General features: G+C 46.7%; 2 protein-coding genes and 1 long non-coding RNA gene across 3 annotated transcripts; 1 reads left to right on the top strand and 2 right to left on the bottom strand.

Annotated features, from left to right (window-relative positions):
• The first annotated feature begins 29,820 nt into the window (after positions 1-29,820).
• Positions 29,821-31,284, top strand: LOC308592507. Its single transcript, XR_014010532.1, has 2 exons — positions 29,821-29,995; positions 30,506-31,284. It is a non-coding gene; the product is annotated as an uncharacterized lncRNA (long non-coding RNA).
• Positions 31,285-57,691: 26,407 nt separating this feature from the next.
• Positions 57,692-102,596, bottom strand: SFRP1 (secreted frizzled related protein 1). Its single transcript, XM_081201001.1, has 3 exons — positions 101,745-102,596; positions 83,540-83,617; positions 57,692-58,916 (listed from the first exon to the last, which is right to left on the bottom strand). Exons 1-3 carry the CDS (start codon positions 102,433-102,435, stop codon positions 58,594-58,596), a joined length of 1,092 nt encoding a protein of 363 aa, XP_081057127.1. The 5' UTR covers positions 102,436-102,596; the 3' UTR covers positions 57,692-58,593.
• A 13,159-nt stretch (positions 102,597-115,755) lies between these two features.
• On the bottom strand, positions 115,756-118,652 carry LOC308590753 (tigger transposable element-derived protein 1-like). The gene is made up of 2 exons (XM_081200956.1): positions 118,343-118,652; positions 115,756-117,792 (listed from the first exon to the last, which is right to left on the bottom strand). Exon 2 carries the CDS (start codon positions 117,607-117,609, stop codon positions 115,903-115,905), a length of 1,707 nt encoding a protein of 568 aa, XP_081057082.1. The 5' UTR covers positions 117,610-117,792; positions 118,343-118,652; the 3' UTR covers positions 115,756-115,902.
• Between the last annotated feature and the right edge of the window lie 25,527 nt (positions 118,653-144,179).

Below are 144,179 nucleotides of genomic sequence, written 5' to 3'. Positions count from 1 at the left end.
TTTCTTAGATGACATCCTGATCTTTTCGGAATCGCAGCAGGAGCATGACAGACACGTCAAGGAAGTGCTGAGCAGGCTAAAGCAGCATAGGCTCTACGCCAAGCTGGAGAAGTGCCAATTCGACGTGACTGAGGTGGATTTTCTGGGCTACAAGCTGTCTGACAAGGGGCTCGCCATGGACAGCGCCAAGGTGCAAGCGGTGTTGGATTGGAAAAGCCCACGCAACCGGAAGGAGGTCCAACGGTTTGTCGGCTTCGCGAACTTCTATCGCAAGTTTATCAAAGGCTTTGCCATGCAGACAGCGGCCATCACGGACACGCTTAGCTCCAAGAAAAAGAGGTTCATCTGGACAGAGCAGGCGGAGCAGTCCTTTCAGGCACTCAAGCGTCTCTTCGCGTCGGAGGAGCAGCTGCTGCATGTCGATCCCAGCAGGCCGATGATGGTCGAGACAGACGCCTCGGACAGAGCCGTGGGGGCCGTCCTGCTGCAGAAAAACCTGCAGGGGGTTTGGCGGCCGGGAGCGTTTTACTCCAGGAAGCTCAGCAAGTCCGAGCAGAACTACACCATCTGGGACAGGGAGTTGCTGGCCATTCATGCAGCGTTCAAAGCCTGGAGGCACTTCCTGATCGGCGCCAAGCACACGGTGCAAGTTTGCACGGACCACAAGAATCTGGAGCACTGGCGCACGGCACAGTTCCTGAACCAGAGGCAGATACGTTGGGCCGAGTTCTTTGCAAACTTCGACTTCCGAATAGAGTATGTCCCGGGGGACACCAACATCATGGCGGACGCTCTCTCCCGTAAGCCACAGTATCTGGAGGACGCAACGCCAGCGGCAGCCATGCACATCTTCGCACCAACAGTGTGGGCGTGCGCCGCGGCAACCGTGGACCTGGAGGCGGTGCGACGAGCGTTGCAGGATGACTCCTTCGCGCAAGCAAAGATAGCAGAGGTGCAAAGGGGCACGGCAGCGACCGACGGGTTCCAGCTGAGAGATGGATTGCTCATCCGTAAAGGGGCCATCTACGTGCCGGGAGACGAACTTCGCGCCAAGGTGCTGCAGCAGCTGCACGACGCGCCCACTGCCGGGCACTTTGGCAAGGAGAAGACGGTGGAATTAGTCGCCAGGGATTTCTGGTGGCCCGGAATGAGAGGGGAGGTCGCGGACTACGTGGCGAGGTGTGACACCTGCCAGAGGGCCAAGCCAGTGCACAGACCGCCGGCCGGACTGTTGGAACCGCTGCAAACTCCGGTCGAACCATGGGAGAGGGTGGCCCTGGACTTTGTCACGGATCTGCCCAGCTCGAGGGGCAAGACGGCAGTGCTGGTGGTGGTGGACTTGTTTTCCAAGATGGCACATTTCATTCCGTGCGCTAAGGTGGCCACGGTGGAGCAAACCGCCAAACTGTTCATAGACCACGTGTTCAAGGTTCACGGTCTGCCACGGTCTATTCTGTCCGACCGGGGGCGGCAGTTCATCTCGAATTTCTGGCAGAAGCTGATGGGCTTCCTGAACGTCAAGATCAACCTGGCGTCGGCGAGACACCCGCAGACCAACGGGCAAGCGGAGCGGGTCAATGCCATCATGCAGCAGTACCTGAGATGTTATGCGAATCAACAGCCTGCAACGTGGGTGGATTACCTGCCGCTCGCCGAGTTCGCCTACAACAACACGAAGCACGTGTCCACGGGGGTCACGCCGTTCTTCGCCAACAACGGGAGGCACCCCAGAACCTTCCCGGGACTGGAAAGAATGGGGGAGGGGGAGCCGCAGACAGCAGATGCGTTCGCGTCGGAGTTGCAGGAAGTCCACGATCAGCTGCGGCGGCACTTGGAGCTGGCCAAACACGCATACAAGGTACAAGCGGACAAACACAGAAGGGTTGGCGAAGAGATCCATGTGGGAGACTGGGTCTGGTTAGCAGCCCACGCAGTGCCGGCCAGGTCGTTGGCCAAGAAGAAACTAGGGCATAAGCAACTGGGGCCCTACCAAGTCGAAGAGCAGGTCAACCCGGTAGCTTTCAGGCTGGCGCTTCCGGAGGGTTCCAGAATGCATCCGGTGTTCCACAGATCGGTGCTCACTCCCTACAAGGCACCGCACAGGTTTCAGGAACCCAGAACGGCACCGAGTCCACTCAGAGAAAGAACCGGGCACGCGGGAGTGGCACAGGAGGAGCGCATCAACGAAGTCACGGAGATTTTGGACTCCAGATGGGGGGAAGAGGGGGTAGAATACTTTCTCGCCAAGGAGGGCACCCCGGCCAGTGCGAACAGCTGGGTGCCGGGCTACGCCTTGGACGAACCTCTGCTCAAAGACGAGTTTCATGCCCTCTTCCCACATAGGCCAATGCCAGAAGACTTTTTCGACGACTGGCTTTTCACGCCCACGCTTTCTGCCAGCACGTTCCGGGGGTTCGACTCGGACGAGGACCCGATACGAGACGCCCGTTCCCCGGAGGGGTCCCCCTCGGGATCTGCCTCAGAACCATCGTATTGGTGGGACGACAGACCAGAGGAGCAGTGGCGCAGGAAGTGGCTGGAAGGTCCAGGACGAGCAACGCCGCCAGGAGGAAGTGAGGGGGAGACGGACATGGACGTTTTCGGGGACGACCCTGGTTTCGAGCACGGCGGCACAGAGATGGAAGCGGAGGTGACCGTCGTCGACGAGGGCAGGGAGGGAGAACCGGGAGACTTCAGATGGAGGCCCGCCACGGGAAGCGAACGGTATCCGACGTTCGTCCCTTTGACACAGCAGCACCCAGCTCCCGCACCGAAAGGAGGGGAGGGGGGAACGGGGGGCTTCGAGGGGGGGATGGATGTCAGGGGTTCAGGAGCAGAGGCAAGAGCAAGGGAGGAAACAGAGAGCGAAGGGGAGGAGGCAGAAGAAAAGATGAGTGATGACGACGACCCGAGATCTCCGAGCCTTTCCAGTGAATCAGAAGATTCACAGAAAGGAGCACCAGTGGCCAGGGCAAGGGGGGAGTCTAGGGGGGCACCCCAGGAAGATAGAGCCAGAGGGGACTCAGAGGACAGCAGTTGGAAATCGGGACCAGCGTCACCGCCAGAGAGCAGGGAAGAGGAAGGGAGCCAGGGAGCAAGCGCTGGCAGCTCACCACAGGGGGGAGGGCATGAGTCAGGAGTGGCCACACCTCCATCGGGGAGCGAAGAAACGGTCAGACGGAAAGTGGAAGGTTGGGCGCGCGCGCCAAGTTCAAATGCACAGGAAAGTGACGCAGTAGGCAGCCCTGAAAGAGAGCCAGGTCCTAAAGCCCGGCGCAAGGAGACAGGGGGGTCCGGGGGGTCGGCGTCAGAAGAATCCCGGAAGGAAGAGACCCCGGGGGGCAGAGGGACCCAGAGGAGAACAGTCAGGCGGAAAAGGTGGAGCAAGGCTAGGATATTAAGTTGGTGCACAAGGGGCGGAGACTCAGACGGAGCTTCGCCGATCTAGCCACTAGACGTAGAGTTGCACGCAGCAGCGTGAGAATGGAAACTGTAATTCAATAAAGACTTTTACTTAATGATCGCTGGCTAGCGTGATCCTCTGTGAGCTAGGATCTTGAAGCAGCTCTGACAGCAGCTATCACAGAAGCCAGAACAGCAAGAGGGATCACTGCTTTCGCTGCGCAACGATCCCTCTTGCTGTTCTGGCTTCTAAGATTCAGATTTTTTTTTTCTTGTTTTCCTTCTCCAAAAACTAGGTGTGTCTTATGGTCTGTTGCGTCTTATAGAGCAAAAAATACGGTAGAATCATAGAATCATAGAATCATAGAATCATAGAGTTGGAAGAGACCACAAGGGCCATCGAGTCCAACCCCCTGCCAAGCAGGAAACACCATCAGAGCACTCCTGACATATGGTTGTCAAGCCTCTGCTTAAAGACCTCCAAAGTAGGAGACTCCACCACACTCCTTGGCAGCAAATTCCACTGTCGAACAGCTCTTACTGTCAGGAAGTTCTTCCTAATGTTTAGGTGGAATCTTCTTTCTTGTAGTTTGGATCCATTGCTCCGTGTCCGCTTCTCTGGAGCAGCAGAAAACAACCTTTCTCCCTCCTCTATGTGACATCCTTTTATATATTTGAACATGGCTATCATATCACCCCTTAACCTCCTCTTCTCCAGGCTAAACATGCCCAGCTCCCTTAGCCGTTCCTCATAAGGCATCGTTTCCAGGCCTTTGACCATTTTGGTTGCCCTCCTCTGGACACGTTCCAGTTTGTCAGTGTCCTTCTTGAATTGTGGTGCCCAGAACTGGACACAGTACTCCAGGTGTGGTCTGACCAGAGCAGAATACAGTGGCACTATTACTTCCCTTGATCTAGATGCTATACTCCTATTGATGCAGCCCAGGATTGCATTGGCTTTTTTAGCTGCCGCGTCACACTGTTGGCTCATGTCAAGTTTGTGGTCAACCAAGACTCCTAGATCCTTTTCACATGTACTGCTCTCAAGCCAGGTGTCACCCATCTTGTATTTGTGCCTCTCATTTTTTTTGCCCAAGTGCAATACTTTACATTTCTCCCTGTTAAAATTCATTTTGTTTGTTTTTGCCCAGTTCTCTAATCTGTCAAGGTCGTTTTGAAGTGTGATCCTGTCCTCTGGGGTGTTAGCCACCCCTCCCAGTTTGGTGTCATCTGCAAATTTGATCAGGATGCCCTTGAGTCCATCATCCAAGTCGTTGATAAAGATGTTAAATAAGACCGGGCCCAAGACAGAACCCTGTGGCACCCCACTAGTCACTCTTCTCCAGGATGAAGAGGAACCATTGATGATTCATTCTATAAATCATCCCTCCCGTGTTCTGAACTCTGCAGCCTCCCTGGATGCTGACCCTTCACTTGAAGCCCAGGAGAAGGCATCATGATGTAGCCCCTCCCATGGAGCTTTTTCAGGAAGCCCAGGGAGGCTGCAGAGAAATGTTTAATGGGGAGAAAAAGACACAAACTCACTCACAGCCCCACACACCACCTTTGGTCACCTTGTAATGTTTATAAGGCAAGCTCAACCCCCCACTCACCCACTGAAATTTTAAAGTGCCCTGAGAATGAAGCAGAAAAACTGAAGGCTCCTTTGAAAAGGAAGAACATTTTTTTGTGAAATTGAAAGATACAACACTGGTCCCACCCCCTCCCCGCACAGGACCACAGCAGACAGAGAGAGAACAAAACAGCCCATGGCTCTTATTTACATAACTAAAATATGCGCAATGAGTCCCTTTACATAATTAACACCACAACTAGTTGACCCAAGTCACCAACTCTGATCTCTCCTGTGCCACAAATTTCCCCTGGGAGAAGCTAATCTCTCAGCTGCTGTCCTCATCATAGCCGTCTGAAATGTGGGGATAAGGACAGCAGTCTACCTGACATAGTTGTGTTGAGGGTCGTATGACAGAACTAGGTGGGGCAGTTGTCTGACTCAGTCCATGGCAGCTTCCTGTTGTTATAGGTCAGACAATTGTTATTTGTAAGATTTTGGCCTCAGCTAGCCAGTTATGTCGAGAGACATGTTATGTCGAGAGACATGTCAAGAGACATGTTGCCATAGAGACAAGTGGGCGGGCCTTTCCCCACCTCACCTGACTGTCATCCTAGAATAGAGGCTAAGGGAGTGTGAGAGAGTTTTGGCTGGGGCTGGAAGGCATGTCTTGCTCTGTGCTGGACCCACAGCTGTGACTTAGGTCCCTGGACCCTAATGGGGAAGGAGGATCTGTGGGAGTGTTGATGCTGTGAGCCCCTCCATCCAATGCTCAGCTTGTATTTTTGTGTAAATAAGACCATACAGTCTAAAGTCTCCATAGTGTCCACTGAGTTTCATTCCTAGGAAACCAAATTCTGGTGAAGCACTGGAAGCCGTGGGGTCTCTCCCCACTCAGAGATTAGGGTGCATGGAACACTGTGCTGTGTTCCTGTGGAGCACGAAGAATCAACCGGGAAATGCTGCTAAGCAAGAGTATTGGAAAGGAAAGGAAGCTCTTGTTCAGGACTGGCCCCAAACATCTTGCTTACTAAGAGAGAGGGTGGCTGTGTTCTGCCTCCATTGTTGGGACACAGTATCCCTCTGAATACCAGATGCTGGGAATCACAAGTGGCGAAAGTGCTATTGCGCTCAAGTCCTGCTTTGGGGCTCCCCATAGACACCAGGATGTTCCTTGCAAGAAGAGGATGCTCAACACAGTGGATTCAGCAGGCTCTGCTTATTTTCTTCAGGAGGAGGAAGTGAAGTAGGAGTGATGGAATTATAATAAATGCATTATCTAATATGAAAAGCCCTGTTTGATCAGACCAAGGAACTACTGTGTGACCGGACATTCCAACTTAGATCAGCCATATCCCTCTAGGATTCACACAGGCAGCACATGAAGTGGGGAGAAGCTTTCCTAGTTGTTCTTCCCAGCACTTGATATTTAGTGGTCTAGTGCTTCTGCTCATGGAGGCTCCATTTAGCATTCATCAATAATAACCATGGATAGTTCTCCCTATATCATAGGTCCCATCTAGTTTCTAATGTAGCTTGTGGTAGAGTCTTGACACAGTTATCCTTAAGGTCAGAGACTGAGAAATGACTAGCACAAGAATTCAACAAAACAAATGTTACATGAGAGAAAGAGTGAACATTGGTAGTCAGTTGTTTTAATATGCCATTTCAACAATATATGTTCCTGCCTGAAAGGATGCCACGCCAAACAGAAACTCACTTGATAAGCAACTGGAGCTCAGAAATAGGTCCTATCCTCATCTAAACCATTTTCCTCTTTTTTAAAAAAGCAGCTTGTCCAGTCAGAACATATGTACAAAATAAAGCAGGGCTATTCAGAGAAATTGTGACAGGCATTTTCAGGAACCAAACGCTTCCCAAAAGCCCAAGCTCATCTGTTTTCCAAACCCATGGAGACAGGGGAATATGCCACATTCTGGATTGTGCTATTGCTTTGTAAAAGAACTTTAATCACTCATGATTTATGACTTCAGGAGCCCGAGAGTTCCAAACGTCATGAGTTGTACTTTTGACAACCAAATGGATTCTTTCTGGTCCTTCTTTAAAATTCTGATTCTCAGTTCCCATGGAGGGTAACCAAACAACATTGATATAAGATGCTAAGAGAGAATCAATTAAAAAATATCTCATTAGTAATAACCGTGGATAGTTCTCCCTATATCATAGGTCCCATCTAGTTTCTAGTGTAGCTTGTGGTAGAGTCTTGACACAGTTATCCTTAAGGTCAGAGGCTCAAACTGCACATAACGTCAATCATGTGCAATTTTTCTTCTGTTTTCTCTCTTCTTTCTGCTAAAGTGCTGCCAGAAATCACAGACCAGCAGAAGGACTGTAGGTGAAAGCAGCATCTTAACCTCTTCCTCTCCACTTATTTCATACCTCCCGCCCCCATCTGCTTTTCTCCCAATGAGAGAAAACAAGCAGTTACCAGCAACAGTTTTCCAAGCTCAGTTGCATTTTTGCTTCTTGGTTTTGACCACACAAAAGGTTTCCAGATCCATCCTGGTATCTCCAGGTGAGGTGATAAAGGACTCCTGTCTCTAATTTTAGGGAGACAGTACTGCCTTCAATGGATGAATCATAGAATCATAGAGTTGGAATAGACCACAAGGGCCATCGAGTCCAACCCCCTGCCAAGCAGGAAACACCATCAGAGCACTCCTGACATACGGTTGTCAAGCCTCTGCTTAAAGACCTCCAAAGTAGGAGACTCCACCACACTCCTTGGCAGCAAATTCCACTGTCGAAGAGCTCTTACTGTCAGGAAGTTCTTCCTAATGTTTAGGTGGAATCTTCTTTCTTGTAGTTTGGATCCATTGCTCTGTGTCCACTTCTCTGGAGCAGCAGAAAACAACCTTTCTCCCTCCTCCATGTGACATCCATTTATATATTTGAACATGGCTATCATATCACCCCTTAACTTCCTCTTCTCCAGGCTAAACATGCCCAGCTCCCTTAGCCGTTCCTCATAAGGCATCATTTCCAGGCCTTTGACCATTTTGGTTGCCCTCCTCTGGACACGTTCCAGTTTGTCAGTGTCCTTCTTGAACTGTGGTGCCCAGAACTGGACACAGTACTGCAGGTGAGGTCTGACCAGAGCAGAATACAGTGGCACTATTACTTCCCTTGATCTAGATGCTATACTCCTATTGATGCAGCCCAGAATTGCATTGGCTTTTTTCCCTCTCTCCCTGGGCCACGTCGTTCAACTGGGAGGACAGATGAGATGACAATTTGTGCATTTAATTGCTTCAATTTCCTGCCCAGAGCCTCGTAGTCTCTTTTGATCTTCTGGAGGCCATTGCTTGCAGTGTCATTGGTTCCCACATGAACCAAGAGGAAGGGGTATTTGTCAGTGGGTTTTATGATTCCTTGCAGTCGTTCAGTTACATCTTGGATCTTGGATGGATGGTCTGCCTCTTCATAAGGCATCTTTTTCTTTTCCAGATGAAGGGTAGGAAGTTGGAAACAGAAAACTAGTGGAAAGGAAAGGGTTTATGAAGCCCATTCTCCCCCTGCCCCCCACCCCCGCCAACCTGTGAAGAAGGCCTTCATTTGGAGACTGTGGCCGTGGGCAAAAGGTGTGGGAGACACTGCAGGGGAAAAGAATCATGAGCCAAGATCTGCTTAAGTTGTGCAAGGATGGTGTTGGGCAGGAATTTGATTAAGTACACATTGAAAGGTCAGCCTACCTGATTTGCCATTTCCAAAACTCCTGCCCCTTCTTTTCAAACAAGAACAACTCAGAGACAAACGAAGCGCAGAGCTGGCCTTCCTGCAAATAAAGAGCTTTAAGTGTAATTACAGGCTGTATAATCAGCATGAAGAAAAGAAATGCATTGTAATTGATGTCATATTTTATAAATATTCTGGCTGCTTCAGAAATTGAAAAAGCCCTTTGTTTTCAAAAGAAATACTTTAGCATAATGATTATAAGGGATTTAATGGGAGGAATCTATTCTCTGAAGCTGGATTTTCGGCTCAATCTCAGGAAGATAAGTAGGGCTTAATTGCCCTGGTTTGCCAGCAAGCTCCCACCAGCACACCCCAACGAAGCACACACCCCTCCGGTGAGGTGCTGCTCCCTCCCTTAGTGAGCACGGCATATATAGAATCCCTCATTAGGTCGGCCACGTTTAATGGGCTAATCAGATCCATTGGTTTAAGGGATTTTAATCAGCTTTAAACCACTGCTCCCAATTAAATAAGACAGTGGGTTTTTTTAAAGTATCGTTTTCAAAACAAGCACTTATAAAAGCTGTAGGTGACAGTTTTGGAAGGAAAGGCTTTTCTAAAACTTAGGAACAGAGCCTTCTTTTGGCCTGAGGGACACGCCAAAGGCAACGGGGGGCACGATTCTTACTTTATACAGTAGGTTACATTCCAGCCACACAAAAGTCAAAGGTCTCCAGACACCTCTCTATTCTCCACCCACGCAACACACACTTCAAGGACACATGTAAGGGGTGTGGTCTGAGGGGAATCCCAAGGGCCACCTAAAGAAGACTCAAGGGCCACATTTGGTCTCTGGGCAAGCCCACTTCTGTTCTAATATGTTGTCATCCATGGCTCATGGGAGCATCATCTTTACAAAGGGCAGTCTCGTGCTCTGGTTACTCAGAAGTTCCACTGGGTTTCATGGAGCTTACTCCAAAGTAAGTGAGCATACTGAACACCATATAGGGTTGAACCCTAATTAATGGATTAATGGATTAGTTGATTAAATCTCATGCTATTAATTAAGTCTATAATCCTTTTTTTAAAATTGAATTTAGAAAAAGGTAAACAGAAATTATTATCAAACATCTTTTTGTCAAAAGTAAACCATTAATCTAGATAAAAGCACAACTCACGATAAAAAAGAAAGAAAGGGAAAATAGAAAAAATGAGAAAAAGAGAGAGAAAGAAAATGAAGAAAAAGAGAAGAAATAGTGGGAGGAGAAGGAAGGGAAATAAAGAACTTCCAATTCTTCAGGGCAACCAAAATGGTCAAAGGCCTGGAAACGATGCCTTATGAGGAACGGCTAAGGGAGCTGGGCATGTTTAGCCTGGAGAAGAGGAGGTTAAGGGATGATATGATAGCCATGTTCAAATATATAAAAGGATGTCACATAGAGGAGGGAGAAAGGTTGTTTTCTGCTGCTCCAGAGAAGCGGACACGGAGCAATGGATCCAAACTACAAGAAAGAAGATTCCACCTAAACATTAGGAAGAACTTCCTGACAGTAAGAGCTGTTCGACAGTGGAATTTGCTGCCAAGGAGTGTGGTGGAGTCTCCTACTTTGGAGGTCTTTAAGCAGAGGCTTGACAACCATATGTCAGGAGTGCTCTGATGGTGTTTCCTGCTTGGCAGGGGGTTGGACTCGATGGCCCTTGTGGTCTCTTCCAACTCTATGATTCTATGATTCTATGATTCTATGGTCTATCAACTATTTGTAAACATTATTCAATTTATCCACTCCAGTATTATACCTAACGAAACCACTTTGTATAAACCAACATTCTCTTCAGTCTTCAAACCCAAATTTCATTAGTTTGTTTTCTTTTTTACTAAGGTGGTAGCACATGCAAGATGAAAAGAAAGAAAAATTAATATGGAAAGAATGTGATGATCTAAAGTGGATAGGCAAGGGGATTTATAACCTCATTTTTTTTAAGGGAATATGATACTGTTATGTAAATATATGAGCAGGAATTGATAAATTGATAGCTGATGGATAATGGGAAAATTTAAAAAAATTAAAAAATAAAAATTGTAAATTGAATATAAGGAAGGAAATGTGAATTAGAGATAAATATGTAATATCAAGCAGCAAGGGGGAAACTAAGGGTGCATTTAGGATGAAGAGCAGGAAGTCACCTTTTTTGGGGGGAATTGTAATAAATTTGATGTAATTTGGCATTGATTTGTTAAAAAATTGGAAAAATAATAAATATTATTTGGCAAAAAAAGGGAGCGTTTTTTAAAAAAACTTCAAGAGGATCATCACCCCAAATTTCACTCATTTTCTTGGAGTGCATTTCTGGCAGCTGGGATTACTGGATTACAGCTCTCTCCTTCAGTGGGAGTCCCTGAAAGAGATGGTTAGGGTGCCGTCACCTCCCTGGAAGTCCCCTCTAAGTCTACAATCCTGTGTTCCCTGAAAGGGCATCCTGGGACCAATAGATACGATAAATCAGATCTCCCTCCATGACAGCGGAGATTGAGTACTGAAATCAGCGAGGAAGATCTGATGTCAGATCTCCCCTCTCCCCACGGCCACATCATCTAAGCTATGTCTGAGTTCTGACGTTGGTAGGGCCAAAAATGGAAGGATAGCTGCTTTTTGAAAGGAGATAGAACAGGGCAGAAGAACATGAAAGCATTTCTCCACCGGTAACTTCCGCCTTGCACAGCTTGGGCTTTGGGGAAGTTGGATATGGTAGCTGAACCATCTTCGGATTTCCAGAACCAAAGTTTTAGGATTGCAGCCTATGCTATACTACTGTGCTATTACTTTATAGTTTGCTTTCCAAGGTGCCCTAAAATGGGCCACATCAAATTATCACAATCAACACCATTGTTTTTCTGCTGCTGCTACTACTTATTATTTATAAAGCAGCTAAAATCTACTAGGCACTGTTCAAAAATTAAAACAAGACTGTCCCTGCCTGCAAGTTTAGAGTACGACAGACATGACAGAGAAGGAAAAGGTGATGATGGGGGGGGGAGGGAGGGAGGGAGGGAGGGAGGGAGGGAGAGAGAGAGAGAGAGAGAGAGAGAGAGAGAGAGAGAGAGAGAGAGAGAGAGAGAATTAAAACCAGGCACCAGTTTTGAAAGTTACACAATTGTTTTTCTAATGACCAGCAATAATCGGGCACCCAACATTTGTACTTTCCAGAAACAACTGAAGATATTTTTGTTTCCACAAACTTTTCCATTTGGAAGAAAAAGTTTCTCTCTGCCTTGTTCTGCGTTGTTTTTAAATAAACCTTGGGTTTTGGTATTTAAGTTTTAAAAGCTGCTTTGAAATGTACATGAAAAGCTATTAATTTGTTAATTAATCAGTCCTGGCCCAAGACATTCAGCTGTTTGAAGTCCAAAGTGTTGTGGAGGATGGTGGTGAAAAAGAAAATCAATCCTCCTGTCAGACCGGGAATATCCCCTCACTCACCCAAGTTTAGGGTATTCCACCATACTCACGTATATAGAATCATAGAATCATAGAATCATAGAGTTGGAAGAGACCACAAGGGCCATCGAGTCCAACCCCCTGCCAAGCAGGAAACACCATCAGAGCACTCCTGACATATGGTTGTCAAGCCTCTGCTTAAAGACCTCCAAAGTAGGAGACTCCACCACACTCCTTGGCAGCAAATTCCACTGTCGAACAGCTCTTACTGTCAGGAAGTTCTTCCTAATGTTTAGGTGGAATCTTCTTCCTTGTAGTTTGGATCCATTGCTCCGTGTCCGCTTCTCTGGAGCAGCAGAAAACAACCTTTCTCCCTCCTCTATGTGACATCCTTTTATATATTTGAACATGGCTATCATATCACCCCTTAACCTCCTCTTCTCCAGCCTAAACATGCCCAGCTCCCTTAGCCGTTCCTCATAAGGCATCGTTTCCAGGCCTTTGACCATTTTGGTTGCCCTCCTCTGGACACGTCAAACAAAAGCTTTGTCAAACAAAGCTTTAATAATAAAGAAAACGGTAACACAATAACACACTGTGAGAGAAACTGAAAGAACATCATGAGGCCAGAAGGACCTGAAATATACTCGGAGTCCTGCAGTGATTTCATGCTCTTTATTGCAGCTTGTAAAACAGTGATTGAATTTCCTCCCAAACCTCAGGCTTTTATATACATTCTTTACACAATGAATCCCATCTCATTGGCTGATTCTGCTTCCCTCCTGGAGCCTGATTGGGCTGCTGCTGCAAGCCAATCAATTGTTGCATTCTAGGATCCTACTTGCCTATTGTTCTAGGATCCAAGCTTAGTACATAACAGGACCCTTGGCCTCTCAAATGGAATGGGACGCCCAAAGCACAATACAAAATCCCCGCCTACCAGATGACAGACATTCTACTAATCCCATTAGGTCCCAGTGTTTTCCTAACAAAAAACACTCCCACCCCCACTGCCCCCCACATCGTCTCCCTGGTTAATGGTCCCTTTTTAAGTGCTTTGGCTGCCCCCTTCAGACACCCTTTTGGGCCTTCCTCTATGCCCTGCCCCTCTCCTTCCCATGGTACCCCCTTCTAGCTGATCCATGTACCACTTCCTCTGGCTGCCTGGTCTGTATGGATTTCTTCTATTAACACCTTTTTTAGTCTTTTAGCCAAAATATCTGCGAAGATTTTGTAATCCACATTAAGCAACAATATAGTCCTTAAGCTGTGTCTTTTCAGTCTCTGTTTTCGGTATAAGTGTAATGTATGCTTCCTTCCACGACTCTGGTGCCTGTCTTTCTTCCAATATTTCATTACAGACTTCCTTCAATGGTTGTATTAACCATTCTTTCAAAGATCTGTAGTATCTTGAAGTCAAACTATCTGGTCCTGGAGATTTGCCTAATTGCATGTTTTGAATGGCCCCTTCCACCTCCTGATCCGTAATCTTATAGTTCAACATTAACTGTTTTTCCTGATACAGATGGGTAGCCGTGTTGGTCTGCCATAGTCCAAATAAAAAAATTCCTTCCTGTAGCACCTTAAAGACCAACTAAGTTAGTTGGTCTTTAAGGTGCTACAGGAAGGAATTTTTTTATTTGTTTTTCCTGAGAGATTTTACATAGTCCATTCATTTTTAAAAATCGATCAATGTCCATTTCTTTTTGCTTCTCCTGTGTATAAAGTTGTTTGAAGTATCTCTGAAAACACTTCCTGATCTCCACTGGGTTCTGTATATTCTTTCCTTCCACTTCCAAATTCGTAATAGTATTAAGTTTTTGTCTTTTTTTCATCTGCCAGGCCAACAATTTTCCACATTTATTCGGAAGTGAGTGTTCCTGTTTTCAAACATTTTTTGGAAGCCAAACGTCCAATGCGGCTGTTGAGTATTGTTTCAGGGGCACCTGCACCAATCAGAAGCTGCGCCTTGGTTTTCGAAAATTTTGGAAGTCAAATGGACTTCCGGAACAGATTAAGTTTGGCACTTTTGTTTTTGCTATTTATTTTGTGTTTTTGTTTTTGAGGCTTTCTCGGTTAATTTGTTTTTGTGACTGTGTGGAACCCAGTTCAGCTACTGACTGATTGATTGATTGATTGATTGACTGCGGAAATGGATTAAAAAAACCAACTCATCCAAACAATCAGTGCAGGTAAGAAAAAATAATAATTTTAATTTTTATCATCTACAATACTGTCTTATTTGTTTTATAGTACAGTACATTGATGACCTTGAGCCAGACATCCTGGAGAGTGAAGTCAAATGGGCCTTAGAAAGCATTGCAAATAACAAGGCCAGTGGAAGTGATGGTATTCCAGCTGAACTATTTAAAATTTTAAAAGATGATGCTGTTAAGGTGCTACACTCAATATGCCAGCAAGTTTGGAAAACTCAGCAGTGGCCAGAGGATTGGAGAAGAACAGTTTACATCCCAATCCCAAAGAAGAGCAGTGCTAAAGAATGCTCCACCTACCTCTCTAGAAAGCTAGAGAGTTCCAGAAGGACATCTACTTCTGCTTCATTGACTATGCAAAAGCCTTTGACTGTGTCGACCACAGCAAATTATGGCAAGTTCTTAAAGAAATGGGAGTGCCTGATTACCTCACCTGTCTCCTGAGAAATCTCTACGTGGGACGAGAAGCTACAGTTAGAACAGGATATGGAACAAGTGATTGGTTCAAAATTGGGAAAGGAGTATGACAAGGCAGTATATTGTCTCCTTGCTTATTTAACTTATATGCAGAATTCATTATGCGAAAGGCTGGGCTGGATGAATCCCTAGCCGGAATTAAGATTGCTGGAAGAAATATCAACAACCTCAGATAGACAGATGAAACTCTCTAGCTTTCTCCATAATCCAGCGCATGTTTGCAATTTGGTCTCTGGTTCCTCTGCCTCTTCTAAATCCAGCTTGCACTTCTGGGAGTTCTCGGTCCACATACTGCTTGAGCCGTCCTTGTAGAATTTTAAGCATAACCTTGCTAGCGTGTGAAATGAGTGCAATTGTGCGGTAGTTGGAGCATTCTTTGGCACTGCCTTTCTTTGGGATTGGGATGTAGACTGATCTTCTCCAATCCTCTGGCCACTGCTGAGTTTTCCAAACTTGCTGGCATTTTGAGTGTAGCACCTTAACAGCATCATCTTTTAAAAGTTTAAACAGTTCAGCTGGAATACCATCACTTCCACTGGCCTTGTTATTTGCAGTGCTTTCTAAGGCCCATTTGACTTCACTCTCCAGGATGTCTGGCTCAAGGTCAGCAACCACACTACCTGGGGTGTACGAGACATCCATATCTTTCTGGTATAATTCCTCTGTGTATTCTTGCCACCTCTTCTTGATGTCTTCTGCTTCAGTTAGGTCTTTACCACTTTTGTCCTTTATTATGGTAATCTTTGTACGAAATGTTCCTTTCATATTTCCGATTTTCTTGAACAGATCTCTGGTTCTTCCCATTCTGTTGCTTTCCTCTATTTCTTTGCATTGCTCGTTTAAGAAGGCCTTCTTGTCTCTCCTTGCTATTCTTTGGAAATCTGCATTCAATTTCTTGTATCTTTCATTATCTCCCTCGCATTTTGCTTGCCTTCTCTCCCCCGCTATTTGTAAGGCCTCGTTGGACAGCCACTTTGCTTTCTTGCATTTCTTTTTCATTGGGATGGTTTTAGTTGCTGCCTCCTGTATAATGTTGCGAGCCTCCACCCATAGTTCTTCAGGCACTCTGTCCAGCAAATCTAAATCCTTAAACCTGTTCCTCACTTCCACTGTGTATTCATAAGGGATTTGGTTTAGATTGTATCTTACCTGTCCAGTGGTTTTTCCTACTTTCTTCAGTTTAAGCTTGAATTTTGCTATAAGAAGCTGATGATCTGAGCCACAGTCAGCTCCAGGTCTTGTTTTTGCTGACTGTATAGAGCTTCTCCATCTTTGGCTGCAGAGAATATAATCAATCTGATTTCGATGTTGCCCATCTGGGGATGTCCATGTGTAGAGTCGTCTCTTGTGTTGTTGGAAAAGCGTGTTTGTGATGACCAGCTTGTTCTCTTGGCAGAACTCTATTAGCCTTTGCCCTGCTTCGTTTTGATCTCCAAGGCCAAACTTGCCAGTTGTTCCTTTTATCTCTTGATTCCCTACTTTAGCATTCCAATCCCCTATAATGAGCAGAACATCCTTCTTTGGTGTCACTTCTATAAGGTCTTGTAATTCTTCATAGAATTGGTCAATTTCAGTTTCTTCAGCACCAGTAGTTGGTGCATAAACTTGGATTACTGTGATGTTAAAAGGTCTGCCTTGGATTCGTATCGAGATCATTCTATCATTTTTGAGACTGCATCCCAGTACAGCTTTCCCCACTCTTTTGTTGACTATGAGGGCTACTCCATTTCTTTTACGGGTTTCTTGCCCACAGTAGTAGATATGATAGTCATCCGAACTGAATTCGCCCATTCCCGTCCATTTTAGCTCACTGATGCCCAGGATGTCAATATTTATTCTCGCCATCTCATTTTTGACCACATCCAACTTACCCAGGTTCATGGTTCTTACATTCCAGGTTCCTATGAAATATTTTTCTTTACAGCATTGGACTTTCCTTTCGCTTCCATGCATATCCGCAACTGAGCGTCCTTTCGGCTTTGGCCCAGCCGCTTCATCAGCTCTGGATCTACTTGTACTTGTCCTCCGCTCTTCCCCAGTAGCATGTTGGACACCTTCCGACCTGAGGGGCTCATCTTCCAGCGTCATAACTTTTATATGCCTGTTGTCTTTGTCCATGGAGTTTTCTTGGCAGGGATACTGGAGTGGCTTGCCGGTTCCTACTCCAGGTGGATCACGTTTGGTCAAAACCCTCCACTATGACCTGTCCATCTTGGGTGGCCCTCCATGGCATAGCTCATAGCTTAGGTTAGATAGTAAAATTCCTGTTCAATTCTTGTTTTAGGGGTTATTTTTAAAAGTCTGGAATGGGTTAATCCCCTTTGCGCTACTTTCTATGGGAAAGTGCACCTTGGTTTTGGAATGCTTTGGTTTCGGAATGGACTTCCAGAATGGATTATGTTTGAGAAACAAGGTAACACTGTACTAAATTGTTACAACTTTCTAAAACTATCCAATCACTGAACGTCACTTTCGATTCCTTATTTGCATAACTATCTACAGTATCCCCCTGCTAGCCCAGGGTGAGAACTTCAGTACACCTGTTATCAGATATCTTGCATGTCTACTGTTTTTATTTGCAGATGTCTGAGTTATATTTTGTGATTGTATGAAATTGCCATGGCCCTCCGCTAGTACAATAAGCCCCATCATCCAGCCCAGACATTGAGGTCCACCTCCAAGGGCCTTCTGGTGGTTCCCTCACTGCAAGGTTACAGGGAGCCAGGCAGAGGGCCTTTTTGGTAGTGGCGCCCACCCTGTAGAACGTCCTCCTGTCAGGAGTCAAGGAAATAAACAATGCTCTGACTTTTAGAAGATATCTAAAGGGAAGTTTTTAATGACTGATGTTTTATTTTGTTTTTATATTTACTGGAAGCCTCCAAGAGTGGCTGGAGCAACCCAGCCAGATGGAGAGGTTATAAATAATAAAATATCATCATCATTATCATCATCATCATCCAATATTAGTGGAGCCAGAGCCAAAGTAAAGACAAGTGGAGCCAAATAATGCTACTTTTGTCCCGTTCTTTTGGAGTCTGCCAATGACACTCCCAGCTGCCCACACTTGCATCAGGAGACACGTCTAGTCCATCCAACCATCCACACTCCTCACACAAGCAGGTCAGGATTGCTCTTCCTGAATATCCCCAACATTTAGTCACAATAATAGCTATGGAAATGCTGCTGCCCACTGATGGGAGTTGCATTCCAAAATGTCTGGTGGGCTGAGGAAGCCTGCATCTTATGCACGGGAAAAAGCAGCCCCCCTTTCTGGTTGCAAAATGAAGTGCCCCTCAGGTTGGGCCTTCAAGAAGACTGTTCCCTATTTTTAATATTTGTTTTAACCTGTTGGTGAGATTTTTCTTGCTCCCTATGTAGGGTCTGGATTTAATCAAGGCTGTGGTCCAAGTGTGTTTGGTTTGGGCGGGCTATTTTAGTAGAGCCATGGAAAGAGTTTCAACAAATGTATCAGCCCCTAGCAGATGGCACCTTAGTGTAAATATACATGATGAAAAGGGGCTTACACAGAGAAGCCACTCTCTGCTCTCTGCACTTAGAAGCTCCCCCATCCACTCAAGCGAGTGACAAATGATGAAGGATGATCGCAAGCGGTGGATCTTTCAGCCGATGCTAAGTAAAGCTTTCAGGCTGAAACGGCACAATTTCCTTTTTGTGCCAACTGATGCTTCAGATGGTCAAAGTCTTGCTGGACCTGGCCAAAGCACAGAGTCCTTTGTAGCAGCCAAGCGACTCTGGAAGCTCATGCACAGAGCATGAAGGAGATGGCCTCCCCTTGGGGCTCGTCCCCAACATCTGTCATTTGGGGATATACAGCAACCGCTCTACGTGGGGCTGCCCTTGAGACTGACCCAGAAACTCCAGCGGGTGCAGAATGCCGCGGCGAGACTCCTTATGGGGTCTTCGCTGCGAGATCACATTCATCCGGTACTATACCAGCTGCACTGGCTCCCGGTGGAGTACAGGATCAGGTTTAAGGTGCTGGTTTTAACCTTTAAAGCCCTATACGGCCTAGGACCCTCGTACCTACGGGAGCCAGTGCAGCTGGTATGCCCCACAGAGGAACCTACGGTCTGCAACTAAAAACATCCTGAAGGTCCCAGGCCTCAGAGAGGTTAGGCTGGCCTCAACTAGAGCCAGGGCTTTCTCGGCTGCAGCCGGTGGAACGCTCTGTCACAAGAGACTAGGGCCCTGCGGGACCTGACATCTTTCCGCAAGGCCTGCAAGACAGAGTTGTTCCACCAGGCCTTTGGTCAGGGTGCAGCCTGACTCCCTCCTCTGGCAACCTGCACAGAATTTTGCTTAACGGTTGCCATTAATTTGATTTTAATTATTTTTTATAATGAAATGTTTTAGAATGTTAGATTATTTGATTGTTTGATTATTTGATTGTTGTTAGCCGCCCTGAGCCCGGCTTTGGCTGGGGAGGGCGGGATATAAATAAAATTTATTATTATTATTATTATTATTATTATTATTATTATTATTATTATTATTATTATTCATTTAGCCTGGCTCATAGCAATCCTATGCAAATTGGTAGAATCATTCATTCATTCATTCATTTATTATATCGACAGTCCACTTTTCTTCCAAGTTGGGATTCAAGGCAGCTTCCAACATTAAAAAAATATGACAAAATGCTAAATAAATACTGTAATAGGTTAAGATCTGGTTAACGACAACAATTTTTTGTAATTTATACAAGTCTGTTTTGTTTTCTACATGGGTTCTTTCTTTCTTTCTTTCTTTCTTTCTTTCTTTCTTTCTTCTCCCTCCCTCCCTCCCTCCCCCTCCTCCTTGTTTAAAATAAAATAAAATGCTAAATAAAACACATGTTTTTACAATGTCATATACTTACTAAGTTTTGGGAGAAAGTAGTGGATTATACAATAGGACTGTGTGGAAGAAGCAAAAATTTTCAGAGGATAATATTCTTTTGAACTGCATGCCTACTATATGGAAGTTGACATCTGGACAATGTAAATGGATTTTCTGTGTCCTCACAATGGCCAAAAGACTTGATAGTGCTGCATTAAAAATATAAATGTAAGATCTGATGACACTTGCCACCTGTGAGCAGACTGCTTATAGATGCAGACTTTGCATGGACAAGTATAATGAAAGTTAGAACTCATTTATACAAAATACAGTAGTAAAAAGAAGAGAGAGTTATATGAGTGTATTAGAAATAACTATATATCTTTTTGTATAACGTCTATATTAGATAAGGATATATGGAATTGTAACTGTTAACTGTTAACATTTATGGCAATATACTATATCCTAAAATAAATAATAATTTAAAAATGCAAAATAATAAAAACAAACTAAAAACAATAGTTAAAATACATCACAACACATTTAAAACCAGCAATTAAAATCCAGTTTGCCAGTGGTTAGCATCATCAGCTCCTTGGTTCTCAAAGGCTTGTCTGAAAAGGAAGGTCTTAGGGTACAGGCAGAAGGAGAACAAAGAGGGAGCCAGTCTAACTTCTCTTGGGAGGGAATTCCACAATGTGAGAGTTGCCACAGAAAAGGCTCTCTCTCGTGTCACCACCAACCGTGCTTCTGGCTTTGATGGGAACAAGAAAAGGTGCTCACCTGAGGTTATTAGGGAGATACAAGAAGTAGATAATTCCGGGCTGCAGTAGCCCAAGCTATAGAGCTTTAGATGTCATAACTTGGGACTAATGACAGGCTAGGGATGCATTTTAATTTGCATTTCAAGGCAAAGCTTCTTACCGCAGACTTCCCAGCTCAAGGTGATATTGTTGATATCACTGCCTGAACTCTCTTAGCCAAAATGGCTGTTAGTATTTTAGAACTGATCTTCAGACTGGGGAAATGTTTTTGAGAAAATCAAAAACATCAACAGATTCACCTATGGATCTGTTCAGTCTATAGAACCACTGCCTGAATCCTGACTCTTGCCAAAGCTTGAGGTGTGTGTGAGCATGTGTGCATAATGGTGTAATTTCACTGTTTGATGACCATAAAATTTAGTGACACAAGATAATTTAGTGTTGTGGATCAGGAAATAATATCTCTCAGAAAGTTGTAAATGTGATGGCAGCTCCTCATCCCGAGGAGTATGACAACTTCTTACAACATGTGAAGATTTATGGGTCTATAATAATAAATATCACAATGAAAATATCCCTCTTGGAGGCTTTGCTGAAGAGTCCTGAAAATGCTGGTGCTAGATGTGGTCTCTGCTACTTCATCACACACAATGTGTGTCAGGTTACAAGGTTAAGTCAAGAACAAGTTCAAGACTCAGACACATCACCACCAATCCATTACAATGGCAATAGGATGGCGGGACAGATGGCTTGAGTAAATAGCAAGGGTTTTTTCCAAAACAAAGAGGGCAGTTAATGCAAAACTGCTCTTTATATTCAGTATAAACACTTCCCATGTTCAGTAATGCCCTTTGACCTCATGGAAATGCCAACATTTTCTTAACAAAACCTTACAGATATTCCTCAGCCTTCTGCAGACATATGTCTGGTGGTATTTTCATTGCTTAAGAAAACAGGTTGCTTGCACAGAAAATGTTCCATATGCAACTAGGACACCCTGGAAAAACAGCCCCTCAGGGGTGCCTGACTGAATGAGCCAGGCTGCCTCAAACCTTTGCTAGCAAGCTGCAGAAGAGAACACTGAACTGTACTTTTTCTAATTTAATTCCCTTTCTCAACACCTGTTTTTTTCTAATGAATTGATGCTCTTATATTTTGCAAATGTCTTACCTTGCTGCAAGTTTCTCATCGGCTTCTGATCTCTACCAAACAGCAATGTGGGCAAAGAAGAAGGAAGATGCCACTGAGAGAAAATATATATAAATCAGGGGAGCAAATGAGTGATGAAGAGACCAAACCAACACAAACAAGACGAATATTTGCCTAGGTGGATGTAATGCTCAGTAGTTTGGCTGCATCCATTGGGCTGCTTCTGAATATCAAAACTGGAGATTTTTTGGCACAGTCTTCTTGTGATTGGTTGGTCTGGTAAAGACATGTCCTGCTGGCATCAGACATCTTCACCAGCTCCCAGCAGAAGTCCCAGGTGATTCACTCCTGCTTTCCTTCTCCTTCAGGTAGTTGCTTAGCAATCAAACCCCACTAAAGTAAACATTAAATTAGGACATTTTGCCCCAATATTCATCTCCTTACACTGAATTGCAGTTGCCATTTTACTCCCCATTTCCCAGTCTGGAGAGATCTTTTCAGAGTTCTTCACAATCCCTGCACACATATCTCAGTACAGATCCTTGGAAGACTCTGGTCTCTACATCCCTCGCTTCGGAGAATAGATCACTTACCTCCAGCTTTGGTTGCAGTCTGGCGCAGCAGCAGAAAGTCAGCACTGTCTCTGACACATCTGGGGGAAAGTGTCACTTCCTCCTCCACCAGGCATGATGGGTGCTGGGGTTAGCCACCAGGGAGGGCGGGATACAAATAAAAGTTGTTGTTGTTGTTGTCGTCGTCATCATCATCATGGTTGTAGCCAATCACAGGTGAGCTAGGAGGCGTGGCTTGGGGAGCAGACCAGAGGGATGAAGTCTTCCCTCTGATCCACTCTCTGACCATAAAAGCCAGCTGTGCCCAGGCCCTGGCTGTGCCCCCTCATTGCTGGATTCCCCACCTACCCTCCCTGCTCTTTAAGTGGTTGGGCTGCCCAAGGATAAATAGACAGCCCCTTCAGAGGACCTTGCTACAGAAGTATCGTATTTGGTTGCCATATTTGGAGACAGGGAGGAATTTGCTTTTAAACAAATTGGGCCTGTCTGGGGGGTTTACCTACCTCATAGCAATTGTCACAGCTTGATGGCAGATAAGGCATTTGGTTGCATCATTTGTGGACAGTGGGTGGATGGGGGCCCACTCCAAGGATCAGGGTATCCCCTTAAAGGGATCCAGTGGGGTGCATTTGTCCAGATGTCTCAGATGGGGGGCGGAGGGCCATGGCACCCCAAAATGCTGTGGTTTTTTATGTACACCATAGGATAGATCCTCAACCTTGGTTAACCCTGCCAAAGTAATCAACTAGCAGATAGGTTGGTTGATTCAGGATACACACCTATTGCCTTCAACAAAACCTCCTGATACCTGTAATCAATAAAGTTGGGGTCTTGGATGTCCTGTGGTGAGTGCTTCCGGACCAGCAACATCCATGTATTCCTGCCATCTGCCTCCCTTTTCTTAAGCAGTTACTGATATACAAGAGGACTGCTGCACTTATTCCATGGCTGCTTTCTCAAGAGTCTACAGTGGTACCTTGGGTGACAGACGCTTCAGGTTACAGACGCTTCAGGTTACAGACTCTGCTAACCCAGAAATAGTACCTCGGGTTAAGAACTTTGCTTTAGGATGAGAACAGAAATCGTGCGGCAGCGGCAGCAGACGACCCCATTAGCTAAAGTGGTACCTCAGGTTAAGAACAGTTTCAGGTTAAGAATGGACCTCCAGAATGAATTAAGTTCACTTCCGGGTTAGCGCCATTGGCAATGGCGGAGTTCCTCTGACCGAGAGGAACCCGCTCCGTGAAAATCGGGTCTTGCCGCGGCGGCGAAGGCAGAGACCCCTCAAAAATCCCAGGCGGAGGAAGCCTGGGAACGTGGGATTCGGCTGGCACCAAGAGCGCCTCCCCTACTTGCAGGGAAACCCCTTTTCAGGGATCCGAAGCGACGTGGGGTGAGCGGCGCGGTGTTTTGAATCGACCGCTACTTTTACGGAGTGAAGCCGCACAGCCGTTGCCGGAGAGAGCTGACTTTTTTCCTGTGGACAATTGGACTCTAAACAAGTACTCGTGAATAGAACGGAAAATTGGACTACGAAACATTTTAATTTGGCACCGAAGCGGGAAGGTTCTAAACAGGAAGTCCGCCTTCCGCTTTTGTAAATAGACTGAAGCAAAACTTTGCAAGCTAAAGTCAGGAAAGTCGTATATAAAGGACTAAGTTTCCTTCAGTTATAACCATCAAAACCCCTCTTGAAAGCAGGAGAAGAGGGGGGAAATCTTAGATTGTTCAAGCCTGCAGGAGAGAGAGTAAAGAAAGATAAATTTCCACCATCTCAAACCTGGGAACGGGGTGTCAGAGACAGAATTTTTGGGGGAAGTTCATTGACTGTGAATGGAACGTCTTTTGACAGATAGTTAAAAAAGAGAAACATATTGATTCCAATGTTGCCTTTTGCATTCAAAAGAAACAAAATATTTGAAAAATGAAAGTAACTTTCTTTTGTTGGACCTGCTTTCAAAAGATGGATACAAATAGAAATTGTCTCCTCTAGAGGGAGCTTGTTAAACTGTTGCTGGAGTCGATCTGGGGATTTCACAGCTGTGGAGATTAAGGATCGTGAGACCAGACTCTGACCTTGGATAAAAATGTGTTTAGAAGAGGTTTTGGTGCTTGCTTTTTGCAAGACAAGCGCTTTGTTGGAGCAGCTGCATGAGAATATGGATTTGATGACTGTTGCAGTTAAAAACTTTGGACAAACAGTGAATACTCATATAGAAACCATTCAGGAACCAACCCAGGAATCTGTTTTGACAGGGCAAGTGCAAGGGCAGAAGATAATGGAGGAGGTTGCTGTTGAACCTCAAGTAACACAAATGGAGAAACCTGAGGCCCTGCAGGAGCATAAGCTGCTGTTTTTGAAGACTGAACCTGGAGAAAGTCAGATATGGAGAGAGGGAGTATCGTTTGGTTGGGAGATGGGAAGTTGGATGGATCCCCCTAGGCAGGGACGTTTTGGTTTTTGGGATTTGGTTTTGGGCCAGGGGGGGTCTGGAGTTGCGGGGGCTCTTAACATTGGAGGGACTTTGAAACATACTTTTAAATACTTTCTGGACTACAGTGCTGACTGTGGAGAATGGGCTGATCTGTTGAGGGGAGACGGAGATATTGTTGGGTTGGAGTCTCCCCGAGACCTACTCCTCAATGAGAAAGGAAAGAAATTAAGAAAAAGATCAACAAAAGACAAGGTAAAGTGCAGATATAAACAAGAAGAAGATCTGCAGAAGGGACATGGAAAAGACTTAAGAGCCTCGGACATAAGATCACCAGGTTGATGGAATGGACAGTAAGGACTGACTTAACCCGAGACCAGGAAGAAGAGACGTTGGATGAGGATTGGAAGAAAGTTTTTTTAAAAAAAATATTTTGAGAATTAGTGTAAAATTAATGAGGATTGGAAGAAAGTTTTTTTAAAAAAATTTATTTTGAGAATTAGTGTAAAATTAATGAGTATTAGGAAAAATGTTGGAATGAAACTATTTGGCTTTAGTAGAAATGATATAAGGAGTTATGTATAAATAGGTATTAAGTTTTAAGTTTTAAGGTATTTTATGGTAAGATAAGGTTAAAATAAATTAAGGTAAATTGAATGACAGAATATAGTGAAAGATGGAAAGGATTTGCTGAGTTAATTAATAGGTTAGACCGTTAAGATAAATTATTTAACAAAAATTGAGAAAGATGGAAAGAATTTGCTGAAATAATTAATTAAACTAGAATACAAAAAGGGAGGTGTGAGGAGGTCAATGAAACAAGTAAATGAAAGATAAAGATATGGAATATTGGATGTGTGTTTTAATGTTATTGTTCTTTTTTGCTGTATTGTTGTATCGGTTTTTATGTTGTTGTTTTCTTTTTTATGTATCGTAATGTATGTCTTGTTAATTTTTTTGTTGTTTTCTTTCCTTCTTTTTTCTGTAATTTTTAAACTTCTAATAAATATCATTTTAAAAAAAACAACACAGAATGAATTAAGTTCTTAACCCGAGGTACCACTGTGCATACAAGTCAGCAGATGCAATTTTTATGCAAATATGTGTCAGCTTTTGCCAACTTTTTTGTTTGGATACATTTCACACGGGGGGTGAGGAAGTAGCTGCCTTACTTGCTTCTCTGGCTCAGATATATAGCATACGTAGGCTACCCCAGCAAAATGAGCAATAACTGGTTTTATTTCTTAGTTTCTGGTACCCAGCTTTTCATCCAGCATCCATCGCAGAGCCACTTCCAAGGACAAAGGCCTCAAGCATGCTCAGTTCCAACAGTTTCCTCAAAAGAACACATTTGCCTTTTGGCCAATGGGTGCAACCACATAAACCTACGTTACAGGAGGTTCTTGGGCATCCCACCCACTGCTTTTCCTTTGCTCAAGATCCCTCAGCCTCACATCTGACTTCCAGGGCAGCCCACAGCTGTTTGGCACTCTGCAGTGACATCCCAGGGCACTCCTGAGGCACAGCTGCTCCAATGCCACAAAGACTTATTGGCTGGATGAGGGTCTGGCCAGGCTGAGGTCACAGCCACTCATATCACAACAAAAAAGTAGCAAGGCTCAGAAGACCACACATGTTCTGATTACGGTTTCTCTCCTACAGTCTTCACAGGCCAACCTCATCATCAATCTTCCTCTGAAAGTCATCCACATCTTCATAAATAAATGCCACTTAAGGGCTGCTGAGTTTCCCCTTTCTCAGCACAGTTTACATTTGGCACTTATTGGGCTGTAAAATTTTTCCAAGGAAGGAATCAAGCACTTTCTCTATTTGCTTTCTTTCTCTCTCTCTCTTTTAAAAAATAAAAATTTGTGTACCATACTCCAGGTATAATTCAGGCAGATCCAATAAATAAACGCTTCCTGGAGAGCGAAGTTAAATGGAAGTTGTCCACTTCAGCTAAATTTTCTAAATGCTCCCACCCTAACTCTGCTGCCATTGTGGAATATGAAAGCTGGACATTTTGTCCTGGAAGGAAAAAGCAGGCTGGGGGAACCTTTCTCCCCACAGGGCCACGTTTCCCCAAACTTTGATCAGACAGCCTTTCAAATAGAGGACTGCTCATGCCATTGCCAGTTTATTTATATGATGAATTTTCCACAAGCACATTTGTGCTCAAAGTGGTTCACAGAAAAATCAAGTTCTGACTATGGTAATACAGTGAAAATCTATACAATATCACTGCAACATAGCACTAAAAGAATGAACACTGAATAGCCCACAATCGACAGTTCCTGCATTGCAGGAAGCTGAACTATATGACCCTTGGATCCCTTCCAACTCTACAATTCAATGATTCTATGAAATAAACATTTAACCAGCCATACAGTTACAGATAGGTACATGGGATATTAGGGAAGGTAGCACCTCTAGGGAAGGGGTAGTACCAGGGGTAGTACCTGGTGGGGGACATGTCCTGCTCCTTCTGGGGTAGTTTGTGGCTCCTAGAAGCTGCCAGCAGGCGACAGTGGCCACAATCCCTGGAAGCAGCTGGCTAAACCAAGTGAGGGGAGCTGATGGGTCTCAAAACCCTCTATGAGTGAGGGACTTCCCCTGGCATAGACAGGACCAATCGTGGGTCCAGTGGGCAAGAAGGCGGTTGGAGCTTTTAAGCTGCAGCCTTTCAGGGGTTAACTTTATGTAGTAGATGAAGATCCTTACATCATACATGGGGCTGCTGCTCACAATCCCATTGGTCGCCAACCCTGCCTACCCCTGGCTTCCGGCAAAGCCATTATTCCGAGGAAACAGACAAATCCCCTCATGGGGGCTGAGTTGCAAATCCAGGACCCTAATGGGGAACTACAAGCTTATGCATTTGGGAAGATAATGGAATGTGAGCTTACTTTTTAACTGCAAGAGATAAGATAAGTCACATGGCCTTATGTTATCAAGACACGAGGTCAGTCGTGGCTAATTACCAAATGCCATGGTCAGCTCTTCAAGACCACGGCCATCAGGGTGACCTGGGGTCCCATGCTAGAAACAGCCCATGCTAGGGCAGCTTGTCAACCCTCTGGTGTACCTGAGAGTCCTATCCCTGGGGCTTCCCCTGGCTGACTACAGGGACAAGGTCAACCATATAAATAGGGGAAATCAAAGCACAGCTGAGATCAGAGACCAGAGGCAGATGACGATCCCAACCCAGATAGAGGTTCCAGCTCAGACTTTGTGATGGCAGGAGGAGACCATCCAGCTCTAGGCATGTCCATTTGCTGTTGGGTCTGATAGCACAGACAGAACATGAGAATGAAGAAGCCTGGGAAGGCAACGCTAAATGCTTAAGAGTTTGCCCTAGGGATTGTGTCTGTGTATTATGTGTAAAAACTTGACGAAGCTAATAAAACTTGTAAATCTTCACCCCAAAGTACGCTTAGTGCCTCCCAGTCCAAAAAGAACATCTGCCCTTGAGCAGAACACCATGCAAGGCAAGGATGGCAGTGCACTTGGGATTGTCTTGCAGCCTCTGAAATGGCCAGAGCTGCCCCCACTCCCCCCACTGGAGCCAGGCATTCAGGCTGCAATGCTGCCAGCCTTGACTGATGGGGCTTAACAGCTGCCAGACAGTAATGAGAATTCAGTTCTGTGCAAGATACTTAGCCAGCCCTCAAGAGCGTAAAAGCAACATCAATCTCAGAAACAAATTTTGGTCAGAGCCTGGAGCTGAGGCACAATGAAAGCTGGTTTTGTACCTCCTGCCAGAGATTTTGCAACCAGAGACATCTTAAGGCGGGTCGTGCACAGCCCTATCATGTGTAGGCAGGCTGCCATTTTACAGATAGAAACAAAGACCCTCTTGGATGGTTGCAATATTCCTGTTCTTCCTCTCTCCTAGGCTCTCTGCCCCCATTATACATTACGGGAGACCTTTTGCTTCTTGTACTCTGTACACATTTTGCCATAGCCTGTCCTGAAGTGATTTAAAAACCAAAAGGACTTTGGTTCTGGAGTAGAAGATACACCTAGAATTTTTTTATTACAGTATTATTATTATTAAATTTGTATCCCACCTTTCCTCTCCAAGAAGCGCAGGGTGCCAGATATAAAAAATTTAAAACAGCACAATTTAAAATAAAATAAAAACATATTTAAAATATTTAAAAACAATTAAAATCATCTAAAACATTTAGAACATCTCAAAATATTTAAAAGCATTCGCATTCCCTCACAATTATTTATTTCATGGTTGTCTTGGCTGGTATCTATCAGCCATCAAACGCCTGGGCAAACAGGAATGTTTTAAAGTTTCTCCTTCTGAAAATCAATAATGAGGGAGAGAGATGCACCTCACCAGGGAGAGCATTCCACAGATGGGGTACCACCACCAAGAAGGCCTTGGCATGAGGCAACGCCAAGTGGGCGGCACCATTATTCTTTAGGAATATGCCATCAGCTGGTTAACATGAGACACAGCTGCTGCAGTGTGAACTGTCAGGCTGTACATTTCATAGTGTCTGACTTATAACATTTATATCCTACCTTCCCTTCCTGAAGCTCAAGGAAGGGGGGGTAGAGAAATAAGTTCAGCTTCCATGTTAATGAGAACCAGCTAAGTCACACTTTCTGAACCAAAGTGTGAGCTGAAACAACTATCCTTTGAAAGTAACAGTTCTTCAAATTTTACGAAATCCATATTTAAAGTGTATGTTAGGGAAATGTGTGCAAATCTGTGTGTATGAGTGAAAATAAAGTATGAAATCCACTTTTTTAGACAATATTGAGAACGCAAGTGCATGCATTAAAAGAAATGTGCACCCAATATATGCAAATGTTTGACCATCCTAGCTCAAGGTAATGCGGCCTCTTGGGGGACCTCCACCTCCCCCCACCTGCCTGACCTGTGGCCTCTCAGAGGACTTCCAGGCCAGGACCTGCCTGCAGCTGAGCAAGTAGGGAAGGGAGCAGGACCCCAGGCAGGCAGGCAGGAGGCCCTGGAAACACTGGCTGCACCAGCCCAGCAGGCCCCCACGGCTGGGGCAGCGCTATCAAGCCTGCCTGCTCTGGGGACGCCCCTCCCCCGGGGGCAACACCAGAGGGGCTTTTCCCCCTGGGGTGGCACTCTAGAGGTGGAACGAGGGCCAGCTCTCTTGTGATGAAGTTATGGTTTTAATGGAGATAGAGTTTTAACTTCGGTGGGTGTGGTTTTATTGGGAGTGGAGCCGTTTTAAATTGTTTTAAAATGTTATATGTGGATTTGTATTTTAGGGGATTATGTTGAGGAATGTATTTTTTATTAGTTTGTATACATCAGTATTGCTAACTGCTTTAATTATTGTTATTGTGCACTTTGTGCTTTTTATATTGTAACTTTAAGTTGTGAACTGCCCTGAGACCTATGGGTATAGGGCAGTCTACAAATTTAATAAAGTCCAACTACCTAGGTCAGGGGTCTACAACCCACGGCTCCGGAGCCGCATGTGGCTCTTTTACACCTTTGCCGCGGCTCCGGGGCGGATACTAGCGAGGGGAGGAGGCACATTGTGTGCCCCGACACTCCCCACTGTGGTGGGCGCTGTACTGGCTGTGACATCGCATGGGGGCAGTGCGTGCGTTAGTCACGCACAGTCCCGACGTCACCTTCCCGCCCGCCCGCTCGCTACATTGTAAGGGGCATGTATGCTGGTCACTGCATTGAAAGGGGGCATGTACGCTGGTCACTGTTTTGAAGGGGAGTGAAGAACACACACACACACACAAAAAGGTAACTTGTTAATTTAACGTTTATTTCTATGAGGAGGAGTAATTCTGAGGGGTCAAACAAAGAAATAATAAAAAAGTGACAAAAAAGTTATTTTTATAATGACGAGTTTTGTGGCTCCCAGTTTTTTTTTTCTTCGGAAACGGGTCCAAGTGGCTCTTTTTGTCTTAAAGGTTGCAGACCCCTGACCTAGGTGGTCTCCTATCCCTTTTTTGCGTCCCATGTGCAAAATGGCCACCCTAGCCCCATGTCCGTTCTAGGGCCATAGGGTCTGCCCAGAGCAGAGGCTGATTCTGTCTGCATGCAGGGACATGTCAGGACCTCTTCCAGAAAAAGAAAGAAAAAGGACAATGCATGGAAAATGTTCCTCCTACCAAAAAACAAGGCCAACTTCGAAAAGTTGAAAGCAGACCACAGTTATAGGGCCGTATCCTCTGTAAGAAAGCTTTTTCCCTGTTAATTTCCTTTCTTTCAATTTCCCATGTTACTGCTCCTGCCTAATGGAATTAATTTGTCATTGCAGCATGTTCTGGCAGTATGTTGTTAGTCTGATAGCAACTGTGACTCAAATGACCTGATTATTTTCTTGCGCCATGGAGCAAGCTTTTTGGCAGAGTTCCATAAAGTGTTGTCCAGAACATACAGTATCTGGATGGCAAGACCAATAACAGTGATGTGGCCTTTTCAATGCCTTCTGAATGCCTACATTTTGTGCAGTCAGAAACTGTGTGGGCTGAAGCAGGACTTCACCCAGCATCCATGTGATTTACCTCCAAACTTTCCCTTGTTTCTTGTGCACCAAGCAAATGAACATGTGGAGGTGAAGAACGGGGTAGTGGGGGCAATACCACTCTCACCCATACATCCAGGCAATGCCTGCTCTAGGTTTCAGAGTACCTTTGGGGGAAACCTCCTCCAGGGGCCCTAGGGTTGCCACACCTTCAGTGCCAGGTAGGTGTGAGTGTCTTTTTTTTTTTTTAAAGGTCCATGCAGCTTGCAAGATTCAGGATTAGGCAAATCCATGGAGGAGGCTGCAAATTATTGTATAGACTTTTTGGCAAGCTTCCCCTTATATATTCTACCCTCTCGGTCACAGGGCTACAGTTAGAGATTAGGATCCTGGCACAGCTAGCTCTTTGCTCATCCCTTACAGAAAATGTCTGTTCTCCTGCACTGTCAAACTGTTATGTACTGAAGTTCTCACCCTGGGCCAGCAGGGGGATACTGTAGATAGTTTTCACTCAGGTCCACGTCAGTTATTTTAGGCGGGAAACCCTGGGTTGTTGTTGCTACAATGTTGACCGCCGGCTGAGCTGTTTGCTGTTCAGTTCTGTTCCAGCTTACAAAATAAAGAGCTGCTTTGGAGAAATCGCTGTGTCATCTGCCATGTCTACCCACTATTCAACACTGGTGACGAGGATGGGATCGGTGGACATCAGAGCACAGCCAGATGCGGCCATCCTCTGAACTGAGCTGAATCACAGAGCAAAATCACTGAGCGAAATCACTGGACAGAACCAATTCAGAGCTGACTGTTCTGGCTAGAGCACTGTGTTCCATCCATCGCCCTTCACGCCGGCATCGGAATCATGGCTTCACTTGTGCCTCTACCGCCGTTTGCGCCAGCCTCTGAATCATGGGACTCCTACCTCGCTCGGTTCGATTGCTACCTCCAAGCCAACGAGCTGACAGCAGTATCAAAGGAACAGAAGCAGGGCCTATTCCTCAGCCTCTGGGCCTGAGGTGTTTGAGACGGCCCGAGCATTGGTTGCGCCTGAAGCAGTCCAGGCAACACCATGGGACACGATCCAAGAGAAGCTCCGCAACCACTACGTGCCAAAGCCGTCCAAGATTGCTCCCCGCCATGCGTTTTACCACAGGAACCAGGCAGAGGGGGAGTCAATCAGCAACTACACCACCACCCTCCGACAGGCTGCAATGCACTGCGAGTTCCGAGACTTAGACGATGCCCTGATGGATCAAATCATTTGCGGGGTCCGGGACATCCATCTGCAACGGCATCTCCTCGCCAAGCCAGACCTCACGCTACAGAAAGCCATTGAGGAGGCTGTAGCCTCAGAAGCTGCTGAACGCTCCGCCCAGGAGATCCGCAAGTCCAGCAGCCCGCGTCTTGCTAGGAAGCCAGTTCCAGTGCATCATGAAGAGGCCAGCAATGATGAGGCATCCTCCAGTGAAGGCGATGACGTGCACCAGACAAAGCGGGAGCGCAGGAAGTTCCAACAGAAGTCCAAGGGCCAACCGGAATATGCCGGCTGCGGAGGCAACCATTCCCGTGCCAAGTGTCAATTCAGAGACGCCATCTGTCGGACGTGTTCCAGAAGGGGCCACATCGCTAAGTTCTGCCGATCGGCTCCGTCTGACACCCCCCCTCCACCGACTCGCAAGTCCAAATCTTCACTCCAGTCCGCCAAGGAAAGCTGTTTCGCTCTCACCAACTGCCACTGCCCGTCTGGAACCACGATTGGCCAAACCGACTCGCCTACGCGACACAAGCTGAACGTCACGGTGCTCATTGAAGGAGCTCCATGTGACATGGAGATCGACACCGGGTCTGCCCTGTCCATCGTATCTTGGAGCACCATCAAAAGACTGGTACCCAGAGTGTCTAAAAGGCAACTCAACTCTCACCGCGTACACCTGAGAGACTACCAGGGAAACGACATTCCCGTGGTAGGCATTGGCCGGTTCCGGATCGCCTTCAAGGATTTTTCAGGCCTGCTCCGGTTGGTGGTGGTCGAAGGTCAGCGGCCAAGCCTCCTAGGGCTAGACTGGTTTAATGCCCTCGGCCTGGAAGTCACCGGCATCAACTGCATCTCTAACGCAGAGACTGAGGGTCTGGTCAAAGACTTTGCCGTGGTTTTGGACGGCACATTGGGGCAATATACAGGTACGCCCATCTCCTTTAGCCTTGATCCACAAGTCGCCCCCATCAAGCTAAAGCCATGCCGGGCTCCCTTTGCTCTCAAGGCTAAGGTGGACGAACAACTGGACAAGCTGATCGCCCAAGGAGTTTTGGAGCCGGTTGACCACGCCAAGTGGGAAACCCCCATCGTCACACCTGTCAAGCCAGACGGGTCGGTGAGAATCTGTGCTGACTACAAGTGCACGATCAACAAGGCACTTCAGCAGCACGCTTATCCAGTTCCTGTAGTCCAACACCTGCTGCATTCCCTGGGTGAGGGTAAGGTCTTCGCTAAGCTGGATCTTGCCCAAGCCTATCAACAACTGCCCGTTGATGATGCCACTGCTGAAACCCAGACGATCGTCACCCACCGAAGGGCATTCCGTTGCCGCCGGTTGCAGTTCGGGGTGAGTGTGGCTCCTGGCATCTTCCAAAGCCTTATGGAGCGTCTCCTGCAAGGGCTTCCGGGCGTGGTACCATATTTTGATGACGTCTTGGTGTCCGCAGACTCAAAACAACAGCTGTTCGAGTGCCTCCGTGCCGTGCTGACCAGGTTCCAAGAGGCCGAGCTCAAGGTAAAGAGGGATAAGTGTCAGATCGCCGTTCCACAGGTAGAGTTCCTGGGCTATCTTATCAACACCTCCAGCCTTCACCCGACCACATCCAAGATCCGCGCTATCCAGCAGGCCCCCATCCCAAAGAACAAGACAGAGTTGCAGGCGTTCCTGGGACTGCTGAACTTTTATAACATGTTCCTACCCCACAAAGCCATGGTGGCTGAGCCTCTTCACCAACTCCTCAGCACGAAGACGCCTTGGTCCTGGGGTCATCGGGAGACGGCGGCCTTCAATGCGGTCAAGGCTCTCCTTTCATCGGACAGTGTGCCGGTACAGTACAGTGAAGCCAGGCCGCTGGTCCTTGCCTGCGACGCCTCACCTTTTGGCATCAGGACTGTCGCCGTTTTCCAGATGGAAGAGAAGCACCACTCGCCTACTTTCCAGGACGATATCTCCGACGGAAAGGAATTACAGCCAGCTCGACAAGGAGGCACTGGCACTTGTGGCTGGAGTGAAGAGGTTCCATGAATACCTCTATGGCAGGACTTTTGACCTCATCACTGACCACAAGCCGCTCCTGGGCCTCCTCGCCGGTGATCGTCCAACTCCACCGGTCCTCTCGCCACGCATGCTGCGATGGACTGTTTTCCTGGCTGCCTACCACTACTGGCTCGTCCATCGCCTGGGGAAATCGATGGGCCATGCCAACGCCCTCAGCCGTTGCCCTCTTCCAGCGTTTGTGGAAGACCCGGCTCCAGCTTCATCGCTCCTCCTGATTGAGGATCTTCCGGCAGCGCCTGTATCGGCTGCCACTGTGGCCTCCGCATCTGCCCAGGATCGCACCATCAGCCGTGTGCTCAACTGGGTGTGGAGGGGGTGACCACAAGGGCCTTTTGCATCGGAGTTCCAGCCCTTCACAACCAGACAACATGAACTCTCGGCTCATTGCGGCTGTCTGCTGTGGGGAGACCGCGTCGTGATTCCCCAAAGACTCCGTCAACGCGTCCTGGAGGCTCTGCACGTTGGCCACCCGGGAATTGTCAAAATGAAGGCGTTGGCTTGGTGTTACGTCTGGTGGCCTAACATGCCATCACTGCCCGGGTGTCCGCCTGTCAAGCGTGCCAAGAATCGAGGCCTGCACCACCTGCAGCTAAGGGACACACCTGAGAGATGCCCAAGACACCCTGGTCGAGGGTGCACATCGATCTGGCTGGCCCCTTTCACGGCCGGGCCTTTATGGTAGTGGTGGACGCCTATTCCAAATGGCTGGAGGTGGCCCTGATGCCCTCCACCACTACCGAGGCCGTCATCCGGGTGCTGCGAGGCCTGTTTGCGACGCATGGGTGTCCTGATGTCCTTGTCCCCGACAACGGACCGCAGTTCACGTCAGGCACTTTTGAGCGGTATCTTTTGGGACTGGGCATCCGCCATGCCCTAACGGCACCCTTTCATCCATCCAGCAACGGGCAAGCGGAGAGAATGGTGTGCTCGGCAAAAGAGGCACTGGCGCGCCTGGACCGGGGAGACTGGCTCGAGCGGGTTGCTGAATACTTGTTCGTGCAACACATCACCCCTCATGCGGCCACAGGGCGGAGTCCTGCTGAACTGCTCATGGGCCGCCGCCTCAGGTCACCGCTCGACCGGCTGCACCCGGACTTTGCCGTGGCTGAACCCCCAGGCTGTGCCAACGCGCCACAGTCATTTGTTCCAGGAAACCAGGTCTTTGCCCGGAACTATGTGGGGGATATTCCTTGGGTGCCAGCCACAGTAGTGGGAGTCACTGGACCTCGCTCGTACCAGGTGGCACTCGAAGACGGATGCTTGTGGCACCGGCACATAGACCAGCTTAGGCGCAGGGTTGGGGACTTGAACACTACCGTGGTGCCCCAACTGCGCTTGTGGCTCCAGAAGAGACACTTACAGATGGCGAGGCTCCACCTATACCTCCCTCGCAAACTGCCAGCTTGGAGCCGAACCAAGCCGCTTCAGAGGGTCTGCAGACTTACCACAGACTCAGACCACTCCACTTGCGGAGGTTCCACCCACAGCAGCGGATCCAGGGGACTTGGTTTCAACGCCACCTAGGGTCGCACCACAGCCTCAGCAAGAATTGTGTGGCCCCCCGGACTTGGCTACCAGTCCCCGACGGTCTGGCAGAGTTTCCAAGCGCCCAACTTATTTAAAGGACTATGTTGTTGGACATGTATCACTGTTGGTCTAAGTATGGGAAATGTAACCGTTATGCTTTTGTGCCTAATTGAACCATTACGTGTAGTGCTGTATATAAGGAAACCATTATGATTGTAACTAACGCCTTATCTCGGTGGGGAGGGGTGTTATGTACTGAAGTTCTCACCCTGGGCCAGCAGGGGGATACTGTAGATAGTTTTCACTCAGGTCCACGTCAGTTATTTTAGGCGGGAAACCCTGGGTTGTTGTTGCTACAATGTTGACCGCCGGCTGCCTATAAAAGCAGGCCGGCTGAGCTGTTTGCTGTTCAGTTCTGTTCCAGCTTGCAAAATAAAGAGCTGCTTTGGAGAAATCGCTGTGTCGTCTGCCATGTCTGCCCACTATTCAACACAAACCATGATTTAGCATTATGAAGATTAGTTTATCTTGGGCTCTCATGTCCCGTCCCCCCCACTCTAGCATGGCCACATGAAGCAAATCAGAAGCTTCCACTTACAAGCCAGCTACATAAACCACACCTTGTTTTAGTCAACCAAAGTTAAGACTAATCACAGTTCATCCAGGTTTGAATGTCACAAGATACAAGGGTGAGCCTAATATGGAAATGAAAGCTTTTGAACTTTGCCAGAAGAGCTGGAAGGAAGGGCACACCAGCCTGAGGCTTGCACAGACTCAGCCCCATGAAGCCCATAATGCCAAGCCATGCTTTCATAATACATGGACATGCAAGGCTCGCTGTTCAGGAGCAAAATGGCTAACCTTGCAGTAACAAGGCCTCTGCAGCAAACTCTTTGTGGCACATTCAGCTGAGATGGATGTCTGCAGCCAGCCGAGGGGTTATCTGTCCAGTTCATCTTGTTTGTGGCCCCCTCCTCTTCCCCAGAGGAGCTGTGGGGCGAATTGTCCCCATCATAAGAGAAAGCCAGATTCTTTTCAATAGCTTTTATTTTATTTCTCTCTCTCTCTCTCTCTCTCTCTCTCTCTCTCTCTCTCTCTCTCTCTCTCTGTGTGTGTGTGTGTGTGTGTGACTTAAGGAGTTGTGAATTGATAAAGGCTTCCTACCATAGGCGCCGACTCCATGGGGCTTGAGGGGGCCCGAGCCCCCTCAAAAATTCGTTTGGGGGGGCTCTGCCCCCCCAATAATCTCCGGCGCCCCTCCAGCAGAGCGCCATCGCCGCCCCTCCCCCAGCCCAAAATGCACAGGATCGGGCTGCATGCCTCCTGCCCTCCCTCCCGAGCAAAAGCTCCCCCCAATTTCCGCTCCGGAGCTGATTAATAGGCGCTATTCGCTCACGAGGAGGCGGCGCCACTTTATTTGCATATTCATGAGCTTATTTATTATTCATGAGCTTTCCCGGGCCCCCCCAATATTTTTTATAAGTCCGCGTCCGTGCTTCCTACCAGTCTATAAAATCTGCTGATACTTTAGCTTGGCCATAAACTCATAATCGCATGCAGACTATGCTGTGCCTGTAAGTGCAAGCAGATGTATCTCATTGCTGAAATGCTAAATCAAAGCACAAAGGCCCTCGCTGTTATCTCCAATCATCAATTTTCATGAAAAGCAAAGGACAGATTTTCAAATTTTATCTTTTGCAGAGCAGAACTGAGAGATTACATTCCCGAAGAAGCAGGACATTGCAAGAAAAACAAAACAGCTCAGAGAAAAATAAGGTTTTGTTACTTGGGGTTTGTTTACTTGAAGGTTTTTGTCTCTTTTTTAAAAAAAAAACAACCACCACCCACCCACTCTGAATCCCACACCAAAAGGAATCCCTTCCCACCAATGGCCCTATGGAAAACTCCCACTGATGCAGGATGTAAGGATGGAGGGAAACATGCTTTGTTCAGCCTTTTTCCTTTCAGTGTCTGATAGGGAATTTCTGCAGTGGGAAATTCTGCTTTTAAAAAATGCTGCCTTCCCAGGCCTGTGGCAGGTCTTCTGGGGCTGAAGTAATGCTCAGCAAAGGTTAGGTTATCAAGCTGACATCTTTTTAGCATTAGCTTTCTTGCCCTACACAATGTCTAAGCAGTGTTGGCTTTCAGATGTCTATATTAGCATGTTCCAAGCAGAAGGCTACCTCCCAATGTGCTGCGTGTGGGAGTTGGGCAACCCCCAGCGCCAGGGAGCTAGCAGGTCTCTTGTTCTGTCTCCCCCAGGGCCCTCTTGCCTTTCAGCAAGGCTCTCAAAAGCCCCAAGCTTCCCTTGGGACAAAGGCGGCTGAAGAGCCTTCCAGCAAGCAGGAAGCAGGGAGCACTCATGCCATTCAGGGGCAGTCACCCAGCAAAAAAGCAGGAGCAGAACTTAATCTCCTCACAGTTACCCAGGGAGATTAACCATTCTGTGCAGTTTATTGTGACAGAAATTGTCTGTGTTAGTGACAAGGCAAATTGAACCCAGAAGGCTTGGGGGCCGCCAAGGTCCAGGGCATTTTCTCCATCCGAGAGAGAGAGAGAGAGAGAGAGAGAGAGAGAGAGAAGCTGCCCCTTTTCAGCTTGCAGTCTGGCAGATTCTGGAGATGGATGCTCTTCTGCTATTCACAAATTTTAGGCATCTGGGGCTCCAGGCAAAAAGTCTGGCCCAATGGCCAGTTGCATTCTGCTCCCATGGACAGGCAGGTGAGACTGCATTCTTGGTTCTTGAGGGAGGCTTCCAAAAGTGTTTTAGTTTAGAAAAAAGCAAATAAGCAAATAACACTGGAATTCATGGACATCCAATGAAGTTAAATGCTGGAAGATGGAGGACAGATAAGAGAAAGTCCTTCCTCCTCCCCCAGGAGGCAGTGATGGCCACCAACCTAGATGGCTTTCAAAGAGATTAGGACAAATTCATGGAGCCTAGGGCTATGGATGCTCACTGGCGATGAGGGCTTTCCTCTGCCTCTCTTCCTCCTTGTGCCCCTTTGGCCCTGATCTGCTTTCTGTGGCTTCAGCCTTGGCTCTTTGGCCAACACCCTTATCTCAGCATCTGACCACCTAGAGCAGATCCCTGCTGAGACCAGAAACAACTATACCTCTCAGATCTGATCGCTTCCACAATCAAATTCAGTTGATCCTGGCAGAGATAAGTTCCATAGGTTAACTCTGTGCAGCATGAAAAGGGACTTCTTAAAATCTCCCTTGTACCTTCCAACATTTGGCTTCATTGGATTTCTACAAGTTCTAAAGTTATGAGAGAGGGATGAAAACTTCTCTATCCACTTTCTCCAGGCCAGGCATAATTTTCCTTGCTCTTCCTTGCCTTTTCCCTCCACTAAGAAGCCCCAATGCTGCAACATTTCCTCATAGAAAAGTCACTCTGCCCCCTGGATCATTGCAGTTGCCCTTTTCTGACCCTTTTCTGACTCTACAATGTCCTTTTTGAAGTGAGGTGACCAGAACCCTTCACAGAATTCCAAGGGTGGTTGCACCATAGATTTGAATAAAGAAAGATGAGTGAGTGGAATGTCCTTTGTCAACCTTGGGCACAACAGCAAATGACCAATATCACTGCCGTCTAGAGATGGTCCTAAATTATCACCATGCCAAAGAATGGAAAGCAGTTCCATAAATGATGTTACCGGCCACCTGAATCCCTGCCGAGCCATTCACAGGATTCCAGGGGTTCTGGCCTTCGGTCAGTGTCTGTGCTCCTTTGCAGAAATGAAGACATGGCTGAGGCTGCAGTAGCTTTAAGAAATATGATGTATTAACCTATTTACTCCTGCATTTAGATGGAGGGAATCTAGATCTTACAGCATGGTCATCTCAAGAGGGGCCTGTTCCCCACAGCAGTGCAGCGCTGGAGTCCAAGGCAGCTCTCCTAGCCAGCCTTCAGCCAGCCTGCCCAAGATGGATCTCTGTCTTTGTTCACCCCTTTTCTTACCAGTACACCTTGCTAAAGACTCTCTTTTCCTGTCACCTCACACCCAGTTATACTGGCAACCTTCCAAATCTGCTGTCTCTGTTCATACCTCGGAGCAAGTGAGAAGGATGGTTCTCTTGCCTTGCCAATGGCCCTCAATGCTTTCTTAATGGTCCTAAGCTTGGCCAGGTCATCCTGCATAGGCTAGCTCAGGAATTCCTCTGCAACTTTTGATCCCAGATAATCAGAATCCTACCATTTATTAATTTCTAGGGTTTAGTGGTGCCCCTTCTAAGCCTATAACATCAGTCTAAGAGAATGCCTTCTCCCATGGCATTGAGGTCAGAGAAGGAGGCCTGGCTGGCAGTCATTACACAGAATGACTCATGCAGCGCCTGGTTCCATAGAAGGGCCTTTTCAGTGGTGGCTTCACATCTGTGGAGCACTCTCCCTACTTCAGGTGCATCGAGCTACACCATGGTTTTCTTTTAGGAAACTGGTGAAGGCGTCACCTTCTAGCCAGCTTTTGGGTGAGATCATCAGTGACTGAACAATTCATGAATAATTTGGCACTGCTGATTATTATGAATTGTAGTGTTTCAACTATCATCATCATTATCATCACCATCACTTCATGGGAAGTGTGTTACATATCCACGCTATGTTGCTTTTTGTGTTACTCTACCCTGCACAGAGACCCTTGCACCCTGAAAGCCAGCAGGTGACCCTTGCTGCTTGACTAGAGACAGATCTGGCCAGGCCAAATCCCTCCATTGCCCATTCATTCTATTTGAGGAGCTCACAGAGTCCCAGGCTGTGGGGCTCCTGGACCCACATTTGGGGAGGGGTGTATGTTGGGGGCAGGTCTGCCAAGGAACAAGCAGATTTCTTACCATTCCCTAAAGAACCCAAGGCTTGGACTGTCTCCCCACAGCCCGGGTCGTCTCAAGCGAAGTCGAGCTGACAGGGTGTTTAGCAAACATTTAAACCCAGGAAGCTTAATAGCTCTTTCAGGATTATTAAATAAACATTGAGAATGAGTGAGGAGGCAGGCAAAGGAAATGGTGGTGGGATTGGGGGTGGGTGGGGGCTAACATAAACTTTCCAAGGCTTGAGGCCAGGGGAGGTGGAGCAGGGCAGAATCCTGCCAAGTCACGACGGCCCTCTCATAATTTGAGAAATGCCACAAATTCGTGAAACTTTGCACTGCTGTGTCGTGTTAATTTTGGGAGGGAGAGCCATGCAAATGTTTAGTCTGGCGTTAATACTTCGTTCCAGTCAAGGCCACCTTCAGGTGGGAGGCCAAGGCATCTGTTCCCAGTCCTGTTGAGGGGGCTGCGTTAAATTCAGTGACACAGCATTTTACACACAGGTGTCACAAGATCTGTGATGGCGGATGGTGACCTGGACATATTGGGATATAACGAACCTTTCAGTCAGCAGCTGGGTGGGTGTGCTAGAAGAGATTTGGGGGGCGGCACACACACACCCATGTTCAAAGGCAGCCAAGGAGGCTGAGCGCAGAGCCAAGCGCAGTGTGACTTCAGTGGCTGGCTCCTTCTGCTCTTCCTGCCATGGAAGGGAAAGAGCGGGGAAGCAGTCCCCGATCAGTGGTGGCAGCAAGAGCACAGCAGGAGGAGCCACGGCCACTGAAATTCCATGGCCGCCACATCCAGCTCCACCTACAGCTCTTTCCGCGTCGTGATATTGCACACGCAACACCCCCACAATTCTCCTTTGGAAGCTGGCGCCTCTGGACCAGAGAGAGATGGGACACTTTCCTCCAAAGGTTTTCATTCTCCTTTCCATGGTGACCCACAGAGGCATAATTAAGATAATGCAGCATTTTTAACAGTCAGAAGTATGGACACATACAATTTTTTTGTTTTGTCCTGCTGTCACTCCTGATCAAACAGGTTTTGCACCATTATCAAACCATGCAAAGAAAACCCGCACAAAAACTTTTAACCAGAGATAGAAATGTGCTAAGAGCAGTCATCCCTCTTGAAAACTGTTTTCCGATTGGGGCGGGAGGGGGGAACCAGAAAAGGCCCTTAAGTTAAAGGAAGGGTGAAAACTTAGATACAGATACAAAACCTAAATATGGATTTATTTACAGGTGATCACTCAGGTCGCTTGAAACACAACAAACTAGGGTTAGAAAACAACATTTCTTCATAAAAACACTCATAAAAACTTTAGTTAAATGAACGTGAATAGACACAGGGAAAGCACTTGAGAGGGAAACAGAAGAAGTATGAGCCTGCACATAGAAGTGAAGTGGTTCCATCAAACAGTGTGTCCAATTCTGGGCACCAGCTCTGGCCACTGATGTGCTGGAGTCTCTTCTTCCTTGAAAGCCAGATCCTCGGAAATTGGCCTGGGCCCTAAAGTTGCAAGCCTGTGCCTGCTTCCTTGGCAGTGAGACCCAATCAACTCTCTTCTGCGCAGGGTCAGGCTGCATGTTTTGCATCCTCTCTCGACTCCATTGGTTCCACTGAACAGCAGACCTCCAAGGAAGCAGGCAAGGGGCATTCCCAGTCCTGCTAGATGATATCCTCTTAGCTGGAGATGCTGGGGATTAGACTTAGGACCTTCTGCCACTGACCTAGGAAAAGGGGGAGCTGCCATCTGCCTTGCCAGATCATGGGCCCATCTTTCTCCATATCATCAACACTGACTGACAGTGGCAGACCAGGATTTCAGGGAGAAGTCCTTCCCTTCTGCAATGACCTGCACACAGATAATCACTGGCCCCAATGCGTTGCTGATAGTGCTGATATGGGGGGGGGGGGGAGGCCTTGTGATGGTTCCCAAGAGAATGTGCTGGAGCTTCCAGAACATCCCTGCACATTTATTGATTACTTTGCTGATCCAATGACCTCTACTGACACTCCTTAAGAGACCCAGAGCCACTACATCGCAGGACTGAGGGAGGCAGCGTGTTAACCAAATGCAGGTTTGTTTTCCCCACTCAAACAGGTGCTTCCCTTCAGAGCCAAAGCTAGCTCATTGCTGAGGCATCTGTTCATAGTCTGCATTTTAATCAAGGCTTATATTTTGATCAGATACCTGTATTCTTAAAATGAGCTTAAAATATATTTTAAAATATCTGTATCTCTCATGCCAGGCAGCATCTCTCATGCCAGGCAGTGAGTGCATCGGCAGATGTGCTCATCTTAAAGAGGGCCCCTGGTTTATTGCGGTCATAAAAAGGCTGAGAAGCGAGGTCACTGACCTTACAAATTACAGAATAATCAAGTTGCAAAAACACAATTAAGCTGGTAAATAGTAAGAATTATTGTGTCTCCCATTTGAGACTTAAGCCCAAAGGGTAAATTGAAGAAGTTGCTTTTAGAACAGCAGCTGTTTTAGCAGCAAAAGGGGGGCTGTAAACTAAGAGGCTTCTCTCGGAAGTTGCTTTTGGAAACTGTTTTTTTACTAAGTTCCCTTTCTTCTAAATATATATATATATTAATGTATTAAATATATTGGCTTAAATGTAATTATGCAAAGGATTTAGAAAGCATGAAATTTAGATGTTAGATTCTTATTTCATGGAGACATAGAGTCCTAGAGTTGGAAGAGACCACAGACCCATGCCAAATGGGAAGCACTATCACTCCTGACATCTGGTTGCCGAGCCTCTGTTTAAAATGAAATTAAAAACCATCTGGTTTGTAGGGAATAGGGAAAGAGGGGCCAAAGGTTATCTGGTAATTAAGGTGCCTTGTAGAGGTTAATGGTTACTTGTTTGCCATTTATAAATAGAAGAAAATATAGCTCTCTGTCTCCCATAAAAGGTAATAGGAAATGGGTGTATCTTATATGATTGGTTCTAGCAATCAGCCAATAGGAAATTCAACCAGACTGATTGGACAGAGGCAGCCAAAGGAGGAGCAAGGGGACTGGGCTGAGGGAATATAAGTGCTGGCCATGAGGGCTGGAAGGGCAGAGCATTGGTAACCATATACCACTGTGCCTCTCATTTATTTGTCTGACAAATAAATTATTATTTTAATTTCTCTATTGCTGCGTTGAATATTTCATTCCAGCTAAGTGTTAACCACAAGCAGGGTGCTACATTTTATGGTGCGCCTGTGACTCGGATAAGTGGTCTGCTGGAACGCAGCCCCTTCGCCTTACTGGGCAGGGTACAAGAGAGAGGACCACTCACTGCCTACCCAGCGCGCACTGGGAAGTTTTTTTCCAGGGGAACGCAGAAGTCTCGTCTGTCTGATACCCTGCCCACCGACGGCGACGGGCCGGGGGGAACCAGAGAAATAAACAGGCAACCAACTAAGGGTAAGTGCACTAAGGGGTTTTTGGCCCTCCAATTAATTGGGAGGAAGAGAAGTCTTGATCAAACTTCTGCGTCTCAGTAAAGGGGAACTGAGTACGCTAGGTGGTTGGGTACATCAGATGGTGATCTGGTGTAGGGAAAGGGAAAGGTTGGGAGGTAGAGCATGTGGTGAAGTATCCAGCGCATTGTATGTGTGAGAAAGTACAATCTGCAGCTGACCTGAGTGTGAAAACGAGTGTGTGAGTGACTGAGTGGATACTTCACAGGGCCATACAATGGGAGTTGGAGGTTCAAAGGGGGGAAATACACCTCTTGAATGTATGTTAAATAATTTTAAGAAAGCCTTCTCAGGGGCATATGGAGTCAAAATGACGCCAGAGCGCTTGAGAACGTTATGTGAATTAGAGTGGCCGAAACAAAATACTGAATGGCCATCTCAGGGAACCTTTGATATAAATTTAGTAAGCAAACTTTGGTCTAACATCGCCAAAGAAACTGGAGGGTGCCCAGAACAATTTTCATATATAGATTCTTGGCTGAGCACATTAAATAAAAATCTTCCATGGATAAGGGAATGCAAAGTCCAACGATGCAAATTATTGGCTGTAAAAGCCGAAGCTAGGAAAGGAATCTTGCCAAATAAACTCAAACCCATTTTTGAGGGACCAGAGGAAGAGGTGCTTCCACCTCCACCCTATGCTTCACATCGAAGGGAGCCTAATCCAAACACTCCACCAGTTGTAATCCCAAGGCAAGAAAGTGGAATGAATAATGGGGCTGGAGTCACAGAACTTGATTCCTTGATAGATTATGATAAATATCTTCAGGAGGCATTGGAGGCCTATAATAAAGCCCAAGCAGAAGTGGTTATTCCACCTGTGAGTCCCAGTAGAACTCCAGCTACAGTCTCTTTTAGTGGAACAACTGATTGCCTACCCCAAACCCCTGTACATCCAAGTCCTAGAGAATTATTACAGAAGTTACAGGGAGACCTTAATCGGTCAGCAAGCAATACAGCCAGGAGTATAAGGCTGCTAAAAGAACGCCTTGGGACAAATACTATCCCCTATGATTTGAGGCCCCTAGAGCAAAGCGAAGAGAAAGATCACGTAGTAGCCCCTCTCAGAAGAGTATTTGATGCACTTGAGGAGCCTGTGGTGGTTAACGGGCAACCCGGACCACGGCCACCTCGAACTTCGACCCTCCAGTACATTCCATTCACAACTACGGATCTGATGAATTGGAAAACACACACCCCATCTTTTGCAGAAAAACCTCAGGCTATGATGGACTTGGTGACTTCAATAATAAATACTCATAGTCCTACTTGGACAGATTGCCGCCAGCTCCTGAATACTCTGTTCACCACTGAGGAAAGGAGAGACATAATTGAAAAGGCACAGATATATTTGCGTGAGCAGGCCAGAGTGGGAAATATTTTTAATATTGACCGTCATCTCCAAGACAACTTTCCCTTGGAAGATCCTAATTGGGATCCAAACAATGCAATTCATCTGGCCAGGCTTACCACCTACCGCCAGACGCTTGTGCAAGGTATCCGCAGGGCATGCCAGAAGCCCACTAATATGTCTAAAGTCTCAGAAGTAGAACAGAAACCAAATGAGAGTCCAGGAGACTTTTTAGAGAGGCTGCAGGAAGCCTATCGTATATGGACTCCTTTTGACCCTGAAGCCCCTGAAAACAGCAGAATGATTACTGCTACATTTGTGGCCCAGTGCGCTTCTGACATTCGTAAGAAAATTCAGAAATCAGAAGGATGGGAAGGGATGCTGATGAGCCAAATTATGGCCATTGCACGCCGAGTTTATCGGAATAGGGATGAGGCTGAGAAGCAAGAGAAGAAGAAGTGGCAGAAGGAAAAGATGGTAATGCTGGCCACAGCAGTGAAGCAAGACTACCGCCCCTTAAATGGAGGGAGAGGGCGGGGAAGGAATCCACCACTGGGAAGGAATCAATGTGTGAATTGCAAGAAGGAGGGTCATTGGAAGCGGGAGTGTCCTGAACCCCTGAGGTTGGAAGAAGTACGCCCAGGCCCAGGCCCAGGCCCAGGCCCAGGCCCAGGCCCAAGAAACCAGGGACGGGGACGGGGAATGATCCGAGATGGAAGATATCAGAGACCTGGACAAGGACGGAGTAGGGACAATTTCATTGGACTGGCAGAGGAGGATTTTACCCAAGACTAGGAACGACCGGACTCCATAAAGTTAGGCTTCCAGGAGCCCACGGTCACGATTCAATTAGGGAGCCATTTAATAGACTTTATGATTGATACTGGGGCTGAATACTCAGTACTCCCAGAACTATTGCAGAAAAAGGCATCCAAAAGTGTAGTCATTAAAAGTGCCACTGGTCAGTCAGCTAAGAGGTCTTTCCTCCAACCTTTGGAATGCCAGATTGGGGGACATCGTTTAACCCATCAGTTTTTGTATATACCTGAGTGTCCAATACCTCTCTTAGGTAGAGATATGCTGTCCAAATTGCAGGCCCAAATCACCTTCACTCCTCGAGGTCCAGAAATGAAACTGCCATCAAAGGCAGCAGGAATAATTTCCCTCTCGGTACCTAAGGAACAATCATGGCGCCTAATGTCAGCCCTGCAAGTCCAACCCACATTGGATACAAAGTTAAACAAGCTCCTCCGAACCCTACAGGTGCCACCAGGAGTATGGGCCGAAAATAGCCCACCAGGAATGGCTAAGAATATAGCTCCAATTGTAGTAACCTTAAAACCTATGGCTACCCCTGTATCTGTAAAGCAATATCCTTTACCCCGGCGAGCAGCAGAGGGCATCCAGAAACATTTGGACCGCCTATTAAAATATGGTCTGCTTAAGCCCTGCCAATCAGAATGGAACACACCTCTTTTGCCTGTTCGGAAACCTGGGACAGATGAATACAGGCCAGTACAGGACTTGAGGCTCGTAAACCAGGCTATCGAGACCTTGCACCCAAATGTACCAAACCCATATACCCTGCTGAGTTTGATCCCACCAGAAGCAACATTTTTTACTGTATTGGACTTGAAAGATGCATTCTTCTGTTGCCGGCTGGCACCACAGAGCCAACCTATATTTGCCTTCCAGTGGGAAGACCCTTTAACAGGAACAAAAGGCCAGCTAACCTGGACGAGATTGCCCCAGGGATTCAAAAATTCCCCAACTTTATTTGACACTGCCTTGGCGAAGGATCTAACAAGTTACCCCTCAATACCTGGAGAAAAGGTGGTTCTGCAATATGTAGATGACCTTATACTAGCAGCAAAGGATTTTGATACCTGTAAAGAAGGGACAGAGGAACTGCTCCACTTGCTCTGGGAAGCTGGCTACCGAGTTTCCCAGAAAAAGGCACAGTTATGTTTAGAAAAGGTCAAATATTTGGGCTTTGACATCTCACACCAACAACGAGCATTGAGGCCAGAGAGGAAAGAAGCTATTTGCCTTATCAAGGAACCTACCACAAGGAAACAACTCAGAGGATTCCTGGGAACAGCAGGGTTTTGTAGACTATGGATACCTGATTTCAGCAGTCTGGCCAAGCCCTTACATGAAAGCACTCGAGGTGCAGAAAAGGACCCATTCGTATGGGGACCTGAGCAACAACAAGCCTTTTTAGTTATCAAACAACGACTTATGGAGGCCCCAGCCCTTGGACTGCCTAATTCGGAAAAACCCTTTCAGCTGTATGTACATGAACAGAATGGGATTGCAGCGGCAGTCCTGACCCAGAGATTAGGAAGTTGGAATCGTCCAGTAGCTTATTTGTCAAAACAATTGGACTCGGTAGCAAAAGGATGGCCTCCATGCCTAAGGGCAGTAGCGGCCACTGCAAGCCTTGTCAAAGAAGCTGATAAATTTACCTTCGGCCAGACGATGTATGTGAATGTACCTCATGCTGTTCTGACACTCATGGAATATAAGGGTAGTTATTGGCTAACGAACCCAAGGATGGCTAGATACCAAGGCCTATTGTGTGAGAATCCCAGGATTCATCTACGAGTAGTGAATATGCTCAATCCAGCAACTTTGCTGCCCCTACCAGAGGTAGATGATGAGGAATCACATGATTGTCTCCAAATAATGGATGAAGTTTATTCCAGTAGACCCGATCTGAAAGATGAACCATTGAAAAATCCAGATGTTGTATATTATACTGATGGTAGCAGTTACCTGCATGAAGGTGCCAGACGAGCAGGATATGCTGTGGTCACCAATGAGGAAGTTATGGAAGCTGAAGCTTTGCCTGCTGGCACCTCAGCACAAAAAGCTGAACTTATAGGTTTAACTAGAGCTCTGCAATTGGCAGCCGGATGTAAGGCAAACATCTATACTGATTCTAAATATGCCTTCTTAACCCTGCATGCACATGGTGCTCTATGGAAAGAAAGAGGTCTAATAGGAGCCCACGGGAAGGCCTTGAAATATGGACCTGAAGTAGAAATCCTGTTGGAGGCAGTATGGGCTCCAGAACAGATTGCTGTAATGCACTGCAAAGGTCATGGACGAGGAAGGGATCCAATAACCAGAGGTAATCATGCTGCTGACAAAGCAGCCCGAGAGGCAGCCCAAAAGCCTGTGGGAGGATTTATAGCAGCCCTCATACCAGAGGTAGTTCCAGAAGAAGTTAAACCTCACTATACCCCAGAAGAGAGGAAGTGGGCTGAACAGGAAGGAGCGGTTGTGAAGGACGGTTGGATGATCCTGCCGGACAATAGGATTTATGTACCTCATCACCTAGCAGGCACAATTGTAAGAAATTATCATGAATCTACTCACCTTGGCGGTACTGCAACCAGAGAGAGTCTCAGTCGGAAGTTGTATATTATTAACCTATCACAATTAGCAACTTGCATTTCACAGAAATTTGTTCTTTGTGCTAAAAACAATCCCAGGCAGGGACCAGTACAACCTCCTGGAATCCAACATGTGGGATATGTCCCCATGGAAAGCCTAATTGTGGACTTCACAGAGCTGGTCCCTTCTAAGGGATTCAAGTATCTCCTTGTGTTTGTAGATACTCTTACCGGATGGGTTGAAGCTTTTCCCACCAGAACTGAAAAGGCACGAGAGGTAACTAAGAGACTCCTCACTGAATTGATCCCGAGGTTTGGATTACCTAGATGCATTGGAAGTGATAATGGGCCAGCGTTCATTGATCAAGTAGTACAAGAAGTATGTCGAGTCCTACAAGTAAAATGGAGACTGCATGCAGCATATAGGCCTCAGAGTTCAGGGAAAACTGAAAGAATGAATCGGACTCTGAAAACCCAATTGGCAAAATTAACCCAGGAAACAGGATTGGGATGGGTGGATGTGTTACCCATAACACTGTTTCGTGTTCGGTGTGCACCCACAAAAAGACTTAAGTTGTCACCTTTTGAGCTCCTGTATGGGAGGCCGCCCTCCTTTGTTCAGGATATTCCAGCTGACCTCAAACAAATAGGAGACCATGTGACACAGGAACAAGTGCAATCTCTCTCCCGTGTTTTTGTTTCTCTTAACAGGTGGGCCCTCGAGCGCACGCCATGCAGCATTGCCGAGCCGATTCATCAGTTCCAGGCTGGCGATAGCGTATGGGTGAAAGAGTGGAAACGTGATCCACTTGCACCTAAGTGGCGTGGGCCTTACACCGTCTTGCTCTCTACTCCAACAGCGGTGAAGGTAGCTGAGGTGACCCCCTGGATTCATCACTCCCGTTTGAAGAAGTCCGAAGGCAGTTGGACATGCAAAGGTGACCCCTCTAATCCTTTTAAACTGACTCTCTCCAAAAACCCCTGTATCTAGCCCTACGGGGAACGGGCTAGGTCACGGGCAACATTAGACGACCGGCCTGCTGCAGCCACAACCTGGAAGCTGGCTGACCTGCGCACGCCTGAAGCTTGAGGAGCGTCTAAACCAGCGATTGTGAACGGGAAGATTCTCTAATACAATTAATTGACTGCCCTCCCCTTGTGGAACAATTATCAAGGATATTGCTCATTGGGGATCCTTGGGATATATGTTTTGGTCTTGGTGGTTCCCCATTTCTGTCACTGGGGGAATTATATTGGGGCTAATATTTTTATGCTATCACAATAAGGTAATCTTTTGTGGAAGGAATGCATATACTACACATCAACATGATTTTATTATTAATCCTGATCCCTTGGGAAGGGGAAGGGTCCTTGAATCTGACCAAATTTGCTAAATATGGATTCCGCCATGACCACAATATGTGGGTAGGCTTAGCTGAGATGGTAGCCAATGTTGCAAATAGGACCAATTGCCTTGTTTGCTCTCTTGGGCCAGATGATTCAGAGGGAGGTATGCCCTTATTACCGATACCATTAAATGCCATTGGTATGGTAAGCGAAATGCCACACCAAACAGAAGTACAGAATTTCCCCGGATGGAACTCAACTAAACCACTACGAGTTATACCTGTACAAGGGGAATTCTGTGTACATAAATCATCAGAGGCAGCTGATCCTACCATGGTAGGCTCTTCTCATTGTCACTATACTTGGGATTATATTAAGAATAGTCATACCTGGGCACACGGTACTACCTATCGAACTCGGAATACCTTGCCCTGTGCACCTCCTTTTATTCATGCATGGAAAGTGGTATGGAACATAACTGTGACAGAAAAAGGCAATCTAACATACTGCACTGTGAACTCTCTACCCCTTTTGATATTTCGCCTTATGTCCTCCACATACCAAAAACCTCAGACCCGATGGTTGTGGTGGATATGTGGAGAATGGGCATACAAGCAACTCCCTTCCAAATGGAGTGGGACTTGTTTCCTGGGATGGATATTACCACCAATGTGGATTATGCCCACTAATTCGGCCAAGTGTACACGAAGAAACGCTGATATTTCTCGTATAGCAGGAGGAAGTACCCAAAGTTGGAGCGATACTGATGATTGGCCACCAGAGCGCATTATAGCCTATTATGATCCTGCCTCCTGGAATCCTGGTGAGCTCATACAAGAGGCACGGGATCCTATTTATAATCTAAACAGAATAATTCGATTACAAGCAGTAGTGGAATTTGAAACCAATGCAACGGCCCAGAGTTTGAGACTTATTGCACAACAGTTGGATGAAAGTAGAGCCGCCATTTTGCAGCTGAAAATGGGAATGGATTATGTACTTGCCAGGCAGGGAGGTCTATGTGGAGTCTTGAACTTGACAGGGAATGCCTGTTGCTTTAACATTTCTGATAATGGTGAGGCAATCCGCGTGTTGGCCACAAAAATGGAGAATATAGCACATGTCCCAGTACAAACATGGGAAGGATGGGATATGGGATGGCTCACCAACTGGTTACCTAATGTTGCGGGACTTAAAGGGATACTATTGTCTTGCTTGTTTTTCTTGACGGTAGTAGTAATGGTTTTATGTATGGTGCCATGTATCATTTCATGTTTTAGAAGTACAATTAGCAAGATGATTTCAAATGAAACTTTACCTCACATCATGGCCCTATATAGAGCTTTACCTCAGGAATATGATGAAGGTCAAGCTATCAAGGACACTTGGGATGAAGGTCCTTGAGCTTGAAAGGGGGGAATGAGGCATCTGTTCATAGTCTGCATTTTAATCAAGGCTTATATTTTGATCAGATACCTGTATTCTTAAAATGAGCTTAAAATATATTTTAAAATATCTGTATCTCTCATGCCAGGCAGCATCTCTCATGCCAGGCAGTGGAATATTTCATTCCAGCTAAGCGTTAACCACAAGCAGGGTGCTACATTGCTACATACATCACTCTGCACTTCTGCCTTGGACAAGATCCATCATTCCCTTTTGCTGGGGAGGTGGGGCAGAAAATGAAACTTGCCACTTGAAAAGATAGCACAGAAAAATGTTGTGTGTGCGGAAACCAATAGGTTGCCTTCAGTATTCCGACAAACGAAGGTCACCCCAAGAACTCAGTGCAGGACAGCCTGATCCCATGCATGCTTACTCCAAAGTAAGTCCCACTGAATTCAGCAGGGCTTACACCCAAAAGGTGTGCATAGGACTGCAGCCATTGGCAGAAAATCCAAACGTTTTATTCAACACCCTTATCAGTATTGAGCACAATCTATGTGAACAATTCTCCTGCTCAAGCCCCATTGGAAATGGGCAAGACCACAGCAAAAATAAGCATATGAGTTGGGCCTGACTACATGGAACAAATCCGATTCTTCTGCCCAGTAGTCCCACAAAATGGAACTGGAAAAGCTTGATTCTGTGATTGGGAGGGAAATAGGAAGAGACCAGGCAAATTTGCCTCGAGCATGTCTTACCTCTCTACTCCCCGAGAGGAAATGCATTTATAGTATCCCTGCTCTTCATATTCTTGCTCTCTCCACCCCACCCCACCCCACCCCGCATTTCCCAGTATTGCCACTGGCAAAAAGCCCCCCTCATTTTTGGCTTGCCAGTTTTATGTTTCCGTTTTTCTTTATAAAGCCACAATAAAAATGCATAACTTTTAGATGTGAATCCAATATGCAAACTGGAAATATTTGCATATATTTAGCCAATTTGTCAATGTCTCATATTGCCTCATATAACAATGAAGAAGAAGAGTTTGTATTTGATATCCTGCTTTATCACTACCCAAAGGAGTCTCAAAGCGGCTCACATTCTCCTTTCCCTTCCTCCCCCACAACAAACACTCTGTGAGGTGAGTGGGGCTGGGAGACTTCAGAGAAGTGTGACTGGCCCAAGGTCACCCAGCAGCTGCATGTGGAGGAGCGGAGACGCGAACCCGGTTCCCCAGATTACGAGTCCACTGCTCTTAACCACTACACCACACTGGCTCTCACAATGGATATTATGCCTGTTTCCAACCTGGTGTCCCGTCCCCCCACATGCTGTTTGACTACAACTCCTATCATCCCTGACTACTGGCCATGCTAGCTGGGGGCACCAGGTTGGGGAAGTCTGGGATATTGTGGCAGCTCTGGTTTGGGGCGGGTGGTGAGTCAAGGTACCTGGGAGCCATGGTTGGGCAGAATTTGGCTGTGCTGAGTGCAGAGGCCCCAACCAGGCCACCTGCTTTCTCAGCTTTGAACAATGGATGTGCCTTCTGTCCCTTCCCAGCATCCATGAGGAACTGATACCTGATCCCATTTTAAATGTCTGTGTTTTGTGTCAGAGACCTTGCACAGAGAATCGTGGGGCTGCTGGGGTTGGGCAAATGTTGAGACTGCTTCTCTCCATAGAGCCTTTGCTGGAGTGGGGGGCCTGCAGCTCCCCCAATGTTACTGGACTCCAACTCCCACCAGCTCCAGCCAGCCTGACAATGGCCAGGGATGCCCCACATCTCTGTTTTTCAGAGTAATACAAAGATTTACAAGTAGCCTAAAAAGATTGCCATATGGCATTGGATGTATTTTTCTGCTTCTTGGGTTCTGTTATTTTTATGAAAATCAATATTAATAGAATAATGAAGAAAAAAGCACAAACTCCATTCTTAAACCTCAACATATCTCACATTTAACAACAAAATAACTGAATTTAAGAGGGGGTGGGGTTCAGGAAACAAGAAAATAGCATACTTTAAAACTAGAAAAAGCTACCAAAAACAAAATCCAAGGAAAGGGGTTATAAACAATCATGTAACTTGTCCCTCCTGGGAAATAAAAAGGAACCCAGCAAGGTCCAAGCACAGTTAAAATAACTTGACACATTAATTAGCAACAGTTCATTAGATTACACTTTTCAGTAAATAACTAGAACAAGGATGGGCCACTGTCAGTCCCCAGAGCAATGTTCATCTAGCCTCTGGTGATGCTGTCAAAACTGAAGTCAGTATGCAGTAAAAAGCTTCATTCATAAGGACGATAAAAATGTTTTCAAGTTGCAATACATATTCCATACTTTAATGCTACACATCTCTTTTGCTTTCCCTAAGCAATTTGTAAATGTAAAAATTATATTGGTATGTAATATGCTGTTCCTGAGTGCACGGTGTGCTCCATAACTGTGAGGCTGTTGATGCTGGATGGCACCTGGGACAGCTCAGTGGACAGCGCCAGTGGCGGAGGAAGGGGGCAGGGGACAGTCCACACTGGGTGCCATCTCTGAGGGGGGTGACAAGAAGGTACCCCACGGGGTGCTCGTCCCGCCGCTGTGAGCAGAAGATCCCACCGCCATCCGTACGGCGCTTGAGTGTATCAGTGCCGCGCATGCACTGCCGGGCGGTTTGCCCCGCCCCTCGACACCTCACACTGGGTGCCGGAGAGCCTTCCTTCGCCCCTGGATAGAGCATGAGACTTAACCTCAGGTTTCGGGGTTCAAGCCCACATTGGGCAATGTTGGAAAAGATTCCCGCACTGGAGGGGGTTCGTCCCTTCCAACCCTACAATTCTATGAACATTCCAGAAGGATCTGTTTCTGCAGCAAAATGCACTTCTTTCTCCGAGCCCTCAGACCATTGTGTACAGCAGCCTCCCCAACCTAAGTGGCAAATCCAATGGTCAGAAATTAGGGGAGCTGTAGTGTAAAACAAATGGTTGGGGGAAGGCTGATTTAAAGAATGCCCCCCCCAAAAAAAATACAGACACCAGTCATTTCTGAACTATGGCATTATTAAACTTACTCTACCCCCATTCTGCCAATTTAACAATTAACTCTTTATCTGCTTAATCCTGTGCCTTGGCAACACACAGGACAAATGGAGTGGAACCCAGGGGTTCTCGAACTGTTTTGACCATGGTTCTCCCCTCCCTTCGTCTGCCTTGAGGAGGCAACCGGAACCCAAGTGCTTCCATTTATTCCACAGGAGAGTGTGAGGGTTGCACACAACCTTCTGCTGGTTCATGTGATGATATGTGGGCTGAAATACTAGCCGAGCTGTGGAAGCAGAAGAGGAGCCAGATGGGGCATTGAACTCCATCTTTCAACAACCACCTATGTGGAAATTTTGTCAGAAGAAAGAAGCTCTTCTGAGCTTCCGTCTTTCAAAACTGAATTGATGAGCCAAAGGGGAGAGATTCCTACCAATCTAATGTGAATTAATGAGGGTCCTCCGGCAGGGGACACTGAACTATGAATAGGGGAGAAATTCAATTCAGTTCCCATTTAAAGATGAATCTATCAAATCCACACTTTCCAAAACAAAACACAATCAGACCCCTCGTTAGGAAGGACTTCCTGATGTTACAAGCTGTGGAACAAACTTGGAAGGGGGTGGACACCCCTTTGTGAGGGGTTTCTTAAGCAGAGGCTGGACGGCCTTTCAGGGAGGGACTGAACTAGGTAGTCTTCTAAGTTCACTTCCAACTCTATGATCCAATGAAATGATTTAAAACACATCAAGTAAGCATGACATATGTGGGTGGTCTTAGGGTCCTCATTACTTCCTGTTGCACCTGCAGACACTCAGACTAAAGCTGAGTTTTTGTTTTTTTACAGACTAAAGCTGAGTTGAAATACCTCACAGTTTTTGTCGAGGTTTTTGCCTTGCCAAAAGGAAAGAAAGAAAGAAAGAAAGAAAGAAAGAAAGAAAGAAAGAAAGAAAGAAAGAAAGAAAAAGATGTATTTCTATTCAGTTATATATTCCGTTATAATGCCCTCAGTTACCTACAGTGGCATCATCACACAGCAAAATCTAAGTGGCCACCTCTTGCTATGACACTATCCCATTCACCACAGGATTCCTTACTGGGTGGGATCATCCACAGGGATGGTCACTGAAGAAATAGCGAGGAGAGGACTTCCGGGTTGGCGCGATCGGGAAATGGCGGATTCCCTCCGAGCTCCGGAGGGAATCGGCTCAGCGGTGGATGGGTCTTTGCCGTGCCGGCGACACGGGGACCCTTAAAAACCGCAGGCGCAGAAGCCTGCGGACTGAAGACTCGGCGGGTGCCTTAAGCGCCCCCCCTGATTCGCAATGAGCCTTTTTAAAGGCTACGGAGGGGATACAGGGGACGGCGTGGCACTGAGAGTCGACCGCTACCGCCGCTGAGCGAAGCCGCGAGCCATAACTGGAGAGCGCTGACTTCCTTCCTTGAAATTCGGACTGAAAAAAGAACCCGTGAGTAATTTGGAACTGAACTTTAAAATTTTTACCTTCTGAATTTGAGACGACCGGGGGGTGTGCCAAAAGGAAGTCCCCACACCCCCCCTTGCAGACGATCCAGAGCAACGAAATAAGAGCTAAGCTGGAGTGCCTACCCTGTAAAGGGTGAGTTTTAAAAAGACAGTAACTTCCAAGATTTAGAAAGGTAAATTTGAGCAGGAGAGTGGAGTGTTGGAAGAGTCTTTGTTTTGTGGCAAACAACCCTCCCTCCCGGGCCCGGGAGCGACCTGCTTTGGAGCCTGTATAGAGGAGCAGAATTTGACAGCTGTCAAAAGCTGTCAAATGGACTATTAATAGTGAAAAAAATCGCTGTTTAAGACCTCTCCGGATTAAAAGGAGTTACAATTGAACTAAAATTTTGGGAAACAAAGAAACAATAATAGGACAGAGGATTGTTGGAGAAAAGATTACTCAGTAACCAGATTCCCTCTAGGGGGAATTCTGTGGAATTACAATGGCTGTGGGTGGAAAGATACTGAGAGAAATCGAAAGGATGTTTTCACTGGTGGGAACCTTACAGGAGCAGACTACAGCTATGAGTAAACAATTGACGACCTTGGATTTGGAAATAAGTAGTTCTGCTGAATGTAATGAGGGCCTGAGTGAGAAAGAACCCACAGCTGAATTCGAAACTATAAACAAAGAAGAGGAGAAGACTAAACAAGAAAGAGAACAAGTTATCTGGGAAAATACTAACCAGAAGCCGGCATCTGGAGAACACAAGCAAGGAGACTATTGGATTAAATCTACTTTAAGCCTACGAAAGATACAGAAGACGAAAGTGGAGGCCCTGGGACTTTATGGAATTCAGGAACTCGAAATAAAGAAGTACAATTGGGGCCTCCACATAGACTTTGATTTTGACTATCACCAAGACTTAGGCCTTGTGGAAATTCCTCAGCAGTTGCCTTTAAATATGGGAAGAGACTATGGACTGATTGGATTGATGGTTAAGGAAATCTTTCGAGACTCGATGATAGACAAAAAGGACTACCAACAAAATTGGCGGAGAGGGACTGAAAGAGATTTGAGAGCCTCGGATGTGCGGAATCCAGGCTAAAAACTGTTATTTTGGACATGTCTTGGGAAAGGACGCAAAGCGGGGATGGGAGGGAGGGAAGTATTTAAATTTAAACAACACTCAAGACCAGGGGGTTTAGTAATAAGAAAATTATGTAAGAAAAAATGAGAAATCGAGGGAAGAGAATTGGGGTCCAACTTAGGGAAAATTTATTTTTGTTTTTTATAAAAGGAATAATACTAAGACGGAAGAAATGCCAACTTGCTGACACAAATCTGGGAACAGGGATGCAGGGGAGGGGGTGGGGGGAAGTCAAGGACTAGGGTTAGAAAATAAGATTTTCGGGAACTATTCATGTTTGTTGTTTTTTATGTTTGTTTTGGTGTTATGTGTGTTGTTTGTGTTTATATAAAATGTGAAAACCCAATAAAAATATTTTAAAAAAAAGAAAGAAATAGCGAGGAGAAATGACAGAATCAGAAAAAGGAGGTTATTCAGAAATCTTACTTTTTTAGTGACATTGAAGATTTCTCCCTGAAAACTGGAGAGCAGCCAGCACAGCTCTGCTGAAAAGTGCTTCCTTTCAAAATCACCTCAGTCAGGGGCTCATAGAATCATAGAATTATATATAAAGTTGGAAGGAATCGAGAGGGTCATCAACTCCAACCCCCTGCATTGCAGAAAGCTCAATTAGATCATGCGTGACAGATGGCCATCCAACCTCTGCTTAAAAATTTCCAAAGAAGGAGAGTCCACGCAACACCAGATTTAGGGCAGTGCCCTGCACAGGGCACTGAGCTAAGGGGGCACAACATTGAGAAGATTCATTTGGGGTGCCAAATTTTAGCCTGGCTCAAAGATTACCCAAATCTGCCCCCATCCACCACCTCTCATGGGAGTCTGTTCCCCTGTTGAACAGCTCTTACTGTCAGAGAGTTATTCCTGTTTAGTCAGAATCTCCTTTCTTGTAACTCGAATCCACTGGTTTGAGCCCTACCCTCCAGAGCTCCCTCTTCCATGTGACAGCCCTTGAGATATTTGAAGACGGCTCTCATATCCCCTCAGTCTCCTCGTTTCCAGGATGGCCTGGGCAGGGGTGCGTGGCTGAGGAGATGTGTCCCCAATGACAGGCAGAGAGGCTTGGAGGGCTGCATTTGGACCTTGGCCTGAGGTTGCCCACCCCTGCTCTAAAGGAACAAACAGAAAGAAACAACAAGGGATCAAAGTTAAGTGTCCACCAGGGCAGAAGGAGCCAAAATGTATGAGCCACCAAGTCCAAAAGAAAGTCTGTGCAAGTTCAGGGCCAGCAACAAAACAAAGAGAAGAGAAGAAATGTTCCATTCCTGGCACCATCTGATCATTTGAAGACGGAGTGAAATGTGGGGCACTCAGGACTTTTCATTTTCTTCATGAACTTTTTGAACTCTTTGTTTTTCTTATCCCACTTGTGGATGGCCGTCAGAAGGTACTGGGTCTTCACTTTGCGCCCCATGATGAGAAACTGGTGACTGAGGTTGTCCAGTTGGTGGCAAGGACAGTCTGCCCCGTTCTTCAAATAGAGCACCAGCTTCTTGAGATCTTTCTTCTTGATGGTGCCCAATTTCAAGGGCTTCTTCTTCTTGGGGATGATCTTCTTGTCTCCATTTTCTTTTTTTACCTCTTTTATTTTCATCTTTAAAGCTGGAAGTCAAAAGAAATGGGAAAAGGAATTTTTAAAACTCTTACCCATCAGGCACATGTGATCATAGGGCAGGTGAAAGCAGGATCCCATTGCATGGAATGACTTCATTTCTTATACCACAAAATTAATAAGACATGGACACTGATGCAGCACGCATCAACTTGAAAAAAAATAATCGTGGGAAAGGTCAAGAGATAAATTATTAATAGGGGTTAATAGATAGGTTGGCATTATGATTTGCAGGTCTTGGTGTCAGCAATCAGGGAGTGGAAAGGGGTCATCTGCTCTCTTCGTAACAAAAGTGGGAGGAAAGATAAAATGTTATTTTCCTGTTGCAACTTCCTGTTGCAGATAGTTTTCTATTGCAAAGCTTTATAATAAAAAGAAATAATTGAGAAATAAATGAGTGCTAGCCTCTTACAGAAAACAACAATAGCCAAGTGTCCTGTGGCCAAAGATGGAGGGATATTGCATATCCCTATATGTGTGTACATACTGTATGTGTGTACATACATTTCACCCAACGGCATCTGAATTTAGCACAAACAAGCTTGTTCAAGTCTACACTCACGGTCTCTTAGCTTGTGATCTTCTGTCAATTGCATTGAGGCAGCAATCAAAAAACCAAGGTTTACCTTGATCACCCTGACTTTTGAGCAGGCCTGCATAGGATTGCACTGTGAGCGATCCTAGATATAGGAGCTTTAGTAGCACCCAATCCTTGCAGTTTTGCTTGCAACTTGAAACAGAAGAGCAATACCACTTCCAAAACTCTGGAACCCAAGTGAACTTTTGCAGCCAGACAGGCAGGACTGCCCCTCTCCCTAGAGCCAAGCGCTGTGTGGGTTGTTTGTGCACATTTGTGTGGTGGGGCCAAAAGGTCAAATGTTCCTCTCCATCTCACTGCAGATCTCTCATTTCCAACTGTGGCTGCAATTTGGTGGAATTTTAAAGAAACAGATAGTGGCCAACCAAATGCCTGTGGGAAACCCATGAGCAGGACATGAGCACAGGATCACTCTCTCCTCTCTCCACCTGCAGCTGTCAGCAATCCAGAAGCACAAAGCAGAGCAGTTGCAGATATAGTCACCCCACTCTGGCTTTTGCAGGTCTGGAAGGTACACATAAAGTTAAGAAGAGTCACACTGCCTGCTCCACTCATTTTTGCCTCTGGCACACACACACACACACCCACGCAATGCAAGTGGTTCTTGGAAGGTTGTCATTGAGGTCATGTGGCCCTCTGGCTGATAAGCCTTGTGCCCCACTCCTGACCTACACAGGGCCACACCTCCCCCACCAACACCACCACTTTAAATACCGGTCAAAATCCACCATTTCTGTGAAGCCCTCAGATTAACTCCTTTGTCCCTCACTCCTTTCAGAAACTAAACCTAAGTATGTGGAACTGGATGTGTCTCATGTTGGAAATGCAACAGCAGAGATCATTCAGTGTATAACTCAGGGGTTAATTCTGTTGGTGTTAAAGTCGACTAGCTAAGAAGGGGAATGATGGAGATGTTGCTTAGTAACCAGGCAGAATGGCTTAATCTTTGCTGAAGTGCTGATTGTACAGTTCTGCAAAAGCTTTTCTTCTGTATGTCTGGTTATATGTCTGCCTGCTATAAACAAGGTCTGCTCCTTCTCAAATTATACACTGTTTTTGCTCAGTTTGCTCAGTAAAGTGTTTATCGGGGCTTTTCTCTCTGGACTCTGCCTGTATTATTTAAGTGACTTTGCTAAACTCCAACCCAGTTGCCTGTTACTCCTACCTCTGTCTCTTCCCACCCATCTCTGCTGTTCCTTTCTTCTGTCATCTTCCTTGCTTTGAAATTTACACTGTGAACTCTTCTCAGGGCAGGTCTTTCCCTTTGCTTCCTTTACTCTGCAAAGCAGCATGTACAACCAAGAAGGTAGCACAACAAGAAAAGGGCGCACGGATGATGCACCATGTTTCAAGTGTGGTGCAATCTGCAGACTGACTAGTCCTGCTGAAGGGCCATATGTGCTTGAGCAACAAACAGAGCCAGGCGGGAGAGAGAAAGGGCATGTTTAATGCACAACACATTGACGTCCTGTTTGCCCTATTAAACTGAATTCCATCACACCGTCACCCGCAAAGGAACATTCACTGTGGGCTGAAGCTGCAATCAATAACTCAGAGAAAGCTCTGTGCCCAGCTGAGAATATTTTCCATTTAAGTCACAGCAAATTAGCTTCTCTTCCTCCCCCCCCCCCCTCAACACACACAAGTCTGGGGCTGTGCCTGCAGTGGCAAGCTGTCCCGAGCACCTTCACTCTTGAGGTGCAGAGCGGGAAGGCGGAAACTGCATCTTCCTGAGAGAGCAGCACCACGGCATGCCTGGCTGTCATCCACACAGCTTTGCTGCTGACTTGTCAACAAAGCCCAGGCAAAACGGGACCCAAGAGTTGCAGCAGCTTAAGCACAAACAACATTTATGGTTGCATAAGCTTTTATGGGCCAAAGGCCCCTCCATCATATGCCTGGAGAACATCAGCCACAGATTGGATCCTCCAGGGCCACATGCAACTAAAGCAACGGAAAAAGCTTACGCGGTCGAACATCTTGTTCAGTTCATGGTACAATCTGCGCTCCCAGCTGTACATATTTCTCTTGCCTTGACCTGGTCCTGGCTTGGTCCCTGAGGGGGAAGGCAGGTGACCAGGGCAGGGTTAAGATAGCAAAAGGCCCGTCAGGGTAGGGAGCCAAAGCAGGAAGCTGCCTTACACAGAGCCAAGGAGCTGGGCTCTTCCAATAACTAACTGGCCATGGGGAGCTTATCTACCTTCATAAGCCAGACGCTGTCAAGTTAAAAAGGGTTAGCCCAGCCCTCTTGGCCTTTGCAGAGGGTGAATGGCTCCAGCACCCTCTGCACCCTGCCCTGGGGGCCATGGGAGCATGCTCCACCGCTGCCCCTACCTGAAAGCCGCTGCCAGTCAGTGTAGAACAGGGACAGCCACGTGGTGTCCTCAAGATGTTGGTGAACTCCAGCTCCCATCAGCCCCAGCCGGCAGGTCAGGGATGATGGAAGTTGTAGTCCAAAAACATTGGCTTTCCCTGGCACAGGCAATGCTGAGGTGGGTAGGCCCATCGTCTGACTCAATATCAGGCAGCTTCCTATGCTCCTTTTGGTGGGATTTCTGCCAGATTTCAGGGGAGGAACTTACATTTTTATTTTTACTGAATTTATAGACCACCCTATACCCGGAGAGACACAGGTTACGCTGTGGTCTAAATCACAGAGCCTAGGGCCTGCCGATCAGAAGGTCGGCGGTTCAAATCCCCGCGACGGGGTGAGCTCCTGTTGCTCGGTCCCAGCTCCTGCCAACCTAGCAGTTCGAAAGCACGTCAATGTGCAAGTAGATAAATAGGTACCACTCTGGCAGGAAGGTAAACAGTGCTTCTGTGAGCTGCTCTGGTTTTGCCAGAAGCAGCTTAGTCATGCTGGCCACATGACCTGGAAAAACTGTCTGCGGACAAATGGTGACTCCCTTGGCCTATAGAGTGAGATGAGCGCCACAACCCCAGAGTCGTCTGCGACTAGAATTAACTGTCAAGGGTCCTTTACCTTTATACCCGGAGGTGTCAGGGCAGTTCACAGAATAATTTATTTTTTAAAAGAACTGTTTGCTGCCACCCCTGCAGTGGAGGAAGGAGAGCTCCAGGCCCTTCCCAACATTTGCCCACCTAGCTTTTCTGTATTTCCAAATTTAGTTGTTTTCCACCCATTCCTGAGGCAAGTCCACTGTCCTGCATAGCCTTCATCCCGCCTGGAGGTTGGTCCGGCTACTGCAAGGACTCCCTTTATCGTTTTCGCCTGCAGAAGTCATTGGGCAAACGGCCAGAGGAGAAGACTGGCTTGGAAGTCTTTACTCTCCTCTGAAAAAAAGCCTTCACCCCCTAACCCTCCACTGCAAGCACCGCCAGGGAAAGATCAGAGTTTAAATACAGCCACTTATCATCACAGATCTTGGCTTTTGGCCTTCAGTGGAGCTGCCAAAGCAAATATCCCTTTGCTGGTTCCCCAGCTTTCCCATCAGCTCAACACACACTTGAGCATCCTGTCCCAGGTGGGATCCCTGAGGTGCAAATTACTGAGAAACTGGAATCCCGTCCAGATTGATGGGCATTCAGCCACTCCACTGAACCCTGCACCATTCGGTCATCCTTCATCACAGCCATTATTCACCCAGAAAAGAGCTCAGCAAGAACTTAATTTTAGCATCAGCATGTACAGGAAATACCCAGATGGATGCAGCTAGAAAAAAGAAAAGAAGAATGTACAAATGCAGTGAGTTGCAGTAGGCTATGGGCATCAGAGGACCAGGTAAGAAAGGGATGCTCAACTAAGCAGGACTGGCTCTAGACATTTTGCTGCCTGAGGCAAAGGTGAAGGTGACCCCCACACCCTCCCCATTCCACATACAGAAAGAGATCAAACTAACGGCTGAATGAGGATAGGGTCCTCTTCTGCACCTCAGGACGCCAGGGTTCTGAAGGGGTGCAGGGTGGTCCCCACGGAACACACAGCTCTGTCCTCCAGCATTTCATCTCACTCCCTCTTCCACCTGATGCCTGCTTGCCACTCACTCAAGCATGTGCCACAATGCGGCAGTGGCACCGGCCTGCACCCTGTGGGCAAAGCAGCACACACAGGTGGGTACAAGGCCTGCTGTGATCCACAGCCCACTCATGCAGCCTGGGGGCTTTCCTGGCAGTGCTGCCTCTGGTTACCATCCACAGCAGGTAATCCAGGAGGGGTGGGGGTGGGGGTGGCATCATCATGTGAGCTTCATGTGAGCAGCTCTTTCTACAAGAAGGGGGGGTGAACAGCAGCCTCGTCAGCCCCCATCAAGCCTATCCCTCTGCAGTTCACCACCCTGCCAAAAGAATCCTTAAGAGGCTGACCTCCAGGCTGAAGCTGAGCCCTTTCTGTGGCCTCCTGCCTGGCAAACTCTCTCCACCTTTGGGGTGACACAGTAGGAGCAGTAGGAAGGGCAATCCGGCTTGCAGGAAGCTGCCTCCGTCCTCCCTTCCTCCTCTGACGGGGCACTGGGCAGTGGAGGCATGGCTGAGTCCTGTGAGCAGTGGCAGGAGCAGCCCTAGCTTCTCTTCCTCGCCTCCAGGGCTGCATAGGAGCTGTGCCCCGGCACTAAGGCAGAACAGAGCTACCTCAGGTGCCTCACCCGGCAGGAGCCAATGCTCCAGAGGGTGGCTCCCCGTAGCCACTGCTTGCACGAGAGGCCACTAGTGATGTGAGCCAGAGCTGGCGGTGGCCCAGAGCAGCTCAGGGGAGAGGCTGTTCCATGAATGCCCTCGACTCTGGGGAGGTCAGTGCCTGGGGAGGCCAGCAACACCCTGGGGCTCCTTGTTTGCATGCACAGTGCCATGCGGTGCCCCGGCTGATGCACTCTGCCCTGGGCAGCGACGCTCACCTGGCCTTGCCATACAGTGGCAGAACCTGCGCAAGGCGTCCCCAATCATCTATGGGGCTGGCTACGGAGGGCTGGCTGGCTACTCCACCAGTTCAAACGGTTTGAAGTCCACATCCAGGAATCAACCGTGACCTGCTTCTTCCTCCCCACCTTATTTTCTCCTTCCTTCTTATTTTCAGGCATCGTGATATATCATTATATCACAATGTTTAGCTGGTGATATATGACGATATATTGCCCAGCCCTACCAGGAACTCAATCTTCTTTCCCTGGACTCATTAAACTCCTCCTTCCCTGACTTACAAGCCAAAGCATCATCACTAAGGATGGGGGCAGGGAATCCCAGAAGTCCTGGTGCTAAGTGGAAGCACCAGCCCTTCCTGCCCAGATTCACTATGCAGGGAACAGGACAGGGCTTCATTCGGCATTGCCAGATGACCACTCTGCTGTGGATTTTCATTCAAGTGGTCTGAGGGAAACCTGCTTGTCTTCTGTCATTTTGCTTTTTTAAAGCAATTTTGCTGTCAGCTAGTGATTGTTGTTGTTGTTGTTGTTGTTGTTGTTGTTGTTGTTATTTTATTATTTATACCCCGCCCATCTGGCTGGGCTTCCCCAACCACTCTGGGCAACTTCCAAAAAATATTAAAATACTGTAATACATCAAACATTAAAAGCTTCCCTAAACAGGGACTAAAAGTCTGGTAGTTGTTGTCCTCTTTGACATCTGGTGGGAAGGCATTCCACAGGGAGGGCACCACTACCGAGAAGGCCCTCTGCCTGGTTCCCTGTAACTTGGCTTCTTGCAGTGAGGGAACCGCCAGAAGGCCCTCGGTGCTGGACCTCAGTGTCCGGATAGAACAATGGGGGTGGAGACGCTCCTTCAGGTATACTGGACTGAGGCCATTTAGGGCTTTAAAGGTCAGCACCAAGACTTTGAATTGTGCTCGGAAACATACTGGGAGCCAATGTAGGTCTTTCAAGACCGGTGTTACCGGTATATGGTCTTGGCGGCCGCTCCTAGTCACCAGTCTAGCTGCCACATTCTGGATTAGTTGTAGTTTCCAGGTCACCTTCAAAGGTAGCCCCACATAGAGTGCATTGCAGTAGTCCAAGCGGGAGATAACTAGACTGTCTGGCGAGACAGTCTGCAGACAGATGGGGTCTCAGCCTGCGTACCAGATGGAGCTGGTAGACAGCTGCCCTGGACACAGAATTGACCTGTGCCTCCATGGACACCTGTGAGCCCAAAATGACTCTCAGGCTGCACACCTCGTCCTTCAGGGGCACAGTTACCCCATTCAGGACCAGGGAATCCCCCACATCTGCCTGCCCCCTGTCCCCCCAAAACAGTACTTCTGTCTTGTCAGGATTCAACCTCAATCTGTTAGCCGCCATCCATCCTCCAACCGCCTCCAGACACTCACACAGGACCTTCACCGCCTTCACTGGTTCTGATTTTATAGTTATATAAACTATATATATAAACTATAGTGATAGTTATAAAAGAAGAGGCTGCTGGATCAGGCCAAAAGGGGTCCGTCTCGTCCAGCCTCCTGTCCTCACAGGGGTCACCCAGATGCTTCAGTAGGAAACCCACAAGCCGGAGTTGAGCACAACAGCAGCCCTCTCTCTTCCTGCACTTCCAGCCACTGGGATTCAGAAGCACTGCAGCCTCCATTCAGGCAGAGGAGAGCCTGGCTGGCAGCCACTGATAGCCCTCGCCTCTTCCTCCTCCTCCTCCTCCTCCTCCTCCTCCTCCTCCTCCATGAATTTGTCCAAACATCTTCTAAAGCCCTCCAAGTCTGCAGCCATCACCTGCTCCAGTGGGAGGGAGTTCCATAGACTGACTGTGTGAAGAAGTCCTTTCTTTTTTCTGTCCTGCATCTCCCAACATTCAGCTTCATTGTGTGCATACAAGTTCTAGTGTTAAGAGGGAGAAAATCCTCTCCACTTACATACAAAATTGTAAAACATAAGACATAAAAATTTCCCAATATAGGGCTGCTTCTTCTAAAAGTCAAATACCATCGTTGTTTATCTCAATGACATCTGATGGGAGGGTGTTCCACAGGGTGGGCGCCACCACCAAGAAGGCCCTCTGCCTGGTTCTCTGTAACCTCACTTCTCAGAGCTGGACCTCAGTGTCTGGGCTGAACGATGGGGGTGAAGACGCTCCTTCAGGTATACTGGGCTGAGGCTGTTTAGGTATCTTCTATCGTGAGTACGCGGGTGGCGCTGTGGGTAAAACCTCAGCGCCTAGGACTTGCCAATCGTATGGTCGGCGGTTCGAATCCCCATGGCGGGGTGAGCTCCCGTCGTTCGGTCCCAGCTCCTGCCCACCTAGCAGTTCAAAAGCACCCCTAAGTACAAGTAGATAAATAGGTACCGCTTTATAGCGGGAAGGTAAACGGCGTTTCCATGTGCTGCGCTGGTGCTGGCTCGCCAGAGCAGCTTCGTCACGCTGGCCACGTGACCCGGAAGTGTCTTCGGACGGCGCCGGCTCACGGCCTCTAGAGTGAGATGAGCATGCAACCCTAGAGTCGGACACAACTGGCCCGTATGGGCAGGGGTACCTTTGCCTTTTATCGTGAGTATGTACTCAGTCGATAATAGCAAGTAATAAAAGCAATTTAGCCACTAGCTAGAGATGGAGCAGCCAGCCAGGAGACGGGGCTGTTACAGCCACACAAATGGAAATGAAGCAATTCCCCTGGCGACAGGATGCTGCTCTCGGGGGAATTTTCTCCAAAGAAGACTTCCCCTCAAGTGTGACCAAGTCATTTTTTTGGAATAATTGTAGAATTTATTGCCTTTCGGTGAATGAGTTTCTCATCTTTTGTATTTTATATTGTATTTTATATCCACTTTGGTAACTTTTGCTTGTGAAGTGGTTTATAAATCCACAAACTGAAGAAATTAAATAACACATGCAATGTGTGTTAAATATGTAAAATTCGGTTTGAGACCTATGACAGGTCACCAAGACCCCTCACCCGCAGGGAGAATTGCTACATGGACTTCAAGATGTGCAGCCGCCGCCTCACACAATCACTGGTTGCTTTGAAGCAGCTGAAATTGCCTGCTAAAAACAAGAAAATATGGAGATAGAAAGGCAGCCCTTGGACTTCCTTGTAAGAACTCCCGAGGCAGACCACTCTGTAGCATTGCTTTCCTTCATTTTTACATTAAAAACTTATGTGCAACTTATGGAGAAGTTGGCGCACAAGGTCAGAGCCAGACTTTCACAGATGACTTCAGTGCTGGTTGGAAAAGCTTCATCAATTATATTGCAACAACTGAACATGACTGTAACCCCACCCCCCACCCCAACACAGGGAGGTCTGTGGAAAGATGAACTTGGATGGCTAAAAGTCACGCTCATATTTCCTCTTGAACAATGATGTCCAGACTTTGGCCTCATTGAACTTGCTTATGCGTTTGTGACTCTCTTGATGGTTGTTACTGTTTTCTATTTAAATTTACCAAAACAGCAGCAACACACAAACATACAACATAACCTGTGCAGATTTTAAGGATTTATACAGAGTCATCCTCAAGAACTTGCACAGTAAGGGGATGGAACTGACTTTAGTCTCATTCCATGAGGGCCCAGCACAGATTTTGCCCAGGAGAAGCCACCACTCCTGGAGCACCAGCTCAGAAGAATGGGAACAGCAGGAGAAATGACCTGGGACATCTCAGGAGGAGCAGCCAGGGCAGCAAAGGGGCCTCCACTGGAGTCCCCAAAATCTACCGCCTCAGGTGACTCCTTGGTGGGCAGCGTTTTGCAAAGTTTTAAAGAAAAGAAAATTGACAATAGCCACAGCCACGACTGTGAAAAGTAACCCCCTGCTCCTGGAAGAAAATTCACCATGGTTCAGTGCACCTCTACTATGCACACCCTTGTCATTCAGGCCTCTGTTGCCTCTGGTCAAACAGAGTTTGTTGCTTTTTGGAACAATGCAAAAACCTAGCAAATAGTTTGGCCAGAGACAAAAGTGGGATGAGTGAACTGAGCAAACTTCCACTGTGCAAACTATCGTCAACTCTTTGATAAATATATATCACCACAAATGAAATCTCCCCTCCACCCCAACAAATGGAAAGTCATTAACTCCCTGTAATGACCTGACACAACAGGAACAGGATGTAATTGCTCCCCATTTTTCATGGGCTGCTCCAAAAGCATTCATTCTTCAATGCTGTCCATCTCACTGCTGCTCTTGCCACCCGTGATAGATTTTCATTGCTTTAGAGGACTGCTCTCAAAATGCCTTCCAAGGGGAAAGGACAACAGATCCCACACTCCTCTGCATTGCAAGCAATGACCAGCTTGCTATGCACAGGGGCTCTGGATGCTGCAGAAATCTCAAGCTCCATCGAGTGAAGTTTCCAAAAAGCAAGACTGCTGGACCACATTCCTTCCCAAGTGAAACCTGGAGGTCTGCTTCATTCTCACATGGAAAAAGGTTTACTTCTGTAGTGTGTGAGGAAAAAAGAATGATCCATCTTCAGCAAAGCCCATCCAGTTCATTTGTTTCTACATGGCTCTGGATGTGCCTTATGACTGGGAAGATACAACCCCAGCACAGGGACTTATTAATAGATGCAATGGGCAAGCTCTCTGGTGGCAGGTGATTTTGCAGAAACATCTCCACAGCCCCCTCCAAGAGATGTGGGTGGCCCAACTCTACCTGATGGAGATATGCAGCAAAACTGGACACCCAGGAAGAGGTAAGGCTGGAGCCGTGAGTCATGCAGAGACACTGTGGGGACCCCCTTCAGTAAGTGGGTAGTTTGGGGCTCACAGGGGAATGAATTCATGTATTCATTTGTCAGGGCACACCAGCCCTTGCAGCACAGGAGGGTGCTTTACCACACACTTGGAAATTTCTGGTTGGGGGTGACCATAAGCCAGACCATCACAAAGCCCCTGCCAGGAACAGCCAAGAGTTTACCTTGGTGCAGAGGCAAACATCGCCCACCGCAGTGGCTGGCCAGCTCTACAGCAAAACATTGCAGGGTGGAGTTTTCTGCAAATGTGGTCAGGCAAGAGTGACTTGTTGCTGTTTAGCATCCCAGCATCCACTTCACACACATCCTCCCATTTTCCATTTTTTTCTCCCCCAAAGTCAGTAAGCATCCCATGGCCTCTGAGCATGTGCAGTCCTCACTGGGCTATTGTTTGCCCCCTTATGTAGCTTTCTGACATAAATTGAAATTGCAGGTTATTGCAAAAGTGTGATGCAGCAGACATACAAATGAACACATGCAAAACTGACATGGGTCAGAAACAGGCTGACCCCTTTGAACGCATGGCTTAAAATTCTCTCTGGTTTAGATTCCTGTTTGGACAAATGAACTGCCTAAACTCATCCGTACATTTAAATTAGGAATGATCTAACACCGTGGTTCCCAAAGTGGGTGGTACCACCCCTGGGAAGGGTGGGATTACCTGGGGGGGGCTAAGAGTCAAGGGGGCAGCTGGCAGGTGCTGGAGGCGCAAATGACCATCAGACTTTGAAAAGCTGGTATAACTGGATCAAGTTCATCATAGAATCATAGAATCATAGAATCATAGAGTTGGAAGAGACCACAAGGGCCATCGAGTCCAACCCCCTGCCAAGCAGGAAACACCATCAGAGCACTCCTGACATATGGTTGTCAAGCCTCTGCAAAGTAGAAGACTCTCCACCACACTCCTTGGCAGCAAATTCCACTGTCGAACAGCTCTTACTGTCAGGAAGTTCTTCCTAATGTTTAGGTGGAATCTTCTTTCTTGTAGTTTGGATCCATTGCTCCGTGTCCACTTCTCTGGAGCAGCAGAAAACAACCTTTCTCCCTCCTCTATGTGACATCCTTTTATATATTTGAACATGGCTATCATATCACCCCTTAACCTCCTCTTCTCCAGGCTAAACATGCCCAGCTCCCTTAGCCATTCCTCATAAGGCATCATTTCCAGGCCTTTGACCATTTTGGTTGCCCTCCTCTGGACACGTTCCAGTTTGTCAGTGTCCTTCTTGAATTGTGGTGCCCCGAACTGGACACAGTACTCTAGGTGTGGTCTGACCAGAGCAGAATACAGTGGCACTATTACTTCCCTTGATCTAGATGCTATACTCCTATTGATGCAGCCCAGAATTGCATTGGCTTTTTTAGCTGCCGCGTCACACTGTTGGCTCATGTCAAGTTTGTGGTCAACCAAGACTCCTAGATCCTTTTCACATGTACTGCTCTCAAGCCAGGTGTCACCCATCTTGTATTTGTGCCTCTCATTTTTTTTGCCCAAGTGTAATACTTTACATTTCTCCCTGTTAAAATTCATCTTGTTTGTTTTTGCCCAGTTCTCTAATTTGTCAAGGTCGTTTTGAAGTGTGATCCTGTCCTCTGGGGTGTTAGCCACCCCTCCCAGTTTGGTGTCATCTGCAAATTTGATCAGGATGCCCTTGAGTCCATCATCCAAGTCATTGATAAAGATGTTGAATAAGACCGGGCCCAAGACAGAACCCTGTGGCACCCCACTAGTCACTCTTCTCCAGGATGAAGAGGAACCATTGATGAGCACTCTTTGGGTTCGGTCAGTCAGCCAGTTACAAATCCACTGAGTGGTAGCATAGTCAAGACCGCATTTTACCAGTTTCTTTACAAGAATATCATGGGGCACCTTGTCAAATGCCTTGCTGAAATCAAGGTAGGCTACATCCACTGCATTCCCTTCATCTACCAGGCTTGTAATTCTGTCAAAAAACGAGATCAGGTTAGTCTGACATGACTTATTTTTCAGAAATCCATGCTGACTATTGGTGATCACAGCATTCCTTTCTAGGTGCTCACAGACTGTTTGCTTAATGATCTGCTCCAGAATCTTCCCTGGTATTGATGTCAGACTGACTGGGCGGTAATTATTTGGGTCCTCTCTTTTCCCCTTTTTGAAAATAGGGACAACAATTCTGTTTGTTGAATGAATGAATGAATGAATGAATGAATGAATGAATGAAACTAAATAGTTTTCACTGGATTCTGAATAAATGTGCAATTAATGGTTATGATTTTAAATTTAAATGTGTTATTTTCTCCCTTGGTGGGTTGTGCAAACTGCTACTCTGAATAATGTTCTTTACAGGGTAGGGTAGGGGGCACTAGGGATGAGTTTATGGAACCAAGGGGACCGTGACCTGAAAAAGTTTGGGAGCCCTTGAACTAACACAATCTGAGTGCAACCTCCTACCCTACTATAACTGACGGAGCCCTCCAGTCCAAGAGAGCAGCAAACTTTCTGCACTCATCTCAGAGCATTCACACTGGTGTGCCTGAAGCCGTTCTGGACATGATCCCCTGCCATGGGCCCAAGTGGCCCGTGTCCTCCTGCTTTGCTCTTTTTAGTGAAATCTATGCAAAATCTTTATCAATCAAATTTATAAAATCTGCAAATGATCATCGGATGAATTTTACGACCTTTTACTGTTCTCAGTTCAAAATGCATCTATCGCTCTTGGAGGAGCCAAGCACTGAGCTACAGCAAGCAAAACCCTTCTAATTTTTTTTTTCCTTTCCCCACTTTGTACCATGACTATCACTTTTTAAAAGCTGGTGTCCATTTTATTTCATGTTCTGCTACTTTTATTTATTGCTATTATACACATCTGTAAAATATGTGCTATGGGCCTCTTGTTTTGCTTCCTTGATGCTGGTCATTAGCCGTAACTTTAAATATTTGATTTGATTCATCCATATTGTTAATATGATGGCTGGCAATGTTTTTATCTCCCCCCCCCTTTCCTTGTCTTATATTTGAAAAATGAATCTTTAATTTAAAACAAAACAAAACCAGAAATAGGCTGATCTGCCCATCCCCCAGCTCCCACCAAGAAATGGGCTCCTTTCATTGGAATCCCTTTCCTCTCAAAAGGCATCAAGGGGAGGAAACAAGAAAGCCCACTTCATTCTTCCCTCTCGAGAGAAGGAAAGCTGCCAAGACATCCATTAGATCTGTAAGACAAGAAGGCTTTAGGCAACGACCCGCCAGTCAGAGGGGTAAGAAAACAAAACGGGGTATTGATTTAATTTTAGTTTCCACTGCATTTCATAATGTAGCAGGAACCCCCCCACCCCAATCATTCTGTTTGTACAAACTTCACACACACTCACACTCACACACTACATACGCCACATTTCTGTTATAAATTCATAGAAAATCAACCATACATCGGATTTGCACTGTTCCATTTTTTACTCCATGTGACAAGGACTATCAAAGGGGGGTGCTTGGTTTCTGGTCAGCCATAATCCCTTCAGCATACCAGCACATCCACAGGAACCCTGCCCAGTTGCTATGTCAGCCTTGATAATCCCAGACAGAAGACAATCAAAATGACAAAGAACTTGCATATGGTAGTGGATTCAGCACAGACTGAAACAAAGGACAATAATCAGATCTTCCCTCTGGGGGCAGGAAACTGCAAACTCCCCATTGTCACCTGGAAAGTACTCATGGGGAGGGGGAAAGGAGGAACCAGCCAGGTGACAGGACACTCAGGTTACCACCACAACTCCTCCTTCAACCCCTCCTTTCTGTAATGTATGCATGATGTCAACCCCTTCTGTAATGTATGCATGATGTCAACCCCTCCTTTCTGTAATGTATGCATGATGTTTCTGGGGGTGGGCTTGACCTAGAGGAGGGGAATTTCAAAAGTTTTTATAAGGTCTTGCAGGCCATTGTTCTGGGTCTTTTCTCTCTCTTGCAAGTGAAGGGAATACCCTGTTGCAACAGTTCAATAAAGGCCAAGCCTACAGGCTGCTGTTTTGCTCCAAGTTATCCTGGTTGGTGTCTTTGCTTTTTGTCCAAGGGAGCCCTCAGATTTTTCCGTTAACAATAAGGACAGTGCTTTTTTCTGGGTGGACACAGGGGTATGCATACCACTAAACATTTAGTGAATCTTTGTACAGTGGTACCTCAGGTTACATACGCTTCAGGTTACGTACACTTCAGGTTACAGACTCCGCTAACCCAGAAATAGTGCTTCAGGTTAAGAACCTTGCTTCAGGATGAGAACAGAAATCGTGCTCTGGGGGCGCAGTGGCAGCAGGAAGCCCCGTTAGCTAAAGTGGTGCTTCAGGTTAAGAACAGTTTCAGGTTAAGTACGGACCCCTGGAACGAATTAAGTACTTAACCTGAGGTACCACTGTACTTTTGTCCATTTACTGTATTTATTTTTCCCAATTTGAACTATAAAATGGTGGTTTTCTTGAGTCAAAATGAGAGTACCCCTAAACATTTTTTTAGGGGGGGAAACACTGCATAAGGACATAAGAAGAGCGCTGCTGGATCAGGCCAAAGGTCCATCAAGTCCAACCTTCTCTTCTGACAGTGACCAAGCGGATAAGTGGACAGAGAGATACACTTTCCGTCAGCATCTCCCTCTCCCGTCCTCTCTCTCCCTGCCTTCTTAAGGACATGAGTGCAGTTACACTCTTGTGAAACCCAGCAACTGCGTGTAGCCATATAGATGTCTAATCTGCTCTTAAAGCTCTCCAAGTTGGCAATCATTATCATTACATCTTGTAGGAGTGAGTTCCACAATTTAACTATGTGTCATGTGCAGAAGTACTTCGAGAATGACTTGCAGCTAATAGGGTAGCATCAAAATGAAAAGGTAGGTAAAAGGTAATGGTAAATGACACCCTGAACCGTTAAGTCCAGTCAAAGGTGACATCTTAAGGCAGCCCTGTTCAGGGAAGTTTTTAACGTGTGATATTTTACTGTATTTTTGGTTTTTATGGAAGCCGCCCAGAGTGGCTGGGAAGGCCCAGCCAGATGGGCGGGGTATAAATAAATTATTATTATTATTATTATTATTATTGGGCTATGGTGCTCATCTCGCTTTCAGGCCGAGGGAGCCGGCGTTTGTCCACAGACAGCTTTCTGGGTCATGTGGCCAGCAGGACTAAACCGCTTCTGGCACAATGGGACACTGTGATGGAAACCAGAGCGCATGGAAATGCTGTTTACCTTCCCATCGCAGTGGTACCTATTGATCTACTTGCGCTGGCGTGCTTTCAAACTGCTAGGTTGGCAGGAGCAGGGACAGAGCAACGGGAGCTCACCCCATCACGCAGATTCAAACCACCGACCTTCTGAGGTCAAAGCAGGAGTGAATTCTGAAAGTTGTAGAAATGGACTGAACATGGGAGAAAGTGTTTAGTAGGTTTCTTGATATTCTGAAGGAGAACCAAGATGCAGAAAAGATGAAGGTGGCAGACCTGGGGCACTGCTTGTGGCAGCAGAATAACAGGCAAATGAAATACAACCCCCATTGAAACAAGCAGGGCCCCCAGCACCACCCCTGCCGGGACCTGATCATGTCAATTTAGTTGTTTTTTTGCCACTAGAACAAAATATCTCAAGCTGGTTCTGACAGATGAGCTGCTGCAGAATATCTCCTTTCATTTCTTCCCATGAGTTGCGCAGTCCAGCACCACAGAGCCCAGAGCAGCAAGGACCCTCAGTCTGTGTCCACACTGAATACACAAGGGCAGACTAGTGAATCGGGGGAAAGTTGTGGATGGAGTGTATCTTGGTTTCAGTAAGGCTTTTGACAAGGTCCCCCACAATATTATCGCGAAGAAGCTGGTAAAATGTAGCTTGAACAAGGTAACTGTTAGGTGGTTGACTGACCAAACCCAAAGAGTACTCATTAATGGTTCCTCGTCATCCTGGGGAAAAGTGACAAGTGGGGTGCTGCAGGGTTTTGTCCTGGGCCTGTTGCTGTACAACATCTTTATAAATGACTTGGATGAAGGAATTGGGGTGCCCAGGCCCCCAGGAGTTGGTGCCAGTGCTCAGAGTTCTTCCAGCTTTACACTTCTATGGTTCTATGATTAGCTGACTTGGCAAACAAACAACTTCTGCTTGCACTGCTTGGCTGTCGTTTCCCCTTGAGTCTTTATTAGATCAGCAGCCTGAGTCACTGCACCTCCTCCCTGGTGCCCAGAGTATGATAGGCACCAGGAACCCTGGGGCATGTAGTTTCCAGGGCCTGCAACATCCATACTAAGGACTTCGTTGTCCTGGAAATGTCCTGCTTGCCCTTCTCTACTCGAGACAAGGCAAAGGCACTGCAACATTTAGTCTGGAAGATGCCTCTGGACAATCAACAAACTCCCAGGGCACCACCCAGTGCAAACCTTGGTGGAAGGCAGAGCTCAAATGGAAGGGTTCCCAGGACGCCAAGCCATCTCCTCCCCCTGCTGGGGTCATATTCCAAAGTGTGTGTGTGTGAGGTGTGTGTGTGTGTGTGTGTGTGTGTGTGTGTGTGTGTGTGTAAGACAAACTGAACACACACACACACAATTCACATATCATAACAATGCAAGCTTTCATTGTATAGACCTGGCTTTCTCCCCAGAAACTGTTACCTGCCAGTTAACAGTGTTTACCTTGGTGGAAATTCATGAGAATTTTGAGTCTGACTAGATTAGGGTTTGTGTTAAGTGCCAGGCATATGGTTTTGCCTGATAAGACACCCACTGGGGAACGCTTTCCTTCCGAAGAGCTAGCCAGGCTTCTCCAAGCGCTTTCCAAATGTGGAGCCTGTCCTGGGAGATAGTATTCTTCATGTCCCTTTCTTGGCAATCTGCAAGTTGATAGGTGCTGAGGATTTCATTGGTATATGTTTAATACCTTCTCCTTGTCCATTCTATTTTCCTTTCTCTGTCTCACACTCAGAGGCCCACTATTTGCCATTTGCTATAAGGTGGTGCCACACTTCCAAATAATCTTTTTTTGGCATTTGAGAGGCAGTGGGGATGAAGTGAGCCTGCACCTATGTCTGCACTCTGAGCAGAAGCAAGGGTGTCCTGGGACTGGGCCTTCTCTGTGGCAGCCCCCAAGGGGTGGACTCTCCTCCTCACACAGCTGCATCTCCTAGGCAGCTCTGCGCAGAAGAAACCTCTCTTGACCCTGGCCTGCAACACTGAAGCTGTGCGCTTTCAGAGCCCACCATATTGTGAATGTAATATGTTTTAACTGCTCTTAATTGTGAATTTTACATTGTTGTAACCTGCCCCAGGGCCTGCTGGTAATGAAGAGCAGATAATGTATTCAAATTATTGTTGTTATTATTATTAATGTTTCTAGTAACGTTGGGTAAATCTGTCAATTTCTGTTTCCCTCATTTTCTCATGTTTCCAATCTTTAACTCAATGCTCCACATTGCCACAGCTTGGGATCATTATTTTTTTAAAGTCCTCATAAAAATTCACCAGCATTCCAGTGTGATTTTCTTCTAAGATGCACATGTATCTATGCAATTTTCCCTAAAAGAATGCATTTTGTATGTCATCCTTACAAATATATGAATTTTTAAGCAGGCATGTGTCTTTTAGCTCACATTACCTGGCTGGAGAACTGCATTGCGGGATTTTGAAAAGTGTGACCTGCGAAGGACGGCTGTGTTTTGGTTCTTGCATGGTTCCATAATGTGTGTGTTAGGTAGGTTCACCTTTAAATGCTACCTAAATCCAAATTCTCCCCTGCCTCTACCTACACAACCTGCAGATGAGCTGCCTATACTTTACAAGGGTGGATCTGGTGACATCATCCCAGGATTACAAACTAGCCACATTTAGGTGCTATAAATCAATTAAAAACGCATTTCCAGAGTTGTAGTCAGGGTGGTGTGCCTGAGGCAAGATATGACTCCTGGCCAACAGCTAAGGGAGGAAAGTCCGTTGACTGAGGCCTGACTTGGCAGGGTCTTGTGATTCCCCCTTCCAAAAATCAAAATCAATAGAAGCTATCAAAAGAAAAACAATACGCATAATTGCCAAATAATTCCTAACAGCCCTGTCTGGAAGAGGCCTGAGCCAAGTGCAATTAGGGACGGAAGACAGGAAAAGCAGCAGCAGCAGCAGACTCTGCCAAGCAAAGGGACTCATAATTTGGTTGCAGACACCCTAAAGGCATCCCACTGCAGCAGGACTACTCTAGAGGAGCTGCTCTCCCGACCATGGCATTCAAAGCAGCTGTTCTAAAACATTGCCTTTGGGCCAAACAAGACATGATATGGGACATTTCTCGAGAAACAGCCAGAGTGGGAAGGGTTTTATCTGGTTCACGCAGCAGCACTGGGGGAGGGGGGACTAATCTGGATCCCCCACATTGATTCTCCCACAGAAAATTTCTCTGACACTTCTATTAGCCCCAGAGGGGAAAACACACAGGCACCATTTCCTCCCTAAGGCTTCCTCAGGTGTAATAGCAGCTTCAGGAAGGAGTGACTTGGATCAGGGCTGCAACCAGGTGGGGGGGTTACACCCCTCGAGCCATGAGGCCATCTCAAATTGAGCCTCCCCCCAGTTTTTTGTTTGGGGTTTTAAAGCGAGAAAAATCATAAATGTGGGAACATTGGAAGCTGCCTGAGACTGAAGGTGGCTCCAGCTAGCTCAGCATTGTCTACACTGACTGGCAGCAACTCTCTGGAGTTTTCAGCCAGGAGTCTCTGCCAGCCTGACCTAGAGATGCTGTGGGTGGAAACTGGGACCTTCTGCATGGAGAGCAGGTGCTCTACTACTGAGCTATAGCCCTCTGCATTGCAGGGGGTTGGACTAAGTGACCCTTAGGGTCCCTTCCCACTTCACAATTCCATGATAAAGCACCTTTTTCTTTTTTTCTTTTTGCATGGAGAAGGCTCCAGGAGCAATACAGCAGGGCTCTCCTTATTGTTCTTAAAAAGCAGAGCATGTGCCTGTTTCATATCTTTTTGAATATGCATTTATTTTATTTTTATTTGCATTACTTTTTATCACACCAGTGTTTGCCACCCTGGGTTCCTTTGGGCAGAAATATGGGAGATAAATTTAAATAAATAAAATCTGTGCCATCTCCAGCAATTTTTTAAAAAAAGGATTTGGAAGTAAGTGATATGAAAGCCCTTTCTCGGGATCTGTGAAGTGCTGCCCCAGGTGGCACGCTACTGAACTGCAGGGGGCAGACTCTCAGGGAAGGGCCTTCAGGCGCTGGACTGGCTCTGGACTTGGCCCCACCTTTGCAGTGTGGTTCCGCATTTGCCCTGCCTCTTTCCCCCAGAAAACCCGCTCTTTTGTGCTAAACCAGACCAAACAGCAGTCTGTGGAAAACCCGGTTGCTGTTTGTTCCAACCCAGCATTGAAGATTGGGTTTCCCTGGGGACAAATGGAGGTGTGGAAAAGCCCTCTCTCTGCCGATCCAGAGTGGGAAGGAGACTGAGAGGGCTTCCTTCCCCAGCTGACTCCTGAGGTGCACCTTGCGTCTTCCCAAGGTGCTGGCCTTTGTCTTGGTTTGTTCTCTCAGCCCCACTCACCCCTTTGGTTCTGGCTCCTGGCTTTGGACACATGTGTGCCACACAACAAAAGTGCTATAATCACACCTTAACCAGCCACGGCTTCCCCCCTCAAAAACTTCTGGGAGCTGCAGGATGCTGAGACTTGTTAGGAGGCCCTCATCCCCCCCCCATATACACGCTGAGCTACAGTTCCCAGAGTGGTTTAACAGTCCTCTTCATGGCAAGCTTGCCTCTTCATGGCAAGCTCTGGACACTGTAGCTTTGGGAGGAGAGCACCAATTCCTCCTTGCAAATGTGCTTCCCCTGCCCGCCCCCACTCCCAGTCAGACTTATGTCTAGTCTCTAGAAAAGTTTTCCCCAACCAGGTGCCCTCTAGATGTTTTGGACTACAACCCCCACCAGCTGGGGTTGGTGGGAGTCCTAGTCCAAAACACTTGCATTCAGCTGGCAGAAGAGGGCGCTCTTCACTGGTGGATGCTGGCAGGGCTGTCCCCACCACCCTGGCTTGGAGCAAAGGGAGCTTGGTTTGCACATTTAGCCTCCTCAGCGCACTCTTAAAGGGGAGGATGACAAGATGTTGGCAAGGAATCAAAGACCTGAGCCATGAAATCTCAAGGTCTGAGCTTGGTTACCCAGAGCTATGGGTTCAAGAAAATCCATAGAACATTGGAAGGGCTGTTCTGGATCAGGTCAAAGGCCCCACTTCCTGTTTAGCACAGTGGCCGACCGGGACAGGAGAGCAGCAGCCCTCTCTCATTCATGCTGCCTCTAGCAGGAAGTCATGCACAAACAGCATGACTAGGTGTCAGGGGCTGGGCAAAGGAGGAGGAATGGTGGAGACTGCCTCCCCGCCTGACCCTTCCAGGGAGGAGGAAGAGCAAGACAATATACAGGGGTCTGCAGGAGGTCGCAGCTCAGAGGCAGATGAGGGAAATCATGGGAGAGCCAGAGCCTCACCCTGCTGACACATTGTCATTGGAAAGTATTCCAGACCCTCCATCTCCCAAAACCCGGCAAACCTTCAAAGTAGGAGAGCAAAGAGTTCAAAGACATGGCAACACCTGTAGAGGAGGTGATGAAGATGACGAAAGAGGAAATGGGAGAGATTCACTTGGGACAACGCCACTATCCAAGAGGCTGGGTTCTATAGCCTCTCTCTGTAAAGACTGAAATAAAAAAGGACTTAAGAAACTTTTCCTTGTCTTTATACTTTCCTGGGCAACCAGCCGGGAGCCGCTGACAGCATCCTGACACTAGTAGCCATTGATGAATCCACGATGAATGTTTATCGTCTCTTTTTAAAGCCATTCAAGGGGCTGGCCATCCCTACCTCTTATACTTCTGCTTTATACTGTGTGAAGAACCTGGCTGCTGGATGGCTCTGATCCAGCATCTCTTCTCCTGGTGGCAGAATCTGAACCCAGCAGCAACACTCTCCCCACTTGGGCTCCCTAGCAACTGCTGTACAATAAACGCACCTTAAAAAAAGAAACAGAGCCCAGCAACACTTGAAGAACTCAACAAAACTAGTTCAGCAAAGCAGGGACCCAGTCACAGCAATATTCGGGGATTTATTTTAGCCCTTCTTTAAGTAAGTGCGTTGTGAGCCTTGGGAAATCCTCAGAAATCAATCACAGAGCCACCACTGAGAAGATTCTTCTCCTTGTCATTGCTCATCTCATTGCTTGAGCAAGGTTTTAAACTGCGGCTGCAGCAACCTTCTGCAGGAATCTTATTGCCCTGTTTAAAGACTTGTATTTCTGGACCAGTGACAGCTCAGCCTTGTTCCAATGATCGTAAAGACTTCTTAAGCCCCAAGTACAGCAAGCACACATGGAGAGGAGAGCATTCAAAGATAGTGGTTCCTGGGCGTCATGGTCTCTTTAGAATGCAAGTACTGGGGACCTACAATAGCCCCAAGTGTCCTGGTCCCTTCTTGCTCCTCTCTTCACATACAGACAGCAGCCATTTTGTGCAGGGGCTCCATTTCCAGACCTTGCATGCATCAGTGGAATGTATAAAAGCACAGCCCACCCCGTTCCTCATTCCGCCCCTGCTCAGCCTCTTTCCGGTCCAAAAGGACCCGTGTGTCAACAGACACACCTAAAACAGTTGCTGCCTGTACTTAGTTACTCAGAAGTGGGGGGGGGGGTTCGTCTCAGTTCCCACTGGCCGAGGGAACTCATCACAAGAATTGTTGCTTTTCTCCCAAAAAGCACATCCTGTGCCAAAGACCTCCAACGCTTTCAAATCGGGGACAGGAAAACACACAGATTGATATTTGCAGCATCCTTATTCTACAACTAGAAGCCAGACTCCAGGCCAAGGATTGCCAGCATTTTGGGGCCGCCCATGGGCACATTTGCAAACCAAGAAAACTTGTTGGCACCACACAGACGTCCCCGCTAAACTCACCTCTCCAACAACAGCTATAAGACTTCTTTCAAGCCTGATTTCAGTGGTGGAAGGGCAGAGAAATGGCACCACTGGAGCCATGTTAGTGACCCAGGCTCTGAGTTAAGAGGTTTACAAAGCTCTAACCTTTTTCCAAGAGAGCTAAAGCTCTTCCACAATGACAGACAGGCTTGTAAGTGGATATTGGCCTTGTCACTGGAGGTGAACAAGCATTGCTTCCAGCCAACTGGAAAGTTGGGAAGAACAAGGTTTCCAAGGTCCAGCCTGTGTGGTGCCGTGGTTCACATGTCAAGCACTCCAATCTCCACTCAGCCCTGAAGCTGACTGGGTGCCCTTGAGCCAGACATTCACTCTCATGGCCTGGTTGCTGGGAGGAGAAGGGGGCTCCTTGAAGGAAAGGTGGGGTATTAGTATAATAAATAGGATGGGACGGGATGGAATGGGATGGGATGATCTACTTCTTCTGGCCACCATTATGTGAGACTACAGCTGCATCAATGGGTTCTTAGTCTAGCATGTACCACTTAAAAGCCAACATCTCATACGACAAACTTGGAAAGGCAAGAACCTCCAGCATCACCCTTGAAATGTTAACCATTTTACTTTCGTGTATACCCCACCATTCTTCCTTCCATGGAGATCAGTGCAATAGACCCAAGGGAACCCCAGCAATCTCCCATCCAGGAACGGACCAGACCTGGACCTGCTTAGTTTCAGCAAGGCTCTTGCCTCACGTGCCTTCAGTCTGTGCCCCAGGAAATAGGAACCTGCAGGGTCAGGATGAGGAATTTAGCTAAGGATCAGAATGTTTACAAAGGAGTCAACCTCGACAAACATTTTTTAGTGGAAGTGAGGAATCTGGAATATATATTTTCTCTACTGATGAACCTGACTATGTATTTCTTTTAGTCTCTCTGGTTCTCACTTTCCCATGTATATATTTCCTTATGTCTCAATGATCCCAATTAGCAAACTACCACCTTGCGCACGGGGTGGGGGGAATGACCTCAGGCCTGGGAGCCATGTGGCCCTCCAGTCCTCCCTCCTTGGCCCTTGGGACTCTCCCCAGGCCATAGCTCCTCTCCTCAGGCAACATCCCAATTTCTGCTTGTCTTCTGCTCTATCAGTCCCAATGGGCACCAGCCACCAGTGCCAGCAACTAGAGGGAACCATCTTGGCAATCCCTAGGATAAAGGAATCCACTGAAGGTGCTGCCCTGAGGGGCTTGGAGAGAGATATACTTCACAACTGGGGATAACTTTTCATGCATCTGATGAAGAGGACTTGAGTTCACAAAAGCACTGGCCACATTGAATCTCCTTGTTTCTGCACCAAGACTTTATTATTCATACTGCAGCAAACTATCAGTGAGGGGACAATATTTATAACATCCCTCCCAGACCTGTTGCACCTCAGATGTTTTGGACTACAACTCCCAATGACTTGAATTTTGAATATTTAGAAATGTGTGCTTCTATCCTAGCCTGCACTCAGATGTTGGAAGCTGGGCTGCCATTTTGAACAAAAAGTTGGATGTTCGCCTCCACATCTGTTTTGCCATCCAGGCTGAACCAGGAATGCCCTGACCAAGCCAGGACTCAGGAGTGGCTGTTGATATTATTTTCCTGGTATAAAAATGTTCCCAATAACCACTCTGGACTTGGAAAGATTTGGCAAAGCAGCTGCCCTGGAGAGTCAAGAATTTGTTAAAAAGAGAGTTCCACTCCCTGCTTTGACAAAACATGGCACACCCAAGCACTAATCCCAGAGGAATGCCCACCTTCTTCAATAGGCCTTTCATTTCCTTCCTGGAAAATTAAGCTTTGCGAAAAAGGCATAAATGTCACTCGTTTGAACTGGACTTGTGCTGGCCAAATACCAGAGCCGGTCTTGGCTCCAGGGGCATCCTGGCTGGATACTCCCTGCCACAGCCCGCCATACAGATATAGCGCTTACAGACTGCTTTTATTCCAGCATGCAACTCAAGGCACTGTCTATGGCCTCTGCATCATAAGAAGATGAGAGCAGTGGAAACACACCACCAGGGGGGCGGATTAGGTCAGCTACTGTCTTGACACCTCACTGACCTTGCCACTTCTCCCCTGCAGCATTGACTCACCTGCTGGGAAGTCAGGTAACTGTCTGCCCTCCACCCCACTGTTTCCAAGTGCTGGTAGTTCCAAATGTAGCGGGCAGGGAGGGAGCCATCAAAGACTGCAAAATCTTCCATACCAAACTATGGATTACTTCCTACCAGCCCAGCCCACCCATTCCATAGGTGAGAAGCCCCTTCCTGTAAGCCAATGCCGCCGTCATTTTTGAGCTGGAAGAGGAGGGTTGGGTTGTTCTGGTTCCTGAGAAAACAAGTGTCCTCCATCCCTGGCCTAGGGCAGCTAAGCTCAGAAAAAGGAGGATCTCCTTACCAAATTCACTCGCACACAGGTGCTCCAGGATGGCGTCTGACTTCATCTCATTGTCGCAAGGAGGACATACTGCAGTGCCTGCCAAGAAAGGGGACAGCAGAGGATTAGTCTGAAGGGCAAAATAATTATTTGGGGAGACTACCACTATAAGGGCCGCAATGCTGCCCCTGGGATGCTAGAGGGTTCTGTGTGTTGAATGGTTTCTTTAAATGTAAAGGTTCATCATTGTTCCACTCTGTGTGTCTTTAAGGGGCCAGAGCAAGGGCCAGAGCAAGATAACGAGACCCAGCTTTACAGCTGTGAAACATAGCAGGTGCTGCTGAGTTGTATTTGATTAAGGTGTGTCAGCATCTGGGTGTAGTATATAAGGAGCAGCACCTAGCTCTCCCATTACCCTGGGGGATGGGTTGGTGGTTGGGTCTGGTTTGTTGATGTATTTATTGTAAATGGAGTTTTTGTTTTTCTTATTAAAACCTTCTTTAAGTACTTTTTGAGTCCTTTCTTTTTAATGCATGATCTCCCCAGCAAGCTCTCTGCAGCGTTACTATACTGCAAAAAGCCAACATCTTTGGTTATGGGCCCAGCTGCTGAGTGGATGACTGCATATTTTTGGACTCTGAGAAAGGTTTGAAAACTCCTTCTCCTGTTAGCGTAGTTTTTGTGGGTCTGGAAGAGTTCCAGAATGGTTGACCGGGTTCCTGAAGCTGAGAAGGCTCTGGTCTTCCCACAGCTGACAGATGAGAACTATAGTTTATGGTCTTTTCGGGTGGAGGCGCTTTTGACCTCTAGAGAAGTATGGACCTATGTAACTGATGACCCTCCTGACCCTGTAACTAATGCTTGGTCGAAAGGAGATGCAAAAGCCAGGGCGATAATTAATTTGGCAGTCAGCGACCAGCAAGTAGTCTATATAAGAAATAAGAAAACTGCCAAAGAAATGTGGGACAGTCTTGCAGCAGTGCATGTTAGAAAAGAGTCAGCGTCTGCATTGACGTTTTTCAAGCAGTTGTACCAGATGAAGTTGCAGCCTGGTGGTGATTTGGCAGCACACTTGAGACGTCTGGAGGCAATACACGGCGAATTAATTCGAAGGGACATGGAGGTACCTGATATTCAGTATGTTTTTATCATCCTTTGTTCCCTTAATGAGGACTTTGATGGTATAGCTAGCCAGATATCTGCCGTTCCACCAGCACAATTAACTGTGGAAGGGGTAACGGCAAGATTAATGGGCGAGTTGGATAGAAGGGAGGCTTGTGCCATAAGCACTCCTGTTTCCAGAAAGAATGAGGAACGCCATATGCAAACCTGTGGTGATACAACTGCATTTAAAGCTGCAAAGCGTTGTTGGTTCTGCAATAAGCAAGGACATCTTGCAAGGGACTGCAGATCCAAAAGAAAGCAAAGTACTCCCAAGCCTGTTTCTGTTCGTCAATCACGGTCGTCAGCCCAGCAGCCGGCATCGTATAGTAGAGACAGAAACGAGCCGCGAGCTTTTCACGCTCGGACTGCAGATCGTAAAAGAATTAAAGGTGCCAAGTGGAATTCTTTTGTTGTGGACTCGGGTGCATCTCAGCATATCTGCAACAATCGAAGTTTGTTTATTTCTTTCGAAGAGGAAATTGGTAATGTACATTTAGCCATTTCACAAGTCCTGCAGTCGCTTGGCAGGGGTACTGTTAAACTTGACTCTTTAAACATTACAATAGCGAACTGCATTTACTGCCCGTCAGTGGACAATTTATTATCAGTAAGATGTTTTGCTCATCAAGGCATAACTGTGCGTTTCTTAAAGTCAATGTGTGAGTTTTTCGAGGGGAACAAACGTCTATTGTATGCCCGGGAATCTGATGGTTTATATAGACTGTATTTTCGCACCTACTCCCAATCGCCTATAAACTGCACAGTAGCACAGTCAAGCCAGGGGTTGAGGAATGTAAGGCCACATTCTGGGTGTGTCCACATGGCGCACAGAATTCTGGGACACCTGAATTTTGCTGATGTAATTAAGACAAAGAATATTGTCGATGGCCTCAACTTAAAACCATGCAAATTCTTTATGCAGTGTCTATCCTGTTGCAAGAATAAGATTAAGGTTGCACGCAAGGGTAGGTGCTCAGATAGGAAAGTAACTGAGCCATTTGAGCGTGTACATTGTGATTTAGTTGGGCCACTCCCACCATCATTAGGAGGTTCTAAGTACTGGCTTACCCTGATAGACCAGTATAGTAGATATTGTAGGACTTATGCAATAGCTGAGAAGTCCCAAGCATTTGAGAAGTACAAGGTTTTTTGCAACTGGGTAAAAACGCACTTTAACAAACCTATTAAGAACCTGTTTTCTGACCGGGGCGGGGAATTTGTTTCTGAGGATTTTGAGAAATTCCTGGAAGCGCAGGGGACTACTCATGAGTTATCTTGCCCCCGAAGTCCCTGGCAAAATGGGCTTGTTGAAGTTGTGCAGCGTGACCTGCAGGCAGGGGTTAAAACTTATCTGCACGATGCTAATCTGCCCAAAGTCTTTTGGGCTGAAGCGCTCCATGCCTTTTGTTATGTTAGAAATCACAGTTATCATTCTGGTTTAGATGTCACCCCCTATGAGAAGTTGTTTAAAAAACGCCCTAATCTGAAATACCTACGCATTTGGGGTTCAGATGTAATTATGCATTATCCTGCTAAGCAGAAATTGGGTGAGCGTAGAGTCCAGGGAAAATTAATGGGCTACCAGCAGGGGGCGTACAGAATTTACATACCAGCAACTGGCAAATTTCATATTACCAGAAGCATGATACAAACTGTAAATTGGAATGGAGTTGCTGTTTTCCAAGATACTAATGGTATAAATGATACTGAGGAAGAAGAGGTAGAAGAAGCAGCAGCAGGAGGAAATGATGCTTCTGAATTAATGGAACAAGACAAAAAGCCTGTTGGACCTGATAATTTGTTTGAGGATTTAAAGTCACAGGCACCCGAGGGGAGGTTGGATTCTCTTGAGTTTTCTGACCGTGAGCTTAGCCTACAGGCACCTCTTCAGTCTGACAATGATGATTTACAACCTGAAACTAGTAGTTCACTCAGTCCCATTAAGTCTGAGGAGTCTGACTCTCCTTCCGGACTGAGACGTTCAGATAGAAAGAGGCAGAAGCCACAACGTTTCGCAGATGAACATTTGAATACTGTGTATGCCAATAAGGTGATTTTTGAGCCAAAAAGCTACAATGATGTTCAGAATTTACCTAAGCACCAAGCTGTAAATTGGTATAAAGCTATGAACTCTGAGATAGCTTCTTTAAAAGAGCATAACACTTGGTCTCTTGTACCACAAACCCCAGATATGAGACTTATTGATTCAAAATGGGTTTATAGAGTTAAAATGAATGACAAAAATGAAGTTGTAAGGTACAAGGCTAAATAGTTGCTAGGGGTTTTCAACAAATTCCAGGTGAAGATTATGTTTTGTGTTATTCACTAAGTGTAAAATATGAAACAGTTAAGCTTTTGTTAAAAGATGCATCAATTTGTGGAAAAGCCCACTACACAATGTTTCTCTGCTCTTAAGAGAGTGGTAATGTACCTTAAACATACCAAACATTATAGGTTGCAGTTTACATCCAGTATTGATAAAGGTTTTGAAATTTTCTGCGATGCATCTCATGCAGTGGAACAAAATAATTGCAGGGGTGTGTCTGGTATGGTGTTTTGTTATAACGGTTGTCCATTTGAATGGAAGTCCCAGACACAAACCATTATTTGTCTCTCTACAACAGAGAGTGAATTATGTGCATGCGTTCAGGCCACTCGTGATGTAGAATGGTATGTGCAAGTATTTGCAGACCTACAGATGCAAGTAACACTACCAGTAAGAGTTTATCTTGATTCCCAGAGCGGACTTGCTATCCTGTGTACAGAGACCAATACGCAGCGCACTAGAGTCTTAAGATTACGTTTAGAATTTGTAAAGAAACTAATTGCTGATGAAATGGTTGTATTTAAATATGTTCCAGGTGACAATCAAATTGCGGACATTTTTACTAAAGCACTTCCAAAGGTTACACATGAAAAACATGTACAAAGTATGCTTTGTTTTTGTTCCACAATGATGAACCGCAGGGGAAATGTTGAATGGTTTCTTTAAATGTAAAGGTTCATCATTGTTCCACTCTGTGTGTCTTTAAGGGGCCAGAGCAAGGGCCAGAGCAAGATAACGAGACCCAGCTTTACAGCTGTGATTGATTGATTGATTGATTGATTGATTGATTGATTTGATTTATTACGGCCATTGGCCCATATCTAAAACAATACATCAAGATTTATCCATAAACAAACAATTTAAACAGTTAAAACACCCATATAAAACCAATTTTACTTCAATTAAGTAAACACTATATAAAATAAGCTCCCTCTATGTCAACCGTAATTCAAATCCCTCAGGGATATGCATCTTAGTTCTGGCACTTATTGATGGTTCTTAAGTTTGGCTAAGCTGTCAGAGTCATACAGTGATCCATTTCTCCTCTTATGAAATAAGACATTAATCAGGTATCTAGCGACTGCAAGGGATCTACTTGAGTCTTCGTCGTTTAATAAGTATATTATTTGGGCTTCCTGAGGTCTGTCAGCAATTCTCCATAAATATGGGGCCAGAAACTTAGACCGTGAAGCCAAATGTAATGGACAACAGAAGATTATATGATATAATGATTCTATAGATCCACTTTTACAGTCACAGAGGAGTGAGATCTGTCCGTTGGAGAGTCTGTTACCCAACACATTTGATGGGAAAACATTGAATCTAGCCTTTATAAAGGCATACCTGTGCATCACCACAGATAATGTAGTTAAATAAGATGGGAGTTTTGTTGGTGGTGTTAAGCCAAGGTTTATCGGCGAACAGGTGCCACCACCTGTCGCAATATTAAATTGTAAATCGATCTCCTCTAATCTGTGAGTTATAATTCTCTTGGCAAAAATTAAATCCAATTTTAGTAGTTCAGATGGGGATAGTCCTAAGGACACAAGTTTCCCATGTATTATTTTTGCCCAGGGGCTAGGGAAGTCATCTCTCCAGAGACACTGTATCAGGTGGAGATTTGGGAGTTTATGCCATAATGCCAACCAGTAACAGAGGATGCATTTCCATAGTGTGGTTTCTAGAGATGTCACATTTAGTTCGAGTCGTATAGCTGTATTGCCTACACACCTGGGTAGTTTTAGCAACCTTCTTAGCAGTTGGTTTTGGATTACCTCCAATTGGGTTAGATTAACAAAGGACCCCCATATTGGGATTGCATATGCTATTGTTGCAATCACCTTTGCCTTGAAAACTTTTAACACTGATGGAATATGGAAAGCCCCATCTGAAAAGAAAAAACGCCGTAGCCCAAATGAAAGGGCTTTAGCTCTATTTAATACATATGCAAGATGGGCCTTCCAGCCCATGTTGTGTTGGAGAAGGACTCCCAAGTATTGAAATTTAAAAACTTGGTCTATGGCTTTCCCGTCTATTCTCCAATTGTAGGTTTTTCGACTCTTGGTGAAAATTAGGACTTTGGACTTTGCATGATTGATTGTAAGAAAATTTGATTTGCAGTAAGCATCAAAAAATTTTAAGGCCCTCCTAAGGCCAACTCTTGAAAAAGATAGGATCACTGCGTCGTCTGCGTAGAGTAGAAGGGGGCAACGATATTGGGCAAGACGGGGGGCGTGGATCGTCTCTTGAGAATCTATAAGAGGCGCCCTCATATCGCTTATAGATTAAAAAGGGTTGGAGCAAGGATACATCCTTGACGAACCCCTCTATTGATGGTTACTGGATTTGAGAGGTCGCCTGCCGGAGTGATTCTTACCCTAGCGGCCGATCCATCATGCAGTTTAGTTATTAGCCACAGAAGTCTTTTGTCTATTCCCCATCGTGCTAATTTTCCCCAAAGTAGTCCTCTGGGGATGCTGTCAAAAGCGGCCTTTAAATCAATAAAGGCCGCACAAAGTTGGCCTCTATTTGGGGCGGAATATTTCCGGGCAAGGTGGTATAAAACTAAGACATGATCGACCGCTGACTGATTCGATCTAAAACCAGCCTGTTCAGGCCCAATCAGGTTGTTCTCTTCGGCCCACTTAGTAAGCTTGGTTAGCAAGAACCGTGCATATATTTTCCCAATTATGGACAATAAGCTGATATTCCTGTAATTTCCCGGATCATCTGTCGAGCCCTTTTTATGAATTGGAATAATAATCGCATCCTTCCATATTCTTGGAACCTTCCCACTGTTGTTTACGGCATCAAAAGTAACGGCCAGGATTTTCGCCCACCAGTCTGCGTGAAGTTTTATAGCTTCCGCCGGTACTAGGTCAGGACCGGGGGCTTTTCCAACTTTGAGATTAGAAATGAGACCGTGGATTTCTTCCGGGTCAGTGGGTGGCCAAAGAGGGAGCTGCTCATAGAATCCATCGATTGTATTAATATTAAGGTCTGGTAAGGCAAAATAGTTCCTTAGAAAGGATTCCCAGACTGGGGCAGGGATAACTGTTAGGGGGTATCTTTTAGATTTTCTGTTAACCAACAGCCAGCATTTTCGGGAATTACGGGTATTTGAGGCAGCTATAAGTGCATGCCAGCGGTTCAGTTGCCATTCCTGTTTGGCCTTTTTTTGCACAGATTTGTAAGTTGATTTTGCCTGATAGTACTCCTTGGGGAGCATAGTCGCCCCTGAAGATTTGTAATCATTATAAATAGCACAAAGATGTTGTTTGGCTTGTTTGCAATTATGATTAAACCACAGTGCACCTGTCTTGGAGTGGGCTGTGAAACATAGCAGGTGCTGCTGAGTTGTATTTGATTAAGGTGTGTCAGCATCTGGGTGTAGTATATAAGGAGCAGCACCTAGCTCTCCCATTACCCTGGGGGATGGGTTGGTGGTTGGGTCTGGTTTGTTGATGTATTTAGTGTAAATGGAGTTTTTGTTTTTCTTATTAAAACCTTCTTTAAGTACTTTTTGAGTCCTTTCTTTTTAATGCATGATCTCCCCAGCAAGCTCTCTGCAGCGTTACTATACTGCAAAAAGCCAACACTGTGGTGGAGCATCAGCTTTGAAAGCAGAAGGTCCCAGGTGCTAGGAGATTTAGACTACCTGACCCCTGGAGGGGTCAATGCTGGGTGTGCTCTTTTTCAGGCTCATTGGCAAACCTGGAGAAAGCATGATGGCTATATTCTGCCTCTCTTGTTGGAGGCTGTGATGCTTCTGAATGCCAGTTGCTGGAAACCACAGGAGGGGCTTGTGCTCTTGCACTCAAGTCCTGCTTGCAGGTTTCCCATGGGCATCTGGTCGGCCCCTGTGAGAACAGGATGCTAGACTAAAGGGGCCATTGGCCTGGTTCTGCAGGCACATCTTATGTTCCTATGAGAAGCAAAAGCCCTGACCGAGACCTTTGCTTAATGGGCTTCAGATCTAAAACCAGAGAGCCCTTTCCCATCTAAACAGACTGTCAGTATCAGCAATCAGAGCCTCCAAAGCTGAACCTGTCTTGTTATTCCCTGTCATTATCTTTACAATGGAATTGCTTTCTCTTCTCTCCCCCCCCCCTTCACATTTCACTTGCCTCTTCGCTCATTTCTCCTAAGATGTCTACACAGGCCCTGAAGTCAGCCATGAAAAATGTGGAGGAGAGCTACAAGATTTCCAGAGCAATATGTATCCAAAGAAAACTCCAGCTAGGATGACAGAAGTTCCCAGAACGCAGCCATACCTGAATCCCTCTGTGTGTGTGTAGGTCTGCAGGTGTCTATGCAACAAATGAAATCAGATTCCATTTTGTTTCTCTACCATGGACCTCAGCCAAGTGAAGACTGAGCTGATGGTCCCCAACAGAGGATTCGCAGTCTCTTCACAAAAGAACAGTTACAGACAGGGATGGGGGAGGAATTTATTTCAATTCACATTTTGGAGGGCAACCAAAATGGTCAAAGGCCTGGAAACGATGCCTTATGAGGAACGGCTAAGGGAGCTGGGCATGTTTAGCCTGGAGAAGAGGAGGTTAAGGGGTGATATGATAGCCATGTTCAACTATATAAAAGGATGTCACATAGAGGAGGGAGAAAGGTTGTTTTCTGCTGCTCCAGAGAAGCGGACACGGAGCAATGGATCCAAACTACAAGAAAGAAGATTCCACCTAAACATTAGGAAGAACTTCCTGACAGTAAGAGCTGTTTGACAGTGGAATTTGCTGCCAAGGAGTGTGGTGGAGTCTCCTACTTTGGAGGTCTTTAAGCAGAGGCTTGACAACCATATGTCAGGAGTGCTCTGATGGTGTTTCCTGCTTGGCAGGGGGTTGGACTCGATGGCCCTTGTGGTCTCTTCCAACTCTATGATTCTATGATTCTAATCTATGTGACTGGCACTTTACAAAAGCAAAATGCAGCCATTCAAATTTATCTGAAATTTGCAGTGCATTTCTCCAACCAAGGAATGGGTACAGAAGACGGTGGAAAAGAAAGGCATAATTGGTAGAAATAACATAGAAAAAGGCATCATATTCGAGGAAATGTGACTATAAGGCAAAACTGCATACAAAATGAGCATATTATAACAAATTAGCACTATAAAATGCTGATGAATTTTCAGGAGGACTTAAAAAATAAAAATAAATTACCAAGCGTGGAAATGTAGATAACGGAAGTCTAGGGGGGAAATGAGAAACAGAAAAATGGTAATTGTCAACTCAGAGATGGTTGGGAGGACCAAGCCTGAGTTTAGAGTGTTAGAGTTGAAAGTGATGTGACCTAGAGGTAAAGCAGCAAGTGGAGAGAGAGGCAAAGCCATCTCTGCTGTCTGTTTGAATTCAAGGCTACGGCTGTGGAAGATACAAGACCCTTGGCGGGGGGGGGGGGTAATACTCTGAACTCCACCATTGCAGGCTCAGGTGGTATAGATGTGTCAATGAACCAAATCTCATAAAGGCACCTCAGTCTCCGCTGTGCCTCATTTCCAAAAGGAAACACAAACCCTTGGTAAGGAATCCCTGGAATCTGGCCCCCAGCGGAGACTGGGGTGGGGGGCAACAGTTGTAACTATTAATACAAGGTGTGCCGGAAGTGGATATTGCTCGCCGTACCAAAACTTGGGGTCATCTATTGAAGCGGAATGGTGGGGGATTCAGGACAGACTGGAGAAATCACTTTTCACACAGCACACAAGGGATTTGCCACCAGAAGACGAGCTGATGGCAGAATTTTTTGGCCCTGCTTTTTTCAGCGAGGAGAATGAGGGGAAAGGAAATAAATTAGGTTCAAAAATCACACAAAGCTCGCTGTGTGATCTTGGGCCAGCCAGTATCTGTCAGCCTAGTCTGTCTCACAGAGTTGTTGTGAGGATAAAATGGGGTGGGCAGAAAAAAAACATGTAGAGCACCCTGACCTCTTTCGAGAAACATAAATGTAATAACAAGTGAATGCATAATATGAACCCAATCCAAAGCTGCAGTGTAGAGATGTTCTTGGACTTGCCCAGCTAAGCCTGTGTTTCATAAGGTTTCCTTCCCACCTCTTTGCAGCAGCAGCATCCCTCCTCTGAACCTTTGCGCAGCACAGTGCTGCTCAAAGCAAAACCTTACTCCAGGGCGAGGGAGAGGAATGTGCAACGCTCTACTAATCGGCAGCTCCCACCCAGTGCATCCAGCAGGTCTGCAGGCTTTGCCATCGCCGTGCCTAAAGCAGAAGGAATTCAGGCAAGTCAGCATTTCAGAGGCAGGGACAAATCCCACTTCTCAGGCGTTAATAGAGGAAAAACTGGAAATGGTTTTGAATGTCTATATAGGATCTTCTGGAGGAACACCAAGAAACTTACAGAAACACAAGTCACCTTTGTGGGTTTGATATACAGTCATACCTTGGGTTAAATTTGCTTCAAGTTGAGCACATTCAAGTTGTGCTCCGCAGCAACCCGGAAGTAACGGAGGGCGTTACTTCCGGGTTTCACCGCTTGCACATGCGCAGACGCTCAAAATGACGTCACTTGCATGCGCAGAAGCGGCGAAAAGCGACGCACACGTGCGCAGACGTGCCGTCGCTAGATACGTTTACCTCTAGATGCGAACAGGGCTCTGGAACGAATCCCGTTCGTATCTAGAGGTACCACTGTATTACAATACTTTTAAATGTGTTAGAACAGCGGTGGGGAATCTCAGCTCCGGGGACTTAATACAGCCCTCTAGGCCTCCGTACACATCACTCACAACTTTTCCCAGACCACCGCCTCTCTGCATAGGTCATACCACTCCACACAGTTTGCACCCACCTCGGGCCAGAATGGAAGAGGGGCACCCAGTCGACAGCTGAGGAGAAGGAGAGGAGCAACAAAAGGCGGGTGATGTCTGGACTGGGGAAGGGCGGGGCACTCTGCAAGCATAAGCCAATCCAAGGCCGATAAATTTCCGCTGCCAGGAAACACAAAATCCCAGCCATTCTGCGAGATCCAAGAGGTACAACGGACCATGTAGGATGGACCTCCCAAAGAACCCTTGCGCTCCAAACCCACCTTGGCCTTGCTCTTCAAAATGGGACCAAAGGGGGCAGTCAGGTGTGGACACATCCTAGCTTGTGCCCAGTCATGTATATATTAAAGTCCTGCTTCAGGTTCTGTATCTTGGTCTGTGTTTAAATGGTGTCCTAAATTTTGGAATAAAGCTTTTGGGGATTCTCTAGCCAGGAGTCCATGTACTTTGTCTGAGAGTAAGAGCCAGGACACTCACAGGCCAACCAGGGACAGAGAATAAATTCATTTCAGTTCACATTTAAAGGCAAACTTACTGAATTCACACTTTCCAAAATAATGCATACCCTTCAACTGTCTTGGGAAAACCGGGATACCCCATTTTCTCACGTGAGAGTATGGCAGCCATTTTGGACACCACAACCTTGCCCCCCAAAAGTGCTTTTGTCGTACAGCACCACAAAATGCATGTTTTTGAGCACCATGCTCTCATGGGAGAGCACACCCCCGGAAAAAAGTGTATTTCACAGAATCACAGAATCACAGAATCACAGAATCATAGAGTTGGAAGAGACCACAAGGGCCATCGAGTCCAACCCCCTGCCAAGCAGGAAACACCATCAGAGCACTCCTGACATATGGTTGTCAAGCCTCTGCTTAAAGACCTCCAAAGTAGGAGACTCCACCACACTCCTTGGCAGCAAATTCCACTGTCAAACAGCTCTTACTGTCAGGAAGTTCTTCCTAATGTTTAGGTGGAATCTTCTTTCTTGTAGTTTGGATCCATTGCTCCGTGTCCGCTTCTCTGGAGCAGCAGAAAACAACCTTTCTCCCTCCTCTATGTGACATCCTTTTATATATTTGAACATGGCTATCATATCACCCCTTAACCTCCTCTTCTCCAGGCTAAACATGCCCAGCTCCCTTAGCCGTTCCTCATAAGGCATCGTTTCCAGGCCTTTGACCATTTTGGTTGCCCTCCTCTGGACACGTTCCAGTTTGTCAGTGTCCTTCTTGAATTGTGGTGCCCAGAACTGGACACAGTACTCCAGGTGTGGTCTGACCAGAGCAGAATACAGTGGCACTATTACTTCCCTTGATCTAGATGCTATACTCCTATTGATGCAGCCCAGAATTGCATTGGCTTTTTTAGCTGCCGCGTCACACTGTTGGCTCATGTCAAGTTTGTGGTCAACCAAGACTCCTAGATCCTTTTCACATGTACTGCTCTCAAGCCAGGTGTCACCCATCTTGTATTTGTGCCTCTCATTTTTTTTGCCCAAGTGCAATACTTTACATTTCTCCCTGTTAAAATTCATTTTGTTTGTTTTTGCCCAGTTCTCTAATCTGTCAAGGTCGTTTTGAAGTGTGATCCTGTCCTCTGGGGTGTTAGCCACCCCTCCCAGTTTGGTGTCATCTGCAAATTTGATCAGGATGCCCTTGAGTCCATCATCCAAGTCGTTGATAAAGATGTTAAATAAGACCGGGCCCAAGACAGAACCCTGTGGCACCCCACTAGTCACTCTTCTCCAGGATGAAGAGGAACCATTGATGAGCACCCTTTGGGTTCGGTCAGTCAGCCAGTTACAAATGGGGGCCGCATTCTCGTGTTGGTCATGTGACTTGCCTGGGAGATGCATGTCCCAGTTTTTGGCCTGGACATGTTGAAGGGCATAATAATATGCAAGCTGAAGTACAAGCCCTCCTTTAAAATTGCAGTTCTATCGCTATGTAACATTTACCAAAAAAAGCATATAATAGGGTAAAGTGTCCATCTAAATGCATATGTTGATGAAAATAACATACAAAAGTACATTACAGTGGTACCTTGGGTTACATACGCTTCAGGTTACATACGCTTCAGGTTACAGACTCTGCTAACCCAGAAATAGTGCTTCAGGTTAAGAACTTTGCTTCAGGATGAGAACAGAAATCGTGCTCCGGCAGCACGGCAGCAGCAGGAGGTCCCATTAGCTAAAGTGGTGCCTCAGGTTAAGAACAGTTTCAGGTTAAGAACGGACCTCCGGAACGAATTAAGTACTTAACCTGAGGTACCACTGTATATTAGAGGAAATTCCTTTCAGAAGTGTCTATATTGGGAGAAATTTGCACTAAGATGTTGATAAAATTTCAAGACAGCTTTTTACAAAAAGAATTGCTAATCATTGTAAAAATGTGGAGAACAAAACTTAATATCAGAAAAATGAGAAACACCCGTTTGAAAAGCCAACAAAGTGAGGCCACGCACTATAGCTTCAGTCCAGCTTCCACTCTGGTCATGGGACCGAGATGGCTCTGGTCGCCCTAACAGACGATTTCCATAGGCAGCTGGATCAAGGTGGGTTGGGGCTGTTAATTCTCTTAGATCTGCCAGCAGCCTTTGACATGGTCGATCACGAACTATGGTCAAACTTTTAGACCACCGCCTCGCCGACGTGGGGATTCAGGGCACAGTCCTATAATGGCTGCACTCGTTCCTTTCTGGTCGGGGACAGAGGGTGGTGCTGTGGGGGGGGGGGAGCTAGTGTCGCGCTACTCCTTGGTGTGTGGAGTACCGCGGGGCGCAGTTCTCTCCCTTATGCTTTTCAACATCTTTATGCGCCCCCTCGCCCAGCTTGTCCGGAGTTTTGGGTTGGGCTGCCATCAGTATGCTGATGACACCCAGCTTTATCTGTTGATGGACGGCCATCCTGACTCAGCCCGAGACACACTGATCAAATGTCTGGAAGCTGTGGCTGGATAGCTATGTGGGAGCCGGTTGAAGTTAAATCCTTCAAAGACAGGGGTCCTTTGGCTGGGTCGGGACGATATAGGGTTGGGGGGGGCGAACTCCCATCCCTTGCAGGGGCACAATTAGTGCCAGCGCCTTCTGTCTAGAGTTTGGGTGTAATCTTCAATGCTTCGCTTTCTATGGAGGCATAGGTTACAGCTATAACAAAGGCGGCATTTTTTCATCTCCGCCAAGCTAAGCAGTTGCTCCCTGACCTCTCTTGCCCTGACCTCGCCACTGTGATCCATGTGACAGTCACCTCCAGACCTGATTATTGTAACTCACTGTATGCGGGGCTGCCCTTGAAACTGACCCAGAAACTCCAGCGGATGCAGAATGCCACAGCAAGGCTCCTTACGGGCTCCTTGCCATGGGACCACATTCATCCAGTGCTTTACCAGCTGCACTGGCTCCCGGTGGAGTACAGGGTCAGGTTTAAGGTGCTGGTTTTAACCTTTAATGCCCTATGTGGCCTAGGACTCTCGTACCTATGGGACCGCCTCTTCTGGTATGCCCCATAGAGGACCTTACGGTCTGCTAATAACAACACCTTGAAGATCCCAGGCCCCAGGGAAATTAGACTGGCCTTGACTTGAGCCAGGGACTTTTCGGCTGTGGCCCGGCCTGATGGAATGCTCTCCCAAAACAGACCAGGGCCCTGAGAGATTTGACATCTTTCCGCAGGGTCTACAAGACGGAGCTGTTCCGCCAGGCCTTTGGGCAGGGTGCAGTTTGACTTACTTTCCTTTGTATAAGACAAGCCCAAAGGAGGCCCCCAACCCGCTCACAGGTCCTTGTATGATCAGTGGAAACAGTTGGTCCTGGCAATTATTAACCACTCTCAATTCCACCCTGATAATTGCCACCTGCCCAGATTTTAACTTGTCTGAATTAATTTTAAGATGTATTTTAATGAATTGATGTCTATTTTTATGCATATTGTGTTGTTCTTAGGATGTTAGCTGCTCTGAGCCTGGCTTTGGCCGGGGAGATGCAAATAAAAAATTATTATTTATTATTATTATTATTATTATTATTATTATTATTATTATTATTATCTGAGAAAGTAGCCCAGCCTTCTCCACATTTACTCAGAGGTAAGATCCATTGAGTGAAACTGTGCAAGATTGAAAAAGCTCATGGGATGCTTTCTTTTCCCTAAATCAACAGCAGTGAAGAATATATCGGCTACCCTGGGATCCTTTGGCAAGTAGAGCAAGATATAAATTTAATAAATAGATAAAGATTCCACTAGCACCAAAATGATTAGGAGGGTTGGCGCAACTCCTAAAGCAGGGACAAGAAACTTTCAGCTCTCCAGTTGTTGTTGGACTATGATTCCCATCATCCCTGACTGTTGTCCATGCTGGCTGCGGGTGGTGGGATTTGGAGTCCAACATCTGGAGGGCCACAAATTCCCTGTCATTACCCTGCAAGGAAAGCTTACAACATTTGGGGATTTTTTAGTTCAGAGAAAAAGACAAGTAGGGAGCATGTATAAAATTATGACTGCGGTGGAGAAAATGGGTAGGCCTTTTTCACGAGACTAGAATACAGTGTGTTTGGTCACCCCGTGTAGCCGAATGTTGGGGAGATTTAGGATGGACAAGAGAGGAAGCAATTCTTCACACAGCATAGAGTTGCTAAGCCATGGATTTTGCTGTTCATGATAGCCAGGCTACAAAAGGCCCCTTGTGATAATGGCCACCTTACCTCCAGAAAGGGTGCCTCAGAATACCAGTGGCAAAGAAGCATCACCTGGAGACGGCCATTGCCCTCCTGTCCCGATGGCAGGCTTCCCAGAGGCATTGGGTTGGCCAGGTAGGAAACCGGATGTTGGAGAAGCTTTCTTTGCCTCACGGAAGAGCTACCATTGTTGAGTTTGGGACGGGAGCCAAGACAAGCAGGGTGACCCCTGGATTGGATGTAAGTGCAAAGGCAGGCAGGTGGAGGTTGGCTGAGAGCAGAGAGAGGTTGGTGGGGCAGAGGAGCGTCTGCTGTGCCAATCCCAGGAGAACATCAGAACCGTCACAACAGTTTGACTGTCCAGAGGTCCAGTGGGAAGGGAAAGGTGCACATGGCTGGCTAGCACAGATTCCCTCTCACACACATGGATTGCTTTGTGAATCAACCCAAAAGACGTCCCTGAGTACTCATGCAGCTTCTTTGAGGCATACATATATATCCCTCAAATATCATGCCTGTTATGACATATGCATGCCCATGATCTGCAGCAGGGATGAGAGTCATGAAGACTTCCAGATGTTGTTGGACTCTCACCAGCCCCAGCCAGCAAGGCCAATGGCCAGCTGTGGGGACAGAGGATAAATTCAATTCAAATATACCAAATTTGTACTTTCTGAAGTAATACAGAAAACACCTTTTGAAATTCGCATGCATAGAGCAGAGTGCATTTACTAGTGAAAATAACATACAAAACATTGAATTGAGGAAATTGCTTTGCAGAAATGTGTGCATTGAGCCAAAATGCATATAAAATTTGTATATTACAAGAAATTTCCACTAAAATGCTGGTGAATGTCATCATTGCATGCGGTCTCCACACTTATTTCTTTTGTCCTATTGTATTATTGAAGCGCTTAAGAAACTCTGTCAAACCAGCGTTTGACCAGGGATGGGAGTAGTGGTGGGGAATGAATTGGAAGGAAACATTTCCTATGCAAATCCTATGCATTCAGCACACACTCTAACATTGATCTCCTCTGACCATGTCCTCCTGAGACCGCCTGCTCCCTCCATTGCTCTTGGAAAGGCCTTGTGTCCATTCCCGTAATCTGATCCAGGTGCAAGGAATCTTTTTCAGCTGGAGGGACACATTCCCTTCTGAGCAACTTTCTAGGGACCCCGTGCCAGCGCTGGCTGAGGCCAGAGGCAAAAGTGGGCTGAGCAAGGACTGACACTTTTGCACAGAAGTCTCATTTCTACACACACTCCCACCTCCCTCTCTATCCCCCGTGAAGTGAAGCCAGAACCATGGACGCCAAAAAACACTCAAAGAGGTGTGAATTGGAGCAGCGAGAAGGCTACTCTGGGAAGGGGAGGTGTGGCCTGGGCAGAGTCCAGGGGCCAGACAGCGAGGACAAAAGGGTCAAGCTCAACTGCTGGGCCTGAGGTTCCCCAACCACAACCTGAGGTAAGGTGGGCCATCTCAGTGGAATAACCTCCCAAGGGAGCTTCTCTAGGCTTCCTGTAGGTGGGTTTCAGAACAGACCTGTGAGGTCTGTTAAAACCTTCCTTTGTGATAGGTTTTTTGGAGAGGCACACCTCTTGCAGATGTTGTTCTTGCCTTTTCTTACTCAAGTTAATGTTTCCTCGCTATTCTGTGCCATCACATGACTGTGCTGGGTTTTGATGCAGCTGTTTTTATTTCAATGCCAGTTCCTTTTCACTGGGAAAACAGAACGCACAGCAAAGCCCCAAACGCCTCAACCACACTGGCTCCAGGGCCAGATCAAGGTAGCTTGAGGAGGAAAAACCAAATGGTTTTGCAAGTTCTGCACTCTCACTGCATTGGAAGAGGCCTGAGCAGAAGCAATCAAGGCCTTTTCCAAGGGGCTTGCACAAGAGAACGAGGCACTCCTTGGCACTTCCAAAGTGCTCCAGGTGCACACTACCCTGGCAAACTTCACAACAACCCTGCATGGTGGCTTCTTATTATTATTATTAGTGTCCCTAACATGTAGGGATTAAAGACAGCAGCTTGCTTAAGTCTGAGTACTTACCATACATTTAAAGCACATGTCTTCCCACAAAGAATCCTCAGAACTGTAGTTTGCCCCCTCACAGAGCTACAGTCCCCAGCAGCCTTAAACTACAGTTCCCAGGGTTCTCTAGGAGAAGTTCTATGCTTTAAATGTATGGTGTTGATCTGCCTTCAGTGTGTCTTAAGGGTCACACCCCTACATTCCTCATGGCAGAGACGAGATTTGGACCAGGATGCCCTCCTCTGTGTACCGGATCTTGATAGACCTGCCCACCCAACCTGCTAAAGCCTGCTGGCTTAACTTTATGAAGGGGGATTGGGCAAGCTCAACGGGGAGGAGAGGGTTCTCACCAGCAACAATTATTGGTGGGTTTCCCAGAAGCATCTGGCTGGCCACTGTGGGAAACAGGGTGTTGAGATACCTCAGCCTTCGCCAACCCAACATCAGTCCCAGTCAGCAGCCTATCAAGTTGGCAAAGTCTGGTCTAGATGAATCTTGGATTTGATCCCCCACAGCTCTTAGCAAGCCACATTATACCATGTTAAACCACTGATCCATGTATTTTAATTTTCTCCCATGATTGGCAGCTGCTCTCCAGGATCTTTCCCACCCCAACCTAGATGCCAGGGATTGAACCTGGGATCCTGTGCCTACAAGGCAGGTGCCTCTGCCGTGGAGCTGGAGCCCTTCCCTCTTATGTCCTCCTTAACGTCACACAGGAGCCTGCCTTCTACAGGTTCCTCTATCCCAGGATCGTCTGTTCCGGGGGGGGGGGCAACATACAGGATCAAGGATGATCTACAGGATCAAGGATGATGGGAACTGGTGTCCAACAACATCTTCAGGGCAGCCCATTGCCAGCCCCAGATCTGCTCCAACTGGAAGAAGCTTTCCACCATAAAGGGTTCTTTCTCAGCCCAACTACCAGAGATCCTTAACAGAAAAAGGAGGGGGATTAGGCTGGGACCTTCTGTGTGGAAGCTAAGGACCCTCTCCCTGAACATCCACAAGACCTTCCCAAGAGAACATCCCCCAGGCGGGCCTGGAGTGCCTGTGTCCCCACCCCGCCATCCCTAATCTGCCACCTGAAGCAACCATCTCACCTGGCTTCACAGCAGGGCCATCACAGACTGGCTTGACCCTAAGGTGGTCATAGGCACCTCTCCCAACTTTGCCTGCCTGCTTATCACCAAAAGAGAAGGGTGCTACTCGTGGCAGACCCTTACCTTGAGGTTTGGACGCCTCCGTGGCATTTGGGGCGGTCATAGCAATGCACACGTCATCCTGCGGGAACTGGTCACACTTGAGCATCTCGGGCCAGTAGAAGCCAAAGAACTGCATGACGGGCTCACAGGAGTCGCGGACGGCCTCGCAGAGCCAGCGGCAGGGGTAAATGGGCCTGTCCAGGCAGACCGGGGCAAAGAGGGAGCAGAGGAAGACCTGGGTGCCCATGTGGCAGTTCTTGTTGAGCAGAGGCACCCAGCTGCTGGCTTGCTGCTTCACCTCCGCCATGGTCTCGTGGTCCAGGAGGTTGGGTAAGACCATCTTGTCGTAGCCCACGCTGTGGCACAGGCGGAGGTCAGCCGGGATGGCCACGCACTGAGGGGGCTTGGTGTAGAAGCGCCCGCTCTGGTAGGCACTGATGTCGGACTGGAAGCTGACGTAGTCATACTCGTTGCCCCTGGCCAGGCCGGGCAGGAGAAGAAGCCCAAAGGCCACCAGGATCAGCACCCGGGGCCCCTTCCGCGAGGGGCCTCTGCAGCACCAGCCTGCGCCCATTCTGGCAAGGAAGCCCGCGCCTTGCGAGCGGCTGGGCATCAGCCGCCTGCTCTTTGCCCCGAGCTCTGGAGGTTGGCACATAAGGACGGGGGGAGCCCGAAGGTGGTCGCGACTCCCTCCCCCGGGCGAGACCCCCATCAGCTCCTGCCCCGGCTGCGGCTGCTGCGCAGCTCTTCCCCCGCTTGCTCCACGGGGTCGGGACACTTCTCTGCCTCGCGGATCCCCTTCCCGATCTCAGTCAGCAGCGGGACCCGAGGGGACCACCGAAGAGCACTTTCTTGCCGGGAGTTGCGGAGCCCCTTTCCCCCCGCAGCCAATCAGTGCCGGCCTGCGCCCCTCCCCTTTCCTCTGCCCCCTCCCTCCCTCCTCCCGCTGTCGCTCAGGGGCTGCCTTGGCCAATGGCGTCGCGGGCCGGGGCTGGTTTCCAGGCTGCGCGCGGCGGGGAAGGTGAGCCGCGGAGGCGCTCGCTTGGCGCCCGGAGGAAGGCGCGGGCGCGGATCTCGGGCGCCTTTCCCGGCGCGCATCCCCCGCGGGGGCGCATCTGGCTCGCTCGCTCGCTCGCGCCGGCAGCCGGCTAGCGCCATCCTGGGCACGGTTTCGAAAGGGGTTTCGTTTCGCTTGGTGGGGTTTCGCACAGAATCGCAGCTGGAAGTTGCGCGCGCTTCTTGGCAAGGATGGGCAGCGCCTCAGCCCAACGGGATTTTCCTCCAGACCCCGTAATGGGCGCAAAAGGTGCGCAGCGCGGCTTCAGTAAGCGCTCTTTCACGGAAGTAAAGCCCCGCTGGTTTTCCACACGGCTTACTTCCAAGTAAGTACTCTCGAGGTGGGGGGCGTATTTGTGCAGCCCGGGATTGTGTAGGTTTACCCCAAAGTTAATTAACAGCGCAAGCCTAGCCACGTCTACTCAGAAGTAAGTCCTGTTGAATTCAAGGGGGCTTGCTCCAAGGTAAGTGGGGTTAGGATTGCAGCCTACGTTCCGCGGTGTTCAAGAGAACATTGGGTTTTCTGGATAAGACACCCCACTCCGGACCCCTTTGTGCGCGGCCCCTCTTGGAGTCCTCGACGTGTTTAGGGATGCAGCCTTCAAGCCCAGCTGACCCGCAGTCTTACTCTGCAGGTCTGCAAGAGAGCAAGCGCTGCTTTTGCCTTTTACCAGGGTCAGAGCGTGGCCTCCCCAATAAAGCAAGGAAACCTAGTTAGCTGGTAGTTGCGAAGAGCCAGACTGCGGGGCCACCTCCTGGACCCCGAGACTAGAGTGTGGCGCTGAGAACGCCAAGGCTGCAGGTTTGATCCCCATATGGGTCAGCTACATATGCCTGCATTGCAGGGGGTTGGGCTAGATGATCCTCAGGGTCCCTTCCAGCTCTATGGTTCTAGATGTAAGAGACTCATTTATCATTATATTTTGGGAATGATGCATGCTCTTATGTATCTTCATTGCATTATACTTTCTGCATGTCCCATGATCGTATTATAAAGTAATTGTGCTCTGTGTCATAAATAAAGAACAGCTATGAGTTGTTTCTTTTTGTTTTCCAATGTATTTCTTATCAAGGAAAAAAAATTGACGTGGTGTGAGCAAATTTTTATTCTGAAAGTGTGGCCCAGGCCCCAGAGAAGAAAGTATAAGACCCACTGGCTTATAGGATTGCAGCCTAAAAGGAATTAAGAGATATCAGTCAATCTTCCCATTTTTCAGAATAGGCACAGCAGGGTTTTTTTTGGGGGGGGGGGATATACCAGTCCAAGAAAAATGATGCTAAGAGGGCCACTGGATTCAGAAACCATTTTATAATCACAGCAGCACACCCTCCTGGAAGTATTTTTAGTCTATCTTTTTGGAGGGGAGGCACAAGATGTCAGCACATGATGAATGCCGCCACCTACCAGCTTTCAACAAATTTCTGCCTCTGCTTCTTTAGTGGGCAATAATACAATCATAAGCTATCACATTCAACATTGTTGAAATGAGTTTATTGCAATCATATGTACACTTGATTTTTTTTAAAAAAGGATGTACATTTTAAGAATTAGTATATTTTGAGAACAAGTAAAAATACTTATCTATCCACCCTTACTACAACAGCACTTTAAAAAATAAAAATGCTTAGACATTCTCACAGGGTGAGGCTCTGCCCCAGTTGCTCCAAGGGTCCCTGCAGAGGAAGGGGGTTGTGTTGTTCCTGCTCTCAGAGACATCAATTGTTCCAGGGTTGGGTTCTGACCCTGACAAGTTCAGGGGCTCAACGTGAGCACAAAGTAAGCCTGAGCTCTTGGCTGTTCCGGGCTCTGGTGTTTTTCCTTCACTTGTTTTGATGCGTATTAACCAGAGTTTATATGAGAAGGAAAAGTACACACCTGCCTGACAGGTAAAAAGAGGAGACAGGCACTCCATGTCCCTAGCTGGGCGTCCAGTTCACTAACCAAGACAAGCTGGAGGAGGGGCTCCACCCCACCCATTTGCCCCTTTCCTTTGTTTCCCTTAAAGGCCCATCACCTCAACACAGGAAACAAGCCTGGCTTCAGTGCTTTTTTTCTAGAAAAATAGGTGCTCACAGTGAAGTTGTTACAGTAAGTGCCACACTTTTTAACAACAACAACAAAAGGTGCCGGTACTGCGCACCCTTGAGTATCCCTGAGGGGAATATACTGCCTGGCTTATATTTTAACACTTGCTGGACCCAGGGGTTAGAAGGGTCTCACAGACAGCCTACTTCCACCCAGCCCAAACTCATAACCATATTGTTTCTTCAGTGCCACTGGGCTGGGTTCCTGCATTCAAACAACTTAGATGTAAATGATTTTTCTTCCCCTGCTGGCATTTTCAAAGTTGACCGTGCCTTTGAGGCTTACATAGATGCCCTAAGTGACCTCTCCTCAAGGCTTATCAGAGCGGAAGATGAGCTGCCCCAATGCTGGTTGCTGTGTGGAGCAGCAGATTCAAAGGATGCATCATGGTTTAAACTCAGTCTTTCCCAAACTGATGCCCCCCAGAGGCTTGAGCTACAACTCCCAGGCTTGTTCATGCTGAAGTGAAACACATCATTTTTAACTGGGTGGCAAGTAATATTGAACAGGCTTGGCACAGTTTCATGTAAATGTGTGCTAATCCCACAAGACACGCTAGATTTACAGATCTCTTTTCTGAACCTAACCTATTGTAGTCCGGCTGGTTCTCCTTCCTTCAAAAATATATGGGACTATATATGTATTTTCCTCACAGTTGCACTGCATCATGGACATTGTAGTCTCAAGTCCTCCGCAAATAGATTCTTGTACATTATGTTTCACAAATGGTAACGCTGTGTCCATGAATTTCATAGTTTTAAATATATTTAGTTGTATGTACACAAATGCACTGAAATGCCAAGTGTGAACTGGCATATCACACTGGCTAAGACCTGAGTCAGATGCCCCCAGTTCAGATCTCTTGATATTTTTATCTCCTTATTCTCAAGAAAGAAGCAAGAAAACGAGTGCACAGAGAGACCCATGTACTTTAAATCCCACAGTATTAAAAATATTAAAAACACAGTACAGCAGTAAACATTAAAAGCTTCCCTAAACAGGGCTGCCTTCAGAGCCAGTGTGGTGTAGTGGTTGAGAGCGGTGGACTCTAGTCTGGGTGACCTTGGGCCAGTCACACTTCTTTGAAGTCTCTCAGCCCACTCACCTTACAGAGTGTTTGTTGTGGGGGAGGAAGGGAAAGGAGAATGTTAGCCGCTTGGAGACTCCTTCAGGTAGTGATAAAGAGGGATATCAAATCCAAACTCTTCTTCAATTTTCTTTAACATATAATTTTCAACAGTAATTAAACATACTTTTTCATCTTGTTCAATTTTTTGACTTCCATCAATCCTGTCTGAAAATTTTCCAATCTAATCTCTCAATATGCATTTCTTATCTTCCCTATTACATTTCAAACTCATAACCAATATCTCTATCTTTTTCTACTTTGTAACACTTCATATATTTCTCCTTACAAAACTTCTTGTAATCCTACTAGCATAATTTGTTGATTACAGTTGCTCTTCAAATAATTCATATACTTCTTCCAATCTTCTGTAAATCTCTGGTCCTGCAGGTTTCGAATCCTTCCTGTCCTTTTGTCCAATTCTGCATAGTCCATTAATTTTGTCTGCCATTCTTCTTTCGTCAGAATTTTTTCCTGTTTCCATTTCTGGGCTAACAATACTCTTGCCGCGGTTGTTGCATATAAAAACAATTTAACATCTTGCCTATTAATGTCCTGACCTATAATACCAAGTACGGTAAAAATGCTTCTGGTTTTTAAAAAAATGTATATTTCAACATCTTTTTCATCTCATTATATATCATTTCCCAGAAGTTCTTTACTTTTTTACATTCCCACCACATATGATAAAATGTTCCTTCTTTTTCTTTCCATTTCCAACATTTATTATTTGTCTTATACGTTTTACCTAATTTCACTGATGTAATATACCATCTATACATCATTTTCATCATATTCTCTTTCAAAGCATTACAGGCTGTAAATTTTATCCTTTCATTCCACAACCTTTCCCATTCTTCAAGCTGTATAATATATCCAAAGTCTTTTGCCCAATGTATCATTACCGATTTCATTTCCTCGTCTTTCAAATGCCATTCCAACAGTATTTTATACATTTTAGACATTGTTTTACATTCATTGTTTAATATATCTATTTCAAATTTAATTTTTTTATCATCAAATCCTTTTCCCTTTAAATCCTCTTTATATATTTCATTTTGGTGATAGTGCAACCAATCATTTACATATTCTTTAACCTCTTCATATGGTCAAACTCTTCTTCTTCAGATGTCTTTTAAAAGTAGGATAGTTGCTTATTTCCTTGACATCTGATGGGATGGCGTTCCAAGGGCAGGGGCCACTACCGAGAAGGTCCTCTGCTTGGTTCCCTGCAACCTTACTTCTCTCAGTGAGGGAACCACCAGAAGGCCCTCAGTACTGGACCTCAGTGTCCAGGCTGAACAATGGGGATGGAGACACTCCTTCAGGTATACTGGGCCGAGGCCGTTTAGGGATTTAAAGGTCAGCACCAACACTTTGAATCGTGCTCGGAGCCAATGTACTGGGAGCCAATGCAGGTCCCTCAGGACGGGTGTTATATGGTCCCGGTGGCTACTCCCAGTCACCAGTCTTGCTGCCGCATTCTGGATTAATTGATTTCTGAGTCACTTTCAAAGGTAGCCCAATGTAGAGCACATTGCAGTAGTCCAAGCGGGAGATAACCAGAGCATGCACCACACTGGCAAGATAGTCTGCGGGCAGGTAGGGTCTCAGCCTGCATACCAGATGGAGCTGGTAGACAGCTGCCGTGGACACAGAATTGACCTGCACCTCCAAGGACAGCTGTGAGTCCAAAATGACTCCTAAGCTATGCACCTGGTCCTTCAGGGGCACAGTTACCCCATTCAGGACCAGGGAGTCTCCACACCCACCCGCCCCCTGTCCCCCCGCCAAAACAGTACTTCTGTCTTGTCAGGATTCAACCTCAATCTGTTAGCAGCCATCCATCCTCCAACTGCCTCCAGACACTCACACAGGACCTTCACCACCTTCACTGGTTCTGATTTAAAAGAGAGATAGAGCTGAGTATCATCCGCATACTGATGAACACCCAGCCCTAACCCCCTGGTGATCTCTCCCAGCGGCTTCATATAGATGTTAAAAAGTATGGGGCAGAGGACGGAACCCTAAGGCACCCCACAAGTGAGAGCCCAGGGGTCTGAACACTCATCCCCCAACAGCACTTTCTGGACACAGACCAGGAGAAAGGAGCAGAACGACTGTATAACAGTGCCCCCAGCTCCTAGCCCATTTAGACAGTCCAGAAGGATGTCATGATCAATCAGATCAAAGGCCGCTGAGAGATCCAGCAGAACTAGGAAACAGCTCTCACCTTTGTCCCTAGCCCGCTGGAGATCATCGACCAGTGCGACCAAGGCAGTTTCAGTCCCATGAGGAGGCCTGAATCCCAGTTGGAAAGGATCCAAATGGTCCACGTCTTCCAGGCATGCCTGGAGTTGTTCAGCAACCACCCTCTCAATCACCTTGCCCAAGAATAGAAGATTTGAGACTGGGCAATAGTTGGCCAAATTGGCCAGGTCTAAAGATGTTTTTTTAAGAAGCGGTTTAATGACCACTTCTTTCAGCGGGTCTGGGAAAGCTCCCTCGCAGAGGGAAGCATTCACCACCCTGCAGAGCCCATCGCCCAGCCCTTCCCGGCTCGCTTTTATCAGCCAGGATGGACATGGATCAAGGAGACAGGTGGCTGGTTTCATTCATCCAAGCAGCCTGTCCACATCCTCGGAGGTAACAGATTGGAATTGATCCCATATAGCACAACTAGACAGGAGTCCAGCACTCTCCCGCCCTGGCCCTGCTCCCACGGTGGAGTCTACCTCCTTCCGAATTGGAGCGACTTTATCTGAAAAAATACTTTGCAAAATCATTGCAGGAGATCTTGGGATCCCTACCAGGCCCCAGTGATGAAAGTGGTTTTGATAGATTGCGAACCACCTGAAAGAGTCTCCTGCTGCTGTTTCTGCAGATGCAATAGAGGCGGCGAAGAACATCCTTTTTGTCGTCGCTATCGCCACTTGGTAGGCTCGACATTGAGCTCTAACCAGTGTCCGGTCCGATTCAGAATGAGTTTTCCACCACCGGCACTCTAGCTGTCTCAGCAATTGTTTCATCACCCTCAGCTCCAAGGGAAACCATGGGGCTGTCTGGGCTCCATGCAATCGGAGAGGGCGCTTCGGAGCCACACAGTCAATAGCCCTGGTTAACTCCGCATTCCAGCAGGTCACCAGGGAATCAGGACTGCTGGGTACCTCCTTAGGAAATCCACCTGTCTCACCAAGGTTTGTTTGTGCTAGTTAGCTGTGATAAATGTTTTGTTTGTTTGCTTGGAGAAAAAGAAGATCCATTTCCAGCTCTGCCTGACCACCTTCCCAAAACCATCTCAGCCAGGCTATGGAACATTATGAAGAGGCTCTTGTTAAGCCTACCGGGAGGTCCTTCCCCCCCAGCCCCCACCACTCAGCATTTCTGCTCTGCTCCTGCACTGAGCACTGATATAGAACACAGCTGGGAAAGTTGGCTTCTGTGGACATGCATCCAAAATCTGAGCATTGGCTGGGTCTACAGAGCACACCGGCTGTTGTTCATAAGACAGAAGCAGAATCCCAAGTGAGATGGCAGGAAGGGAACTCTCCATCCCCAGTTAGACCTTGAAGTGCTCTCTGCAGAAATTCAGTCCAGGGCAGGGGCTGTTCATCGGCATGCGCTATCTGCAGGCAACGTCTAGAACAGGGGAGGACAACCTGGTGCCCTCTAGATGTTGAGAGCTATGGCTCCCATTGTCTTTGACCATTGGCCATGCTGGTTGGGGCTCCTGGGCATGTGGCCCATGACATCTTGGTCCAGAGCACACACATGCTGTTTGACTGTGGAACAGTCTCCCTCGGGAGGTGATGGACTCTCCTTCTTTAGAGGTTTTCAAGCAGAGGCTGGATGGCCATCTGTCCTGGATGCTTCGGCTGAGATTCCTGCATTGAAGGAGGTTGGACTAGATGACCCCCAGGGTCCCTTCCAACTCTACAGTTCTGTGATACTATGCCCTGGGTCCTGCTGCAGTTGAGTCAGAGCTGCCATTCTTATTTCCCACAATGTCCCTCATATATGTTGCTCTGGGGCATTGTGGGAAACTTCAATGTAAATGGGGGCCACTACTGGGGACTTGACATGCCTATGTCCACACAAACACACAGGTCATGTCTGCACCATACATGCGCAGCACTCTTGTGCCACTTTTCGAGTCATGGCTTCTTTCAAGGAATCCTGGGAACTGCAGTTTGTGAAGAGTGCTAAAAGTTGTTTGAAGATGCCTAGTCCCCTCACCAGCATCCCCTGTGAAGAGAGAAACTGCAGCTCTGTGAAGGGAATGAGGCCTTCTAACAACCCTCAGCACTTTCGATGAACTATAGTTCCCAGGATTATTTGGGGGGAAACGCGACTATGAAAATAATAGGGTTTAAGTTTAGTGTTGAAGCAGCCAAAATGAAGTCGCCTGGCAAGGTGGTAAAATTCTGGACTGGACTACTGCAAGCTGGGGGGAGGGGAGGATGGCTTTTTTTTTTTTAATGCTCACAGACACAAGCCATGCATGTAGAAAATGAGTCCAGCAAGATGTTTTTGTTTGTTGCTTTCTAACGTGGGGAAACATTATCAAATATTGCTCACCCTCCCACCTCTGTAGGTGGTGCAGTCCACAATTCTGCCACTTCATTCTGCTTCATGAACAGCCATTAAAATAAACCCAGGATCCATATTTTCCTTGCTCCTGGCTCTCTGAATCTACACTTTGCAGAGCCTCCAACAGACCCAACCCCAAACGATGAAACCTAGTTGCACATGAAAGAGGGAGAGTGGGAAGAGAGAGGCAAAATGAATAGCTTCTCCAATAAAAATGCCATTCAACCTTTGTTTACAGAGCCCTGTGTCCCCTTCCCCTCCCCACCCCAGCCTGTGCCAGAGCCCCAAGAGGAATGTGCAGGGGCTCTCTCCCAGGCCTGCTGCACAGCTCCCCCATTGAGAGCACTGTTACACCAAATATTACCCTTAATTTGAAACAGATGAGGGAAAGGCTCCAACACTATAGAGCTAGTATCGCAGAATGACCTGACCTTTCCAACTTGCTGAAAGTCCTGCTGAAATTCACAAGAACACATTGCAACTTCTGCAAAGAGTTATTTATTGCAAGCCCATAAATAATATTTGTGATGGATTTTCCCTGCTAATCTAGAAAATGAATTAGATTGGAGGGATCTGTGGAATTGCTTGAACATCAGGCAGATGTGTTGGCTTAGACCTGATTGCTCATTTCTTCTTCAATTGGCTAGATAGATTAAGTTTCATCTGCAGGGGAGAGATTTTTAATCAAACCCTTTCTAACTCTTTCTAGTTAGGGTCTCTGGATTGGAAAGCAAAGACCTCTCCCCTCTGCTTAAACATTTAGACTTAGATATTAAGAATGCAATACTGGTTTCTAGAAAATGCAGAATCACTAATTCCATTTTGGCCTCTCTAAAACACACACACACGAGAGAGAGAGAGAGAGAGAGAGAGAGAGAGAGAGAGAGAGAGAGAGAGAGAGAGCATTCTTTGGTTTGTTCAAAAGCAACTGATCTCCAAGAGGAGTCATGGAATTATGCAGTCAGTGATGAGTGGATTCCCCAAATTCACTCTGGAAATAATCTGGGAAAAGCAGAATAATTTTCTGAATGCCTAGGAAATTAATCTGGACCACAGACTGAAGTCACTACCAGATGGTCTGCTCTTTGAGTATTCATACTGATTTGCTTGTGGGGAAGTTGGAGGGGGGAGCATCAAGTGTTTTTCCACACTTTCCACAGCATTTCCTCATCACAGACACTTCAAGTGTCCCTATTTTCCAGGGATGCCCCTGATTTAGAGAAGCTGTCCCAATTTCTCATTTGATCCGGGAATGTCCCACTTTTCCTTAGGATGTCCCTATTTTAATTGGAGAAATGTTGGAGGGTATGAAATTATCTGATCCTTGAGCCGTCTGAAGGCAATCCTATTTAAGGAAGGTTTTTTAAAAGATGTTTAATGTTTTATTATGTTTTTATATATGTTGGAAGCCGCCCAGAGTGGCTGGGGCAACCCAGTCAGATGCGTGGGATATAAATAGTAAAATTATCATTATGGAATGGGATGTCCCTATTTTCATTGGAGAAATCTTGGAAGGCATGCCATCACTCACCTTATCACAAAACGTTCAGTTGGCGTGGGGCATGGCTTTGTTGCCAAATCCACTTTAATTTTATTGACATCAAGCAGGCATTTTCACTACACTCTTTTTGGCACCTGCTTAAATCATTTTTAGGCAAGCCTACCCAGACACATAAAGCTTGAAAGAAAAAGAAGAAAGCTTTTTCTTCTTTTACTTTTAATTATTTTTAAATGTTTGCAACTGTTTTTACCGAAAACATTTCTTGTAAAGTGGCTAGAGGCTTTTAATACAGCCAAGCAGTATATACATTTTGTTAAAATAGGTTGCGGAACGTGAATGTGTCAGCATGCGGCACAACCCCACCCCAAGATGGCAAAGGTTTGCCTAGGCGCGCCCACTGTCTTGGGTTCATGGCCGTCTTTACCCGGGGGTGCAAGGGGTGAGGGCACCCAGGTGCCAAATTCTGGGGGGCGCCAGGTGCTCACCGCTGAAGCTGCCTAAGCTAACTATCTACCTGTTATGAAAAATAAATAATTTTGATCGAGCTAGAAAAACAAAATACATATATACCTAGGTATTACCGAAATGTATACCTACTGTTTCACTAAAGGACTTTTGACTTTGTGCGCTCATTTAGCAAAGACGCTGTGCGCCAGCGGTGGCACGTGTCATTCACAACAGCGCTGTGCACGCGAAAGGAACTTTTACATCAAAATATCATGTTATGTATTGCATTGAGCTGCGCTGCTATGTGGCAGCAGGGTCAGCAGCACCTTTGACACGACTGATGTTTCTCCTAAGTAGGTGCCTAAACAATACTTAAAAGTTTAAGTGTGGTGGTTGAGCAAATAAAAAGGTTTCTTTCTTTTTCCTCCCTTCTTTCGTAAACAAGAGATAAGGCGTAAGCGTGGTGTCTGGCATAAGCATAATAAAAGTTAGTTTAGGGGCTAAACTAAATTTGGGGGCGCTGGGCGGATCTTTACACCCCGGCGGCGCATATGCTAAAGACTGTGCTGCTTGGGTTGTGGCATCATGTGACAATGACACTGCCCACATGTTCCTGTTCAAGGCATTGGTTTCAGATGGAACTGCCCAAGCAGGGGTTGTGGCAGACAAGCCAGTGGAGAAGCTGAAAGCCGCAGGGGATGTCATTGGCCCCATCGTGCATTCAAAGTTGTCATTTTATTGCCAAGAAGTTAGTTCTTCATTTCAGAAGTTGCCTGTAAAGGGAAGGAGGCTTGACTGGCTAGAATCATGAACAGGAGTATGGCAAACTTCAAGATTTCATTGCAGGGCTGCATACACACCACACATATAAAGCGCATGGCTTTCCCCAAAGACCCCTGGGACTGTACTTTATTTCTCTTAGAGCTACAACCCCAAGGACCCTTAAACAACAGTCTCTCCCTGATTCTTTGGGGAAGCCATATGCTTTAAATGTGCTTCAAATGTTTGGTGTGTACACAGCCTAACTCATATTTGCAAAACATTAAAGATCTACTGCAGAAAATTGGTTGCACTAAAGCTGAGAAGCTTTAGTGATGGTAAAAGTCACATTATGAGCCACTATAGGAAATGAAGCCTTTTCTATTTTGGAAAGTTGGAAACCATCTTTGCTGTATTGAAATCCTTTTGAAACATATCTTGGCCACTAGGGGCGCATCAGAAGATGGCTGACAATAACATCTCTCCGACCCACACGAGGTAATTAAGAGGCTGTGATGGGAGTAATAGCCTCCCTACACACACCCCAGGATTGTGGGGGGGGGGCTGCCCTTGCCTGCTGTGCCCTATACCACCCCCGAATTTGAGGGGATGGGGGCACTAGGCAGAATGCCCTTCTGTGGATATCGGCGCTCCTGGACGCTGCCTCTGATCCGCGCCTCTAGCTGCAAGAACTTCAAAAGGAGGGGGAGTAAAAACTGCTAACAGAAGAGATCTCTGATAAACGAGACGAGTCGGAAGAACAAGAATTAACCAGATGAAGACATACCAAGACTCGGTATGGCAAAAGGACTGGATGGGGGAGGGGGGAAACTTTCCTTTCTTTCCTCTATGTGATTAAACAAGAATCGCCCCCCCCCCTCACAAGTCAGAAATGTTGTTTGAAGGACTTAAGCTGTGGATTTATGTCTGTGTGGAGATAAACTTTCTAACCAAAGCATGTTTTAAGAAGAGCGTGGAATGTATAAGGGCTTTGGAATGACGCAGTTAAAAATGCAGTCGCCATATTGGGAAGTTCTGTCGGAGGACTTAAGTCTGGGAGGAGAAATAGAGAAATAGAGCTGTATTTATATTGTGGGTGAAACTTCTCAGAGGGACTTAAGAATGACAGTTCTGTGATTAATGATGGAAAGAGCAATGTTATCTATGAATGCAATGATATATGGAAACCATCTCGATTTGAAGATTGGATGAACGGAAAATTCACACAGGATTATTATTGGTGTTTATCGGCTTAAGGAGATTATCAGAAGAGATCATAAAGAAAAAAGAGAAAATATACGAACAAGATGAGATGCGGAAACAGCAAGATAAGACTAGATAGAATTATGAACTTTGTTTGGACTGATTCGGACACTAACGCAGTAGCAAGAAGATGATCGGAATCCCCCTTCGGATCTTGAAATATGGGTCCCCTCAACAAAATTTAAAATTTGGCTTTGTAATTCGGAATTTATGTGATGTGATATGATTTGATTTGATTTGATTTGATTTGATTGGTCAGTTAATAAAACTTATTTATATATAAAAAAAGAAACATATCATGAAGATTGTCTTGAAATATTAAATAAGATCCAATACAGTGGTAACTCGGGTTACAGACGCTTCAGGTTACAGACGCTTCAGGTTACAGACTCCAGTAACCCAGAAATAGTACTTTGGGTTAAGAACTTTGCTTCAGGATGAGAACAGAAATCATGCTCCGGTGGCACAGCAGCAGCGGGAGGCCCCATTAGCTAAAGTGGTACCTCAGGTTAAGAACAGTTTCAGGTTGAGAACAGACCTCCAGAACGAATTAAGTTCTTAACCCAAGGTACCACTGTATTAGTCAAACCCATTCAGATCCTGGTGATCCCTTCCATCTCTTCTGCAATTATATGATTCTTTGAAGTAAATGGAATCAAGTAGCTCATAGCCACCTAAGTTCTGCACAGAGGTGGACTGAGGGCAGCCCAACTGATTCCCCTGCCAAGGGGCCTTCTTCTCAAAGTCTAGTAAGTGCTGGGCTTCGGGAAGGAGGCTTGAGATTCTGACAGGATCCTAGAGTCCTCCTTCCCCAAGCTTTGGGAAATAGGAGGGAGGGCTCTAGGACACTGTCAGAACCTCACACCTCCTTCCCAAAGCCCAGCACTTATTAAAGCCTTGCTTACCTGGCTTTGGAAAGGTAGCAGAAGGGCTGGGGGCAGGTGTCCAATTTTGGCCTCGGACAGGATGCCATATTACCAAGGTCCACCCCCATCCTACTCAGAGTAGACCCACTGAAATTAATAAACCTAAATTAGTCATGTCCATTAATTTACAGTGGTGCCTCGCAAGACGAAATTAATTCGTTCCGCGAGTTTTTTCGTCTAGTGAATTTTTCGTCTTGCAAAGCACGGTTTCCCATAGGAATGCATTGAAATTCAATTAATGCGTTCCTATGGTCAAAAAAAGTCCAAACAAAGCCAAATTTGGTACAACAAGAGTTTATTAACTGCTCTTTAAAGTCACACATACTTTAAAGAGCATTTCAAAAATTGAAGGAACAATAAATTAAGTTTCTAAACATGACAGAAAAACATTTAAAAATCAACAAAGTGTACTGTACATACATTTTCTAAGACTCTGGGGGACCACTCGAAGAAGGTTCCTCTTCCACTCTTTGCTTCTTGCTGAGGAACCTGTCCATGGTCTGCTGCTTCATCCGCCTTTTCAGCAGCTCTCTGAGAGGCAACATGACCGTCGTATCAAAAGTGTTCGCTTGGTCATGTGCCACGTGCTTGTTCGGGTGGTGCCGCTCTGCAAAAGCCTGCACCTCCTTCCGCTTCTGGCAAATGTCCCTCAGTTCTTTGGAGGACAGCCGTTCCTCAGTTGCTTCCTCCTCTTCCAGCGAGGCCTGCTCCTGCGCAGCCTCTGCCTGCAATTCAACCAGCTCCTGGGTGGTCAGCTCGTGGTCCTGCTCCTCCACCAGCTCGCTGACGTCCTCCTCTGTGACCTCCAGGCCCATGGTCCTCCCCAAGGCAACAATGTCCTGCACCACTGTTGACTCTGGTGTATCAGAGTCACTTGGTGCCACACAGTCCGGCCACAGGCTGCGCCAAGCGCAATTCAAATTTCTCTGGCTGATCCCATTCCAGGCCGTGGTGATCATCTTCAAGCAGGTGACGGTGTCGAAGTGGTCCTTCCAGAATTCCCGCAGGGTGATGGTGGTGCAATCAGTCACCTCGAAGCATCGCCTGAAAAGCTCCTTGGTGTAGAGTTTTTTGAAATTGGCGATGACCTGCTGATCCATCGGCTGGAGCAGTGGCGTGGTGTTAGGCGGCAGGAACATGATGCTGATGAAGCTGAACTCCTCCAACAAGTCCTCCTCAAGGCCTTTATGATGAGCAGGAGCATTGTCCATCAGAAGCAAAGCCTTCAGCGGCAGGTCGTTGTCCAGCAGGTACTGTTTGACAGCAGGGCCAAAAGCAAGATTGACCCAGTCCACAAACAGCACACGTGTGACCCAAGCCTTGCTGTTGGATCGCCACATGACACTCAGCCGCTCTTTGTCGACCTTGTGTTTCTTGAAGGCCCGTGGGTTCTCCGAGTGGTACACCAGCAGGGGTTTGATCTTCAGGTCGCCGCTTGCGTTGGCACAGAAGAGCAGGGTCACACGGTCCTTCATGGGCTTGTGGCCAGGCAACTTGGCCTCCTCCTGTGTGATGAAAGTCCTTTTGGGCATCCTCTTCCAAAACAGCCCGGTCTCGTCGCAGTTGAAGACCTGCTGTGGAACGTAGCCCTCCGTCTTCACAACCTCCAGGAACTCCGCTGCAAAGTCTTCAGCCGCAGGAACATCAGAACTGGCAGCCTCTCCATGCCTGACCACGCTGTGGATTCCAGATCTTGCCTTGAACCGGTCAAACCAGCCTCTGCTTGCCTTGAAGACTTCTGGCTCGCCTGAGGTTCCTGGCTGTTCCCGGATGAGGTCTGCGTGCAAGACCTCAGCCTTCTCGCAAATGACGGCCTCAGTCACTGTGTCCCCTGCACGCTGCTTCTCTTCTATCCAGATGAGGAGCAACTTCTCGACCTCCTCCAGAACAGCTGGGCGGTTCTTCATGATCCTGGTGACTCCCTTGGCTGCATCAGTCACAAGGATCTTCTCCCTCATCTTCAGGATGGTCCTGATGGTCGAGGGGTTCCTGCCGTACTCCCTGGCGAGGTCCGTCACACGCATTCCACCGTCGTGCTTCCAGATGATCTCCTTCTTCATTTCCAGCATCACCTTCTCCTTCTTCCTCTCGCCGGCCTCCGCAGCAGCAGCAGCAGTCTTCTTGGGTCCCATGGCAGCACAGCTCCTACCTTCGTAAACTCAGAAAAAGAAAAAGAAAATCAGCAATTCAAACCCAGAACCAAGTCCTTGAATTCCAAACACCCAACCCAAAATCCAAAACCCCCCAAAAAAGTTTTAAAAGTTTAACTTACGAAATGGCTGCAAATCACCAAAGTCTTCAAAATCCTCAAATGGCTGCAAAAGAAGTTTGGGAAAAGCTTTAAAAATCACCAAACTTTTCAAAAACCTCAACTGTTTCCCCAGCCACCCACCCAGCACACAGAAATTGCAAACCCCTCCCCAACTGTTCCCCCAGCCCCTCCCCAACTGTTGCAAACCCCTCCCCAACTGTTGCAAACCCTCCCCAACTGTTCCCCCAGCCACCCAGCACACAGAAATTCAAACCCAGAATTTTTTTCCAAAAAACAACAACATGGCCCAATGGTCACAGAAAATCATAAAAATGCAGAAAAAACCACACAAGCTCCCAGATTCTTGCAAACCCCTCCTCAACTGTTCCCCCAGCCACCCAGCACACAGAAATTCAAAACCCAGAATTTTTTTTCAAAAAAAAACAAACAACAGGGCCCAATGGTCACAGAAAACCATAAAAATGCAGGGGGGAAAACCACACAAGCTCCCATATTCTTGCAAACCTCTCCCCAACACCAAGTCCTTGAATTCTAAACACCCCAACCCAAAATCCAACCCCCCCCCAAAAAAAAGTTATAAAAGTTTAACTTACCAAACAGCTGCAAAAGAAGTTTTGGAAAAGCTTCAAAAATTCAGCAAACTCTTTAAAAAGCTCAAAAAGGCCACCACACCACGTGCAATGTGTTGCTCCTCAAAGTCAAGTCGCAACTGCACCTCTTCAAGCAATGCACCCTGGGTATTAACGGTTTTATAAAAAAGGAAACAAACTTGCAAGACGTTTTCGTCTTGCGAAGCAAGCCCATAGGGAAATTCGTCTTGCGAAGCAACTCGAAAACGAAAAACTCTTTCGTCTTGCGAGTTTTTCGTCTTGCGAGGCGTTCGTCTTGCGGGGCACCACTGTATATGGATCTATTCTGAGTAGGACTAGCATTGGATGCAACCCATTGATATTTACTTAAGATTTACTTAAGATTTACTTAAGATTTACTTAAGATTTACTTAAGTGTGACATTGCCTAGAGTTCCCTGACCACGAATGGACCCTCCAATCTGGATTGTCTATAGAATATTTGTGGTCCTTTTATTTCTATATTTTTATGCAAATAAGTATTACTAAATATAAATTTTAAGAGAATGTGTGTGAGAGAGGGGGTGGGGAGAAAAGTCAGTGTGCTCCTTTCTACCTGGAGACAGTCTCCCACTGAAGATTAAAGTCTAGGATGCAGCTCTAAGTAATGAGAGGTGGGTTGGGGGACTAGTGGAGGGGTTTGCAACCCGCGGCTCCGGAGCCGCATGTGGCTCTTTTACACCTTTGCCGCGGCTCCGGGGCGGATACTAGCGAGGGGAGGAGGCGCATTGTGTGCCCCGACACTCCCCACTGTGGCGGGCACTGTACTGGCTGTGAAGTCGCATGGGGGCGGTGCTTACGTTAGTCACGCACCGTCCCGACGTCACCTTCCCGCCCGCCCGCTACATTGTAAGGGGCATGTATGCTGGTCACTGCATTGAAAGGGGGCATGTACGCTGGTCACTGTTTTGAAGGGGAGTGAAGAACACACACACACAAAAAGGTAACTTGTTAATTTAACATTTATTTCTATGAGGAGGAGTAATTCTGAGGGGTCAAACAAAGAAATAATAAAAAAGTGACAAAAAAGTTATTTTTATAATGACGAGTTTTGCGGCTCCCAGTTTTTTTTTCTTCGGAAACGGGTCCAAGTGGCTCTTTTTGTCTGTTGCAGCTGCAGAGACGGATATGGGAGAGACATGTTCTGTTGCAGCCGGGCCAGATGAATAATCAAAAAAGAATATTTGTCCACAATGTAGCTTGGGAAATATTAGCACCCCGCTGAAACTGCAATTTTTGAACAAGAAAATCACACCTTAAAAATATTTATCTCAGCCCTTTACTGGGGTGTAAAGGCCTGTGAGGGAGCCCTGAAGCCAGAGGCAGCATTGACTGCACTTTGCACCAGACTTCCAGGAAGCTGTGGAGGTCAGTGGCAAAGCCGTTGGGCACATAGCCAATGGTACCCACTCTCCATGTTGTAAATGTATGGAAATGTATGGAAAGTGTCAGACGTGGGCTATCTCATAAAAGTGAAGTCAGCTTTACCAAAAGCAGCAGTCTTGGACACCACTATTGTTTGCAGGAGTTGATCAGAGGGAGTTTGCCAATGGGTTATTTAATTTGAGCTTGTATCTTGTTGCAGTTAAGGAAGCGTTCCCAGTAGAATAAGCCCTAATCAATATAAAAAAATTAAAAATGGCAGCAGGTGGGTTGAAGCCACTTGGATTTTCCATGGGGGCACAGAATGTCTTCAGCCAGCTCCTCCGGTTTTCTAGTTGCATGTGTGACAAAGGCAAGCAGGCAGCTGATCCATACATGCCTGAACAATTGACACTGCTCTTCTGCGTCTTTCCTTCCAGGCCTGGAGAGCTCCTGGAAAAAACTTGACATGAATGATTTGATGTGGCTCTCTTCTGTTATCAGACGTTGCCCTTTCCCCTCTGGCCTTTGCACTGTTCCAAGGGCAGCAGAGCAGGGCTCTGGCCACAGCGCAGGCTCAGCTCCCATGGGAACAGAAGCATCTTTCTGAGCTATCTTCCGCTGGGAAGCAGAATCTGGACTGACTCAATTTCCCCAGACCAGCAGCTGGAACAGGCAGAGAGTCCTCTCCAGAGAATTCTGCCACTAATACCAGCATCCTCTCAGGAGCTCTTCCTGTGAGGATGCTTCCCTGCGTTGCTTTCTCCTGTTCTAGGTGGTAAAGCAGCCTGAAAAGAAGCAGTGAGCTACAGAGCAGGGCAGAAATTCACATATGTGTATTAATGCAAAACTTCCTGAAACTATATGCTAACCAAACTACCATACATTTCTCCTTTGAAATTTGCATTCTCCAAATTTTACAGTACAGTTCAGGGGGGGTGAGAGTACAAACATGCATATTTTATGGGAAAATGTGCATTAAAATGAAAAAAAAATGAGAGGCACAAATACAAGATGGGTGACACCTGGCTTGAGAGCAGTACATGTGAAAAGGATCTAGGAGTCTTGGTTGACCACAAACTTGACATGAGCCAACAGTGTGACGCGGCAGCTAAAAAAGCCAATGCAATTCTGGGCTGCATCAATAGGAGTATAGCATCTAGATCAAGGGAAGTAATAGTGCCACTGTATTCTGCTCTGGTCAGACCTCACCTGGAGTACTGTGTCCAGTTCTGGGCACCACAGTTCAAGAAGGACACTGACAAACTGGAACGTGTCCAGAGGAGGGCAACCAAAATGGTCAAAGGCCTGGAAACGATGCCTTATGAGGAACGGCTAAGGGAGCTGGGCATGTTTAGCCTGGAGAAGAGGAGGTTAAGGGGTGATATGATAGCCATGTTCAAATATATAAAAGGATGTCACATAGAGGAGGGAGAAAGGTTGTTTTCTGCTGCTCCAGAGAAGCGGACACGGAGCAATGGATCCAAACTACAAGGAAGAAGATTCCACCTAAACATTAGGAAGAACTTCCTGACAGTAAGAGCTGTTCAACAGTGGAATTTTCTGCCAAGGAGTGTAGTGGAGTCTCCTTCGTTGGAGGTCTTTAAGCAGAGGCTTGACAACCATATGTCAGGAGTGCTCTGATGGTGTTTCCTGCTTGGCAGGGGGTTGGACTCGATGGCCCTTGTGGTCTCTTCCAACTCTATGATTCTATGATTCTATGCATATATTAGTGAAAGTAGTAGACAAAATACATTACATTAGGGAAAATTGCTTTGCAAAAATATGCAACAAAATTGCAGACAAAAATGTGTATATTAGGAGAAATGTGTGCTAAAAATAAATGATTTTGTTGTGAGGACTTTGAAAAACCTGATGTGAAAATGTGGCAAACAGAATTTATGATTGGGAAAATTTGAAACTTGCTGCCTTTCGTCTCCTATTTTAGCACAGTCCTAGCCTGGGTTTACCAAAACTAAGAACCAAAACCTATTTTCACTACTTGGCTCATTCATCTCTATAACATCTCAAGTAATAGTAAAGAAACACACCAATGAGCATGTACAAAGTGTCTTTTCCTTACCACTGAGTAAATACAAAGTCCCCACAAATTCATTAACTTTGTTAAAGAAACTTATTACTCCCCTTTTAACTGATGAACAGCCATCTATGTTCACCAGCCGCCTTTGTTGGGTGCCCCGTTTGAAACAGCAGTGGACTACTATCTTGATTCCACAGCAGTAATTTAACCCTAAAGTCTTCCTTTGCTGCCTTAGACCCTATAGAAACCTTACAGGAGAATGTAGACACCCAGCAATTGGCTTAAATGTAAACTACCAGGCAAAGACTCACCAACAGTGAGAAGTTATTAGCTCCCTCCTTCACTGCTCTGAACTCCCAAGATGTCAAAGCATTTTGCCTAAAGTGAAACATGGAGGTGAAATTGGAGAGCTCTGCTCCCGCAAAACATCTCAGGAATTCCAAGGAGAGAGCCAGCCTTGTTTCTATAAGAACACTGTTCTGATGTTAGCTTGACCATTGGGGTCCTTCCTTGCTAATCTTTCAAAGGAAGTAAAACAAAACCTGTTAGCCATTTCTCTCCTGCTGGAGGGAGGGGTCCCCACAGTGTCCAGCCCTCAGCCCCAATGGCATGCACGGCAGATCGGGTATGCCAGCTCCCAGGTGTGTTTGCATGCAGAGGGAGGCCTGGCTCTGATCCGTACCTGGAGAATGATACTCTGGTCAGAACAAGGCAGCAGTGACAGCAGAGAACAACATTCATCCATTTTAGTCATTACATATCTACACACAATACAACCCAACCAGGGAGGACAGGAACTACAGACTAATTTTTGCAGTCACTTCAAATTAAAAACCGAGAGGCATCATGATATATAGAAGATTCTCAAATCCTTAGAAAAGCCATGTTTCACACACTGCTAAAGCCATTGAGTCCTAAGGCTATTTGCAGCAGTATAAGAAATGAAGTCCCTCCACAGAGCATAAAAATGTTCTGGAGCTTCCAGTCCCCCAGAAACATTCAAATGAGGCACTATTTTGTCATATTCACAATGGTCCATGTGTTTTTTAAACTACAGGGAAATTTGTCACTCTTGCAATGTCTTCCATTTTTGTGCAATACATATTCTATCTGCTGCCAACAACCTGTCATGAATTCCTTTAAATGCCATTGTTGAATCTGATCATTCTGTTGATTTAACAGCAAAAGAGCTGTAGAGTCATTTCAGCGGGAGCCCTGCAGATAGCAGAAAACCTCAAACCAAAAGTTTTGTACAAGCGCTGCCAACATAAACGGGGGGGGGGGGCACCCACCCTTGTACTTCACAGCCATGCTAACAACATAATGTCATTTGTGAAGTCTCTCTAAAAGCTGGATCAGTGTACGATACCGTCTGTGGGAGATTTTCCGTTAACCTTGCCATATATACAGTATTAAGTGATGCACATTGATACGGCTTTTACGTCCGTCATTTCTTCCACTTACAGTCTGAGATGACTGTCCTCATAGGCAAGCCCCAGAGCATCTTAAGTGTAGGAGAAGCACTGAAGCCGAATTTGATTGATGGGATACCTGGCCTCTAGTGGGCAGGGCTTTCATGTGGTGCTCTAGAATCGGCCTCTCCCTTCAGTTAAAAAGAGGCTAAATGCCACTTGCCTCAAGATGTGCCATTTTTCTCAGTCAATGTGTCACATTAGTAATTAAAGCTTTGTTTCATAAATATACATGTTATGTACTGAGTTGAATAGGATCCAAACTGCAGCAGTCTGGTTGGTCCTAGAACAATAGGATCCAAAATGCAGCAGTCTGATTGGTCCTAGAACAATAGGATTCAGAATGCAGCAGTCTGATTGGTCCTAGAACAATGCAGCAGTATGATTGGTTGGCAGGAGCCACCCAATCCAGCTCCAGATAGAAGTGAATCCACAACCTGATTGGCCTACAGGAGAATTCCGGAATTAGCCAATCACATGCAGCCCATTGTGTACATAATGTATATAAAGCAGATACTTTGGGGGAACTTTCATTTCTCCTCACCACTATGAGCTGAATAAAGAGCATGAAATCCACTCTCGACTCTGAGTATATTTCAATACATAAGCTGTTTGCTTCACTGGATAAAGAGACAAAACTCTGCTAAAGAAGGAGAAGGTGGCATCTCTTACACTGGGTGAGTGAGGAGTTAGTTCCCTGACAGGAGGACTGAGTTTTAGTCACCCCCCCCCCTCCATCGAGCCCTATAAGGGGTCCAGATCTAACCATTCCCTATCCGTTGAGGAGGCAAGCTCTTTTCCAAACAACGCTGGCAATGCACAGGGTGATAATCTGCTCCTCCAGTGATTTACCAGATAAGTGCACACAGGGACTAATGGTTTCTAAACATTTTCTAATTACTGTCATAAAACCCATCTCTAGCTGCTCCAGGATGACACTGGAACACCAGAACAAAGCCAGGAAAGCCCCTTCTTTCCTAGATTCAAACTCCATGTAAATTACAGCACAAATATATATCCTGGGGTCAAAAAAGATTTAAACACCAGAAGTGAAATTAAAAGAGGGACAATATTCTTCTCTCTCTCTCTTCCATTGTGGGTTCCCTGCATTTTCTTATATTTAGTAAAAATTTGGCTCCAGAACATTTGATTTCCATCTGAGTGCCCCCAAAGTGGGTGCCTGTGTTTTCCTGACGTTCCTGGGAGCTTCTTTTGTAAATCACTGGAGCAGAGCATCATTAGTGAGAAGTGCAGAGACGTTGTACAAAGAGGAACTTGCCAAATTACTAATAAGCAAAAACCCTCATCCATCTTAATGAGACAGGGTTAAGAAAATAGCAACCTAAGCTGCACACAATGAAGGCCTTCCCAAGCTGTTCACTTATTGTGTTCAAAAGTAGTTCAGAGATGGGATGATGTGCTTGTGTGAGATGGTTGTGGGATCTCCCAGTGGTGCCCTTGCAAGCCATAACATTCACATACTGTGCAGACCATCATGGCTAAAATCTGGAGGTTCGGGGATAAATCATTTGGGAACTCTGTGCAAGTTTGTAGAAAATGCCACAAGTGGGATATAAGCATGATGCACAATGCATACTTTCTACCAGGAGATGCATGATAAGAACGGTCTGTCTCAGGATAGACAAGTATCCAGTGTTCAACATCGTCAAGCAAATGCAATAACCATCTCCTACCCAATTATTTGTAAGTGTTATTTGGACACTTAAGGCTGATGGTTGCTGACAGATGTATCCATATCCATAAACATGCCCAAACCAGTAGCCATTAGGCACGGGGAATGGGTAATGACTTTGTTCGCACTATGATGCAAAACTACCTAATCTGCACTTTCTGAAACTATATACACACAAAAACTTACACTTTCCCAACTTTTGTGAAACAGTCATTCAACCAAAGGTTCGGGGATCGTACCTAAAGCAAAATCGCATACGGTCAAACCACACTGGGTTCAATGGCAGGTGGAACTGTCAAGGTCTTTTTTCCTGAACACCTGCCCCCTTTCTGCCCGTTAAACTTTTTTTTTAATTGCCAAATGCCTAAAGCTGAATGTAGACAAGTTAAATGCACATAAGTTGTGGGTTCCCTGTATAACAAAATTGGAAGCGGATTGAAAGTGCAGTATGCAAGAAGGTTGTGCTATCTCAACAACTGACAGGACTAAACTCAAAGACTAAGCTGAGTAAGAATAAAAAGGCACAACTTCCCATCCCATGTAAAGATATAAAAAGGCAAGTGTAGTCAAAACAGATAGTACAGTCTTGGGAAGATGATACAATAACAAACTGACTCCTCTATTCAGGACAAAGCCTGATCAAAATCTTTATATTGCCAATAAACAACAACAAAATTTGTGAAAGGCCAATAGTCAAAATGAATAAAATCACAAAGACAAATATATGTGTCCTAACAAATATGGAATGATGTGACCAGAGTTCAGATCCTTGCTGAGCTCACCAGGAGGCCTTGAGTCATTTGCATAAAATGGGGAGAAAGAGACCCTAATGCACAAGCGGGAGCACCTCGGAGGAAAGATGCAATCTCAGTGCAACAACTGAAATAATAAATAAGAAGACGGAACTATGCACAAATGGCCAGTGAACATTTTCCACTGAGAAATTGGGAAGGGGGTGTGAAAACCAAATTTCTCCAGGGGGTGGATAAATTCCTGAAGGGTTGCCTGCTGCTCCCCATTAGCTGTGGCAGAGGCGTAGCTGCTCTGCTTTTTTCTTGCTGGGGCAGAGCTGCGTTGCTCACTTCCTAGCAGGAGGGGTTGCTGCTGCTCCCCAGGAGGCAGAGGCAGAGGGGCCAGGCCGTGGGGAGTTTGGTGTGGGTGCACCAGCCACACTTTGACACCACACAACCTCTCCACCTTTCTCTCCCGTTAAGCAGCAGGGACACTGCTGCTGGGAAGCAGAAACTTGTGCCTGGCTCTGCTCCACTGGGCAAGGGGGGGAACCCGTTTCTGAGTGGCAGCTACTTTTTGATAGCACAGCAGCCCCATTTTGTATCCTCTGCAATGTCCTGGACTTGGAGTCATTCTGAGGCATTGGGAGGGGGAGAATAGCAGCCACCTCCAAAAATGGTGGATAATATTTGGAGAAAATTCTGCAAAGTTGCCCCCTTTTTCTCGGAGGGTGAGAAAAAGAAACCTATCAGAGAAAAGTATTCTGATCAAGTTCAGCTGTGGTCTACTTCAAGAACTGGATGCCCCCCCCCAGCTCTTGCATCCCCCCCCCCCCCCGTTTCCCTTCTGCCTTCCATGCAGACAGCTGTGGTGTAAACCCTTCTGGGAAATTCCAATGTTTGGGAAACCTCTACATCATTGAAGATCATTATGGAAAGGAATGCCTTGTAATGCAGCTGTTTCATTGGAATAAATATTTATAATTACAAGGCATCTATTTGTCATAGGTTTCCATCTGCTTTAGGTGACAAGGAAAAGCATTCTCCAGTAACATTGGATGACGATGACAATGTTAAAAGGCCCACTCCCTGGCAGTTGAGACCAGAAGGAAGAAAACGCCGAGGGAGCTAGCAGGGCATGCCTTCTATTTTACAGAGGACAGTCCTCAACTTAAAGGACCATCTAGTCCCACCTCATGTTAAAGAGAAAGAATCCTAAGAGACGGCGGGGGGGGGGGCTTAAAGTAGGCCATCAACAGGGAGCACCTGGGAAGCCGGCTGAAGAGGCACAGAGCTCACCTGCCTACAGTCTCCCCCATTGTGACAAGATGCACAATGTCTATTACTTATTTATTTGTTATATCTGTTGGCTGTTTTCCTCACAAAGGGGACCCAAAGCAACATTACAACCATTTAAAACAAACACAACCAATCAAAGCCTAAAAGCACATATATCCAGAGAAAAGACAGGTCTTACAGATCCCGCTCCACTGAAAGAGGCCACAAATGCCCCAAACCCTTCAAAGACTGAACAAATTAAATCCGTAATGATACACTGGGCAAGGGATTTGGGGCATAATATTCAGCTTTCAGATTGGGAAAGGTTATGGAAAACAGACTTGACATTCACGGCATGTTGTACGCTGAAAGAAAACTATACGAAAATGATGTACTGGTGGTATTTGACTCCTAGTAAGTTAGTAAAAATGTATAAAACAAGTACAAATACCTGCTGGAAATGGAAAGAAAAAGAAGGTACCTTTTATCATATGTGGTGGTCCTGTAAGGTAATAAAAGCTTTCTGGGAAATGATATATAATGAACTGAAAAAAAGTTTTAAATAACTTTTGTTTAAAAAAAAAACAAAAAACAACCAGAAGGTTTTTTTTTATTAGGAATTGTGGGTACCGACATCCCAAAGGAGCAGAAATGACTAGCTACTAGCCCAGAGATGGAAAGATGAGTCCCTGCCATAGAGAAACGGCAAACCAAGCTGTTAGTCTACGCCGAAATGGCAAAGCTGGCTGGAAAGCTCAGGAACCAAGAGAACAAAAACTTCAAGAACAAATGGGGAAAATTTATAATTTATTTAGGACCCTCCACTGTAAACAGATGAAAACATTAGCAGGATTTTAATTTCACTTGTAATGTAACAAACATTATGAACAATATGGACAGATAAAAAATATAGATTATGAATTAATATGCAGTTGAAAATGTTGACAATAGGTCCCATGGAGGGAATGGGGGGATGTCTTGAGATTCAGATAAATCTCTCTATATATGGATATGTTTTTGTTACTGTTATAAATTTACATTTGTAAAATCAAATAAAAACTGCAGGGAAGCAGTTGAAGAAGGAGCAAAAAGGGTTTTCTCTTGTGTGCTTGTGTTTCTTTGTGGCTGATTAGCTGTTTTCCCTGTGCAAAGGTCAGAGGGGGCAGGGTTTCTGTTGAGGAAGGTGATTAGCTGTGGGAGGAGCTTATCAGAGCTAGCAGGGCAGTTTGATCCATCTTTTAGATTTAGGGGAGCTAGTCTCAAACGTTTGTTGGGGGAGACCTAGGTTTTTTTGTGGGGGGAGTTATTTGTCTTGTCTGCACAATTTTTATGATGGAGGACCGCTGTAGCCACCCCCAACGACACATTCTCAAGATGGAGGGGGAGGGAACAGCTGCTGTCGCCTGCGGTTCCTGCGCAATGTTTGCCATCTTGCCAAAGGTTGCAGGCAGCTTTACCTGCAGCAATTGCATGTTGATTGCCCTCTTAAAAGACAAAGTCCAGCAACTGGAGGAACGTGTAGCTACGCTCCAAAGAATTAGAGAGCTGGAGCTCTTCTTGGAAGCAACAGACCACACCGTCTCCATCAAGGAGGAGACAGGGGACTCCCCTGAGAAGGAGGCTAGTTCACCAACACAGGAGCCGGATATATGGAGAAACGTGACTCAAAGAAGTAGGAGGCCCAGGGTTCGTTCTGATTGTTTAGAATTACACAATCGCTTTGAGGTCCTCTCCCCTAGCATGGAAGACGAAGAGCAGACTCCATTTGAGGATCTCTCCCTCATTTCTGTCGATCAGGTAAATGAAGACGAGCAGCAAAGTCAGTCCTCAGGGAATGTGCAGGCGACCTTGGAATGGACAGCTCATGGAAGAACCCCGACCAAACCTAAGAGGAGGCGTGTAGTGGTGATAGGGGATTCCCTACTGAGGGGAACAGAAGCAGTGATTTGTGGGCCTGACAAGATGTCTCGGGAAGTGTGCTGTCTCCCCGGGGCTAAGATCCAAGATGTAACTGAACGACTGCAAGGAATCATAAAACCCACTGACAAATACCCCTTCCTCTTGGTTCATGTGGGAACCAATGACACTGCAAGCAATAGCCTCCAGAAGATCAAAAGAGACTACGAGGCTCTCGGCAGGAAATTGAAGCAACTAAATGCACAAATTGTCATCTCATCTCTCCTCCCAGTTGAACGACGTGGCCCAGGGAGAGAGGGGAAAATAGTGGAAGTGAACAGCTGGCTTCGCAGATGGTGTAAACAGGAACGGTTTGGATTCTTAGATCACGGACTGCAGTTTCTTGAAGATGGACTTCTGGCAAGCGATGGGCTGCACCTCACAACAGTTGGGAGAAATGTTTTTGCCAAAAATCTCAGAAACCTCATCAGGAGGGCTTTAAACTGACTAATGTGGGGGAGGGAGACAGTGCTCCTGAAGGTAGGAGCCTATCAATTGATGAAGATGATCATCCAAATGTCATAGACCAAATGGAGCAAACAGCAGACCTAGTGGTGGGAGGAAAAAATCCTTAAATAAGAGACACGGGGGAATGATTAATGGACTTCAATGTCTGTACACTAATGCGCAAAGCATGGGAAATAAACAAGATGAGCTTGAGCTCTTGGTACAGCAAACTAAATATGACATAATAGGCATCACTGAAACCTGGTGGGATAAGTCCCACGATTGGAATGTAATAATGGGGGGATACAATCTATTTCAGAGAAACAGACCAGACAAGAAAGGAGGAGGAGTGGCGTTATATGTCAGGGATGTGTATACCTGTGAAGAGATCCAAGATTTAGAACCTCAAAGCCAAAGTGAGAGCATTTGGGTCAAAATTAAGGGAGAGAAGAATAACAGGGACCTCATTGTGGGAGTTTACTATAGATCCCCAAGCCAAACGGAGGACATAGATGATGCCTTCCTGGAACAGATGGCCAAGCATGCAAAAGGAAGGGAGATAGTAGTAATGGGGGACTTCAATTACCCGGATATTTGTTGGATGTCAAACTCAGCCAAGAGCATAAGGTCAAACAGATTCCTCACTGGCCTTGCAGACAACTTCATTGTCCAGAAAGTGGGAGAAGCAACAAGAGGAACAGCCATTTTAGATCTGGTCCTAACCAATGTTGATGATCTGGTTAGTGGGGTAGAAGTGGAAGGATCATTAGGCGCGAGTGATCATGCTCTTCTGAAGTTTACTATACAGCGGAAAGGAGCAGCCAAGCATACTAGGACTCAATTTCTTGACTTTAAGAAAGCCGACTTCATAAAACTTAGGGAAGTGCTGGGTGAGATCCCATGGACAGTAATACTAAAAGGAAAGGGAGTTCATGATGGCTGGGAGTTTGTTAAGAGGGAGATACTAAAAGCACAACGTCAGGCAATACCAATGAGACGGAAACATGGAAGGTGCCTAAAGAAGCCAGGGTGGCTATCTAAAGAACTTTTAACTGAGTTAAGATTAAAAAAGGATGTGTACAAAAAATGGAAAAGGGGGGAAACCACCAAAGAGGAATTCAAACAAATAGCCAGCACGTGTAGACACAAAGTCAGAAAAGCTAAAGCACAGAATGAACTCAGGCTTGCTAGAGAGGTTAAAAGCAACAAAAAAGGCTTCTATGGGTATGTTCGTAGCAAAAGGAAGAGCAAAGAAACAGTGGGGTCACTCAGAGGAGAAGATGGTGAAATGCAAACAGGGGACACAGAAAGGGCCAGTTTAGATGTATTCAAGTCTCCAGGGCCAGATGAACTGCATCCAAGAGTATTAAAAGAACTGGCAGATGTGATCTCAGAACCACTGGCAGTCATCTTTGAGAATTCCTGGAGAACAGGCGAAGTCCCGGCAGACTGGAGGAGGGCAAATGTTGTCCCTATTTTCAAAAAGGGGAAAAGAGAGGACCCAAATAATTACCGCCCAGTCAGTCTGACATCAATACCAGGGAAGATTCTGGAGCAGATCATTAAGCAAACAGTCTGTGAGCACCTAGAAAGGAATGCTGTGATCACCAATAGTCAGCATGGATTTCTGAAAAATAAGTCATGTCAGACTAACCTGATCTCGTTTTTTGACAGAATTACAAGCCTGGTAGATGAAGGGAACGCAGTGGATGTAGCCTACCTTGATTTCAGCAAGGCATTTGACAAGGTGCCCCATGATATTCTTGTAAAGAAACTGGTAAAATGTGGTCTTGACCATGCTACCACTCAGTGGATTTGTAACTGGATGACTGACCGAACCCAAAGAGTGCTCATCAATGGTTCCTCTTCATCCTGGAGAAGAGTGACTAGTGGGGTGCCACAGGGTTCTGTCTTGGGCCCGGTCTTATTCAACATCTTTATCAACGACTTGGATGATGGACTCAAGGGCATCCTGATCAAATTTGCAGATGACACCAAACTGGGAGGGGTGGCTAACACCCCTGAGGACAGGATCACACTTCAAAACGACCTTGACAGATTAGAGAACTGGGCCAAAACAAACAAGATGAATTTTAACAGGGAGAAATGTAAAGTATTGCACTTGGGCAAAAAAATGAGAGGCACAAATACAAGATGGGTGACACCTGGCTTGAGAGCAGTACATGTGAAAAGGATCTAGGAGTCTTGGTTGACCACAAACTTGACACGAGCCAACAGTGTGACGCGGCAGCTAAAAAAGCCAATGCAATTCTGGGCTGCATCAATAGGAGTATAGCATCTAGATCAAGGGAAGTAATAGTGCCACTGTATTCTGCTCTGGTCAGACCTCACCTGGAGTACTGTGTCCAGTTCTGGGCACCACAATTCAAGAAGGACACTGACAAACTGGAACGTGTCCAGAGGAGGGCAACCAAAATGGTCAAAGGCCTGGAAACGATGCCTTATGAGGAACGGTTAAGGGAGCTGGGCATGTTTAGCCTGGAGAAGAGGAGGTTAAGGGGTGATATGATAGCCATGTTCAAATATATAAAAGGATGTCACATAGAGGAGGGAGAAAGGTTGTTTTCTGCTGCTCCAGAGAAGCGGACACAGAGCAATGGATCCAAACTACAAGAAAGAAGATTCCACCTAAACGTTAGGAAGAACTTCCTGACAGTAAGAGCTGTTCGACAGTGGAATTTGCTGCCAAGGAGTGTGGTGGAGTCTCCTTCGTTGGAGGTCTTTAAGCAGAGGCTTGACAACCATATGTCAGGAGTGCTCTGATGGTGTTTCCTGCTTGGCAGGGGGTTGGACTCGATGGCCCTTGTGGTCTCTTCCAACTCTATGATTCTATGATTCTATGATTCTATGAAAAATGATTTTTTTTTAAAAAAAAAAAAGGCCCAAAGACTGGGTAAAGAGAAAAGTATTTGCTGGTGCCTAAAAACAGATAGAAAATGCACCAGAATGCATGCCTCCCTGGGGGAAGCGTTCCACCCAGTGAAAAGACCTATTCTCCTGCTGCCACCCTCAGGACCTCCCATGGAGGGAGCACACAAAGAAGGGCTTCAGACGTCAATCACAGGGTCTGGATTGGTTCATGTAGGGAGAGGTGGTCCATCAGGTATTGAGCTTTATAGGTCAAAATCAGCACTTTGAATTGAGTCAGTAACCAGTGCAGTCATGCCAAAATTTGTGTTATATGCTCCGACAGTCCTGCCCCAGTCAACAATCCAACTGCAGTTTGTGAACATCTTCAAAGACAGCCCCATGTATTGCAGTAGCCCAACCTAGAAGCCACCAGAGTGCAGAAAACAAAAATTAACCTCTCCTTCCCAGGATTGGGGCACAGATGGGACACCAGTCAAGGCTGATGGCAGGCCACACATAGACTACTTGAGCCTCAAGTGACTGATGGATCCAGAAGTACCCTGAGTACATCTCTGCTCCTTCAGAGGAAGTGCCGTTCCATCCAGAGCAGGGCACATCTGGGTTGGGAAGCACATGCTAAGAGCGCTGTGGCCCTGTTTGAATTAAGCTTCAGTTTATTGACTCTTATTCAGTTCGTTTCCAAGGCAAGACATTAATCTGGCACATCCACCACATTCCCATCAGCAGCTGAATTATAGTACTTTTCCCCCCTAATTTTGCATACATTCATATATACTAGGCATACCCCAGTTTTAGGCAAATGAGTGTCCTCTTTTTTGATCATTCAGAAGTAGCCACCTGAGTGGGAGCAAGAGGCAAAGACTGGCGTTGGAAGAGAGCAAGACAACTGCTTAGACCAGAGCATCTGTTTGACTAAGAAGCTGTTATAAAATTCAGGGAGTATCACCTGACTTGGCCTGGCTTATCAATGCAAGACAGTTCCTTAGCTGGCCCAATCATTCCTCCTGCCCTTAGTCCTTTTGAATAGCACAAGAAGTGTGGGCACCTGGGAAGGTTGCAGAATGATATGTGGAATGAAAGGAAGAACTTTGTGGGAGGGGGAACCCTACCTTGGAATGTGGTAAGTACAACAAAATCCTGCATCCTGCCCATGAGAATATCACTGACGTTATCTCCCCTTTGACAATTTTGAAAGGCAATTTCTTTTCTCATTAATTGAGGCAGAATAGTTTTTTAAAAATAATAATAATAATAATAATGCAGAAGTCATTTTCAGCACAGCACTACTTTCAACTAATCCAACAGACACTTCTTGCATTCAGAAAATGAAAGGATGCTTTGTGCCTTGCCACTGCTTCCTCCAGGACTGCCTGGTTTAGACCAACAAAGATCAGCTTGGAGTCTGGTAGCATCTCTATGCAGATGGGATGGGATGAATTGGCACACCTGTCAAGACTGAAGGCTGCCGTGTGTTTGAAAACAGTAATCAGAGGGATGTCAATCAAGGATCCCATCTCACGTGCCGTCAGCCAAGGATGCTCATAGCATTAATTTGCTAGAGTGGCTCTGGCGTGGTGTTTTAAGGAATAGGACAGTCAGCCATTCTGTACTAGGTCTTGGTTATCAAACTTAGGTCGTAAAAGGTTGCTTCTTGCTTTCAAGGCTTCCAGCATGCTGCTCCTGAAACCTGAAGAGGTTGCGCTGCATTTTCCCGCTTTCGTATGGAAACTTGGGGAGGTCAGGGTACCCCAGTACCAGTGGCTGCAGAACGAAGGCCACTGATCTGCCTCAGTTGCTGCGCCTGAGAGGGGACAGCAGGACGCCAGAGGCCACCTAGAGATTTGAGCCTCCATCTGGCAAACCTGGAAACTACTTCTGCCTCCCGTCTGACTTATCAGAATTGCAACACCAGGATCACACCACGGACGCAGACCCTGCTGTCCAAATGGCACATCTGTCTTCCTTTTGACGCACCAGAATTGCAGCCGGGGCTGGGAAACAGAGTTTATTGGAAAGCGACTTTGTGGGCCTGTTAGCAGGAGATGTTGCGCCAAGTGTTTTCTGTGAGGGCTGAAACTCTGCCTGGGTGCGGGTGGGGAGGGAGGGGGCGCTTCTTCTCAATATTCTTTAGCTATTAATCATGAGAACGGGAAAAGGAGTCCATGTCACACTCTGGGCTCCCGGACCCGGGTTCCATTCAGGTCTTTCAGAAAACAGGGTCAGACGTGTCTTCTGACCTCCGACCTCTTGCTTCCCTCCTCACCATAATTATCTTATACTGCGCTCCCCCTGTCAACTACAATGAAACAATTTGTCAGTTCAATTGTCTGTCAGTCAACAGTGAGCCCCTTTTCAACAGGCCCAACACATGTTTTTTTGAGAGCTTGTCAGCAAGGCCTGTCTAGCCAGACACCATAAGCACAGAAAATAGGACCTTTGTTAATTCTGGTTCTTAGAAAAGTAAATCCTTTCACTCCCCCCTCTTCCCCCCAGAGCCTCTCCCTCTCCCTCTGCGCCCCCCCCCCAGCCTTCAATTGGGTGTTTCCACCAGAAGCTTGAATTGCTCCTGATCCTTAAATGATTAGTCAAAGGATTTGCATGAGGAAGCAGAAAATAATTATTCTTTTCTTTGGCTTGTTTTATTTTCTTTGCTTTCTTTTTCTTTTTCGTTTCTTTTTTTAAAAAAATCTGTAATTGTGTGTTTAGAAATGAGATTACATTATGGAGCAGTGCAAAGGGTCTTGGAGGAATTACTTTGCATTTATTTAGCTCCTTAGAGTTAAGATCCCCCTAATCATTTAAAGCATTTCCTAAGAGTCTCTCTGCTTTTACTCTCGACATTAATGACTAAACAAAGATTGGGCTGTGTTTCCCGAGAGTTTTTTGGCAGCTCTTTTGGGCTTGGGAGAGTAGGGGAACCTGGGCTCTTAAATCTCCAGTGAATTTTTTTATTATGTTGGCAATGTTTTGCTACCAAAAGGTCTTTGCCACTCAAATCAAAGATTTTGGAAGATATTAAATGTCACCTGTGCTGTTGGAATGGATCTGGGTGTCCTTTTAAGCATCTGAGCTTCAGCTTGGAGCAAACTGACCCAAACGTTTTCATAATCGCTGCTGGCCTTTTGTTCATTTTACAGAGCCAGTTCCAAATCAGCTCTGTAACATCATGAGTCAGTCTCAGATGGGGACCCAGAAATAATCTACTACTAGGACAGCCGAAAAAGAAAAAGGACAGAATACCACTTGCCACCTCCAGCTAAAACCATTGCTAGGACAGAAATTCTATTCAGTTCACATTTACAGGCAAACTTACCTAATTATCACTTCCCAAAACGATACAGGAAGAAAAACACAACCATCTTTCAAAATTTGCACACCCACAGTCCCCCAGCCATGTGTACAAAATGTGTACAAAATGCATATACTAAGGCAAAGAGTACATATAAATGCATATATTAGTGAAAATAACATACAAAATGCATGATATTAAGATAAATAGCATGTACATATTCTGCAAAGTTATTTACAAAAATGTGCATATTAGGAGAATTTTTTTAAAAAGTATAAGAATTGCAGACTGATATGCAAATGTGGAAAACTTCAGAGCATCAAAATGAGAAATAGAGAAAAAGCAAAACTGACAGTTTTTCCTATTCCTATTACAAACCGTCCTGAACAACTATCGTTCCCTTTCATGGGCTTGGACTGCGCTTGATACATAAAGTGCCCTAACCTAGAGGAGCTCCCCACCAAGAACAAGCGGCCACACAGCAGAGACTCGAACGCAGCATCAGAGCCCCTGCCATGTGCACAGGTGCTGGCCCTCTCCACGCAACTGACACAGAAAGGGGGCTTTGGCCTCAGCTGATGTCAGTCCCAACGAGTCTGGCCAGAGCTCTCTATGAGCCAGGTGTGTCTCCTAGAATGGGTTCCAGAGGCCTCTGCAATTGGGAGGATGGGGAGCGTGGGGTTGCCCTTGTCCTCCTTCTGGGCTTCCCATCAGCTTCTGTTTGGGCACAAGGAAAACAGAATGCTGGACTGGTCTGATCCAGCGCGGCTCTTCTTGGGTGATATCGACACAGAATAGGCTCAAGGGAGGTAAGAAGTCTGGAAACTGCTAATTTACTAAAGTCTATAGCAGCCACGTTCTCCTGCCAACCTAGCAGTTTGAAAGCACGAAGTGCAAGTAAATAAATAGGTACTCCCACTCTGGCGGGAAGGTAAAACGGCGTTTCCATGTGGTGCTCTGTTTCACCAGAAGCGGCTTAGTCATGCTGGCCACATTACCCAGAAGCTGTACGCCGGCTCCCTCGGCCAGTAAAGTGAGATGAGCACTGCAACCCCAGAGTCGTCTGCGACTGGACCTAACGGTTAGGGGTCCCTTTACCTTTATAGCAGCCAGGTTAGAGCATGGACATCTAAAAGCAAAATTCAGCATTTAGGGCTGCTGCTGTCATAAATGCTCTGCCTTGGATACAAAAACTGTGACGGACAATGAGAAGGAAGAAGACGGTGAGATGGCAGAGTGAGACCAGGGAATGGAAGTACTCCACTTTCCTGAAATATGGTGTGATGGCCTGGGAATCTGATTCAGAGGCTGAACTGGAGGAATCCCAGCCTGCACAGGAGTCCCCGCCTCCAGGGCCGGCTGAACTGCGGCAGGGCCTTGATTCTGAAGCACCTGCACCTGTGCCGGATCCTCAGGAGCAGGCACCAGGTGAATCCACTCTGGCTCCGGAGGTGGTTGAGGACTCAGTGCCTACAGGTGAGTCTCCCCTGGGTCCAGTAACCCTTCAGCCTCTCCTGAACTGCAGAGGCTCAGGGCAGAGAGGTGAAGGGAACTGGTTTCTCCCAGAAGGAGTGCTCGTCTTAAGGCCAGGAGAGGCGGGTCTCCTGGGGGCCGGGACCGCCCCTGGCCTCAGAGAAGATAAAGGCCAGTCAGGTAGCAACGTCGTTGATGAACTGTTTCGGCCAGCATCCAGTCCTGTTCCCCCAGAGTTCCTGTCCTTGCCCGGCTTCTCACTGTGGGCCCTGCTTTGCCCGAGGAGGACTGTCTGGCGACCCTCAACTCAGGTCCTGGACCTCGCCCCATGGTTACCTCCCCCCTGGACCAGCACATCTGGCATCTTTGAATGGGGAGACAGGGATTCTGACTCACCTCTTCCCTACTGGGGAGAGGAGAACATCCATGGGGTTTGGAGAAGGTATTGACTAGCCACTGGTGGTGGAGGAACCAGAGTCAGAAGGGGAAGGCAGAGGGCGAAGCAGCAGTTCCACTTCTGGAAACAGACCCATCCTCCTTGACACAGTGCACGTCTTCATGCTTGACATTTCCACAAAGCACAGGAGTCCAGTGGCGTAGCGTGGGGGGTGCCAGGGGTGCCGGCCGCACCGGGCGCAACATTTGGGGGGGCGCGTTTGGCCGGCCCTCCTCGAGGAAGCAGGAACCCCACTGTCCTTGGACCTCCTCCGAAGGCTGGCGGTGGGGCGGAGAGACCTCCTCCCACCGCCAGGCTTCGGAAGGCTGCTCCGAAGCCTGGCGGTGGGGCAGAGAGACCTTCTCCCCGCGCCAGCCTTCGGAAGGCTGCTCCGAAGCCTGGCGGTGGGGCGGAGAGACCTTCTCCCCGCGCCAGCCTTCGGATGGCTGCTCCGAAGCCTGGCGGTGGGGCGGAGAGACCTTCTCCCCGCACCAGCCTTCGGATGGCTGTCCTGAAGACTTGTGGTGGGAGCAGTGGCGTAGCGTGGGGGTGCAGGGGGGCCTGCTGCACCTGGCGCAACATCTGGGGGCGCGGAAGAGACTCGAGTGCTAAAATCCACGGGTTAGGGGGTGCAAATTACTTGCCTTGCCCCGGGTTAGGGGGCGCAAATTACTTGCCTTGCCCCGGGTGCTGAGAACCCACGCTACGCCACTGCAGGAGTCACCTGAGTAAGCTTGCCTCTCCTTTAAAGGACAACTGTCAGGACACCTCCGTTGCTTCCACAAGGTTCTGAACTTCTTGCCCTGATCTTGGACTCCTTAAACTTGAACTGCTACATCTAGCCCAGTAGATTCCACAGTTCCCATCAACTAGTTCAAGCCATGAGGCTGTTGTGATTCAGTTCCTTTTGCTGAGCCTGGACCTTAAAGACGCCTCAATAAATATATCTTCCTTACTGTCCCCTGATGGCTTTTGTTGTCATGGTCTGAGCAGGAGCCAGGACAGCTGCTGTGCTCAGGATGCTCTTTCAGTTTCAGCACAGTGACCAAAGCTGGACTCTTAGCCAGCCTGTCATCCCAGGGTCACCTCAACAACCTTTCTTCCAGCCAATGTTTCCTCCATCCAGACATTCAGACTCCAGTCAATGAAACTCCGGGGAATATGATGAGAGGGCAAAGTTATACAAAAGGTTTGCCTCATGTTACATGGCTGATCTTTGGGAGGCAAAGGAATATGGACTGTGTTTCTTCCATTACACCAAGATGATGGAAAATGTAAGGCTTGGGTCTCTCCCAGACACATGAGACAACTTCAGCAGTTACCGTAATTAAGATTTATTGGTTCAACAAAAGCCCCGGTTGGAGCTCCGTTAATTTCAGTCTTCCTCCGATGCCACTGTTGCCGGGACTGAGCTTTGCCCCCTTCTCCCCAAACAGGAGAAACCCCACCTCCTCTTCCTGTAATTTTCACGCTTCTAGCCTGATCTCGTGAGTCTTCAAGATCGGGGTGATTGCACTCTCTCTATTTCTGTGTCTGTCGCTATCTGAGCCTTGCAGCTGAATTCCTGCTCTCTGTGTCTCTCTGTTTCCCTCTCTGTGTGTACAAAGGCAGAATTCCTGTGGCTAACTGCTTCTCCCCCCTCTTCCTCTGTGCATGTTCTTTCGCTGCTTGTCAGAAAGTCCAGTTCTCTGACACCCCCACCTCCACTAAGCCCCCCTTCCTCCTCCTCCTCCTTGGCTTCACTGCCTGCCACAGAGGGCTCTCTCGCTGCAGGTTCCCACCATGCCTCCCTCTCCTCAGCTTCTTCTTTGCTGAGGTCAACCACCTCCCTCCACCCTCTGGGTTTGGGTTTGTGGGGGTACCTATGGTGGAACTGCCGCTGCAATGCTGGGGCATGCAAATCCTGGCTTCGTACCCAGGAGTTTTCCTCAGGACCCTAACCTTTCCAGGACACTAAATACTGCAGCTGCATTCTACAAAACCTCAAATCCAAAATTTGTTGGATCTCATACACCTCTTGGTCTTCCACCATAACTGGAGAAGGAGGTGCCTGCTTAGGTTCCTGGAAATGGTGCGCTGGAACAGATGGCGACAGAAGAGCCCTATGGAATACAGGATGTATCTTCATTGAGGCAGGCAATTTAAGTTCGAACGATACAGGATTTACCTGTTCTGCAGCTTCAAATGGCCCCAACCGCCTTGGCTCTAGCTTCCTGCACCTCCCCTTAGTTGGTAAGTCTTTAGTCGACAACCACACCTTATCCCCCACTCTGGTCTCCTCTCCCTGCTGCCTATGCTCATCAGCACTTCTCTTGTACGCGGCCTTAGCGTCAAGTTTCTCCGTTAGCAGTTCCTGTAGAGCCTGTATTTCACCCATGAACTGCTCTGCCGCTGGCACCAACAAGGTGCTCCATAGCTCTGGAAACACTCTTGGATGTCTTCCATAGTTGGCCAGAAATGGATTTTGCACATATGTGAACTCTACTAGTCTCAATTTGTCTACTCAGTCCTCTTGCTGGTAGTTCACATAGCAACAAAGGTATTGTTGCAAAGTAGTGTTGGTTCTCTCAGACTCCCCATTGGTTTGTGGGTGTCTCACTGAGGTCAGGCACACTTCTACCTCTAAAAGCTGCATCAGCTTTCTCCAAAATTGCGCCCCTCTGTCTGAAATCACTCTCAACAGCAGCTTAAACACATGGTCCACAAACATCTGTGCCGTCTCCTGGGCCAATGGCAGCTTTTGGCACGGCACAAAGTATGCCATTTTTGTGAACAAGACTGCCACTACCCAGACTACTGTCTGTTTCTGAGAAGCCAGCAAGTCCATGATAAAGTCCATTGCAATCATCTCCCAAGGTCCTTGCAGGGTCAGAAGTGGTTGCAGCAGTCCTGCAGGCACTACCTGGGGTGTTTTTACCTGTTGGCAAGTTTCACATGCCCTCACATACTCCTTAGTCCCTTCCTGTATTCTTGGCCACCAAAATCATCTCGTTAGTTGATGCAGGGTCTTGTAATGTCCAAAATGGCCCGCCATCAGGTTATCGTGACACTGCCGCAGCACTAGTGTCCGCAAGTGGGATTCCACAGAAGGTAATGGGATCTTCTAAGATGGCAACATGGACAAAGACAACAGGCATATAAAAGTTATGACGCTGGAAGATGAGCCCCTCAGGTCGGAAGGTGTCCAACATGCTACTGGGGAAGAGCGGAGGACAAGTACAAGTAGATCCAGAGCTGATGAAGCGGCTGGGCCAAAGCCGAAAGGACGCTCAGTTGCGGATATGCATGGAAGCGAAAGGAAAGTCCAATGCTGTAAAGAAAAATATCGCATAGGAACCTGGAATGTAAGAACCATGAACCTGGGTAAGTTGGATGTGGTCAAAAATGAGATGGCGAGAATAAATATTGACATCCTGGGCATCAGTGAGCTAAAATGGACGGGAATGGGCGAATTCAGTTCGGATGACTATCATATCTACTACTGTGGGCAAGAAACCCGTAAAAGAAATGGAGTGGCCCTCATAGTCAACAAAAGAGTGGGGAAAGCTGTACTGGGATGCAGTCTCAAAAATGATAGAATGATCTCGATACGAATCCAAGGCAGACATTTTAACATCACAGTAATCCAAGTTTATGCACCAACTACTGGTGCTGAAGAAACTGAAATTGACCAATTCTATAAAGAATTACAAGACCTTATAGAAGTGACACCAAAGAAGGATGTTCTGCTCATTATAGGGGATTGGAATGCTAAAGTAGGGAATCAAGAGATAAAAGGAACAACTGGCAAGTTTGGCCTTGGAGATCAAAACGAAGCAGGGCAAAGGCTAATAGAGTTCTGCCAAGAGAACAAGCTGGTCATCACAAACACGCTTTTCCAACAACACAAGAGACGACTCTACACATGGACATCCCCAGATGGGCAACATCGAAATCAGATTGATTATATTCTCTGCAGCCAAAGATGGAGAAGCTCTATACAGTCAGCAAAAACAAGACCTGGAGCTGACTGTGGCTCAGATCATCAGCTTCTTATAGCAAAATTCAAGCTTAAACTGAAGAAAGTAGGAAAAACCACTGGACAGGTAAGATACAATCTAAACCAAATCCCTTATGAATACACAGTAGAAGTGAGGAACAGGTTTAAGGATTTAGATTTGCTGGACAGAGTGCCTGAAGAACTATGGGTGGAGGCTCGCAACATTATACAGGAGGCAGCAACTAAAACCATCCCAATGAAAAAGAAATGCAAGAAAGCAAAGTGGCTGTCCAACGAGGCCTTACAAATAGCGGGGGAGAGAAGGCAAGCAAAATGCGAGGGAGATAATGAAAGATACAAGAAATTGAATGCAGATTTCCAAAGAATAGCAAGGAGAGACAAGAAGGCCTTCTTAAACGAGCAATGCAAAGAAATAGAGGAAAGCAACAGAATGGGAAGAACCAGAGATCTGTTCAAGAAAATCGGAAATATGAAAGGAACATTTCGTACAAAGATTACAATAATAAAGGACTAAAGGGGTAAAGACCTAACTGAAGCAGAAGACATCAAGAAGAGGTGGCAAGAATACACAGAGGAATTATACCAGAAAGATATGGATGTCTCGTACACCCCAGGTAGTGTGGTTGCTGACCTTGAGCCAGACATCCTGGAGAGTGAAGTCAAATGGGCCTTAGAAAGCACTGCAAATAACAAGGCCAGTGGAAGTGATGGTATTCCAGCTGAACTGTTTAAAATTTTAAAAGATGATGCTGTTAAGGTGCTACACTCAATATGCCAGCAAGTTTGGAAGACTCAGCAGTGGCCAGAGGATTGGAGAAGATCAGTCTACATCCCAATCCCAAAGAAAGGCAGTGCCAAAGAATGCTCCAACTACCGCACAATTGCACTCATTTCACACGCTAGCAAGGTTATGCTTAAAATTCTACAAGGAAGGCTCAAGCAGTATGTGGACCGAGAACTCCCAGAAGTGCAAGCTGGATTTAGAAGAGGCACAGGAACCAGAGAGTTTTCCCAGTAGTGATGTATGGAAGTGAGAGCTGGACCATAAAGAAGGCTGGTCGCCGAAGAATTGATGCTTTTGAATTATGGTGCTGGAGGAGACTCTTGAGAGTCCCATGGACTGCAAGAAGATCAAACCTCTCCATTCTGAAGGAAATCAGCCCTGAGCGCTCACTGGAAGGACAGATCGTGAAGCTGAGGCTCCAATACTTTGGCCACCTCATGAGAAGAGAAGACTCCCTGGAAAAGACCCTGATGTTGGGAAAGATGGAGGGCACAAGGAGAAGGGGACGACAGAGAATGAGATGGTTGGATGGTGTTCTTGAAGCTACCAACATGAGTTTGATCAAACTGCGGGAGGCAGTGGAGGACAGAAGTGCCTGGCGTGCTCTGGTCCATGGGGTCACGAAGAGTCGGACACGACTAAACGACTAAACAACAACAACAAGATGGCAACGGCTTAGCAAGCAGGCTTTGGAGCTCCACAGATAACAGGACTGTAATTAGCACTGATTTTTCCTTTTTTGCTTCTCAACTTTTTAGTTCCCGCAAGTCCCCGTCTGGCACGTAGAGCACCTCTCCCTTAAACAAAAGACCTTCCTTTTCTGTGAAACTCTTGGTGCTGTTCTTACCTCTCCACACCGCTGCCAGTTTCTGCCACACGAATTCATCCCCTTCCGTCGGTCGTTTAAACGCCTCAGCCCCAACAACAGGCACCGCCACCAGTTGCAACTGTTCCAGCTTCAGAATGTGTCTCAACTCTTGTTTCTGCTCACCTTCCATGTACTCAGGTTTCCGGGACAAGGTATCTGCCCTCTGGTTTAGATGCCCCGGCACGTATTGTATGCTAAAGTTGAAACATGCAAAGAACTGTGCCCACCTGATTTGCCTCTGGCTCAGTTGCCTCACTGTTTGCCAGTATTCTAAGTTCTTGTGATCGGTGAGCACCTCCACTTGGTGTTGCTCTCCCTCTAGGAAATGTCTCCACATGGCCAAAGCTTCTTTTATAGCCAGTAGCTCTCCCAAATCATGTAGTTCTGCTCCGAGGGGTTCAGCTTCCGGGAGTGGAATACGCATGGCCTTAGATCCCCATTGTGGTCCTCCTGAAGCAGCACTGCTCCTACTGCCCTTTCAGAAGCATCTGTCTCCACCACCACCGGCCAATGTGGATCTGCATGGTGCAAGTACGCCTCTGCTGCGAACATCTCCTTGAGTCTCTCAAACGCATGTTACACCTCCTCTGTCCAGATGAACAGCTTCTTGCCCCTCAAGCAGTCCGTAAGGGGCGTTGTGAGCTGAAAGTAGTTGGGCACAAACTTCCGGTAATAATTCATGAAGCCTAAGTACGTCTGCAAGTCTTCCTTAGTCTTAGGCTTCTGCCAATCTAGCACCGCCTTCACCGTAGCTGGGTCCATGTACACCCCATCAGGAGGCATGTGGTATCCCAAAAACTCCTCTTACGTGGAACTGGCACTTCTCCAACTTCATGTAGAGTTGGTGTGCCCTCAGCCGTTGCAGCACTTCCTTTACGTGTTGCACATGCTCTTTGGGCTCTCAGAGTATATCAAAAGATCATCAAGTGTGTGTGTTTCTTTGTGGCTGATTAGCTGCTTTCCCTGTGCAAAGGTCAGAGGGGGCAGGGTTTCGGTTGAGGCAGGTGATTAGCTGTGGGAGGAGCTTATCAGAGCTAGCAGGGCAGCATTTGAAGAAGCAGCAAAAAGGGTTTTCGTGTG

The sequence above is a fragment of the Podarcis bocagei genome (genome assembly GCF_964188305.1).
Source record: "Podarcis bocagei genome assembly, chromosome: 7".
In the NCBI taxonomy this organism is placed as follows: domain Eukaryota; kingdom Metazoa; phylum Chordata; class Lepidosauria; order Squamata; family Lacertidae; genus Podarcis; species Podarcis bocagei.
Note: the sequence above shows the minus strand (reverse complement) of the source record. Positions and strands in the feature narration are given on the sequence as shown.

Excerpts from the sequence above, each read along its gene's own strand:
- SFRP1 (XM_081201001.1), bottom strand. The coding sequence starts at position 102,435 with ATGGGGGTCTCGCCCGGGGGAGGGAGTCGCGACCACCTTCGGGCTCCC. Across the intron at positions 83,618-101,744 it reads GGAGGCGTCCAAACCTCAAG|GCACTGCAGTATGTCCTCCT; the intron begins GTAAGGGTCTGC and ends CTTTCTTGGCAG. Across the intron at positions 58,917-83,539 it reads CCTGTGTGCGAGTGAATTTG|CTTTAAAGATGAAAATAAAA; the intron begins GTAAGGAGATCC and ends TTTGACTTCCAG.
- LOC308590753 (XM_081200956.1), bottom strand. The coding sequence starts at position 117,609 with ATGGGACCCAAGAAGACTGCTGCTGCTGCTGCGGAGGCCGGCGAGAGG.